The sequence below is a fragment of the Ranitomeya imitator genome, chromosome 2, assembly GCF_032444005.1.
Source record: "Ranitomeya imitator isolate aRanImi1 chromosome 2, aRanImi1.pri, whole genome shotgun sequence".
Lineage (NCBI taxonomy): Eukaryota > Metazoa > Chordata > Amphibia > Anura > Dendrobatidae > Ranitomeya > Ranitomeya imitator.
Genome location: NC_091283.1, coordinates 612,158,084 through 612,297,908, shown reverse-complemented (window position 1 = coordinate 612,297,908; position 139,825 = coordinate 612,158,084). Strand labels below are relative to the sequence as shown.

At 43.5% G+C, this 139,825-nt stretch overlaps 1 protein-coding gene across 3 annotated transcripts; it reads left to right on the top strand.

Annotated features, from left to right (window-relative positions):
- The first annotated feature begins 19,179 nt into the window (after positions 1-19,179).
- On the top strand, positions 19,180-126,672 carry NOTUM (notum, palmitoleoyl-protein carboxylesterase). Of its 3 annotated transcripts, XM_069752459.1 has the most exons (13): positions 19,388-19,779; positions 85,865-85,979; positions 88,312-88,636; positions 91,999-92,051; positions 99,293-99,388; positions 99,592-99,652; positions 99,768-99,826; positions 100,381-100,483; positions 100,570-100,761; positions 103,610-103,710; positions 119,730-119,877; positions 119,966-120,013; positions 125,840-126,672. In XM_069752459.1, exons 2-13 carry the CDS (start codon positions 85,931-85,933, stop codon positions 126,138-126,140), a joined length of 1,536 nt encoding a protein of 511 aa, XP_069608560.1. In that variant the 5' UTR covers positions 19,388-19,779; positions 85,865-85,930; the 3' UTR covers positions 126,141-126,672. The 3 variants fall into 3 exon arrangements, with proteins under 3 accessions (XP_069608561.1, XP_069608560.1, XP_069608562.1); XM_069752460.1 differs by lacking the exon at positions 85,865-85,979 and having other exon boundaries at positions 19,180-19,779; XM_069752461.1 differs by lacking the exons at positions 19,388-19,779; positions 85,865-85,979 and adding an exon at positions 20,864-20,885 and having other exon boundaries at positions 125,840-126,281.
- Positions 126,673-139,825: the final 13,153 nt, after the last annotated feature.

The window sequence follows — 139,825 nt, the reverse complement described above, 5'->3', positions numbered from 1 at the left end:
AACCTTTTTTATATATATATAGGGTCTTTTCAGTGTCTCTATTTTTTAAGTAAACGGATGCGTCGTACAACGCACAACAATGCAAGTACTTGCGTCTTCTGCGTTGCCAATACACTTCAATGGAGTTTTTGACGCATCGACGACGCAAATGGAACGCAAGTGCGACGCATGCGTTTTTAAATAAATTTTGGACGCAGAAAAAATGCAACATGTTGCGTTTGCTGCGCCCTGCCAGGTGCGTCGCGAAACGCACCAAAACGCATGACAACGTATGCCTATGCGTCCCCAATGTTAAAGATAGAAATGCATGACGCATGCGTTTTGCGGTGACGCTGCGTCCAAAGACGCGAATGTGAACGTAGCCTTATTGAGGCTTCTTTGGCGGAGTTTTTGCTGAAAGGAATAAATGCTATGTATTATTTTTTTATATCATTTTAACTGGTAAAAATGTTAAAGTGTCTTCACGCAATACCTGACATCCAGCGTTTTTCTAGGTCTTGGCAGTGTAGAGTGTGAGGCTCTTCATGAGTCAGGCAGGCATGAAGTAGCGTTTGCTTTTCAGAATTCTTACTCCAGTCAAAAACGTCAGTTTCAGCATTTTTAGCAGTTTTTGCTAGGGGTGTTATGCAAATTTTAAGCTACGTTTTACAGTACCAGCTAGCTATGAGATTTCAGAAGTTTGATGCACGCACATTGTTTTTTGTAGTGGAAAATGCAACTTTTTGCATTAAAAAGTTAAAATATATATATAACCCCTTCCCCCCCCCTCCCAAGCCTGCTTTCACTTTCACAACCGGCCACATTTTACAATTCTGACCAATGTCACTTTATCTACTATATAATTGTCTAAGGGTCACTCCCGTCTTTCTGTCTTTCCTTTTTTTCTGTCACAGATATTCATTGGTCGCGGCCTCTGTCTGTCATGGAAATCCAAGTCGCTGATTGGTCGCGGCAAAACAGCCACGACCAATCAGCGACGGGCACAGTCCAGAAGAAAATGGCCGCTCCTTACTCCCCGCAGTCACTGCCCGGCCTCCGCATACTCACACAGGGCTAATGCTGGCGGTAACAGACCGCGTTATGCCGCAGGTAACGCACTCCGTAACCGCCGCTATTAACCCTGTGTGTACCCAACTTTTTACTATTGATGCTGCCCATGCAGCATCAATAGTAAAAAGATCTAATGTTAAAAATAAAAAAACAAAAAACCTGCTATTCTAACCCTCCGTCGTCCGACGATGCGCTCGCGCCTGCCGCCATCTCCCGTTCCCGGCGATGCATTGCAAAATTACCCAGAAGACTTAGCGGTCTCGCCAGACCACTAAGTCATCTGGGTAATTTCGCAATGCATCCTGGGAATGGAAGATGGCAGCCACGCGTGTATCGCCAGAGGTTTGCTGGATCTACGCTGGATCCCCGAGGGTGAGTATATAACTATTTTTTTTTAAATTATTTTTTTAACAGGGATATGGTGCCCACACTGCTGTATACTACGTGGGCAGTGTTAGATACCGCGTGGCTGCAATATACTACATAGGCAGCGTTAGATACTATGTGGGCTGTGTTCTATACTGTGTGGGCTGTGCTATATATTACGTGGCCACTGTTATATACTGCGTGGGCAGTGTTATATACTACCTGGCTACTATATACTGCGTGGGCAGTGTTATATACTACCTGGCTACTATATACTGCGTGGGCAGTGTTATATACTACCTGGCTACTATATACTGCGTGGGCAGTGTTATATTGTACGTGGCTGCTATATACTGCCTGGGCTGTGCTATATATTACGTGGCCAGTGTTATATACTGCGTGGCCTGTGTTATATACTACGTCACCTGTGTTATATACTGCGTGGCAACTATATACTGCGTGGGCTGTGTTATATAGTACATGGCTGTGTTATATACTGTGTGGCCACTGTAATATATTGCATGGCCTGTATTAACGCATTGGGTTTTCTACAATATGAAGGTATATAGCAGCCACATAGTATATAGCACAGGCCACGTAGTATTTGTCTGCTATATATTACATGGCTCCTATATACTACGTGGCCTGTGCTATATACTATGTGGATGCTATATACATACATAAATACATATTCTAGAATACCCGATGCGTTAGAATCGGGCCACCATCTAGTGAGGTTATAACTCTGGAACGCTTCAATGGAACCCACTGATTCTGAGACTATTTTTTGTGACATATTGTACTTCATGATAAGGGTAAAATTTGTTTGATTTGACTTGTATTTATTTGTAAAAAAAAAAAGAAATTTGGCAAAAATTTTGAAAATTTCACAATGTCAAACTTTTAATTGGTATGCCCTTTTACTCCGGAGATATGTCACACAAAATAGTTAATAAGTAACATTTCCTGCATGTCTACTTTACATCAGCACAATTTTTGAAACTTTTTTTTATGAAGTTATAACGGTTAAATTTTTCCAACAAAATTTACAAAACCATTTCTATTAGGTCGGGTGCCCCCGACCTGGAACTAGCAGCTCTTTGGACGCAATGTATGTTTTCTGCGTCCAAAGCGCTGCCTTCTATTGAATGCAGGTACTGTAAGTCGCATCAATACATTCTACTGATGTAATTTCTCCTGCGGAGACTTGCGTCTCCTCAAGAGACATTGACATGCTGTGGTATGGTATGGAAAGATGCGCCATGTGTCGGTGTCCGCGGGTGATGCACAGGCATCTGTGGACACATAGTGGACATGGGATTTCTTTAAATCCCATCCACTATGCCATCACAGCTGACCGCTGCGGGTTTGACGCTACCCAGGCCATGGGCAATGGATACCTCAGGCCATGGACTTAGAACTGTGATATTTACTGGGCTTGTGATGCCTGTATATACTGTGTGGTATTTCCTGATGAAGGGGGCATGAGACCCCTGAAACGTTGAATAAAACCACTGTGAATCGACTGCATTCTCCTGAAGTTCATCCCAGCGGCAGTGTGGAATTTTAACTACGAATTTCCCTCTGAATACATAACATTAGGTCGTCTACTGAATATGAAAAAATACCCAGACTAATATTATTAGATAAGTAGGATGAAAATCCCTTATCTACGTAATAACCACTCCATAAGCTATGATCAAAACAAGGAGAACTATAGGAATTTTTATAAAAATATAAAAAAAAATGTATTGCCACAATCAATGTAAACAGACATTAAAAAATGTGCGAAAAGGAACCCTCAGTACAATATATAAATATAATGTCACTTCAAATACAAGTAGATAAACGGTAAGAAACTTAGGGGTTAGTTTAAAGGGAACCTGTCACCTGAATTTGGCGGGACCGGTTTTCGGTCATATGGGCGGAGTTTTCGGGTGTTTGATTCACCCTTTCCTTACCCGCTGGCTGCATGCTGGCCACAATATTGGATTGAAGTTAATTATCTGTCCTCCATAGTACATGCCTGCGCAAGGCAATCTTGCCTTGTGCAGGCGTGTACTACGGAGGACAGAGAATGAACTTCAATCCAATATTGCAGCCAGCATGCAGCCAGCGGGTAAGGAAAGGGTGAATCAAACACCCGAAAACTCCGCCCATATGACCGAAAACCGTTCCCGCAAAATTCAGGTGACAGGTTCCCTTTAAGCAAAAACATTTCCCCACACATCATCAACTGAGTAAACTCCAGTCCCATGTGGTATCTCCATTGCTCTTGTGGGCATGATCAGCATAAGAACACAATACCCTATAGCCCTAACCATACAAATAAGGCCATCTCATAAGCCTACCAAATTTGGGGCAAAGGTAGTCTTACCCATGTACTGAGGTACACCGCTGGACGCACCCCACAGTATAGTGAGCATTTTAAACCCACAGGTACGACACAGTATTTGATAACATTAGGTTGTCATATTGACTATGTCATTAGTGTTGAGTGTAAGTGCTCGCTGCTCCAGTGTGCATTGGGTGCTCAAGTGACATGCTTCACGACTGTTAGACACCCCAAAAAAACATGGGGATCCGCGAAACTCCGTGCATATCCGAGCCCCTGATGCAAACTTGAATAGCGAGCACCTGCGCTCAACACTAGCCATCATATCATCTTTTTTTTTTTACTTTTGAAAAAAATTCTAACCCCAACCCTAAAACAACCCTAACACACCCCTAACCCTCACGCTACCCCAACCCTAAGCCCAACTGTAAAGAATTTAAAAAATACATTTTATAATTTTTATCTAACTAAGGGGGTGATAAAGAGGGATTTGATTTACTATTTTTTTTTATTTTTATCACTGTGATAGGAATTATTCCCATTGTTGTTGAGTACCAGCCGGCAGATCTTGGATGTGCCCGCCATTTTTTCCTTCCTTGAAGATGATGCCTGGCCGGGGTACGAAGCAGAATTTACCAGGGGGTGGCCGAGGTACTGGGGTGTCTTGGGTGACATCATTTCTCTCCCCTTTGACATGTATATCATGTCAAAAGAGAGAGAAATCACTGAAACAGCCGTCAGACTTTTATTTATTTTGTGATTGCCCCTCTGTGACCAGGCCAAGTTTTTCAAATTTGACATGACATATTATGAGGCGATATCTCTGCAATGGTTCAATTTATCCCACTGATTTTGTGGTTGTTTTTCATGACTCATTGTACTTTATGTTAGTGGTAAGTTTAGGTTGATAAGTTTTATGTTTACTTATAAAAATATCAGCCGTTTGACAAAATTTTCCCAAAAATTAGCAATTTTCAAAATTTGGATGTTTACACCGTTTACCATTTACCTAACATCTGTTTTACATCAGCAAGATTTGTAAAATGTCTTTTAATTTTGTTAGAAGGTTTAAAAATTTTACAGCATTTTTTTAAGGAAATTTACAAAACCTATTTTTTTTAGGGACCTATACAGTTTTGAAGTGACTTTAGAGGACCTACTGTATATACTAAAAAAAAAAGAAAAGTGATACTATTTTAAAAATGACACCCCTCAACATATTCAAAACTGCTGTCAGGTTGTTTATTAACGCTTCAGGTGCTTTTCAATAATTAACTCAAAGTGCAATGACAAGGAATGAAAAAATATATTTTTACCAATAAAATGTTGCTAACATTTGAACAGGCCTCTATAGCCAACAGACTCTAAGGCAATTACTCGGCCTTGGATTGTCAACTATCAAGATCACATATCATCACTCGCCAGCATGAAGAATATTGGCGGTAAGTGCTCCAGTGGAGCTGTAGACACCGAAGGTTAAGTATAATGTGGGGGAGATTGAGGATGGGGGTCTTTAGTGTGTGGTGGAAACTTAGTGTGGAAATGTGGGTATTTATTGTTTGGGGGTGATTTAGTATGGGGTCATTTAGATTGTGGGGAGATGTAATGTGTGGGGATGGGGGATTTAGTGTGTTGGGGAGATTTAATAAAACGGGGGTGGGGAAGATTTGAGGACACAGTTTGGGAAGCAAGGAAAGGACAGATACAGACACAATATGGGAAGCAAGGGGGAAATGGGAGGAAGGTATGAGGAAATGGTATTGGGAGATGGTGTAGACACAGTATGGTGAGTAGGGGCTGAGTGTGGACACAGCATTCCGAGTGGGGGGATGGTGCGAACGCAGTATGGGGAGTGAAGGGGAATGTGTGCGGACACAGTATGTGGAGTGAGTGGTGGTATAGAAACGGACACAGTATGGTGAAAGGGGGGATGGATGCTGACAGTGGGAGTAGCGAGGGAAAAATGTATGCAGATACACTATGGGGAGTGAGGGTGATGGGATGTGTGCAGACACAGTATGCGGAGCCAGGGGGATGTGTGAGGAGTCAGTATAGAGGGCGAGGGGGTAAATATGTGAGGAGACAGTATGGGGAAGAAAAGTGTGAGTGGGCACAAAATAGTGAATGTGTAGTGTGGGGGTAACATGGAGAAACAGTGTAAGGTCACAGCTAGGAGGCTACAGTATGCCAAGGAGGGGGAGTGCCATGAGGGGGCACAGTGTAGAGACTGGGCCCTATAGGGCGGACACAGTGTGAGAGGACAGTGTGGAGAGGGGGCCCAGTATGGAAATGAGAGAACAGTGTGGAGAGTATGTGCCATAAGAGGGACAGTGAATGGGTCATATTTTGTGCAGGGAATATAATAAGTGGCAATTATTTACTCAGAGGTACAGCATAGGGCCGATATTACTATTCAGTAGCATTATAATGACACCGCTACATTTAAAGGCATAGTGTTGGGATGTGTTGTACAAGACCAGAGAAAACGGAAGTCTGCAGAGAAGAGCTGTGGCTATGAAAATTCATCATGGAGTCTGGACAAGATGAAGAAAAGACAGAGAATGACTCCAGAGATAACATCATCTATCAGGTACCTCTATTTAAATGTTTTTTTGTGATACTGACCAATTCTATTTTTTATTTTAGGAGCATTAAAGGGGTTGTCCAAGTTTGTGATGAGTTTGCAGTCATTCTATGTGACTCCTGACTTATGAATTCTCACAGTGCACACTGCACGCTTTCGGGATTCTCTAGTACAGGCAATTTTCATACATGTGTGGCCTCTCAAAGAAAATGAATTGACCGAGGCTGGACATGTCTAGCTAGAATGTGGCTAGAAATATACAAACAGCATGGTTGTGCTGACATGACCGTCCACTCTTGCCACCGGCAAGGGAGAATCCTAAAAGTGTGCAGTGCATGCGCTGTGAGAATTAAAAAGCCTGCAGTCACATAGAATGACTGCAGACTTTCATCTCAAACCTGGACAAGACCTTTAATTATAAAATGAAACCCTGTAGCCATTCCTAACAGCATGTAATATACTCACTGTCAGGATTCAGCTCTGCTTGCTGGTTCCAGCAGTCATCACATGGCCGCATCACTCATGCGATTTTCATACTCACGGTCACGTGACAACAAGCTTTTCTTCCTGCTTCTCTCAGTTCTTCACTGAATATTGAGAGAATTAGGGAGAGCAGCTCGTCGGCACATGACTAAGTGTGCAAATCGCATATTTGCTGGGAGGGAGTAGAATTCTGGGAGGGAGTAGACACCAAGCTGAATTTCTGCCACAAAACCTAGATATACCACTGCTGTTCTTTTAGGCCACGTGTACACATTAAGTATTTGGTCAGTATTTTACCTTGGAATTTGTAAGCCAAAACCAGGAGTGGGTGAAAAATACAGAAGTAGTGACATGTTTCTATTATACTTTTTCTTATATTGTCCTGCTTCTGGTTTTGGCTTACAAATACTGAGATAAAAAACTCACCAATACTCAACGTGTGCACGTGGCCTTATATCTCAGGTCAGTAAAAGACGTTTTGGTGGTCACTAAGGGGCTAATGAGGGGTAAATTAATCAGTCCAATGAGTAGAACTTACCTCTTCAAAAATAAATACTATATTGGTACAAAAAAAGGGCCACTCATTTCATAATGGCCTACCCTTAGGGCTCGTGCAGATGATCGTACTATAGGTCCAAATATGATCCGATAAAGCATCTGACCAATATCATTCTATGGGGGCGGGGTTTTTTCTCATGCCAAATCAGCCTGAGAAGAAAAGCACCAGTGGGCACTGCCCCATAGTATAACTATCCGATAAAGCATATTTGACGCTCACGTGAGCAAGCCCTATAAGTCCCACTCACTTAGACATTAGATCACAACACTTGACATATCCTCTACATTTAGTCAAAAATTGAAAAAGCCCATAAATTTCCAGAACCCTCCACTTAGTAACAACCATACCAACTTTAACCCCTTCACCCTCATCTATCTTCTACTAGTTGTTTAATGTTTTTTTTGGTCATCTACAGTTTATTCTCTACTATTATTTCCATGACATAACTGTTGAATAAATATTATGCAGAAACTCCTATGTCATACAACTGGACTATAAACTGTGCTGACTTTCACCTGACACTTGTGTGCATCCAGTATTTTATTATTATTGTTATTATTATTATTATTATTTTAGGTAAAAAGAATGGCTTTACATGAGATAGCATGAGGTCTAATGGAGAAATGAATGCTTACTGGTTAGTGGATGAAATGGGTAAAATGGGGTGTGCACTGATTGCTTTGGGGGTCACATATGAAGGGTTATTACATATTTCCATTCTTCCATATAAAATCATTAGTCTGAATTTTTCTCGCATGGATCTGAAGTAATCCTGATTCATCTTCCTGAAGATCAAGGCATGTGATATTTGATCTTTCCAAGCCGCAGGATACATTATGGAAGTTCACATTTCTGGTTTTGGTTATGGTGACAGCCAATAAATTAGCAAAGATGATTTCTTTTTACCTTACTCCTCCTATCAGTCAAAAATGACTGTGTTTCATGTTGACCTAAATCCTGTGTTGAAGGAGTTTAGGGAGTACAGTACATAATCTATGCACAGCATGTTATTCAATGCTCAAAATTGTGGGTGGACTGTGTCTAATTTTCAGAGAGAAAGTAACTGGATGGTGTCATTTGTACCGTATTCTGAGGGCAGTGATTAAAATACACATAAACTGGTCAGGTGGTTATTTTTTATGGAAGTGTTTATTCTGTCCATTAGAGGACTCTTTCAATAGCCCTACTATGTATTACAGACAAACATCTGTCATAAGCTCTAAAAGCATTTCAGCCGGTGGTTTTAAGAATAATACTAATATTTTTTATATTTGTCAGTGGTGAATTGGAAACTGCTGCAATAGAACTCTCAGGTAGTGGTGGTACATTTGAGGCAAGATTTTTCCGACAGGTTCCTCTTAAAGGGAACTTATCACCAGCTTTTAAAACAAGTGAAAGAGTCGGCACTCGCGTCCAGATAAAGGACCATGTAGGTCAGAAACGCGTTGCCTGGAGCCTTGTATGTGTTACCCTCCATTTAGTTTTTTCTCTGCCACTTGTGTCTACCATCTCTGCCTTGCTGCAGTACTCCTACAGAGCACTGGACCGGTGAGCAGATTGCGCTTTTCTCCTGCATTTCACCACCTTTTTTCTGACACATTTGGGAGAGAAATGATATCGGGTCAGAGACGCTGATTCAAGTGATGTGTCACTAGGTTGCTTGCTGTTGATTTGATAAAATCATTGTTTTATGTTCTGAAGATCTAGCAGTTCTCTAATACTGAGTTCTGTATCACACCCACACCACTGATTGTCATCTTTCCGTGTACACTGTACATGGGCAGAAATTTGCCAATCAGTGATGTAGACCGGGTTATACAGAACTCATGAATATGGAGGACTTACAGTTTGGAGCATGCCTCTGAAGTCAATTTAGGAGCTGTGTTCTCCCAGGTAATAGATGTTGACGAACACCCAGTCCTATACCTGAGTAGGAAACCTCCTGTGAGAAGAACTATGCCATCGTGGAGAAAGTGTGCTTGGCCATTAAGAGGGTAGTCGACACCCTAAGATACTACCTGTTGGGCAGAAGGTTCAGACTAATATCTGATCATGCACCCCTGAGATGGATGAGGGAAAAGAAGGGGAAGAATGCCCGGGTGACTAGGTGGCTTCTGGTGCTCCAGGTCGTCACGTTTCATGTAGAGCACAGGCCAGGGAGGTTACATGGGAATGCAGATGCCCTGTCCAGACTCCCCTGTTCAGCGAGTGAAGGTGCCAAAACCCCTGGCTTTGGGCAGAGGGGGGAATAAGTTGCAGTCACTGGTGAAGTGATGGAGGGGAGAGATGTCGTCAATGATGTAAAACCAGAATAGTTTACTCCAGCACACTGTGTGTTTCGACGGTTTATATAAAGTTATATGATGGGCTGGTTTTAGTGAACCTCCATTGAGTGGGTGGAGGAGGTCCATGTATCTCCCCCTCCAGTGTCCTCATAAAACCTGTGTGATGTCAGGATCATGTGATCAGTCACATGATGGAGAGTAACATGGTCTGGCTTTATATAGCTGAACTCCTGGGGCAGTCTGGACTGTTAAAGACCTAGAGAGGAAGACTCCAGAAGAGTGTTTGTGCACATAGTGTTTGGGTAAGGACATTGTTAACCCTAAATGGGCTGACCCCCACTAGTGGAAGTACTGCATAAAGTGCGACTATTTTGTTTTGTTTTGCCCAAAGGGCCATGTAACGGGGTCTACCAAGTTGGGGTACCTCTTTCAGTACCACCCCGTGTTTCAGGAGGTCCACCCTGCTTTGGCTGGAGTCCGAATGAAGGACGCTGGCTGGAATCACTTGGTTACATAGGTGCATATAAAAGATCACTGCTTCTCCAAGTATTTCCAGTCTGACCTGATGTCAGAGCTCCCAGGGTCGCTATTCCACCTGTGATACACACACAGAGAAGAGGTAACGACAAGCATAGGGAGATGACCAAGAACTGTCCATAGAGTCCATACAAGGTCCAAAGCCAGTTGACAGTTACATGGGCGCATATAAAACATCACTGCGTCTCCACGTATTTCCAGTATGACATGATGTCAGAGCTCCCAGGGTCGCTATTCCACCTGTCATACACACAGAGAAGAGGTAACGACAAGCATAGGGAGATGACCAAGAACTGTCCATACAAGGTCCAAAGCCAGTTGACAGTTACATGGGCGCATATAAAAGATCACTGCGTCTCCACATATTTCCAGTATGACATGATGTCAGAGCTCCCAGGGTCGCTATTCCACCTGTGATACAGAGAAGAGGTAACGACAAGCAAAGGGAGATGACCAAGAACTGTCCATAGAGTCCATACAAGGTCCAAAGTCAGTTGACACGAGAGTCACCACCTGGCTTATCTGACTATCTCTACTGAACCAGGTGACCAGCAGGTCCCAAACCTGGCTTTCTCCAAACATATCTATGGTTCAGAGATGGTCACTGGATCAGATCTGTGTCCTTCCAACTGGAGCCGAAAATCCCTAGGTTGTTTCCTATCGAATCATAGATCAGTGTCCCTCGTGATGGTGCCATGATGAATTGGCTGCAGTCCTTTCTCTTGTCTGTTGGGTGGTTTGCAGAATGTCCGGCTGGTAGCTCTGTGTTACTTCCATCACCCAGGATGTGATCTCTGAGTCTTTTTATACCCAAGGCTTGTAAGCTATTTTCAGAATTACCCAGGGTCCTTCAGTCCAACATCAAGATAAGGTAAACAATGGTGATGGGATTAAGGTAGCACTATTAGCATATAAGCACACATCAATAAACCAAGCTTAAAGGTACCGTTACACTAAACGACTTACCAACAATCACGACCAGCGATACGACCTGGCCGTGATCGTTGGTAAGTCGTTGTGTGGTCACTGGGGAGCTGTCACACAGACAGCTCTCTCCAGTGACCAACGATCAGGGGAAAGACTTCGGCATCATTGAAACTGTCTTCAACGATGCCGAAGTCCCCCTGCAGCACCCGGGTAACCACGGTAAACATCGGGTTACTAAGTGCAGGGCCGCGCTTAGTAACCCAATATTTACCCTGGTTACCATTGTAAAAGTTAAAAAAAAAAAAACAGTACATACTCACATTCTGATGTCTGTCACGTCCCCCGCCGTCAGCTTCCCGCACTGAATGTGTCAAGCGCCGGCCGTAAAGCAGAGCACAGCGGTGACGTCACCGCTGTGCTCTGCTTTACGGCCGGCGCTGACAGTCATTGCAGGGAAGCTGACGGCGGTGGACATGACAGGCATCAGAATGTGAGTATGTACTGTTTGTTTTTGTTTTTTTACTTTTACAATGGTAACCAGGGTAAATATCGGGAAACTAAGCGCGGCCCTGCGCTTAGTAACCCGATATTTACCCTGGTTACAAGTGAACACATCGCTGGATCGGCGTCACAAACGCCGATCCAGCGATGACAGCGGGTGATCAGCGACCAAAAAAAGGTCCTGATCATTCCCCACGACCAACGATCTCCCAGCAGGGGCCTGATCGTTGGTCGCTGTCAAACATAACGAGATCGTTAGCGGGATCGTTGCTACGTCACAAAAAGCGTGACGTTGCAACGATATCGTTAACGCTATCGTTATGTGTGAAGGTACCTTAACACACTCTGTGTACATAAAGGCACGGATGATTGACCTCGTGGAGACCAAAACATCCAACACCGCGGAGACACCATCACGTGTTTCTCAACGCAGTGATCCAGAACACTGCCCCCAAATATGCAAATGCATGTAGAGGAGCTGCGGAGACACCATCACGTGTTTCTCAACGCAGGCAGTGAATAGCCAGGCCTTTCCCCGGGAAGGAACAACCAAGGGAAGGGCAGCATCCAATAAAGGAAAACATCCAATAAAGGAAAACCACCTATGCCAAGCATGGTATCCATCCACAGACAGCTGTTTCAGGGTTTTTGCCCCTCATCAGTGTGGAGTAGGAAACTGGTTATCAGGAGCAGTGCCTAGTAGAAAGTCTATAAAGGCACGGATGATTGACCTCATGGAGACCAAAACATCCAACACCGCGGAGACACCATCACGTGTTTCTCAACGCAGTGATCCAGAACACTGCCCCCAAATATGCAAGTGCATGTAGAGGAGCTGCGGAGACACCATCACGTGTTTCTCAACGCAGGCAGTGAATAGCCAGGCCTTTCCCCGGGAAGGAACAACCAAGGGAAGGGCAGCATCCAATAAAGGAAAACATCCAATAAAGGAAAACCACCTATGCCAAGCATGGTATCCATCCACAGACAGCTGTTTCGGGGTTTTTGCCCCTCATCAGTGTGGAGTAGGAAACTAGCTATCAGGAGCAGTGCCTAGTAGAAAGTCTATAAAGGCACGGATGATTGACCACATGGAGACCAAAACATCCAACACCGCGGAGACACCATCACGTGTTTCTCAACGCAGTGATCCAGAACACTGCCCCCAAATATGCAAATGCATGTAGAGGAGCTGCGGAGACACCATCACGTGTTTCTCAACGCAGGCAGTGAATAGCCAGGCCTTTCCACGGGAAGGAACAACCAAGAGAAGGGCAGCATCCAATAAAGGAAAACATCCAATAAAGGAAAACCACCTATGCCAAGCATGGTATCCATCCACAGACAGCTGTTTCAGGGCTTTTGCCCCTCATCACTGTGGAGTAGGAAACTGGTTATCAGGAGCAGTGCCTATTAGAAAGTCTATAAAGGCACGGATGATTGACCTCGTGGAGACCAAAACATCCAACACCGCGGAGACACCATCAGGTGTTTCTCAACGCAGTGATCCAGAACACTGCCCCCAAATATGCAAATGCATGTAGAGGAGCTGCGGAGACACCATCACGTGTTTCTCAACGCAGGCAGTGAATAGCCAGGCCTTTACCCGGGAAGGAACAACCAAGGGAAGGGCAGCATCCAATAAAGGAAAACATCCAATAAAGGAAAACCACCTATGCCAAGCATGGTATCCATCCACAGACAGCTGTTTCGGGGTTTTTGCCCCTCATCCCTTCCCTTGGTTGTTCCTGTGGCCAGGCCGTGACCAATCAGCGACGGGCACAGTCCGGCGGCAAAATGGCCACTCCTTCCTCCCTGCAGTCAGTGCCCGCTCCATACTCCCCTCCAGTCAGCGCTCACACAGGGATAATGGCAGCGTTAACGGAACGCGTTATGCCGCGGTGTAACGCACTCCGTTAATGCTGCTATTAACCCTGTGTGACCAACTTTTTACTATTGATGCTGCCTATACGGCATCAATAGTAAAAAGATCTAATGTTAAAAATAATTAAAAAAATAAAAAAATAGTTATATACTCACCGTCCGTCGGCACCTCGGATCCAGAACAGGTCTTTCCCGCTCCTCGCGACGCCCCGATGACCGCTCCATGCATTGAGATCTTGCAACAGGATGACGTAGCGGTCTCGCGAGACCGCTACGTCATCATCTCGCGAGACCGCAATGCATGGAGCGGTCACCGGGGCGTCTCGCGAGGAGCGGGAAAGGCCTGCTTTGGATCCGAGGGGGTGACAGAAGGTGAGTATATCACTATTTTTTATTTTAATTATTTTTTATAACAGGGATATGATGCCCACATTGCTATATACTACGTGGGCTGTGCAATATACTGCGTGGGCTATGCACTATACTATGTGGGCTGTGCAATATACTACGTGGGCTGTGCAATATACTACATGTCCTGTGCAATATACTATGTGGGCTGTGAAATATACTACGTGGGCTGTGCAATATACTACGGGGGCTGTGCAATATACTACGTGGGCTGTGCAATATACTACGTGGGCTGTGCAATATACTGCGTGGCTGTGCAATATACTATGTGGCTGTGCTATCTACTACGTGGGCTCTGCTATATACTATGTGGCTGTGTTATACACTACATGGGCTGTTATATACTACGTGGGCTGTGCTATATACTACGTGGGCTGTGTTATACAGTATGTGGGCTGTTATATACTACATGGGCTGTGTTATACACTACGTGGGCTATGTTATACACTACGTGGGCTGTGTTATACACTACGTGGACTGTGTTATATACTGCGTGCATGGGCTGTTATATACTACGTGAGCTGTGTTATATGCTACGTGGGCTGTTATAAACTATGTGGCTGTGTTATATGCTATGTGGGCTGTTATACACTCCGTGGGCTGTGCTTTATACTCCGTGGGCTGTGTTATATACTACGTGACTGTGCTATATACTCCGTGGGCTGTGCTATATACTCCGTGGGCTGTGCTACATACTCCATGGGCTGTGCTATATACTCCGTGGGCTGTGCTATATACTACGTGGCTGTGCTATGTACTACATGGCTGTGCTATTTACTACGTGGGCTGTGCTATTTACTACGTAGGCTATTATATACTACGTGGCCGGCCATGAACAATCAGTGACAGGCACAGTCCGGCCGCGAATTGGCGCAGGATTTGAACAATGCTTCGCTAATTGGTCACGGTTGGCCAAATCCTGTGTATTCAATGATAGAATTCAATGATAGAATACCCGATGCGTTAGAATCGGGCTACCATCTAGTTATTATTAAGCATCCATAACATTGTCCTACATGTCAGTTAATGAGATCACATGGGACACTCCATGGTCATCGAGATCTGTCAACGAATATGATGACATGGAGCACTATAGTGTCACAAATGTATGATCACATGTAGCATTCCTGTATCACTGAGTGGAAGCACATGTAGCATCCCAGGGTCACTGTCATTAAATGAAGGAACAACAGTGTATCACCATATGTCTCTGACCAAATGGCTCACTAATCCTACATTGGCACCCCAGTGTCATTGGGTAAGATCAGGTGGAGCACGTGAGTGTCAGTGGGTAAGATTAGTTGGAGCATTCCTGTGTCAGTGGGTAAGATCAGGTGCAGCATCCCAGTGTCCGAGTAAGATCAGGTGCAGCATCCCAGTGTCTGGGTAAGATCAGGTAGAGCATCCCAGTGTCTGGGTAAGATCAGGTAGAGCGTCCCAGTGTCTGGGTAAGATCAGGTGGAGTGTCCCAGTGTCAGTGGGTAAGATCAGGTGGAGCATCCTAGTGTCAGTGAGTAAGATCAGGTGGAGCATCCCAGTGTCAGTGGGTAAGATCAGGTGCAGCATCTCTGTGTCAGTGGGTAAGGTCAGGTAGAGCATCCAGTCTCAGTGGGTAAGGTCAGTTGGAGCATTGCAGTGTCAGTGGGTAAGATCAGGTGGAGCATCCCAGTGTCAGTGGGTAAGATCAGGTGTAGCATCTCAGTGTCAGTGGGTAAAGTCAGGTAGAGCATCCAGTGTCAGTCGGTAAGGTCAGGTTGAGCATGCCAATGTCAGGGGGTAAGGTCAGGTAGAGCATTCCAGTGTCAGTGGGTAAGGTCAGGTGGAGCATCCCAGTGTCAGTGGGTAAGATCAAGTGGAGCATCCCAGTGTCTGGGTAAGGTCAGGTGGAGCATCTCAGTTTCAGTGGGTAAGATCAGGTGGAGCATCCAAGTGTCAGGGGGTAAGGTCAGGTGGAGCATCCCAGTGTCAGTGGGTAAGATCAGGTGGAGCATCCCAGTGTCAGTGGGTACGATCAGGTGGAGCATTCTAGTGTCAGAGGGTACGATCAGGTGGAGCATCCCAGTGTCAGTGGGTAAGGTCAGGTGGAGCATCCCAGTGTCAGGGGGTAAGGTCAGGTGGAGCATCCCAGTGTCAGGGGGTAAGGTCAGGTGGAGCATCCCAGTGTCAGTGGGTAAGATCAGGTGCAGCATCCCAGTGTCAGTGGGTAATATCAGGTGGAGCATCCCAGTGTCACTGGGTAAGGTCAGGTAGAGCACCCAGTGTCAGGGGGTAAGGTCAGGTGGAGCATGCCAGTATCAGGGGGTAAGGTCAGGTAGAGCATCCCAGTGTCAGTGGGTAAGGTCAGGTGGAGCATCCCAGTGTTAGGGGGTAAGGTCAGGTGGAGCATCCCAGTGTCAGGGAGTAAGGTCAGGTGGAGCATCCCAGTGTCAGGGGGTAAGGTCACGTGGAGCATCCCGGTGTCAGGGGGTAAGGTCAGGTGGAGCATCCCAGTGTCAGGGGGTAAGGTCAGGTGGAGCATGCCAGTGTCTGGGAGTAAGATCATTTGGAGCATCCCAGTGTCAAGTGGTAAGGTCAGGTGGAGCATCCCAGTGTCAGGGGGTGATGTCAGGTGGAGCATCCCAGTGTCAGGGGTAAGATCAAGAGCATCCCAGTGTCAGTAGGTAAGATCAGGTTTAGCATCCCGGTGTCAGTGGGTAAGGTCAGGTAGAGCATCCAGTGTCAGTGGGTAAGGTCAGGTGAAGCATCCCAGTGTCAGGGGGTAAGGTCAGGTAAAGCATCCCAGTGTCAGTGGGTAAGGTCAGGTGGAGCATCCCAGTGTTAGGGGGTAAGTTCAAGTGGAGCATCCCAGTGTCAGGGGGTAAGGTCAGGTTGAGCATCCCAGTGTCAGGCGGTAAGGTCAGATGGAGCATCCCAGTATCTGGGAGTAAGATCATTTGGAGCATCCCAGTGTCAGGGAGTAAGATCAGGTGGAGCATCCCAGTGTCAGGGGGTAAGGTCAGTGGAGCATCCCAGTGTCAGGGGGTAAGATCAGGTGGAGCATCCCAGTGTCAGGGGGTAAGATCAGGTGGAGCATCCCAGTGTCAGGGGGTAAGATCAGGTGGAGCATCCCAGTGTCAAGGAGTAAGATCAGGTGGAGCATCCCAGTGTCAGGGGGTAAGATCAGGTGGAGCATCCCAGTGTCAGGGGGTAAGGTCAGGTGAAGCATCCCAGTGTCAGGGGGTAAGGTCAGGTGAAGCATCCCAGTGTCAGGGGGTAAGGTCAGGTGGAGCATCCCAGTGTCAGGGAGTAAGATCAGGTGGAGCATCACAGTGTCGGGGTAAGATCACGTGGAGCATCCCAGTGTCAGGGGGTAAGGTCAGGTGGAGCATCCCAGTGTCAGGGGGTAAGGTCAGGTGGAGCATCCCAGTGTCAGGGGTAAGGTCAGGTGGAGCATCCCAGTGTCAGGGGGTAAGGTCAGGTGGAGCATCCCAGTATCTGGGAGTAAGGTCAGGTGGAGCATCCCAGTATCTGGGAGTAAGATCATTTGGAGCATCCCATTGTCTGGGAGTAAGATCAGGTGGAGCATCCCAGTGTCTGGGGGTAAGGTCAGTGGAGCATCCCAGTGTCAGGGGGTAAGATCAGGTGGAGCATCCCAGTGTCAGGGGGTAAGATCACGTGGAGCATCCCAGTGTCAGGGGGTAAGGTCAGGTGGAGCATCCCAGTGTCAGGGGGTAAGGTCAGGTGGAGCATCCCAGTGTCAGGGGTAAGGTCAGGTGGAGCATCCCAGTGTCAGGGGGTAAGGTCAGGTGGAGCATCCCAGTATCTGGGAGTAAGGTCAGGTGGAGCATCCCAGTGTCTGGGAGTAAGATCAGGTGGAGCATCCCAGTGTCAGGGGGTAAGGTCAGTGGAGCATCCCAGTGTCAGGGGGTAAGATCAGGTGGAGCATCCCAGTGTCAGGGGGTAAGATCAGGTGGAGCATCCCAGTGTCAGGGGGTAAGATCAGGTGGAGCATCCCAGTGTCAGGGAGTAAGATCAGGTGGAGCATCCCAGTGTCAGGGGGTAAGATCAGGTGGAGCATCCCAGTGTCAGGGGTAAGGTCAGGTGGAGCATCCCAGTGTCAGGGGGTAAGGTCAGGTGGAGCATCCCAGTGTCAGGGAGTAAGATCAGGTGGAGCATCCCAGTGTCAGGGGGTAAGATCACGTGGAGCATCCCAGTGTCAGGGGGTAAGGTCAGGTGGAGCATCCCAGTGTCAGGGGGTAAGGTCAGGTGGAGCATCCCAGTGTCATGGGTAAGGTCAGGTGGAGCATCCCAGTGCCAGGGGGTAAGGTCAGGTGGAGCATCCCAGTATCTGGGAGTAAGGTCAGGTGGAGCATCCCAGCATCTGGGAGTAAGATCATTTGGAGCATCCCATTGTCTGGGAGTAAGATCAGGTGGAGCATCCCAGTGTCTGGGAGTAAGATCAGGTGGAGCATCCCAGTGTCTGGGGGTAAGATCAGGTGGAGCATCCCAGTGTCAGGGGGTAAGGTCAGTGGAGCATCCCAGTGTCAGGGGGTAAGATCAGGTGGAGCATCCCAGTGTCAGGGGGTAAGATCAGGTGGAGCATCCCAGTGTCAGGGGGTAAGATCAGGTGGAGCATCCCAGTGTCAGGGAGTAAGATCAGGTGGAGCATCCCAGTGTCAGGGGGTAAGATCAGGTGGAGCATCCCAGTGTCAGGGGGTAAGGTCAGGTGGAGCATCCCAGTGTCAGGGGGTAAGGTCAGGTGGAGCATCCCAGTGTCAGGGAGTAAGATCAGGTAGAGCATCGCAGTGTCAGGGGGTAAGATGACGTGGAGCATCCCAGTGTCAGGGGGTAAGGTCAGGTGGAGCATCCCAGTGTCAGGGGGTAAGGTCAGGTGGAGCATCCCAGTGTCAGGGGTAAGGTCAGGTGGAGCATCCCAGTGTCAGGGGGTAAGGTCAGGTGGAGCATCCCAGTATCTGGGAGTAAGGTCAGGTGGAGCATCCCAGTATCTGGGAGTAAGATCATTTGGAGCATCCCATTGTCTGGGAGTAAGATCAGGTGGAGCATCCCAGTGTCTGGGGGTAAGATCAAGTGGGGTATTTATCCATAAGAGTGATTATAAGGAGCACCTCTGTCTTTGTGATGACATCACGCCCTGAAATGTCACTGGAGACCCCCTTACCCTCCTCCAGCACCCCATGGTCTGTGATCACATGGCACCTCATTCCTTACCATTCTATCAGCATTAGCTCTCCCTCCTCCCCTTGATCCCCGGGACGGATGTGGGACTCGCTGATCTCATCTCCAGTTCTTCAGTCCTTTGAAACTTTTCATCTCCTCTCAAATTACTTCCCATTTACCCGCAAAAGACCAATAAGTAGCTGCACCCTGATGACTTTAACGGCTCCTTAATGAGGACACATGCAGGAGGGGGAGGTCACAAAGGGTTAATTTAAAGCCCCCTCCTCCTCCTCCCTTGTAAGTGTGTAGATGTGCCGTGTGCGAGGCTCAGTGGTTCTCCAGCTTCTCCAGTCCTCACCTCCTGCTCTGTCTACATTACATGATTATTGTCCTGGTAACTGGAGAGGGGGTCAGGTCTCCTTCCCACCCATCTCAGCCCTCCAAAGGTGGACCCATTGAGACAAGCCCCAGACTTTTATAGTGCTGCCTTCTCCTAGGATTGTCTCCTTTCATAGCCAACATCTTCTGGAATGTCTCTAGCTGGATATTACCCTGTGTAACGTCTTCTCTGCCAGCACCTGCCCTTCTCTGCTATTGCCTTGGATCACAAAGTCTCTAAAGAGTAACTCTGAATCAAGACTTAAAGGAGGAGGAAGCAAATTAAAGATCCTTAGTAGCATCTCTACTGTTTGTCATCTAATAGGTAATCTTCATGCTTATTATTTTGTATCAATATTGTCACTAGTACAAATCAGAGCATTGTTACAGATGGGCCTGTGAACATGGCTGTGACTGCTGAGCGGTGGCTTCTGCAGGTAAAGTATTTGGTCTGAGGGTACCCTCCTATGTGTGGGTCAGTCATTTGCCTGTGCCTCAGTGGAGCAGAACTGGTGTCCAGCTGTGACAGATGTTTCCTACATCTGTCACTTTCATTGATCTCTATGTACTCCATGGGTTTAAAATGTTAAAAAGGTATAACATCCTTACAGGAATATGTTGCACTTGCTTGCTTTGTGTGCTGTAAAATGATGTAAATGTGCTAGATCCCTGCATATCATAATCCCCAAAAAAAGCTCTAGGCGGGTGTCCCTGAAAATGGTGCACTTCTTTAGTGATTGTAGTTCATTATATGATTTTCGTTATTTATGCACGCATTCTTCATTTTTTGGGAGTATGATGTGTAAGGTATACTGTATATTAATAAGTATGGTCAGGGGTTTTGTAGTTGCAGGGAACAGTAGAAGGGTTGCTGGACCTTTGCTTTAGTAGACACGCTTTGCAGACTTTTATGCAACATAATTGATTTCTTAATATATTGTGCTTACCCCTACAGAAACGTCCTTTACGTTCCACTCTATACCACATATATAAAGCTTGGTACATGACACTGAAACGTACATGCACTGGCCATATCAAGCACATGTAACCCTAAAATTATTTCTTCAGGTGTTGATCTCCTACTACACATCCATACATAGAATGATGCTCTGCTTCCTAGAGACTAGTGGCCATGGCATGTCCTTATAGCTTGTTACTAGGTTTAGATGGTTGGTGTTCAGCTACTGTATTTTTCCACAAATTTCTGTTCTGATCTTTCTACAAAACTGTGCTTTAAAGTGACAGAAAACCCTTGTAAGTCAAAGAAGGTTAAACTAATGTGGTAAACCACGTGACTGATCCTAAAGCACTGATGTTGATGGCTGTGGTGGTAGGGAGGGGATGTTTATGTACATGCCTGTCATTCATAGGATTGTTTTGCTTGCTTCCAATCCTATGGCTGTATCCTGGAAATCGTCTGCCTGAATGTATGTGAGTACTACTCTCCAAACTTTCATGCACATATCATAATATCACCAAATTGTACCATTTCAATATCACCAGTTTATAACCATTCGTGAATATTCCCCCTTTGCTAATCACACGTTTACTGAAATCTCCTTGGGATACATCCTATACAATATGCCGGTACCTACATAGTGAGGTACACCAACAAACCAATGAATCGGATCAGGGTAATGACACTCTGATCCGAGGTTTGACCAGGTGTGATCCGATTCTTTCAGATGAGAGAATCGTAGCACAGGTGAGAAGATGGAGTCAAAATTTCTCCATCTTCTCCATTGTGTGAGTCGGAAATTGGACTCGGATGTCATCTGGGTGCAATCCAGTGTTTTTCACGCACCCATAGACCCATAGACTTGAATGGGTGCATGTTATCTGATTTGAACTGCAAATCGCAGCCTTCTACAATTTTTGTTTTGTGTCAGCGAGCCCTTAGTAAGTATCTATATTCTACCCCCCAAAAAAAATTCCTGGTTCATTCTTTCTGAGAAAGTTGTATTCTTCTGTCTCTCCGTTATTCCTCCTAGAATTTTATGAATAAATTGACAACTGGATGTTACTAGATGAGGGTGTGTTCCTGTAGGTTCTAATATTGTCCAATCAGTGCTGCTTGTGTCAAACATTGTAGGGACATGCCTTCTAAACAATGGGAAGAATAACACCCAGTTGTCTATTTCTTCATAAATATTCAGTTCTATGATAAACATTGCTGCACTGTCATCTCATTGAGAATACAAGTATTTAGTAAAACAGACACGTCAGTTTGGTGACAGGTCCTGTTTATGTGACACCTGCTCATAAGGAAAATATCTAAGACTTTTAGATCTGCTTTCATATATTTACAGGACATTGGATGCTTTGTACATGCAAAGAGCATTGAGAAGGTTTCCTCTAATTTGAAATGTAATGATATAGATTGAGTCTTTTATTGAGGTGACATGGGTGCAGGACTGAGGAGGCAGTAAGCCTGGGCTGTGGTAACATTGACTGAGTGTTAACAATGTCATACAAGTGCTTTGAAGTAGTACTGAGGATGCCACGTGTGTGCAGTGAAGGAGCCGCAAGGATTATGTAGGACTGGTCTTCAGAGCTGGTGATGACATGAAGTGGCAGCAGACTGGAGTCTTGTAACAGTGGGAAACATCAGGATGCCATGTGGGGACAGCGGCTGTTCTGTGTATGTGGTGGAGGAGTCTGGCAGGCGTAGTCTAGATCATGTGCAGTAAATACATAGTGCAAGTAGACTCTCTGTCACCTGCCTTCTACTGAGGTTACCAGCAGTCACAAATGTGGCTTTTCCAGTCCATGTACTGTCTGGTACCAAGAAAGGCTGCAGTTATTTGGAACAATGTGCTCCATCCCGATCATATATTACACACCATCCCTGGGAGTTCATTGCCAGCTCAAATGCTCACCCCATTAATTATTCTCAGGACATTGGTCTGATTTGAAACTCAACATTTTTGTACAGACCCAACTTAAAATTGTTTGGATCAAATCTAAGGCTGGGTTCACCCACAGTGATTACTATTTAGTTAGACTTGGAACATTGTACGGTAATTGCTATAGTAGATCAATTGGGTTAGATGACCTGGCAGTGGCTTGGTACATCCACATTACTAATCTGAGTTTCGAGAGAAGTCCCTTGTTGGTATTCTATACTATCCACCTGCTATGTGTTATATAGGTAACCCAGCTATTTGTGGTGGCGCTTTAAATTCATCAGCTCAATACTTTCTAAACTGTCCCATATACCATGTCAGGTAACAGTAATCCAGATCTGGTAGAAAAGGCTCTCGAGGAAGGGTTTCTGGGACCTGGTAATCAACAGAGACCACATCTTGGTGAATTGTCAGACGTGATTTCTCCATGTCCATGGTTCTTAAGTGACTGCATGTGAAAATTAATTACAAAGAGACAATTGGCAGTAGACTGAAGTCTGTAGTTGAAGTTTATTGACAGCTGACAGGCAATGACAAGGATCCTGTCAACTAAAAAAAGGTATTTCCCTACAAACATACCGGTAGTTGTAATTTGCAGGTACAATAAATTCGTTTTTCCTCGGAGACAAGGAGATAATGAAGTTATATTTTCTTGGCACCCGATCAGTTACAGCCATCGCGGTTATCCATAGTCTTAACAGTTAGCGCTCACTAGTAACATAGTAACATAGTTAGTAAGGCCGAAAAAAGACATTTGTCCATCCAGTTCAGCCTATATTCCATCATAATAAATACCCAGATCTACGTCCTTCTACAGAACCTAATAATTGTATGATACAATATTGTTCTGCTCCAGGAAGACATCCAGGCCTCTCTTGAACCCCTCGACTGAGTTCGCCATCACCACCTCCTCAGGCAAGCAATTCCAGATTCTCACTGCCCTAACAGTAAAGAATCCTCTTCTATGTTGGTGGAAAAACCTTCTCTCCTCCAGACGCAAAGAATGCCCCCTTGTGCCCGTCACCTTCCTTGGTATAAACAGATCCTCAGCGAGATATTTGTATTGTCCCCTTATATACAGTACTTATACATGGTTATTAGATCGCCCCTTAGTCATCTTTTTTCTAGAATATATAATCCTAATTTCGCTAATCTATCTGGGTTTTGTAGTTCTCCAATCCCCTTTATTAATTTTGTTGCCCTCCTTTGTACTCTCTCTAGTTCCATTATATCCTTCCTGAGCACCGGTGCCCAAAACTGGACACAGTACTCCATGTGCGGTCTAACTAGGGATTTGTACAGAGGCAGTATAATGCTCTCATCATGTGTATCCAGACCTCTTTTAATGCACCCCATGATCCTGTTTGCCTTGGCAGCTGCTGCCTGGCACTGGCTGCTCCAGGTAAGTTTATCATTAACTAGGATCCCCAAGTCCTTCTCCCTGTCAGATTTACTACATAGTAACCATTCCTCCTGCACCCCACACATACGTTGCAGAGAGTGCTATCGGTCAAGGTACAGTAGGCGTGACTACAACATTGTGTAGTGAGCGCTGACCGTTACCGTCCACTGCACCGCCCCTTTGACCTGCTACAGGGAGAATCAAACTTCATTTTTACCTGTAGCCGCTCTTCTACTTAGATTGCCAAACATGTTTAATACTGTATAGATTACTAATATTGCTGCAGGTTAAAAAGCCTTTTTGGCTGACAGATTCCCTTTAATGTCCCCCGTTGGTTCCTGTGCGGTAGCTCAGACTGAAATTTCTGATAATGTTAGTGGATTGCCTTTTAGTCTAAATTTTATAGCATCAGATTCTTTAGGTATTAGCCCGTAAAAGGCACTTTATGCTCTGTGAGTGAAAGTACTCGTTCTGTCCACATTTTTTGGCTTCACCCAAATGTATTTCTGCAATAGAATCTTCATCAAAGACTTCTCATTTACATTAATCATTCTGTTGCCCTCTACTAAAGATATGGGCCTCTGTTTACCCTCTCATTTTCCCTCCTCCCCTCACCCGCTCCATAGACACTGCTTGTGGTTTGAAGAAAAAAAAAGGATGCCAAAAAAAGCTGAGATCAAAGAGGAGCGGCGACACCCAGAACCACAGAAAAGGAAGGGGTGTGGGTAGGAGGATGGAGGAGCGGGGAGTGAGAGAAGAAGGGTAGACATAGTGCAAGAGGGTACTGTGATGCGAGAACAGAGAAGGGGAATAGTAAGGACAGAGGGATCAGAAACACTTCTAGAGGCAATGCAGAACAAGTTATTTAATGTATATAGCTCAGGGGTGCACAACCTTTTTTGGTCCAAGGGCCACATTGACATACTGAATCAATCCGGGGCCGCATTTAAAGTTAAAGGAATATTACCTTCTGTGACATTTTTATCATATTGAAAGTATATACAATAAAGGTACATTTTCTACTTATAGGATTCTTAACTCCACCAATCTGCATTCTAATAATGCTTTCACAGGTATTTGATGAGGATTTAGAAATAGAAATCCACATAAAAAAATTGCACCAAATACTCTTAAATAACTTTCTGACTGATTTTAATGGGAAAAGCTCCATTAGTGCACAGAGTACTGTTTTGTTTTCATGTTATTTTAAATAGAGGCGTAGCTACGACTTCAGCTTAGAGGGATGTAAGGGCAAAACATCTGAGTGGGCCCCTAACCGGTAACTCTGATTACAACTATGATGGCACACTGATATTACTGCCATATAGTGATAGATACCAATCCTGCAGAACATACAAGTGATTACAGTACAGTTATACAGTGCCTACAAGTAGTATTCACCCCCCTGCAGATTTAGCAGGTTTAATAAGATGCAAATAAGTTAGAGCCTTCAAACTTCAAACAAGAGCAGGATTTATTAACAGATGCATAAATCTTACAAACCAAAAAGTTTTGTTGCTCAGTTAAATTTTTATAAATTTTAAACATAAAAGTGTGGGTCAATTATTATTCAACCCCTAGGTTTAATATTTTGTGGAATAACCTTTGTTTGCAATTACAGCTAATAATCGTCTTTTATACGACCTGATCAGACCGGCACAGGTCTCTAGAGTTATCTTGGCCCACTCCTCCATGCAGATCTTCTCCAAGTTATCTAGGTTCTTTGGGTGTCTCATGTGGACTTTAATCTTGAGCTCCTTCCACAAGTTTTCAATTGGGTTAAGGTCAGGAGACTGACTAGGCCACTGCAACACCTTGATTTTTTGCCTCTTGAACCAGGCCTTGGTTTTCTTGGCTGTGTGCTTTGGGTCGTTGTCTTGTTGGAAGATGAAATGACGACCCATCTTAAGATCCTTGATAGAGGAGCGGAGGTTCTTGGCCAAAATCTCCAGGTAGGCCGTGCTATCCATCTTCCCATGGATGCGGACCAGATGGCCAGGTCCCTTGGCTGAGAAACAGCCCCACAGCATGATGCTGCCACCACCATGCTTGACTGTAGGGAAGGTATTCTTGGGGTCGTATGCAGTGCCATCCAGTCTCCAAACATCACGTGTGTGGTTGGCACCAAAGATCTCGATCTTGGTCTCATCAGATCAGAGAACCTTGAACCAGTCAGTCTCAGAGTCCTCCAAGTGATCATGAGCAAACTGTAGACGAGCCTTGACATGACGCTTTGAAAGTAAAGGTACCTTACGGGCTCGTCTGGAACGGAGACCATTGCGGTGAAGTATGTTACTTATGGTATTGACTGAAACCAATGTCCCCACTGCCATGAGATCTTCCCGGAGCTCCTTCCTTGTTGTCCTTGGGTTAGCCTTGACTCTCCGGACAAGCCTGGCCTCGGCACGGGAGGAAACTTTCAAAGGCTGTCCAGGCCGTGGAAGGCTAACAGTAGTTCCATAAGCCTTCCACTTCCGGATGATGCTCCCAACAGTGGAGACAGGTAGGCCCAACTCCTTGGAAAGGGTTTTGTACCCCTTGCCAGCCTTGTGACCCTCCACGATCTTGTCTCTGTTGGCCTTGGAATGCTCCTTTGTCTTTCCCATGTTGACCATGTATGAGTGCTGTTCACAAGTTTGGGGAGGGTCTTAAATAGTCAGAAAAGGCTGGAAAAAGAGATAATTAATCCAAACATGTGAAGCTCATTGTTCTTTGTGCCTGAACTACTTCTTAATACTTTAGGGGAACCAAACAGAATTCTGGTGGGTTGAGGGGTTGAATAATAAATGACCCTCTGAAAAGACTTTTCACAATTAAAAAAAAAATAAACAAAGAAATAACATTCTTTTTTGCTGCAGTGCATTTCACACTTCCAGGTTGATCTACAGTCCAAATGTCACAATGCCAAGTTAATTCCAAATGTGTAAACCTGCTAAATCTGCAGGGGGTTGAATACTACTTGTAGGCACTGTATATAGTAGCTTACAGCTGACGTTCTTTATGATGGAGTCGTCCATTTTTCCCCATCTTTTCCTTCTGGCCTAGCCTGACATGACTACTTCTTCCAGCCGTGACTTGTGTGCAGAGATTACAACAAAGACACATACGACTTCTCACATTTCCAGCACCGGGTCCATCTATCCTCAACCTGCACAAACTCATACTGCTGATACCCCAATACTGAGCCACTGCTGCCATAGGTGTCCCTATTACTGCACCCGCTGTGAGGCACAATAGCGGCGCTTCTCTTAGTGCCCTACATAACACTGCACGCTGCTGTGCCCTCTAGATGGTAAAATTGCCCCTTAGAAAATATTAATGCCATAGAAAACAGTGTCCACATTTTGCCCCTTTGACGACCACAATACTGAGTCCCCCTATAACAATAATGCTTCTTAAGTGTCCTCTTAACATTTAATTATGTCGACTGAGTGACCCAGTGTTTAGCTTCTCTATACACAGTATGGTGGGCCCACAGCTCCACCATATGCAGTATAATGAACCCACAGCTCCTCTATACACCATATGATACTCCCACAGCTCCTCTATACATAGTATGATGTCCCCACTGCTACCCCAAAAAACAGTATGATAACCCCACAGAAGCCCTCACACTGTATAATGGCATCCACAGTAGTTCCCACACTCGCCCTCAAACTGTATAATGGCCCCCACAGTACAACCCACACTGTATAATGGCCCCACACTGTATAATGGCTTCCACAGTAGTCCCCATACTAGCCATCAAACTGTATAATGGCCCCAACAGTAGATCATACACTGTATAATGGCCCCCACAGTAGAACCCACACTGTATAATGGCCCCACACTGTATAATGGCTGCCATAGTAGTCTCCATACTAGCCCTCAAACTGTATAATGGCCCCAACAGTAAACCCCAAACTGGCCCCACACATTAGCTCCCATGCTGTATAATGGCTCCCACATTTTATGACAACCCTCACAAATGTCCCTACAATGTCCCTACAATGTACAATCCCCCTGACACAACCCTCAACACAATATAATGGACCCTCCCATAAACCTTCACACTGTATAACTGCTTTCATACAGTATAATTGCCCCCACATAGCCCTCCATAAGGTAGAAAGGATTCCACAAAGCCCTCCAAATATAATGGCTCCCACATAGCCTTCCATATAGTACACTGGACCTCACTTTGCCTTCCATATAGCATGATACATCCCATAGTCCTCCATTCAGTATGCTGCACTTCCCATTGTCCTTCATACACTATACTGCTCTCCCCATAGGCCTCCAAATAGTATAATGTACTCTCCATAGTCATCCAAACAGTGTAGTGCACTCCCTGTAGTCCTTCATACTATTGCTTTTCCCATCATCCTCCATACAGTATAATGCATTTACCATAGTTTCCATACAGTATACTACTCTGTTCATAGTCCTCCATACATTATACTGCACTCCCCATAGTCCTCCATGCATTATCATGCACCCGATAGTCTTGAATACAATGTACTGCATTCTCCATAGTCCTTCATATGATATAATGCAATCCATCGTCCTCCATATGGTATACTGCAGTGTACATAGTCCTCCATACAGTTTTATGACCAGCACAATTTAAAAAAAATGTATAATACTTACGTCGCCTCCTCATTCCCCCACTGCTCCGCACTCTGCAGCAAGTGCTCTGAAGCGCCCTCACATCTCAGTGTAGCGGACACCATGTAGTGACGTCATTGCACTCACTGCGCTGAGACGTCAGATGTCAACGAAGAATAATGGGGGGGGGAGGGTGTGTCAGCTGACGCTCCCTCTTTCATCATAGCTGTCAACTATATCGGCATTCTGGATGACGAGTTTTGTAACCCGGATTAGTACATACATTTTTTAGTCCCCATAGGGCACAGAGATATGAGAATATTCAAAAAAAGAAAATGTGCCAGGAACAGAATAACACACAGGTATTAATAAAAAAAAACATTTTTTATTTAAACAAATCTTAAAAGACAATGTGAAGAGACAAACACCAAAGTGACAGACATGAAATGCTAAAATTTGGGTGAGCTAATCGGGGAAAAAAATATATATATATATATATATATATATATATATATATACAGTGGGTACGGAAAGTATTCAGACCCCTTTACATTTTTCACTCTTTTTTTCATTGCAGCAATTTGGTAAATTAAAAAAAGTTCTTTTTTTCTCATTAATGTACCCCATGGTGACTGAAAAAAACAGAAATGTAGAAATTTTTGCATATTTTTTTAAAAGAGAAAAACTGAAATATCACATGGTCATAAGCAATCAGATCCTTTGCTCAGACACTTATATTTAAGTCACATGCTGTCCATTTCCTTATGATCCTCCATGAGTTGGTTCTACTCCTTCATTGGACTCCAGCTGTGTTTAATTAAACTGATAGGACTTGATTTGGAAAGGTACACAGCTGTCTATATAAGGCTACGTTCACACTAGCGTTGCGCCGCCCTGCGTCGGCGACGCGACGCACGAAAAAACGCGCGTTTTGCGACGCGTGCGTCATTTTTTGACCAAAATCGGACGCACAGAAAATGCAACTTGTTGCATTTTCTTGCGTCCGACGCTAGCGTCGGAAACGACGCAAGTGTCGAAAAACGCCACCCTAAAAACGCACGCGTCCCCTATGTTAAACATAGGGGCGCGTCGCCGCTGCGTCGCCGGCGCAACAGCGACGCACATTGGCGGAACGCCAATGTGAACGGAGCCTAAGACTTCACAGCTCACAGTACATGTCGGACAAAATGAGACTCATGAGATCAAAGGAACTGGCCAAGGAGCTCAGACAGAATTGTGGTAAGGCACAGATCTGGCCAAGGTTACAAACGAATTTCTGCAATACTAAAGGTTCCTAAGATCACAGTGGCCTCCATAATCCTTAAATGAAAGAAGTTTGGGACCACCAGAAGTATTCCTAGACCTGGGCGTCCGGCCGAACTGAGCAATCGTGGGAGAAGAGCCTTGGTGAGAGAGGTAAAGAAGAACCCCAATATCACTATGGTTGAGCTTCAGAGATGCAGTATGGAGATGGGAGTAAGTTCCACAAAGTCAACTATCACTGCAGTCCTCCACAGGTCGGGCCTTTATAGCAGAGTGGCCTGACGGAAGCCCGCATAGAGTTTGCTAAAAAAACACATGAAGGACTCCCAGACTATGAGAAATAAGATTCTCTGGTCTGATGAGATGAAGATAGACCTTTTTGGTAATAATTCTAAGCTGCATGTGTGGAGAAAACCAGGAACTGCTCATCACCTGCTCAATAAAATCCCAACAGTGAAACGTGGTGGCAGCATCATGCTATGGGGGTGTTTTTCAGCTGCAGGGACAAGACGACTGGTTGCCATTGAAGGAAACATGAATGTGGCCAAGTACAGAGCTATCCTGGATGAAAACCTCTTCCAGAGTGCTCTGGACCTCAAACTTGGCCGAAGGTTCACCTTCCAACAAGACAATGACCCCTAAGGACACAGCTAAAATAACAAAGGAGTGGCTTCAGAACAATTCTGTGACCATTATTGACTGACCCAGCCAGAGCCCTGACCAAAACCCAATTGAGCATCTCTGGAGAAACCTGAAAATGGCTATCCACCAACATTCACCATCCAACCTGACGGAACTGGAGAGGCTCTGCAAGGAAGAATGGCAGAGGATTCCCAAATCCAGGTGTGAAAAACTTGCTGCATCATTCCCAAGATGACTCATGGCTGTACTAGCTCAAAAGGGTGCTTCTACTCAATGCTGAACAAAGGGTCTGAATACTTATGACCATGTGATATTTCAATTTTTCTTTTTTAATAAATTTGCAAAAATCTCTACATTTCTGTTTTTTTTCAGTCAAGATGGGGTGCAAGAGTGTACATTAATGAGAAAAAAATGAACTTTTTTTAATTTACCAAATGGCTGCAATGAAACAAAGAGTGAAAAATGTAAAGGGCTCTGAATACTTTCCGTACCCACTGTATATATGTGTGCATGTGTGTGTGTGTATATATATATATATATATACTGTATATATGTGTGTGTGTGTGTGTGTATATATATATATATATATATATATATATAATATTGTAATGTATAGTATATAGAAGGACATACAGCGACATACATGTTCATGGAATAATTCAACAATATATACGTATATGTACATACATCTGTGTACTTAATTAGTTTGCCAATGGAGGAATTTTTACCCTTTAATGTAGGGCACAAAGATAGAAATTTCCCTGTAAGTAAGGAGTGAAAAATAATATGGAAGTACAAATCATGGGTTTAAATACCTAAGTGCATAAAGGTAATAAGCTCACCCAACAAAAGACCTAACGCACGTTTCATTACTGCTTTGTCAGTCCTTGCCAGTCTCTGCTTCTCTGCTGCCGGCTACTACTTTTCTGTGTGTGGCTCCTCACATACAGTTCTCATGTCAGACAAGCATCTATTCATATGATTGGAGGCAGCACAGAATTGCAACGCGCGCCTAATGTGGGACCAGGACGCAGGTTGTGTACAGCCAATCTCACAAGAACATGTATATCTCGACTTCAGCAAAGAATTTGATAAATTATCTCATACTCACCTTATTGAAAAAAATGACCAAGTATGGGATTGACAAGGCTACAGTTAGGTGGATTCATAACTGACTGATCGTACTCAAAGAGTGGTAATAAATGGTTGCACATCCAATTGGAAAGTGTTTCAAGTGGGGTACCACAATGCTCTGTCCTGGCCCCAGTGTTTAACATTTTTATAAATGATCTAGATAAGGGAACTGAAGATAAACTAATCAATTTTGCAGATTATGCAAAGCTAGCAGTGATAGCTAAAGGTACTGTCACACTAGACGATATCGCTAGCGATCCGTGACGTTGCAGCGTCCTCGCTAGCGATATCGTCCAGTGTGACAGGCAGCAGCGATCAGGCCCCTGCTGGGAGATCGCTGGTCGGGGAAGAAAGTCCAGAACTTTATTTCGTCGCTGGACTCCCCGTAGACATCGCTGAATCGGCGTGTGTGACACCGATTCAGCGATGTCTTCACTGGTAACCAGGGTAAACATCGGGTAACTAGGCGCAGGGCCGCGCTTAGTAACCCGATGTTTACCCTGGTTACCAGCGTAAAAAAACAAACAGTACATACTTACATTCAGCTGTCTGTCCCTTGCAGTCTGGTTCCTGCACTGACTGCTGGCCGTAAAGTGAAAGCAGAGCACAGCCACAGCGGTGAGTCACCGCTGTGTGACTCACCGCTGTGCTGTGCTTTCACTTTCACTTTACGGCCAGCAGTCAGTGCAGGAACCAGACGGCAAGGGACAGACAGCTGAATGTAAGTATGTACTGTTTGTTTTTTTACGCTGGTAACCAGGGTAAACATCGGGTTACTAAGCGCGGCCCTGCGCTTAGTTACCCGATGTTTACCCTGGTTACCGGGGACCTCGGGATCATTGGTCGCTGGAGAGCTGTCTGTGTGACAGCTCTCCAGCGACCAAACAGCGACGCTGCAGCGATCCGGATCGTTGTCGGTATCGCTGCAGCGTCGCTAAGTGTGACGGTACCTTAACACTAGAGAAGACAGGATGCAGAAGAATCTAGATAAGTGTGAACAATGGGCAGCGACTAATAGAATGGTATTTAACAGGGAGAAATGCAAGTTTCTATATCTGGGGAAGAAAAATGAAAATTACATCTATAGAATGGGAGGAACAGAACTAAGCAACAGCACGTGTGAAAAAGACTTGGGTGTACTAAGAGATCACAGACTGCACGTGTCAAACAGTGTGATGCAGCAGCAAAAAAAAGCAAACAGTTCTAGGATGTATTCAGAGAAGAATAGCTTCTAGATCACGTGAAGTAATTATTCCCCTCTACGCCTCCATGCTCAGGCCTCACATGGAGTACTGTGTCCTTTTCTGGGCACCACATTTTAAAAAAAGACATTGAAAAACTGGAGCCTGTTCAGAGAAGAGCTAACAGGATGGTTAGTGGACTGCAAAGTATGTCCTACGAGGAACGGTTAAAGGATCTGGGAATGTTTAGCTTGCAGAAAAGCATACTAAGAGGAGACTTAATAGATGTCTACAAATATATGAAGGCATGTCACAGTGTAGAGGGATTATCTTTATTTTCATTTGAGCATGGAAACATGAGAAGCAATTGAATGAAACTGAAAGGGAGAAGGCACAGATTAGATATTAGAAAAAACTTTTTGACAGTGAGGGTAATCAATGAGTGGAACAGGCTCCCACAAAATGTGATGAGCTCTCCTTCAGTGGAAGTCTTCAAACAGAGGCTGGACAGACATCTGTCTGATATGGTTTAATGAATCTTGTATTGAGCAGGGGGTTGGACATGATGACCCTGGAGGTCCCTTCCAACTCTAACATTCTATGATTCTATGTCCATTATAAAGTTGTTTTCCATGTAATCTTGTTATTTTTGCTACATTCCTACACTTAGGCTAGCTTCACATTTGTGGTCGGGAGGGCTGCGGATGGCAGCGTACTTCCTCCCTGAAGCCCCGCCTATGCTCCGTCTACTTCTCCATGCGTCCTTCATTGCCCGAGTACCTATCTTTAACATTGGGTACACAGGGACGTGTGTTGTATGCGGATGCGTCCACATGCGGCGATTTGACGTGTGCGGTGACCGCACGGAAATGCAAAATTTTATCCTGGGGGACACATAGCGACCCTCACATATTACACCGGTCACTGCCTCACATACCCCCCTGTTCAAACTTGCGGGTTTGAACATTTGTAATCATACAGGGTTACTTCCCCACCTGATGTTCCATGGTAAAATTGAAATTTTGCAAAGACAGGAACCATCGGGTGACCTGAGCATTCCTCTCCTTGGCATTCCTCATCCAGCCTAAGGGCGAATGATCTGTCACCAAGAGAAACGGTCGACTGAGCAAATAAAAGTATAGGGTCTCCAAGGCCCACTTAATAGCCAGGCACTCCTTCTCCCCTACGCTATAATTTTTTTTGGCCGGGGTGAGTTTCCAACTTAGGTAGGTGACAGGATGCTCCTCTCTATGTGACACCTCCTGTGACAGGACCGCTCCTAGGCACACATTAGAGGCATCTGTCTGCACAATGAAGCGTTTCTGAAAGTTGGGGCTAATGAGGATGGGCTGTCCGCACGTGCCACCTTCATGGATTGATACGCTTCCTCCACCTTGGGGTTCCACCGAACCATGACTGACTTCTTTCCCTTGAGGAGATCTGTAAGCGGTGTTGTTCTCCCCGAAAAATTTGATAAACCTCTGGTAATACCCAATGTTTCCAAGAAATGCTCTCACCTGTTTGGTGGTAACCGTTCGGGGCCTGTTCTGAATGACCTCGATTTTATTTATTTTGGGTTTGATAACCCCATGGCTGATCACGTAACCCATGTACTGGGCTTCCTCGAGCCCTATCAAACATTTCTTGGGATTCACTGTCAAGCCCGTGGCTCTGAGTGAATCTACTACCGCTCGTACCTGAGACAAGTGGGTATGGAATGATCGAGCATGGTAAAATACTGGGCCTGACCCAGTCACTCGATCAGCTCGTCCACCCGGGGTATTGGATAAAGGTCGAACTTAGACGCCTCATTCAATTTATGGCAGTCATTACAGAACCGTAATGATCCATCCGGCTTCGGGATTAGCACAATGGGGCTATCCCAGTCACTCCGGGATTCCTCAACTATTCCCAGCTGGAGCATTTGTCTTACCTCACTTGCGATTGCTTGTCACCGGGCCTCGGGCACCCGGTATAGTTTCATTCGTACCCTTACATGAGGCTCGGTGACAATGTGATGCTGGATGACGGAGGTACAACCAGGTAATTCCGAGAATAATGTCAGCATTCTCTTAGGCTAATTTCCAGTCTTCTCGACGCTACTGTTTTGAGAGAGTGTCTCCTATTTTTACCTCTCTCTTGGCCGGTGACAGAGGGTTCTCTGTTTGTACAACCGGGGTCGCCACCTGACCAAACGTTCCTGGTCCTTCCAAGATTTCAACAGGTTGACGTGATATAACTGTTCGGATTTTCTTTTCATGGGCTGGTAAACTCTATAATTTACTTCTCCCACCTTCCCCTGTATCTCATATGGCCTTTGCCACTTGGCCATGAGCTTACTCTCTGTGGTGGGCACTAATACCAACGCCCAGTCCTTTTCTTTAACCCCCTTAACCCATGGAGGTTTTCAGTTTTGCATTTTCGTTTTTCACTCCCCTCCTTCCCAGAGCCATAACTTTTTTATTTTTCAATCAATATGGCCATGTGAGGGCTTATTTTTTGCAGGATGAGTTGTACTTTTAAATGGCACCATTGGTTTTACTATGTCGTCTACTAGAAAATGGGAAAAAAATTCAAAGTGCGGTGAAATTGCAAAAAAAGTGCAATGCCACACTTGTTTTTTGTTTGGCTCTTAAACTAGGTTAACTAAATGCTAAAACTGACCTGCCATTATGATTCTCTAGGTCACTATGAGTTCAAAGACACCAAGCATGTTTAGGTTCTTTTTTATCTAAGTGGTGAAAAAAAATTCCAAACTTTGCTAAAAAATAAAAATTGCGCAATGTTCCGATACTCATAGCGTCTCCATTTTTCATGATCTGGGGTTGGGTGAGGGCTTAATTTGTGCATGCCGTGCTGACATTTTTAATGATACCGTTGTGGTGCAGATACGTTCTTTTGATCGCTCGTTATTGTATTTTAATGCAATGTCGAGGTTTAGCGATCAGATTGATCCTTTTTTTATTGATAGATTGGGTGATTCTGAACTCGGCCATACCAAATATGTGTAGGTTTGATTTTTTTTATTGTTTTATTTTGAATGAGGCGAAAGGAGGGTGATTGGAACTTTTATATTTTTTTTTATGTTTTTCATATTTTTTAAAACATTTTTTTTTACTTTTGGCATGCTTTAATAGCCTCCATGGGAGGCTAGAAGCTGCCACAACTTGATCGGCTCTGCTACATAGAGGCGATGCTCAGATCGCCTCTATGTAGCAGAATTACAAACTTGCTATGAGCGCTGACCACAGGATGGCGCTCATAGCAATCCGCATCAACAACCATAGAGCTCTGGTTGTCATGCCAACGCACCGATGAGCCCCGATTATGTGACGGGGGTCACTGTTACGTGCATTTCCAACCGGATGGTCGGAAGTGCTTGTTAAATGCCGCTCTCAGAGTTTGACAGCGGCATTTAACTAGTTAATAGGCGCGGGTGGATCACGATTCCACTCATGCCTATTGCAGGCACATATCAGCTGTTCAAAACAGCTGACTTGTCCCGCCTTTGATGCAGGCTCACCGCCGGAGCTCACATCAAGGCGGGGAATACTGCCATCGGACATACTATTTCGTCCGATGGCAGCAAGGGGTTAAAGGTCCTGACCGTATCTCTTTTATTATACATGCGGGTCTGTGCGTCCTGGACATCCATCAGATGCTCCTTTGCTATGGGCTGTACTGCTGCAATCCGGTCCTGCATGTTTGCCACATGCTCGATGACACTCTTATGCGGAGTGGGCTCCTGTTCCAATGTCTCCTTGGCTACATCCAGCAGTCCCGAGGATAGTGGACATTAGATAGGGCAGTAACATGTTCCAATCTCTCACATCCTTGGCGACCACCTTTTTTAGCTTGGATTTGAGGGTCTTGTTAAATCTCTCCACCAACCCGTCAGTTTGTGGGTGGTACACAGACATATGTAACTGTTTAACCGAAGCAACTTGCATAGCTACCTGGTCCCCTTGGATTATAAAATGAGTCCCTTGATCTGTAAGGATCTCCTTTGGTAGCCCAAGGCGGCAAAACATGGCAAGTAGCTCGCGGGCTATTAGCTTGGCCGGTGTGTGGTGGAGAGGTATCTCCCCTGGGTACTGTGTGGCGTAGTCCACTATGACCAAAATATGTTGATGGCCACGGGCTGATTTCGCTATAGGGCCTACCAGATCCATTGCTATCCGTTCAAATGGTACCTCTATGATGGGCAGAGGTACCAACCGTCTCTGGTAGTTCGCGATGGGTAAGGATAGTTGGCACTCTGGACACATGTCACAGTACCTCTGGACCTCTGCGTAGACCCCAGGCCAAAAAAAACACTGCAGAATGCGCTCCTGTGTCTTTTTGGTCCCCAAGTGCCCTCCTAGCATGTGGGTGTGAACCATGTCGATCACCGCCTGATGGTAGGATTGGGGCACCACCAGCTGTTCTACCACATCATCCTGGACTTTATCCACCCGGTATAACAACTCCTGGTGGCTAACCATGCAGGAAAAAATTGTCTCAGCACCTGGTTGCTGAGCTACTCCATTAATTTCAATCACCCTTTCTCGTGCCTGGGCTTGGGTGGGATCCTGAAGCAAAGCTCTTCCGAACTTACCAGGGAACACTTCCTGCTCTCGGTGGGGTCTCCTCAACTCCAATACCTCTTGGGGAAGACTATCGGGGTTACACTCTATTCCTATGTTGGCGACCCCTACGGCAGGTATCCCTGACTCGGGATCTTTGGGTTCCACACCCGGAATAGCATTTACCTTGGGAGGGTTAACCCTGGTCTCTCACAGGGACCAGAACAGGGGCATGTTTCTTCCCAACACAGTCCCATACCAAAGAGTCTTTATCATGCTCACCACACGTCTTATTTCTCCACACGGCGTAGAAAACGTAACCTCCGTGGTTACGTTGGGGAAGCCTATCGGGTACTCTCGGAGTTCCCCATGTATGCTTACCACCCCCACTTTTCATCCATTGGGGTTGTCCCCGGCAACAAGGGACCCATGAACCAGAGTCACTAAGCTCCCCGAGTCCAAGAGAGCGTCTGTTTGGTACCTGTTGATGAGGACCTGACACAGTTGGGGTTCGCTGCCGGCAGGGCCTATAGTGGGGTGCAAACTGGCTGGGCGTACATATGCACACGACGAGTATACCCGCAGTCCATGGGTTCAGCTGTCAGGCGGCAGTTGGCAGCCACATGTCTGGGGCCCTGGCACCGCCAGCACTTGATAGCTGCGGCGCAACTGGACCTTGATGCCGATTTAGGGGATGCAGGTCTGCTGTCACTAAAACTTCAGGATACGTCTTCAGTACAGGCTCGGTCCTGATTGGCCCCAGTAGAGGGTCGTGGACATTTCCCTGGATCCTGGGTTGGTGGAGCCAGACGTGACAGCCGTAGTGGAGCCATGTCACATATAAAGTCCTGAATGGCCTGTAACGCTCTCTCACCGGCTCTGTGTAGTCGCATGATTACAAGAGGGAGTGAGATGAGCCTGATGCTGTATGACACTGGGTCCCTCTCACTCCCACCCATAATCTTGACTCAGTTGTTTCATAGTGACTGCATACGCTCCCTCTATGGGTAGTATGCCCCTTCCTTCCTGCCCCTTATTGTTTTTGTTATGGGGGCTGCCTTATACTTCAGGATCTGCCTATAAGGGTGCTGCCTTAAACTTAAGGATCTGCCTATAGGGGGCTGTCTTATACTTCAGGATCTGCCTATAGGGGGGCTGCCTTATGCTTCAGGATCTGCCTATAGGGGGGGCTGCCTTATACTTCAGGATCTGCTTATAGGGGGGCTGCCTTATACTTCAGGATCTGCCTATAGGGGGGGCTGCCTTATACTTCAGGATCTGCCTATAGGGGGCTGCCTTATACTTCAGGATCTGCATATAGGGGTGCTGCCTTATACTTCAGGATCTGCCTATGGGGTGCTGCCTTATACTACAGGGTCTGCCTATGGGGTGCTGTCTTATACTACAGGGTCTACCTATGGGGTGCTGTCTTATACTACAGGGTCTGCCTATGGGAGTGCTGTCATGTGCTATAGAGTAGGCCTATGGGGAGTGCATTATACTATATGGAGTCCTTTGGGGAGTGCATTATACTATATGGAGTCCTATGAGCAGTGCATTATACTATATGGAGTCCTATGGGGAGTGCATTATACTATATGGAGACCTATGGGGAGTGCATTATACTATATTTAGGATGATCTGGTGCATTATGCTATATAGAGGCCATCTAGTGTGCCATCATACAGTGTGGAGATTACATTGAAGGGGCCATCATACACTGTTGGAGCCATCAAACAGTTTGGGGGCTACTAAGGGGTCAGTATACTGTATGGATGGTACTATACAGTGAGGGCATTATACTGTACAGGGGAGCTGTACAGGGGGGCAGACTCAGGACATTATTAAATGTAAAGTGGGCACTTCTTGTTATAGGGGATCTCAGGTTACTGTGACTATCAAAGGGGCACACATAGCAATATTACTTTCTAGGGAGCAAAATGTGGGCACTGTTTTCTAGGGCACTTGCACCCGGCATTACTATATTATATAGGGGTGCTTTAGAATTTAGAAGGCACAGAGAACCACACAGCAGGTGCAGTAATAGGGACACATACGGCAGCAGCGGCTCAGTATTTGGGTATCAGGTGTAGTAATAGGGACACATACGGCAGCAGCGGCTCAGTATTGGGGTATCAGGTGCAGTAATAGGGACACATACGGCAGCAGCGGCTCAGTATTGGGGTATCAGGTGCAGTAATAGGGACACATACGGCAGCAGCGGCTCAGTATTGGGGTATTTGGGGCAGTAATAGGGAGTAGGACACATACGGCAGCAGCGGCTCAGTATTGGGGTATCAGGTGTAGTAATAGGGACACATACGGCAGCAGCGGCTCAGTATTGGGGTATCAGGTGCAGTAATAGGGACACATACGGCAGCAGCGGCTCAGTATTGGGGTATTTGGGGCAGTAATAGGGAGTAGGACACATACGGCAGCAGCGGCTCAGTATTGGGGTATCAGGTGTAGTAATAGGGACACATACGGCAGCAGGGGCTCAGTATTGGGGTATCAGGTGCAGTAATAGGGACACATACGGCAGCAGCGGCTCAGTATTGGGGTATTTGGGGCAGTAATAGGGAGTAGGACACATACGGCAGCAGCGGCTCAGTATTGGGGTATCAGGTGTAGTAATAGGGACGCATACGGCAGCAGCAGCTCAGTATTGGGGTATCAGCAGGATGAGGAGTTTCTGCAGGTTGGGAATAGATGGTGATGGGGCTGGAATATGAGAAGTGAAATGTGTCTTGGTTGTATTCTCTGCAGACGAGTCCTGGCTGGAATAAGTTGTCATGTCTGTCTGTGCCAGATGGAAAAGACAGGAAAAATGAACGATTCCATCAGAGAACATCAGCGGTAAGTCATTATCTGTGACTGTGCTGTGATTTCATATATTCTGTAGGACTGGTATCTACCACTGACCATATGGTGGTAATAGCCATGTTGGTCGTTATATAGAGATTATCTTCAGTAATAACGCGGTCATCTGCTGAGGTTCTCCTCCACTATTAGGACGCGTCACCGAATTGTAATGAAAGTTACATGGTTACGGGCCCACTCGGAAGCTTCGCCACCCCCCCGAACCAAAACCCTAGCTACGCTTCTGAGTGGCGGTATGTACGCCCCTACTTAGTGCTAGATTTAAAAAAGACTCAACTTAATTACTGCCAAAGTCAAGTCTAATGTATTAGCATAATGACAAGATAGTGAACTATTTATTAGATATGAGCAATTTGATTCATGTTGCCCTGGTCTGACATCCAATCTGGTGGCGCCATGTTAACTGGTCTTCACTTCTGTCTCTGTCATACTCGACTCAGCATCCCTGCCTGGACTCTGGACCAGGGCAGTCCAGGTCTAATTGCTCATTTCTACTAGCTGTGGCTAGAGTTGGTGTTGGTATACATGCACTACATACTGTATATGTTTTCACCTTGGATTACCTTTAAAGGGCTTTTCAGAAAAAAATAAGTTATCCACTAATTTTTGGAAAGCGGATAACTTGCTGATTGCTTGAAGCATGACTGTTGGAAGCCCCAGCGGTTCTGAAATCATGGCTTTTGGACCTTGAGTCTGTGACTCTGCAGCCTTCCGCTCCACTGTCTATGGGACTACCGTAAATAGCGGAGCACAGCTTTTAGCAGTCCCATAGACAATAAATGAAGCGGATGTTGATCATTCCATTCATAAGGGGGCTGTAGATTCTGTATAGTAATCATGAACGTATTGCCTATCCGAAGGATAGGGAAAACTTGATTTTGGGGGGAAATTATCACTTTAAGATTTATACATAATGATCTTAATTCACCAAAGTGTTTACTCTAGAAAACTGGCATAAACACTTTAAAAAGTAAAAAGATTTTTGTGGTGCACAAACGTTTGTGCGAGGTTGCACAATTATTTTGTGATTTTTAGAGTTTTCAAGACTGTTTCAGCCTACTCTTCCTACATGGTCGGAGTTGAGTCGGGGCATGGCGATGTCTGCTATTGGGACACGAGGGTCAGTGGGTGCTCCTGTCTGCTGTGCCGAAGCTCATCTCACTGAACGCCTACACTCCTTTCCCGTGGGCAGAATACTACTCAGACAACACAGGGTGATAGTAAAACAGTGTGGCAATACTTTATTGAACCACCAAACAGACAATAACCTATAGAACAGTCCCAGCAAAATACACAAGATGGTGCAAAATTACAGTCTGACCCTTCCGCTGACTTGCTGACATTAGAGCAGCTGCAACTTTGGGGCTTCCAGAGATGACTACTGTGAAGAAACTGGGTCAGTGGGTGCTCTCGTCTGCTGGCCCGGCTGTCTTTAGCAAGACTGCATGGACCACGGCTCATACCACTGAACGCCCGCTCTATCTCCCAGTGGGCAGTACACTACACAGACAACACAGGGTTAAGGTAAAACAGTGTGGCAATACTTGCTTGAACCACAGCACACAATAGCAAACAGAACAATCCCAACATGGCTGGAATTGCTTGTTTACATGGGCGCATATAAAAGATCACTGCGTCTCCACATATTTCCAGTATGACATGATGTCAGAGCTCCCACGGTCGCTACTCCATCTGTGGATGCACGCACAAAGAAGGGGTAACGACAAGCATAGGGAGATGACCAAGAACTGTCCATAGAGTCCATACAAGGTCCAATGCCAGTTGACATGATGTCAGAGCTCCCAGGGTAACGCACAGAGGAGGGGTAATGACAAGCATGGGGAGATGACCAAGAACAGTCCATAGAGTCCATACAAGGTCCAAAGCCAGTTGACACGAGAGTCACCACCTGGCTTATCTGACCATCTCCATGGAACCAGGCGACCAGCGGGTCCCAAACCTGGCTTTCTCCAAACATATCCATGGTTCAGAGATGGTCACTGCATCAGATCTGTGTCCTTCCAACCAGAGCCGAAAACCCCTAGGTTGTGTCCTATAGAATCATAGATCAGTGTCCCTCGTGATGGTGCCATGATGAATTGGCTACAGTCCGTTCTCTTGTCTGTTGGGGTGGTTTGCAGAATGTCTGGCTGGTAGCTCTGTGTTACTTCAGTCTCCCAGGATGTGATTTCTGAGTCTTTTTATACCCAAGGCATGTAAGCTATTTTTAGAATTACCCAGGGTCCTTCAGTCCAACATCAAGATAAGGTAAACAATGGTGATGGGATTAAGTAGCACTATTAGCATATAAGCACACATCAATAAACAAAGCTTAACACACCCTATGTACAGTCACTATTACAGACTTAAGGTACGTCACACTCAGCGACGCTGCAGCGATATAGACAACAAGCCGACCTAAACTAGATCACTGGAGCGTCGCTGTTTAGGTCGCTGTAGAGACGTCAAACACAGCAACTCCAGAAAGATGCAGGAGCGATCCAGTGACGTAACGGTGACTCACTTATCATTCTCGCTGGTTGTTAGCTCCATGTAAAACATTGCTGGCATCATTGCTTTTGATGTCAAACATGACGATACACGCCAACCTGACGACGAAATAAAGTTCTGGACTTCTAGCTCCGACCAGCGATGGCACAGCGGGATCCAGATCGCTGCTTCGTGTCAAACACAACGAGATCGCTATCCAGGACGCTGCAACGTCACGGATTGTTGTCGTTCTCGTTGCAAAGTTGCTGAGTGTGACGGTACCTTTACACAGTATGTTAGATAGTATATCAGTTGGCAAGTCTGTCTTCTTGACCCACCAGAAATAAACACTTAAATTCACAAGCCAATATACAGATAAAAAGCCAGTTCTTTTGGTTTGCAAAAAACATGGTTGTCTGGGAAATTAAGATACAATCTGGTTTCTTCATAACTACCCCCACCTGGGGTACCACAATTTTGGCGGGCACCCACAGAGAGGAGGTAATGACAAGCTTAAGAGGCTGACAGTCCATTGAAGCACGTGGCTGGGTGACTGAAGGTTCACAACCTGGCTTCTCTGAACATCTCCATGTTGGCCAGGTGACCAGAGGGCACAACCTGGCCTCCCTGAACATCTCCACGGGGCCAGTTGTCTGGAGGGTCCCAATCCTGGCTTCTCTGGTCACATCTATGGGGCCAGGTAACCGGTGGGTCTCAATCTTGGCTTCTCTGATAGCTTCTATTTGGCCAGGTAACCGGTGGGTCCCAATCCTGGCTTCTCTAAATGTATCCATGGGGTCAGGTGACCAGAGGGTCCTAATCTTGGCACCCCCAAATGTCTGCATGGGTTCAGTGATGGTCAATGGAGCAGATCTGTATTCCTCCAGCTAGGGCCTAGGTCCCTTAAGCTGGCATTCTGTAAAATGTGTTCCCCTTGATGGAGCCATGGTGTCATGGCTTTGTTTTTGTGGAATCTGTTCCTTTCTCTTTGCAAAAGATTGAAATCTTTTTTTAGACCCACATCTGTGGTTCAGGGTATCAACCACAGGTCAGGGAGAGGTGGAATGAGCTTAACTCTCATTGTTTGAGTATTTAAACAATCTGCATAGTTCGTAATTCACTGGTTTGCAGGTCAAAAATCTACATGGCCTGGTACAATTTAGTAATCAGCATATTAGAAAACATTGATTGTTCAGTTACCCTGTGTCATTGTCCTCCAAAGATAGAAGACAGTAACCTGTTGATATAAAAGGTAAATGGCAGCTATTCATCAATTTCAAGAGTCAACTTTAGACACGTATGACAACAAGCTATAGTTCTTGACCCACCGAAGAAAAGCACAAATTCAATAGTCAATGTTCAGACAATAGCCAATGTCTCCTGGGCTACTGAAGATATAATTCTGGCATAATTACGATTCAATGCTATGTTGTTGCACCTGCTTGACTAGATCATGATGAGATGTGGCGTACCCTATGTCACAAATCTTACTCCAGTGTCTGATTGTTCACGCCACCCTTGATGAAGAGGCATAGTGGATTCAATTGGACCTGATTCATTAAGAGGCGCACATTTCTTAATTAATCAGGAACCTTTTAAAAGTGGCGGACTGGAGTAAGATTTGTGGCGAGGCGCATAGAGACGCCCGCCCCTTTGAAGACGGTCCTGAGTCATTAAGAAGTGTTGTCCTGTTAATGAATTAGACACTTCTGACTCCACCACACTCCCTGATCAAGACTTATGTGAACAACGCTGGTCTTGATAAATCGGGACCAATGTATTTGTAGCTGCAATGGTCTCCATCATCTTGTCTTGATAAGCTCGCTATGAAGCAATTATTCTTCTATTAAAGACTCTGGTCTCCCCTTGCATGCAGTTTTAGCAATGGTTCCTTTGCTTGTAGGATGGTTCACATCATTCCCTTGTATTTAGTTTCCTGCATCAGTCCCTCCTTACATAAACTGATATGCAATCATTTTATGGCAGCTTTTGTATGTCCCCTCAGCTCTCAGGATCAGCCCGTCACCCCTTCTGCTGGGAGAGAGACCATGATGCTGTCAGTGGCAGCATTTAGCTCCATGCATTCTGCACTGAGTGGAAGCACTAAATGTAGAAAATGCAAAGAGCTTATATCGGCTTGTCACTTGCTGGTTGGGTTTTGTCCAGCGCACAGTTAAATGATTACAATGAAAAAATCTGTACAAAGGCTGCTGTGATTAGAGGATGCCTTCCTCTTCTCTATGAGAGTCCCTTTATGATGATCACTCAATTTTCTGGAGAATAAAGTGTTTAATGTACATTATTTTATTAAAAGGAGACACGTGCAGCTGTGACTAATAGTTTACGTGAGCTGTGTGTTTTGCATGGTGACTATTGTAGGGAATTTGAATAATACAGGACCGGGATGAATTTTACATACAGACAAGGGATATATTTTGCATAATACAGAAAGGAAACTGATTTGCTCAGTGAATATGGCATGGAAAGAGATGGGATTTTGCATGGCAACTGATTGAAATATTAAGAGTGTGGAAATATGTACCGTAAGTAATGAAGATTTTAAATGGGGTTTCCTGAGTCAGGTGTACATTTTAACAAGGACTTTATCAAATTGTATTCTGCAAAATTCCACTTGTTTGGGCCATCGTCACGTAACCGTTTATATATGTGATTTGCATACTTGCGAATTAGCTTTTTTTCTGCTTCTTCCGATGATCCAATGTTCAATTGAGAAAAGCAAGTCGAGAAGCTGTCTGTAAGCTTGAAAATTGCATGAGTAGTCAGGTGATGCCCTGTCAAACTGGCAAACAGAGTGGTGTATTAAGGGTATGTGAACACATTCAGGTTTTTTCGCATTTTTTCCACGATAAAAACGCTATAAAAACGCATTAAAAACTCAGACATATGCATCCTATCATTTAGAATGCATTCTGCAATTTTTGGGAACATGATGCGGTTTATTTTCCGCGAAAAAAACGCATCGCGGTAAAAAAAAAAGCAGCATGTTCATAAATTTTCCGGATTTTTCGTGTTTTTCCCGCTATTTAATGCATTGGAAAAAACGCAAAAAAAACGCATGCGGATTTCTGGCAGAAATGTCCGGTTTTTGTCAGGAAATTTCTGCAAGAAATCCTGCAGATTCTGCACAAAGAAGTGACATGCTGCGGATTGTAAACCGCTGCGGTTCTGTGCGGTTTTTCCCGCAGCATGTGCACAGCGGTTTGCAGTTTCCCATTGGTTTACATGTTTACTGTAAACGCAATGGAAACTGCTGTGGACCCGCAGCATCAAAATCGCCGCAGCGTGTGCAGATGGCCTAAAGGGACTCTGACAACACAAAATGACTGTTCAATCTAAAAGTACAGACGCTCTGTACAACATGGCTTTGAGGACAAACATTTATAGGGCACCTTCCAACCTACTTGTTTTCCATCCATCTCTCTCCTCCACATTTTCTCTGAGAGCTCAGGCTTGATAGAGCCAGGGAAGAGTGAAGATAGATGGAAGCCAGGCAGGTGGGACGGTGTATATACAGTGGGTGCGGAAAGTATTCATACCCCTTTCAATTTTTCACTCTTTGTTCCATTGCAGCCATTCAGTAAGGCTGGTTTCACACTTGCGTTTCAAAACGCATGCGTTTTAAAAAAAAAACGCATGGTGAAAAAACGCATGTAAACGTGTGCAAACGCTGCGTTTTTTTGACACATGCGTTTTTGCATGTGGTGAAAAAAACGCAGCGTTTTGACGCGTTTACATGCGTTTTTTCATGCGTTTGCGTTTTTTAAACGCATGCTGACAAATGTGTGACAGCTGCCAATCATCAAAATAAAGTAAAAAACCCACTATAAACAGAAATAGTTAGGGTTAGGGGTAGGGATCATAACCCTAACCCTAAAGGGATCCTAACCCTAACCCTACCCCTAACCCTAAGCCTAAAGGGATCCTAACCCTAACCCTAAAGGGATTAGGGTTAGGGGTAGGGTTAGGGTTAGGATCCCGTTAGGGTTAGGGTTAGGATCCCTTTAGGGTTAGGGGTAGGGTTAGGGGTAGGGTTAGGGATAGGGTTAGGGATAGGATCCCTTTAGGGTTAGGGTTAGGGTTAGGATCCCTTTAGGGTTAGGTGTAGGGTTAGGTGTAGGGTTAGGGGTAGGGTTAGGGATAGGGTTAGGGATAGGGTTAGGATCCCTTTAGGGTTAGGGTTAGGATCCCTTTAGGGTTAGCGTTAGGATCCCTTTATCACCTTTATGGTGGGGGGTGGCATATCAGTGTGTTTTCTGTTTTTTTTTTTTAATAAAAACGCATGCGTTTTTAATGTAAACAAACGCATGTGCTTAAAAACGCATGCGTTTCCATTGACTCCAATGTATTTTTTGACAGAAAAAAAACGCATGAAAACGCATGCGTTTTTATGTGTCAAAAAACGCATTTCTGAAAAAGAACGCATGTAGCAAAAAAAGCATGCGTTTCAAAACGCGACCAAACGCGTACAACAAAAAACGCATGCGTTTTCAATGTTAAATATAGGAAAAAAACGCATGCGTTTTTTTGTGCAAAAAACGCAAGTGTGAAACCACCCTAAATTTAAGTTCATTTTTTCTCTAATTAATTCACACTCTGCACCCCATCTTGACTGAATAAAAACAGAAACATAGTAATTCTTGCAAATTTATTAAAAAGGAAAAACTGAAATATCACATGGTCATAAGCATTCACACCCTTTGCTCAGTATTGAGTAGAAGCACCCTTTTGAGCTAGTACAGCCATGAGTCTTCTTGGGAATGATGCAACAAGTTTTTCACACCTGGATTTGGGGATTCTTCCTTGCAGATCCTCTCCAGTCAGAGGTGTATCTAGGGTTTCTGACACCCAGGGCAAGAGTTCAGTTTGGCGCCCCCCCCCCTGCCAAGGACATATGCAATTTGCACACTTAGTCATGTACCCACGAGCTCCCCTCCCTAATGCCCTCAATGTTCAGTGAAACAAAGAGAAGCAGAAGAGAAGCTCGTTGTCACAAGACCATAAGTATGAAAATCGCATATGGGTGAAGTGTCCTTGTGACGACTACTGGAACCTGCAGAGCTGAATCCTGACATCGCAGGCTTCTGAATTCTCACAACTAATGCACTGCACACTTTTAGGATTCTCCCTTGCCAGTGGAGAGTCATGTCAGCACAAGCATGGGATTTGTATACTTCTGACCACATTCCGACTAGACGTGCCCGGCCTCACTCAGTTCATTTTCATTGAGTAGGGCCACACTTTTCTAGTCGGCACGTGACCGCATGTATGTAAATCGAGCACGAGAGAATCCTGACAGCGTGCAGTGCGCACTGTGGGAAGTCAGAATTCTGCAGTCACAAAGAATGGCTGCAGACTCATTACAAACCTGGACATCCCCTTTAATGCTCCTAACATAAATAAAAACATGAGAATTAGTCAGTATCACAAATAACATTTACATCCAGGTACCTTATAGATGACGTCGTCTCTGGAGCCGTTCTCCCGCTTTTCTTCATCTTGTCCAGACCCCATGATGAGTTTTCTCATCCACAGCTCGTCTCTGCAGACTTCCATCTTCTCCGCTCTTTTGCAGAAAATCTCCACACGATACCCTTAAAGATATAAGTGTCATTATAATGCTCCTGAAGAAATTGCCCCTCACTATTATTGTCTGCACAAAATATGACCCCCACACTGTTCCTCTTATGGTACATGCTCTTCACATTGACCTCTCCTTTCCATACCGGCCCTCTCTTCTCACTGTCCTCTCATACTGTGTCCCCCCTATAGGACCCAGTATTTATACTGTACTCTCTCATCACACTCCCCCCTCTTTCGTATACCGTCCCCTCCTGACTGTGCCCTTACACTGTCCCTCATGCTATGCCCCCACTACTCAGTTTCTATTTTGTTCCCACTCACATTTCTCCCCCCAGTCTCCTCACACTATTCCCCTCCCTCCTCATACTGTCTCCTCTCACATCCCTCCTGTTCACCATACTGTCTCCTCACATATTTCCCCCTCACTTTCTATACTGCCTGCTCACCTGACTCCCCATACTTTGTCTGCACACATCTCATCACCCTTATACAAGTTTCCTCATACATGCCCTCATTCCCCTTTCTGTTTCCTAATATATGCCCCCATCTCCCCCTTTGCTCTTCATTTTGTGTCCTCAAATCTGCCTCACACATTAAATTCCCCCATCTCCACTCCAAATCTCCCCACACACATTAAATCCCCCATCCCCACTCCAATTCTCCCCACACACATTAAATCCTGCATCCCCACTCCAATTCTCCCCACACAATAAATCCCCCCATTCCCCACACAGCCCCTCATCACCCCATCTCATCCCCCCACAGCCCTTCATCAACCCCATCTCCCCCTCATCACCCACACAGCCTCTCATACCTCCATTCACCACACAGCTCCCCATCACCCCCATACAGCCCCTCATCACCCCCTTCTCCCCAAAGCCCCTCATCATCCCTCCTTCTCCCCACACAGCCCCTTATTATCCCCCCATTCCCCACACAGCCTCTTATCATCCACTACACAGCCCCTCATCATTATCCCTCCATGCCCCACACAGCCTCTCATCATCCACTACACAGCCCCTCATCATCATCCCCCCATTCCCCGCACAGCCTCTTATCATCCACTACACAGTCCCTCATCATCATCCCCCCACAGCCTCTTATCATCCACTACACAGCCCCTCATCATCCCCCATTCCCCACACAGCACCTCATTATCCCTCCATTCCCCGCACAGCCTCTCATCTTCATCCCCCCATTCCCCACACACCTCGGTAATCTCCTCACATGGCTCCATGGTGCAGGTAAAACCCCTCATTTCCCACTTATTTTCTCCAGCAGCTGCCTGCTATCCTGTCTTCACTGGAATGAAGGAGGCCCCGCCCCTTCCGGTGACATCATTACCTCCCAAAATCACCTCCATTCTAGTCACTGAAGTCAGATCTTCAATTGTACTGGTGTCTGAAAAGACACGAGTATAATTGAATACTGGGAGTCGGCGCCCTGCAGCTTCTCTGTGCTGGCTGTCAGCTTGACAGTCGGCACAGAGAACAGCTGGGGGGTGGCAGAATGCAGCTGCCAGGGGAGACACTGCGGACCGCCACATTAGGCGGCCCGACTGTGCCCCCTGCCAGCTGTGCCCGGGGCACATGCCCCTGCTGCCCCCCCTTCCTAGATCTAGATACGTCTCCAGTTCTGTCAGGTTGGATGGTGAACGTTGGTGGACAGCCATTTTCAGGTCTCTCCGGAGATGCTCAATTTTAGTTTTGGTCAGGGCTCTGGCTGGGCCAGTCAAGAATGGTAACAGAGTTTTTCTGAAGCCACTCCTTTGTTATTTTAGCTGTGTCCTTAGGGTCATTGTCTTGTTCGAAGGCAGACCTTTGGCCAAGTCTGAGGTCCAGAGCACTCTGGAAGTGGTTTTCATCCAGGATATATCTTTACCTGGCCACATTCATGTTTCCTTCAATTACAACAAGTCATCCTGTTCCTGCAGCTGAAAAACACCCCTATAGCATGATGCTGCCACCACCATGTTTCACTGTTGTGATTGTATTGGGCAGGTGATGAGTAGTGCCTGGTTTTCTCCTCACATACTGCTTAGAATTATCACCAAAAAGGTCTACAGTATCTTTGTCTAATCAGACTAGAAAATCTTATTTGCCTTAGTCTGGGAGTCCTTCATGTGTTTTTCATGTGTTTTTTAGCAAACTCTATGCAGGCTTTCATATGTCTTGCACTGAGGAGAGGCTTCCGTCAGGCCACTCTGCCATAAAGACCTGACTGTTGGAGGGCTGCAGTGATAGTTGACTTTGTGGAACTTTCTCCCATCTCCCTACTGCATCTCTGGAGCTCAGCCACAGTTATCTTGTTGTCTTCTTTACGTCTCTCACCAAGGCTCTTCTCCCACGATTGCTCAGTTTGGCTGGACGGCCAGGTCTAGGAAGACTTCTGGTGGTCCCAAACTTCTTCCATTTAAAGATTATGGAGGCCACTGTGCTCTTAGGAACCTTGAGTACTGCAGAAATTCTGTTGTAATCTTGGCCAGATCTGTGCCTTGCCACAATTCTGTCTCTGAGCTCCTTGGCCAGTTCCTTTGACCTCATGATTCTCATTTGGTCTGACGTGCACTGTGAGGTCTTATATAGACAGGTGTGTGCCTTTTCAAATCAAGTCCTATCAGTTTAATTAAACACGGTTGAACAATCTCAAGGAGGATCACAAGGAAATGGACAACATGTGACTTACGTTAAATATGAGTGTCTGAGCAAAGGGTCTGAATTCTTATGACCATGTGATATTTCAGATTATCTTTTTTATTAATGCAAAAATCTCTACATTTCTGTTGTTTTTTTTCAATCAAGATGGTGTGCAGAGTGTACATTAATGAGAAAAAAATGAACTTTTATGAATTTATCAAATGGCTGCAATGAAACAGAGTAAAAAATTTAAAGGGGTCTGAATACTTTCCGTACCTACTGTAAATGTTTGGCAATGCCATGATGCACCAAGCGCCTGAACTTGGAATTAACAGTCATTCTGTACTTCTGTTTGGATTCATGTTTAAAAAATAAAAATATGTCACTATTAGAACTTTTTTAGTTCAGAAAAAGAGCAAATAAACAATGATATATCAGGTCCTAGGTGTATGTTGTCCATGTCACAACTGATCCAGGCAACTAAGCAAGCCTCCTTTTCTAGCAATCCATTACCAAGCTGAGATTTGTCTTATGTACAGATCTAAAAGGGGTTTTATACATATGTGGGTAGGTTCACATTGGATTTTTAGAGCAAAAACTGAGCAGAAACTCTACAAGTCCTCATAAAAAAATATGTGTTTCCACTCCAAAAAGTCAGGAAAAAGACTCTGTCTGCACATATCTGCATCGTATTTGAAAGACTATTCAGGAAAGTTGGTGGTATTTTTCTTGAAGTGTCATCCTTTCCATATTTGTTTTTCAAAATTGAATATATATTTTATGTATAACGTAGTAGCAGCTTCCAAATAGAAGCCCCCTGATAAATAGTCAGGTCACTTTTTTAGCCGCTTCATAGCTTTTGAAGACTGAAGTGTTTAAAAAAAAGTTACAACAGTCATAACATATGCACAGCAAGTCTTTTTGACATTATTGTGCATACAGGTACTTCTCACAAAATTAGAATATCATCATAAAGTTAATTTATTTTAGTTCTTCAATGCAAAAAGTGAAACTCATATATAGAGTCATTACAAACAGAGTGATATATTTCAAGTGTTTATTTCTATACAATAGAATACACTGGCGCTAAAACTATATGTAGGGCCTCCACAAGTGCCGCTGGTATCCCAGTCGGATAATGTGCCCAATCCGACAAGCAAACAAAAGAAACTACTATATAACAGTGGGAATACCGCGCTACAGGTGGCTAGAACTAATGAACGTGCGAGATAATTATACAGAACCGCATATGATCCTGAGCGGTGACTGCTATAAGATATATAAATAACCGATTAGGGATCGCACTCATTGATAGTGACTACTAATGATATAGTCCTTACTTGGTACCGCCGTATAGATATCGCCACACGGGTGAACTGTGAGCCTCAGATGCAGATGACGAACTTGCGCTCATAGAAGTCCGATGTGTCGGAGACAAGTCCCGTCCTTCTGGTAGGTGAGTATGCAGCTATCAGGAACAGCCGTTAGCGGTGGCTGTGGGTATGGCAGGCAAGGGCTGCTTGAGTTGCGTGTAGAGCCAGAGACGTCCCGGCCGGAGGAGTCCCTGGATACACGTGGAAGATGGCCGACACCGCCGAGCAGTGAGTGACGTCACTTGGCCTAAGGAGACTCAGTAGGGCCAATCCAAACCTACGCGTTTCAAAGTGTCACGCACTTCTTCATCAGGGTTACCGCCCACTGTCTCCAGACCCATATATAGGTACCCTGCCCATACCCTGCTGTGCACCACCACCTACAAACAATAGCATTAATACCTACAAACAATAGTATGTTACGGGACGTTCTAAATCCCCCATAGAACCATGGCAACTGCATGTGTGCCCTCAGTACTTGCAAGCCGGCATGCATTTGCCTGCTGGGTATAATGGATTATAAAGTGTTTATTAAATTACACATTAAATAAAACTGGATATACTGTGAGCTGGGAAATAAATTAAAAACCAGCTGGTGATATGCTGAATGCATGATGCAAATAAGAGGGGCAATTGGAAGGAAAACCTGTCGTGGCCGTGAATTAAAACTTCACTTTTATTAATAACATACACATAAAAAACCCCATAAATATGTAGGGGACATACATACCTAAAAAACGAAGGGATAATTGTAGAAACTATCAGAACAATATAAATATATTAAAATATATAATAAAAATGATAATAATACTACCCTATAACAATATGGGGCATCCATCAGGGATGTATAGCAAATGAAGTCCCAACAACACCGTAGGGGCATGAATTAACTCCCACGTGGTGGACTGGCTATTCCCACTCAGGTCCCCGATCATAGCAGCAGGCAGTAAGGGGTAATAATAGTAACTAAAAATGTCGGACAGTAGAACTTAAAATGCATATAGTTCTATCTCGCAATTAAGGCCCTTCGGTTTTAAACTGTCCAGGGTATAGATCCACTGCGATTCTATTCTTGACATTTGTTTAATAAAATCGCCCCCCCTTTTATTTGGGCGTACAGTTTGGATACAGTAAAAAACTGTTCCTTTCAAGGATTGTCCATGCTTCTCCTTAAAATGGCGTGATAGGGGGTGTTCAAGGAACCCTTTTTGAATGTTCTTGAAGTGTTCCCTAACACGTATCTTCAATTGCCTTTTGTTGCGCCCTACGTACATCTTGTTGCACGGACATTGTATTACGTAGATCACCCCCGCGGAATGACAGGACATATTGTTTTTGATGGAAAATACTTTCGTACCATCAGCATCCTGAAAGGTTAATTTTCTGATCTTTCTAAAGGTAGTCTGCGTGCAACCATAGCATCCACCACATGGTAGAAACCCCCCTTTATTTGGTGTCTTGATAATGGACTTCCCTCTTTGGACGTCTGTGAGTGTCATTTTCGTAGTGGGAGCTATTAGATGGCCCAACGACTGGGCTTTCCTATAAATAAATCTCGGATTACTAGGGAGTAGCTCACCCACCACCTTATCAGTTTGCAAGACTGACCAATGTTTTCGTATGATATTGACAAATCTACGGTGCCCGGTATGGAATTGAGTTACGAAGGACAAGTTACGAATTTGTTCTTCTATGGGGCCTTCTCCTGTCCTAGTAGGTTTATTGTGATTATGAAGTACAGATTCTCTAGATACTTCAATTATTTCCTTTCGGGCATTCTTCAATAATGGTTCAGGATATCCTTTCTCCAGAAATTGCTCAGTTGAATGCTGGGCTTCCTCATTGAAATCAGTCAGATTAGAGCAATTACGGCGTATTCTGGTAAACTGGCTTTTTGGAATGTTCGTTAACCATACTGGTAGATGGCAACTATTTATATTAATGAAGCTGTTTGAGTCGACCTCTTTATGATAGCATTTAGTATAAAGTTGGTCCTGTTCTACGAAGATGTTCAAATCCAGAAAGTTAACACTATTGGTGCTGATATTAGCGGTGAATTCTAAGCCAAAATTATTGGCATTAAGCCCTGAAATGAATGTGTTGAGATCTTCATGGGACCCTTCCCAAATAAAAAATATGTCGTCTATAAACCGACGCCAGACTACTAGGCCTGGATGGAGTAGCCCATCTTTGTGAATATGGAGGGTTTCCCACCTACCGACATAGGTATTTGCGTAACTGGGCGCAAATCTTGTACCCATAGCGGTCCCCCACGTTTGAATATAATATTTACCCTCATATAGAAAGTAGTTATGGTTGAGAATGAATTGAATACTTTCTATAATAAACTGAATTTGTGCTTCCATGTATATCCCCAGGCCAATCTATCCAGATATGTCGATGTACACCTGCAGAAGTGCATGAGTTTAATACCAGCATATTTAAAAGATACGGGACACACATTGGAATGCCTAAGACAAGTCAAATGGAAAAAGAATTATATAATGGGTACACTAGACATCAAATCACTGTACACAGTTATTAATCATGAAAAGGGGTGCCAAGCGGCGGAGTACTTTCCTCCAAGGCCTGGGGATATACATGGAAGCACAAATTCAGTTCTAGTAGTCTGGCGTCGGTTTATAGACGACGTATTTTTCATTTGGGAAGGGTCCCATGAAGATCTCAACACATTCATTTCAGGGCTTAATGCCAATAATTTTGGCTTAGAATTCACCGCTAATATCAGCACCAATAGTTTTAACTTTCTGGATTTGAACATCTTCGTAGAACAGGACCAACTTTATACTAAATGCTATCATAAAGAGGTCGACTCGAACAGCTTCATTAATATAAATAGTTGCCATCTACCAGTATGGTTAACGAACATTCCAAAAAGCCAGTTTACCAGAATACGCCGTAATTGCTCTAATCTGACTGATTTCAATGAGGAAGCCCAGCATCTAACTGAGCAATTTCTGGAGAAAGGATATCCCGAACCATTATTGAAGAATGCCCGAAAGGAAATAACTGAAGTATCTAGAGAATCTGTACTTCATAATCACAATAAACCTACTAGGACAGGAGAAGGCCCCATGGAAGAACAAATTCGTAACTTGTCCTTCGTAACTCAATTCCATACCGGGCACCGTAGAATTGTCAATATCATACGAAAACATTGGTCAGTCTTGCAAACTGATAAGGTGGTGGGTGAGCTACTCCCTAGTAATCCGAGATTTATTTATAGGAAAGCCCAGTCGTTGGGCCATCTAATAGCTCCCACTACGAAAATGACACTCACAGACGTCCAAAGAGGGAAGTCCATTATCAAGACACCAAATAAAGGGGGGTTTCTACCATGTGGTGGATGCTATGGTTGCACGCAGACTACCTTTAGGAAGATCAGAAAATTAACCTTTCAGGATGCTGATGGTACGAAAGTATTTTCCATCAAAGACAATATGTCCTGTCATTCCGCGGGGGTGATCTACGTAATACAATGTCCGTGCAACAAGATGTACGTAGGGCGCACCAAAAGGCAATTGAAGATACGTGTTAGGGAACACTTCAAGAACATTCAAAAAGGGTTCCTTGAACACCCCCTATCACGCCATTTTAAGGAGAAGCATGGACAATCCTTGAAAGGAACAGTTTTTTACGGTATCCAAACTGTACGCCCAAATAAAAGGGGGGGCGATTTTATTAAACAAATGTCAAGAATAGAATCGCAGTGGATCTATACCCTGGACAGTTTAAAACCGAAGGGCCTTAATTGCGAGATAGAACTATATGCATTTTAAGTTCTACTGTCCGACATTTTTAGTTACTATTATTACCCCTTACTGCCTGCTGCTATGATCGGGGACCTGAGTGGGAATAGCCAGTCCACCACGTGGGAGTTAATTCATGCCCCTACGGTGTTGTTGGGACTTCATTTGCTATACATCCCTGATGGATGCCCCATATTGTTATAGGGTAGTATTATTATCATTTTTATAATTTTTATTATATATTTTAATATATTTATATTGTTCTGATAGTTTCTACAATTATCCCTTCGTTTTTTAGGTATGTATGTCCCCTACATATTTATGGTTTTTTTTATGTGTATGTTATTAATAAAAGTGAAGTTTTAATTCACGGCCACGACAGGTTTTCCTTCCAATTGCCCCTCTTATTTGCATCATGCATTCAGCATATCACCAGCTGGTTTTTAATTTTATTTCCCAGCTCACAGTATATCCAGTTTTATTTAATGTGTAATTTAATAAACACTTTATAATCCATTATACCCAGCAGGCAAATGCATGCCGGCTTGCAAGTACTGAGGGCACACATGCAGTTGCCATGGTTCTATGGGGGATTTAGAACGTCCCGTAACATACTATTGTTTGTAGGTATTAATGCTATTGTTTGTAGGTGGTGGTGCACAGCAGGGTATGGGCAGGGTACCTATATATGGGTCTGGAGACAGTGGGCGGTAACCCTGATGAAGAAGTGCGTGACACTTTGAAACGCGTAGGTTTGGATTGGCCCTACTGAGTCTCCTTAGGCCAAGTGACGTCACTCACTGCTCGGCGGTGTCGGCCATCTTCCACGTGTATCCAGGGACGCCTCCGGCCGGGACGTCTCTAGCTCTACACGCAACTCAAGCAGCCCTTGCCTGCCATACCCACAGCCACCGCTAACTGCTGTTCCTGATAGCTGCATACTCACCTACCAGAGGGACGGGACTTGTCTCCGACACATCGGACTTCTATGAGCGCAAGTTCGTCATCTGCATCTGAGGCTCACAGTTCACCCGTGTGGCGATATCTATACGGCGGTACCAAGTAAGGACTATATCATTAATAGTCACTATCAATGAGTGCGATCCCTAATCGGTTATTTATATATCTTATAGCAGTCACCGCTCAGGATCATATGCGGTTCTGTATAATTATCTCGCACGTTCATTAGTTCTAGCCACCTGTAGCGCGGTATTCCCACTGTTATAAAGTGTTTATTTCTGTTAATGTGGATGATTATGGCTTACAGCCAATGAAAACCCGTATGTTCAGTAAATGCACTCAATACTTGGTCGGGGCTCCTTTTGCATCATTTATTGCATCAATGCGATGTGGCATGGAGGCGATCAGCTTGTGGCACTGCTGAGGTGTTATGGAAGCCCAGGTTACTTTGATAGCAGCCTTCAGTTCATCTGCATTGTTGGGTCTGGTGTCTCTCATCTTCCTCTTGACATTACCCCATAGATACTCTTTGGGGTCAAGGTCAGACGAGTTTGCTGGCCAAACAAGCACAGTAATACTGTTGTTTTTAAACCAGGTATTCGTACTTTTGGCAGTGTGAACAGGTGCTAAGGCCTGCTGGAGAATGAAATTTCCATCTCCAAAAATATTGTCGGCAAAGGGAAACATGAAGTGCTCTACAATTTCCTGGTAGACGGCTGCGCTGGCATTGGTCTTGATAAAACACAGTGGACCTACACCAGCAGATGACATGGCTCCCCAAACCATCACTGATTGTGAAAACTTCACAATAGACCTTAAGTAGCTTGGGTTGTGGCCTCTTCACTCCTCCTCCAGACTCTGGGACCTTGATTTCCAAATGAAATGCAAAATGTACTTTTCTTGTGGAGTGTGTCAATGACTGCCTTCTGGACATCTGTCAAGTCAGCAGTCTTCCCCATGATTGTAGAGCCTACTGAAACAGACTAAGGGACCTTTTTAAATTCTTAGGAAGCCTTTTCAGGTGTTTTTGTTAAGTATTCAAATTTACTGAGATAGTAGCTTTTGGGTTTTCATCGGCTGTAAGCCATAATCATCAACTACCATCAACAACCATCCGTCATCTACTAACCTCCCTAAATCTGACATTTCCCTCTCCGTGGATGGCACCATAATAACACCCCGGCAGCAGGCGCGCTGTCTGGGTGTTATGCTTGACTCCGATCTCTCCTTCACCTCCCATATACAATCTCTTGCCCGCTCGTGCCGCTTACACCTAAAGAACATCTCTAGAATCCGCCCTTTTCTCACCATGGAAACAACAAAAACCCTCACTGTCGCCCTGATTCACTCCCGCCTGGACTACTGCAATGATCTGCTAATTGGCCTCCCCCTTACTCGACTTCCCCTCTCCAGTCTATCCTTAATGCAGCAGCCAGGGTTGTCCATCTGGCTAATCGTTACTCGGATGCGTCCACTCTTCGCCAGTCGTTACACTGGCTGCCCATTCATTACAGGATACAATTCAAAGTACTTATTCTCACCCACAAAGCTCTCCACAGTGCGGCACCCCCATACATCTCCTCCCTCATTTCTGTTTATCGGCCTAGCCGATCGCTGCGCTCTGCAAATGACTTTCGACTAACCTCTGCACTAATCTGTACCTCCCACTCCCGACTCCAAGACTTCTCCCGCGCTGCGCCAATCCTCTGGAATGCTCTACCCCAAGATATTAGGACCATCCACATTTTGCTTAGTTTTAGGCGCTCCCACAAAACACGTTTGTTCAGAGCGGCCAATCACATTCAATAATCAAAGTCATGTTATGTTTGCGTGTGTGTAGCCCATTCACTATCTCCATCTATCCCCCACCCCTGAAGATGGCTGGACCATCATTGTAAATACATCACTGTAAATACACACCTGTACTTTGTATCTCCCCCACCTCATTGTAGATTGTAAGCTCTCACGAGCAGAGTCATCTTATTTCGCTTTAATTATTGTATTGTTAATGTTGTTACTTATGACTGTTGTGTTTGAAGCTGTTAAACTGTAAAGCGCTGCGGAATATATTGGCGCTATATAAATAAAGATTATTATTATTATTATCAACAAAAACAAAAATAAACACTTGAAATAGATCACTCTGTATTGACTATATATGAGTTTCACTTTTTGTATTTAAAATAAATGAACTTTTTGATGATATTCTAATTTTGTGAGAAGCACCTGTATGTTCATTATTTATAACATTTATTGGGCTCTTTTCCAGGTGGGATTTAGGCAGAATCCATCTGAAAAATATGGTGGGTGCACATACCCTTAAGCTTTCTTTTGTTTTGTTCTTTTATGCTACACCTGGTTCTAGCTTTAAAAACTGCATGAAATACCTGAACAAACCCTGCACATGAAGTACCACCCAACAGGGAGGCCTTTTGCTTCTAAATATAAGAAAATCGTTCTACATACCAACAAAAAGCAGAGATTTTGAAACTGGAAGAAATGTAAACCCAAAGCCTAGTCTATGTATTTGAAATGTTGAACAACTTTCCAATGTACTCTGTTTTTATTAAGATCCAGAGACCATGGACTCCAGATGTGATTACATTTTAGGAAACTACTTGCATATGAATGTGTCTGTTTATTCTATTTTTTTCTTAATACATCATTGAGCACCACTGATTATGTTGGAGCATCACTAGAGCAGTCTCACAATTTATTACAGCATACCGAATAGACTTTAAACGGTCCCTTTTTTATTTTTTAGGCCTGTTTCAAGAAACACGAGGTTAGTTTTCGAGATTTTCTACAATTTGGTTCAATTATTTTACTCTTATTTTGAATAAGAGACACATCCCTGGTAATCTTATTCCTTCTTCCTTTGTCATCGCTGCTTATAAGAATTCACAGCTGGCCCAATAAGAAATGGTAATCCAGATTATTCCCTTTGGGGAAATGTAATTAAGGCTACTTTCACACTAGTCCGTCGGTACAGGCTGTCGCAAACCGTCAGCCCGATGGACAGTGTGCTAATGTAGCACAACGTGGGCAGCGGATGCAGTTTTACAACGCACCCGCTGCCCATTGTGAGTTCTGGGGAGGAGGGGGCGGAGTTTCAGCCGCACATGCGTGGTCGAAAATGGCGGACCCGACGCACAAAAAACGTTGCATTGAACGTTTTTGTGCGATGCGTCCGCCAAAACATGACGCATCCGTCGTACGATGAATGCGACGTGTGGCCATACGTCGCAATGCGTCGCTAATGCAAGTCTATGGAGAAAAAACGCATCCTGTGGGCAACTTTGCAGGATGCGTTTTTTCTCCAAAACGACGCATTGTGATGTCCGTCACACGACGCTAGTGTGAAAGTAGCCTAAAGTGTACTCAATATTTTGACTTTTTTTTATTTTTTTAAACAATTGGGTTTATTTTGAAGTTTATTGTACCATTGCCTTATTTTTTGGGCATGGAAAAAGTGATACGACATGACAAACTTATTGACTTTTATCATTAAGCCTAATATTAAGAATAGTTCTGAAAAATAAGTTTTGTCAGTTCTTTTTGTCTAGGATTAATTAAAATAATTGAGGTAAAAAGATTCTAAAGTGTGTGAATGTGTGTAATATATATTTAAAGATATAAATAATATTATCATTACTATATGGAGCAGCAATCGGACAATCGTCATGCCACAGTGCAGGAAATCAAAGCGTTGTCAAGGAAAAATCTGACTTGCTCAGCAAGGTCTGATTTAATCCATGCTGATTCTATTCTTGCTATAGTATATTTAGTTTATTTTCTTATCAATTATCAAAATGCAAACAATAGAATAATCAAATCAAAACTTGGTGTTACCAGTGACCACACTTTACCTTCAAAACAGCCCCAATTCCTCTAGGTACACTTGGACGTTGTTTTTGAAAGAACTCTGCAGGGAGGTTGTTCCAAACATCTTTGAGAACTAACCACAGATCCTCTTTATAAGGTTCCAGAAAATCCTTCTTTTTCTTCATATAATCCTACACAGACTCGATGTTGAGATCATGGCACATAATCACTTCCAGAACTCCTTACTCTTCACACTGAAGATTGTTCTTAATGTTGTTTTCTGTATCTTTGAGGCTATTGTCCTGCTGCAGAATTAATTTTGGCCAGTCAGATGCCACACTAATGGTATTTCATGATGGATAAGTATCCGCCTGTATTTCTCATCATGGAGGACACCATTAACCCACCATTTCTGTATTTTTGTGTATGGTTGTGTCCCTTTTCATTGTTTGCATGTCAAAAATTAGTTTTTTTTGCCACAACTCTTACATAAAGACCACTTGTTTTCAGATGTTTTTTGAACTTTAAAGGAGTGTACCTTGGTCCCCCTGGTTGACCTCAGTTTTAAGCTGAGAGCACTGCTGGATAGCCTCCAATTTCTAAGGGATATAAGCATGATGAGTCATTTATCTACTGCACTGTTTCCTGCATCCATAGTCCTTAAATTTAAGGTATTGTCACACTGAACAATATCGCTAGCGATCCGTGACGTTGCAGCGTCCTGGCTAGCGATATCGTTCAGTTTGACACGCAGCAGCGATCAGGATCCTGCTGTGATGTCGTTGGTCGCTGCAGAAAGTCCAGCACTTTATTTCGTCACTGGACTCCCTGCAGAGATCGCTGAATCGGCGTGTGTGACGCCGATTCAGCGATGTCTTCACTGGTAACCAGGGTAAACATCGGGTTATTAAGCGCAGGGCCGCGCTTAGTAACCCGATGTTTATCCTGGTTACCAGCATAAAAGTAAAAAAAAAACCAAACACTACATACTTACCTTCCGCTGTCTGTCCCCGGCGCTGTGCTTCTCTGCACTGGCTGTGAGCGCCGGCCAGCGGTGACGTCACCGCTCTGCTTTCCGGCCGCTGTGCTCACAGTCTCTGCAGGAAAGCACAGCGCCGGGGACAGACAGCGCAAGGTAAGTATGTAGTGTTTGGTTTTTTTACTTTAACGATGGTAACCAGGGTAAACATCGGGTTACTAAGCGCGGCCCTGCGCTTAGTATCCCGATGTTTACCCTGGTTACCGACGTCGTTGGTCACTGGAGAGCTGTCTGTGTGACAGCTCTCCAGCGACCAAACAGCGACGCTGCAGCGATCGACATCGTTGTCGGTATCGCTGCAGCGTCGCTGAGTGTGAAGGTACCTTTACTTAATTCTTGGTGCTTTATCAAATGAGTTAGAACAGCACATCTGAACACAGTGTAAACAACAAATCTTGAAACCCCAGTGTGCATACAAATCTTTACCTGGGAGAGACCTTGCTGATTCTGTATAACTACATTGTGTCTTGTTGCTGTGCTGTGCTACTATGAAGACTGTCATCAAGAAATGGCTTAAATTTGGCACAACAGTAACATCACCTAGAACTGGACGTACTTCAAAAAGTGATGAAAAGACAAGAAGAAAATTTGTCCAAAGAGACTGCCAAGAGGCCTACAGTAACAGTAAATTAGCTTGATGGAATTTCTGGCAGGTAGTAGTTTTGTATTGCATGTGACTTTAATGTTCCCGTGTTCTTCATATGTCTGGCCTGTGGGGTAGGGCAGTAAGACAGAAGGCTTTTACTACACAGAAAAACATCCAGACCCGGCTACGTTCTACATCAAGTCTGTTAAATCCATGTGGGAAAGGTGTATGTGTCTGGACACAGTAGATCTTCAGTGTGTCATCCATTTAAGGACTCATTCAGATGTCTGTGCAACATGCAGGTCCTGAACTGAGCGTGACCTCTATGTTTCTATGAGGCTGTCATGATGAAGTTGGGCGACCTGCTGGAAATCTGTGCTTGGATCGTGTTGCTCGGATGATCCCCTTTGATTTTAATGGCCGAAGCTGATCTGTAAAACTGATGAGAATAGAATATGCTATAAGTCTCACGGAACGGAGACCCGGACAGGACATGGGACTGTCGACTTGAGCGTGGCAGCTTCATATACGGTAATTCTCTGAGACTGTTGCAATCAGGTTGGGAGACCTGCAGCCAGTCCGTGCTCAGATCCTGTTTCACTGATGTCTGCATGAACCCTTTCACGGTTACCGACTGACTTTAACGGCCGAGTCTGATCTGAAAACGGACAGGAGTAGGACATGCTCTGTGTCTCACGGAACGGAGACACCGATCCATTTTTAAAACTGATGTGTATATGGCTCAATTATACTATATAGGTCTGTGTGCTGTCCACGAAAAAATGGACAGTACTAGGACGTGTCACGATGATGTCATATCTCTTAGTTTCAGAACAATGTCTCTGATTAGTGGTGTTGCGAGAATACTGTCCCTCCTTCCAGTACTGAATCGATTGTAATAAAAGACTATGACAAAACAAAATACCATCTACAATAAAAAGGAGACTGTCTGGTGATATTGTAGAGGTATTGCCTCACAGAATCCCACTGATCTGGTCATTGTGAGATCTTTAGAGAAGAACTTGCGGTTTCTTCTGAAGTCATTGTCATACTCACTATTGACTCAGTACAATTAAATGTATTCAGAATGTTTTATGACTAAAGTACAGTAGAAACTAAGAACAATATTGTAGTTTATCCATGGTGGTCATGTTTAATAGTGAACTGAATGAATGAGATGTGTGCTTGTTGCATACTGTGGGCCTTCACATTCAGGTGTGTTGTGCTTTTTTTTTTTCTAAGCCAAAAAAAAAATGGAAACATGATTTAAGAGATGAAAAATGAAGATTATACATAGTCTAAATTTGCATCCTCAGATTCATGTAAAAGTTCATTTTTGGTGGAAATACTTTGCATCTACTTTGCAGCAATGGATGAGTGGCAGCATCTACCAAATCATGGCCGCATCAGTGTCTTTTTGGTTCTCGTTCTAATCTTTTTCATATAATGGTTATTTTACTTACATTGACAGCTACATATTTTCTCCATTAAAGCATATTTTTACATTTTTGTGATCTGATTCTCTATTTATGAGCACATAGTCCATTGAGATTCTAGGTACCAGTGATTTTCAGAAGCCATACTTGAATTTGAATGATAGAAGAGTACACGTAGATGACTCCAACGAATTCTTGTAGCGCTCATTTTCTTTGAAGTTTAAAACCTTGGCACAGACTTCAAATGTCTGTATTGTATTGCAGTGTTTTCTCATCTGTGTATTAATTTAATCGCTCGTCTATCTGAACGTCATTGCATGACCAAATCCAGAACACTGTATTTTTTTTTCATAGCCCCCCACATACAGTAGTGCTGGATATTTTGTAAACCCTTTAGAATTTCCATGTTTCTGCACATGAAAGATATATATCTTGGTGTCAAATTCAAAGTAATTGCGGGTGAGGATGAATTTTATAAGTTTCGCCACAGAATCAGCATCATGTTTCTGCAGAAATTTGAAATAAAACTACGGTACATCTCATTGTTGCGCAAGTCCTAAAAGTTGAAAATGATAACCAAATCAAGCAAATGATTGAAAAATATTACAAATTGTCATTTTGCAAATGAATAAATCTATTTGAATATAATACATCAGTGAGTGGCATAAGTATGTGAACCTTTGCTTTCTGTTTCTATTATGATCCCCATATGCAGCAATCACAATCTAAATGTTTTCAACAAGTGTAAATTAGTCCTGTACATCAGCTTGAAAGAATTTTATCCCATTACTCCCTACAAAACATCTTCAACCTTGTTATGCTTCTCCCATAAACTGCTCACTTGAGGTCCTTCCACAATATTTCTATAGGACTATGGTCAGTACTTTCACTTGGCATTCTAAAACTTTAACGTTATATTTCCTTATCCATTTTTCTGTAGAAAAACTTGTGTGTTTTTGGTTGTTGACTTGCTTTATGATCCACATTCTTTTGAGTTTCAACTGATATACAGATTTCCTGACATTTTACTTTAGAATTTGCTAGTATTATTCAGAATTCATTGTTCCATTAATGATGGCAAGCTATTTTGGCCCAAATGCAGCAAAACAAGCCAAAGCCATGATGCTACCTCCATAAGTTTCATAGATGGGATGAAGTTTTTATGCTGTAATGCAGTGTTTTTCTTTCCCAAAACATACACTTCTCATTTAAACTAAAAAGATATACTTTTTTGTCATCCAGGAGATCTGTCACAGCACTGTTGCAGGATATCTCAAGGCTTGGGACTCCTTCCCTATCCATAAATCTAGGGGCGCCCTAGCTATCCCTGCTCCCCGGATAACTTGTGATGGTGAAGATGCCGGGGCATTGTGCCTTGCTGAGTTTATAAAGTTTCCACTCAGAGAAGTGGGGAGTTGTTGTGTATAAGAATACACAAACCAGACTAACAAGGGAAGATGTTCAGGGATAAATGAAAATACCAATCAAACAAATATGTACTCAGAAACAACAAAGTGGAACATCAGAATGTGAAGGAAGGAAAAACCAAATAAGAGAGGATGAGAATATGCACACAGACAAATCACCAATCAACAGTCTTCTGAACACTCCAAACGCCTCCTTAAACCACCAACACCTCTAACTCCAGAACCAGGAAGTATGAAACAAACACTTACAATCCCTGATTGCCAGAGGCAAATATATATATATAGCAGACGGGAGTGGCCAACACTGAACAGCTGAAACCATCAAAGCAGGAAAGCTCCTGGAACTCTCAACTGAACAGATTAACCTCTGCACCGCTATCACAAACCAGCATTGCTTAATATGATGGTGAAGTGCTTCTAATCAGTGCAGGAGTATGTGAAATTAGACACCGCGGTCTTATAGCCCCTTTCTGTCACGGCAAACCCATAGCATGATCTTTAGCAAGCTTGCATATGATCAGTAATGTTCTTTTTGAAGAGCAGGGGCTTTCTCTTTGCAATGTAGCCATGCACACCATTACAGCTCAGTGTTGAAATGCAATTACAGAGCAGTTGCGCTCAGCCACCACCAGGGGGCAATGTTACGGGGAAAAAGGGTTGCACTTACTGTGTAGCACTTTGGTGCAGAAGTGCAGGCCGCCACCAGGAGGTGGCAGAGTAGTCAGACAGGCCAAAGTCAGCAATAAACAGGGAGATGAAGTACCAGAAGTCACAGCAAAGCACGAGGTCAGAGATGAGACCAAAAGTCAAAGCCACATGGGAGCACAGTATCCAAAACGTGAGGCGGAAAGAGCAGTCAAGGTATAAGCCAGAGGTTCAAAAGCCAGTCGGGGAATGCAGTACCAGAGACAGAAAAACCAGAGGCAGAGTCCAGAGTTCAAGCCGAGTCATACACTGTAGGGAAATCACCAAATGTACACTGGGTCAGGGATAGGGAACAGGTCAGACACACACACAGGAAGTCAGAGGCAGAAGGATCACTAGGGTATACGGATTAGCTGCTCTAGCCTGGAAGCATGAACTATCACTGACAAAGGCTACCTAAAATAGCACCAATAAATAGCCACCCAAGAACCAAAGAGAGGAAGTAAAAGTTAACCCCTCCAAGACTATTCTGGGGAAAGAGAAGCAAGAAGCAAACCCCAACCTGGATCACGACAAGTGTCCTCCTGATGGTGGACTAATGGATATTAACTTTAGCTATAATGAGAGAGGCCTTTAGTTGCTTAGAAGTTACATTGGGTTCCTTCGTAACCTCTCATTATTATATGCCTTGGTCTCTGAGAAATTTTTGTAAGTCGACCACTTTTGGGGAAGGTAACAATGGTCTATAATTTCCTCCTTTTGTACACAATCTGTCTGACTGTGGATTGGTGGAGTAAAAATTGCGTGAGGTGGTTTTATAACTTTTTTCAGCATGATGATCATGAACATCTTTTCCTCTGAGGTCCACAGAAATCACCTTTGTTCACGCCATGAAACTGTAATGCAACTGCAAGGCAGTTGCATGCAACCTCCACCAGGGGGCGCAGGTAAGGAATGGCGCGAATAAATAGCCACACACAAACCAAAGAGAGGCAGAAAAGGTTAACCCCACCATAACCAGGCCGGGGAAAGAAAAGCAAGAAGCAAACCCCGACCTGGATCATGACAGAAACACTTCCACATACATATGTTGTGAAAACCAGACTTTGATCGGTCTTGTAACCTGTTACCCGCTCATATATAATTGGTATCCTATTGATTGAAAACAGACTCTAATTTCATCTTAAAATCATCTGCTAATCTTAAAGGTTCACATGCGTTTGGCACTCACAAACAAGTGATATGGGATAATTTTCCTCATTTAAAGGGAATCTGTCTCCTCATTATTCGCTTATAAGCTTCGGCCACCGCCATGAGGGGCTTATCTACCGCATTCTGTAATGCTGTAAATAACCCCTCATGTAACCTGAAAGATAAGAAAAACAGGTTAGACTATACTCACCCAGGGATGGTTCGGTCTGGGTCCGATGGGCGGCGCAAGTCTGGTGCTTCCCATCTTCATGCGATGATGTCCTCTTCCTTGCTTCTGTCACGGCTCCTGCGCAGGCATACTGATTTGCCCTGTTGTTGGCAGCATAAAGTATTGCAGTGCGTAGGCTCCGGGCCTCTCTGACCTTTCCTTGCACCTGCGCACTGCAGTACTTTGCTCTGCCCTCAACAGAGCAGAGAATTACGCCTGCGCAAAAGCCGCAAAAGAAGCAAGGAAGAGGACATCATCGCATGAAGATGGGAGGCGCCGGACCCGGACCTGCCCATCGGACCCGGACCTCATCGAACCGCCCCATGGTGAGCAAAATCTAAATTGTTTTTCTTATGTTTCAGGTTACATCAGGGGCTTATCTTCAGCATTACAGAATGCTGTAGATAAGCCCCTAATGGTGGTGGCCACAGCTTATATACGAAAAATGAGGTGACAGATTGCCTTTAAAAAATTACAGTCTAATGTTTCTGACTCATTTGGATCTCTTTTTCCACTTTTAGGACTTGTGTGAAAATCTAAAGTTTTAGGTAAAATGTATGCAGACATATGGAAAATTCAGAAGCGTTCACAACATTTATACATACAAATACTGTAGCTTCCTCCTATTATAGTATTTCTTATTTATTTATGTCTGATTTTACATGCCCCTCCATCTAATCGTATTTACAATTTCAGAAGATAAGATATGAGAAGCTATTTGGTGTGGTCCGCGCCACACTCTACAGAACTGCTTTTGCCGATCCTGTGCTTGCCTAAAATTTTTGATGACTACGACTGTCTCTGCATTTCACAGGCAGGGACAGTGATCACATCAGCAGCTCAATATTATGTGGACTCTTCCAAACAGTTCCACCTATTTCAGTTAGACATAGAGTGGGCTAAATTTCGGGAATGTCCTCAGTGTCACTTGATGTGTGCAGGACATTTTCTGATGGGTTGATTTTTCCTGCTACCTTTCCTGCAATTTAAAGGAAGCATTCCCAGTGATAAAATGTTGAAATGTTTAATAAAGTAATCTTAACACTTTGCACATGCAACCTAAGAAGTGCCAAGAGCTAATTTCTGCATGCTGTGGCCACCTGGCTCCTGGAATCTGTAGTAGATCTCATTTTCTTGTCATTAAATTTTACATAGAACGTTCTTCTTAAGGCTACTTTGAAAATATCGCATTGCATACTATTAGGTTTAGAACGTTTTTAATTGACGGATGTTTATTTTCTGATTCAAGCCATTTCTTGTTGGAGGGATTGTTTCACGAGAGCTGATTTTGGTATAGGTTAAATGTGGTATTACATTGAAAGGACTACTTCCATTGGCCTTCTTTTATCTGTTCTTTGTTGCCGATTTTGGCTTGTTTGTAATAAAGGGATGTAACTTAGATTTCCTTCAGTGTTCTGAGGCACTGCTAGTATTGGTACATAGGTAAGTATAGGTTCACCATGCGCATACTCTTTCTATGCTTTCAGCAGGATTTTATGATTAGTTCTTATTGACATACTGACCCATCAGCACGTGACACTATAAATCCTGGCGTTGATTTCGGTAATCTGTATGTTGTTCGAGAAAAAAATCCATGTTGATGATCAAAAGCTGCAGAGATGCCTACCCAAAATCTTTTATCATTACTTATACAGTAATTGCAAAGAAGGCTAAAATACAAACTTCTGTGAAATATATATTTATATAAATGGGCAGCTCTGAACTCATCACTTCACTATTTCTTAAGTAACCTGAGCATTATAATGAATAATGCAGCTGCAGTCTGAGACGTAGTATGAATTTTACTTCTTTACTAAATTCCTTGACTTGTAGAACTATAGTTCTGTGATCCACAATTAATATAATGGAGTTACGTGGGAAATTTTACCAAGTTTTTCCTGTGCTATTTGATGGGGCATAAAGTAGTGATGGGGACCCTGATGCCAGTATATTACTTACATCAAGCAACCATTTTCATTAAATTCCTGGCGATCTGTTGCAGTGCTGGAGTCCTCTCCATTTTGTGCACTTCTGTGATAGTCCTAAGCTGCTGCTCTTCCCAATCCTGAAAACTGAGTAACCAGAACATGATGTTACACCTATATAAAGTAGATAAAGAAAAACATCCAGGTACATTTCTATCAGGAAGGACAAGCTTGTATATTCTTTACAAGGATAGCCCATTCCATTTTGAGGCATTTTGATGCACCATTTACCCTGTGGTTGCTCTGAACATCTGAACCTTTGCTGTCAGCCAGCTTCCTCATGTTATACTTGGTGGTGGGGGGTGGGGGGGCTTAACAATAGAACAACCTGTGGTCAGTTTGGATAGCCCTTGGGTTAAAGTAATTTAAAGGAAATACTGATTTTGGACACAACCCTAGACCTCAGCATTTCTATTTATCTTGCGGAGACGCTCCATCTCCACAAGATGAATAGCACCATTCTATGTATAGGATGCTGTGATTAAGCATGTGTTCAATGAACACAGCGGAATCACCGCACGTACAAAAGCTGGGTGTCCGCTGCGTCCAAAGCGCTGCCATTCCAGACCGTGGAAACATAGTCTAATAGTCCATAATATGCTAGCTTTCTGCTGGTTTTTTTTTAAAGTGCATTGCTAAATGCTAAAGAATACTATTATCTACAGTTAGGGCCAGAAATATTTGGACAGTGACACAATTTTCGCGAGTTGGGCTCTGCATGCCACCACATTGGATTTGAAATGAAACCTCTACAACAGAATTCAAGTGCAGATTGTAACGTTTAATTAGAAGGGTTGAACAAAAATATCTGATAGAAAATGTAGGAATTGTACACATTTCTTTACAAACACTCCACATTTTAGGAGGTCAAAAGTAATTGGACAAATAAACATAACCCAAACAAAATATTTTTATTTTCAATATTTTGTTGCAAATCCTTTGGAGGCAATCACTGCCTTAAGTCTAGAACCCATGGACATCACCAAACGCTGGGTTTCCTCCTTCTTAATGCTTTGCCAGGCCTTTACAGCCGCAGCCTTCAGGTCTTGCTTGTTTGTGGGTCTTTCCGTCTTAAGTCTGGATTTGAGCAAGTGAAATGCATGCTCAATTGGGTTTAGATCTGGAGATTGACTTGGCCATTGCAGAATGTTCCACTTTTTGGCACTCATGAACTCCTGGGTAGCTTTGGCTGTATGCTTGGGGTCATTGTCCATCTGTACTATGAAGCGCCGTCCAATCAACTTTGGAGCATTTGGCTGAATCTGGGCTGAAAGTATATCCCGGTACACTTCAGAATTCATCCGGCTACTCTTGTCTGCTCTTATGTCATCAATAAACACAAGTGACCCAGTGCCATTGAAAGCCATGCATGCCCATGCCATCACGTTGCCTCCACCATGTTTTACAGAGGATGTGGTGTGCCTTGGATCATGTGCCGTTCCCTTTCTTCTCCAAACTTTTTTCTTCCCATCATTCTGGTACAGGTTGATCTTTGTTTCATCTGTCCATAGAATACTTTTCCAGAACTGAGCTGGCTTCTTGAGGTGTTTTTCTGCAAATTTAACTCTGGCCTGTCTATTTTTGTTATTGATGAATGGTTTGCATCTAGATGTGAACCCTTTGTATTTACTGTCATGGAGTTTTCTCTTTACTGTTGACTTAGAGACAGATACACCTACTTCACTGAGAGTGTTCTGGACTTCAGTTGATGTTGTGAACGGGTTCTTCTTCACCAAATTAAGTATGCGGCGATCATCCACCACTGTTGTCATCCGTGGACGCCCAGGCCTTTTTGAGTTCCCAAGCTCACCAGTCAATTCCTTTTTTCTCAGAATGTACCCAACTGTTGATTTTGCTACTCCAAGCATGTCTGCTATCTCTCTGATGGATTTTTTCTTTTTTTTCAGTCTCAGGATGTTCTGTGTTATGGCTGGCAATCAGGCAACACAGCGTGCAGTAATCAGCGCACATACAGAGATCTGGCAATAACCAAAAACAATAGGACAAGCTCTGAGACGTGGAATCTCTGTAGACTGCAGTACCTGATCTATCCTCACACAACTATAAGCAGCAGTGGATTGCGCCTATCACTACCTATGCAACTCGGCACTGCCTGAGGAGCTGACTAGCCTGAAGATAGAAATACAAGCCTGACTTACCTCAGAGAAATACCCCAAAGGAATAGGCAGCCCCCCACATATAATGACTGTTAGCAAGATGAAAAGACAAACGTAGGAATGAAATAGATTCAGCAAAGTGAGGCCCGATATTCTAGACAGAGCGAGGATAGCAAAGAGAACTATGCAGTCTACAAAAAACCCTAAAACGAAAACCACGCAAAGGGGCAAAAAGACCCACCGTGCCGAACTAACAGCACGGCGGTGCACCCCTTTGCTTCTCAGAGCTTCCAGCAAAAGTTAATAGCAAGCTGGACAGAAAAAACAGAAAACAAACTAGAAGCTCTTATCTAGCAGAGCAGCAGGCCCAAGGAAAGATGCAGTAGCTCAGATCCAACACTGGAACATTGACAAGGAGCAAGGAAGACAGACTCAGGTGGAGCTAAATAGCAAGGCAGCCAACGAGCTCACCAAAACACCTGAGGGAGGAAGCCCAGAGACTGCAATACCACTTGTGACCACAGAAGTGAACTCAGCCACAGAATTCACAACAGTACCCCCCCCTTGAGGAGGGGTCACCGAACCCTCACCAGAACCCCCAGGCCGACCAGGATGAGCCACATGAAAGGCACGAACAAGATCTGGGGCATGGACATCAGAGGCAAAAACCCAGGAATTATCTTCCTGAGCATAACCCTTCCATTTGACCAGATACTGGAGTTTCCGTCTAGAGACACGAGAATCCAAAATCTTCTCCACAATATACTCCAATTCCCCCTCCACCAAAACAGGGGCAGGAGGCTCCACAGATGGAACCATAGGTGCCACGTATCTCCTCAACAACGACCTATGGAATACATTATGTATGGAAAAGGAGTCTGGGAGGGTCAGACGAAAAGACACCGGATTGAGAATCTCAGAAATCCTATACGGACCAATAAAACGAGGTTTAAATTTAGGAGAGGAAACCTTCATAGGAATATGACGAGAAGATAACCAAACCAGATCCCCAACACGAAGTCGGGGTCCCACACGGCGTCTGCGATTAGCGAAAAGCTGAGCCTTCTCCTGGGACAAGGTCAAATTGTCCACTACCTGAGTCCAGATCTGCTGCAACCTGTCCACCACAGAATCCACACCAGGACAGTCCGAAGACTCAACCTGTCCTGAAGAGAAACGAGGATGGAACCCAGAATTGCAGAAAAATGGAGAGACCAAGGTAGCCGAGCTGGCCCGATTATTAAGGGCGAACTCAGCCAACGGCAAAAATGACACCCAATCATCCTGGTCAGCGGAAACAAAACATCTCAGATATGTTTCCAAGGTCTGATTGGTTCATTCGGTCTGGCCATTAGTCTGAGGATGGAAGGCCGAGGAGAAAGATAGGTCAATGCCCATCCTACCACAAAAGGCTCGCCAGAACCTCGAGACAAACTGGGAACCTCTGTCAGAAACACTATTCTCAGGAATGCCATGTAAACGAACCACATGCTGGAAGAACAAAGGCACCAAATCAGAGGAGGAAGGCAATTTAACCAAGGGCACCAGATGGACCATTTTAGAAAAGCGATCACAGACCACCCAAATGACCGACATTTTTTGAGAAACGGGAAGGTCAGAAATGAAATCCATCGAAATATGTGTCCAAGGCCTCTTCGGGACCTGCAAGGGCAAAAGCAACCCACTGGCACGTGAACAGCAGGGCTTAGCCCTAGCACAAATTCCACAGGACTGCACAAAAGCACGCACATCCCGTGACAGAGACGGCCACCAGAAGGATCTAGCAACCAACTCCCTGGTACCAAAGATTCCTGGATGACCGGCCAGCACCAAACAATGAAGTTCAGAGATAACTTTACTAGTCCACCTATCAGGGACGAACAGTTTCTCGGCCGGACAACGATCAGGTTTATTAGCCTGAAATTTCTGCAACACTCTCCGCAAATCAGGGGAGATGGCAGACACAATGACTCCTTCCTTGAGGATACTCGCCGGCTCAGATAACCCCGGAGAGTCGGGCACAAAACTCCTAGACAGAGCATCCGCCTTCACATTTTTAGAGCCCGGAAGGTATGAAATCACAAAATCAAAACGAGCAAAAAATAACGACCAACGGGCCTGTCTAGGATTCAAGCGCTTGGCAGACTCAAGATAAGTAAGGTTCTTATGATCAGTCAAAACCACCACGCGATGCTTAGCACCCTCAAGCCAATGACGCCACTCCTCGAATGCCCACTTCATGGCCAGCAACTCTCGGTTGCCCACATCATAATTACGCTCAGCAGCAGAAAATTTCCTGGAAAAGAAAGCACATGGTTTGAACACTGAGCAACCAGAACCTCTCTGTGACAAAACCGCCCCTGCACCAATCTCAGAAGCATCAACCTCGACCTGGAACGGAAGAGAAACATCAGGTTGACACAACACAGGGGCACAGCAAAAACGACGCTTCAACTCCTGAAAAGCTTCCACGGCAGCAGAAGACCAATTAACCAAATCAGCACCCTTCTTGGTCAAATCGGTCAATGGTCTGGCAATGCTAGAAAAATTACAGATGAAGCGACGATAAAAATTAGCAAAGCCCAGGAATTTCTGCAGACTTTTTAGAGCTGTCGGCTGAGTCCAATCCTGGATGGCCTGAACCTTAACCGGATCCATCTCGATAGTAGAAGGGGAAAAGATGAACCCCAAAAATGAAACTTTCTGCACACCGAAGAGTCACTTTGATCCCTTCACGAACAAGGAATTAGCACGCAGTACCTGGAAAACCATTCTGACTTGCTTCACATGAGACTCCCAATCATCTGAGAAGATCAAAATGTCATCCAAGTAAACAATCAAGAATTTATCCAGATACTCACGGAAAATGTCATGCATAAAAGACTGAAAAACAGATGGAGCATTGGCAAGTCCGAACGGCATCACCAGATACTCAAAATGACCCTCGGGCGTATTAAATGCCGTTTTCCATTCATCTCCCTGCCTGATTCTCACCAGATTATACGCACCACGAAGATCAATCTTAGTAAACCAACTAGCCCCCTTAATCCGAGCAAACAAGTCAGAAATCAATGGCAAGGGATACTGAAACTTAACAGTGATCTTATTAAGAAGGCGGTAATCAATACACGGTCTTAGCGAACCATCCTTCTTGGCTACAAAAAGGAACCCTGCTCCCAATGGTGACGACGATGGGCGAATATGTCCCTTCTCCAGGGACTCCTTCACATAACTGCGCATAGCGGTGTGTTCAGGTACGGACAAATTAAATAAACGACCCTTAGGGAATTTACTACCAGGAATCAAATCGATAGCACAATCACAATTCCTATGCGGAGGTAGGGCATCAGACTTGGACTCTTCAAATACATCCTGAAAGTCCGACAAGAACTCTGGGATGTCAGAAGGAATGGATGACGAAATAGACAAAAATGGAACATCACCATGTACTCCCTGACAACCCCAGCTGGTTACCGACATAGAGTTCCAATCCAATACTGGATTATGGGTTTGTAGCCATGGCAACCCCAACACGACCACATCATGCAAATTATGCAGTACCAGAAAGCGAATAACTTCCTGATGTGCAGGAGCCATGCACATGGTCAGCTGGGCCCAGTACTGAGGCTTATTCTTGGCCAAAGGTGTAGCATCAATTCCTCTCAACGGAATAGGACACCGCAAAGGCTCCAAGAAAAATCCACAACGTTTAGCATAATCCAAATCCATCAGATTCAGGGCAGCGCCTGAATCCACAAACGCCATGACAGAATACGATGACAAAGAGCACATTAAGGTAATGGACAAAAGGAATTTGGACTGTACAGTACCAATAACGGCAGAGCTATCGAACCGCCTAGTGCGTTTAGGACAATTAGAAATAGCATGAGTAGAATCACCACAATAGAAACACAGTCTGTTCAGACGTCTGTGTTCTTGCCGTTCTACTCTAGTCATAGTCCTGTCGCACTGCATAGGCTCAGGTTTACTCTCAGACAATACCGCCAGATGGTGCACAGATTTACGTTCGCGCAAGCGACGACCGATCTGAATGGCCAAGGACATAGACTCATTCAAACCAGCAGGCATAGGAAATCCCACCATTACATCCTTAAGAGCTTCAGAGAGACCCTTTCTGAACAAAGCCGCTAGTGCAGATTCATTCCACAGAGTGAGTACTGACCACTTCCTAAATTTCTGACAATATACTTCTACATCATCCTGACCCTGGCATAAAGCCAGCAGATTTTTCTCAGCCTGATCCACTGAATTAGGCTCATCGTAAAGCAATCCCAGCGCCTGGAAAAATGCATCAACATTACTCAATGCAGAATCTCCTGGTGCAAGAGAAAACGCCCAGTCCTGTGGGTCGCCGCGCAAAAAAGAAATAATAATCAAAACCTGTTGAATAGGATTACCAGAAGAATGAGGTTTCAAGGCCAAAAATAGCTTACAATTATTTCTGAAGCTCAGGAACTTAGTTCTGTCACCAAAAAACAAATCAGGAATCGGAATTCTTGGTTCTAGCATCGATTTCTGATCAATAGTATCTTGAATCTTTTGTACATTTACAACGAGATTATCCATTGAGGAGCACAGAGCCTGAATATCCATGTCCACAGCTGTGTCCTGAAGCACTCTAATGTCTAGGGGAAAAAAAAGACTGAAGACAGAGCTAAGAAAAAAAAATGATGTCAGGATTTCTTTTTTCCCTCTATTGGGAATCATCGGAGTGGCTCCTTGTACTGTTATGGCTGGCAATCAGGCAACACAGCGTGCAGTAATCAGCGCACATACAGAGATCTGGCAATAACCAAAAACAATAGGACAAGCTCTGAGACGTGGAATCTCTGTAGACTGCAGTACCTGATCTATCCTCACACAACTATAAGCAGCAGTGGATTGCGCCTATCACTACCTATGCAACTCGGCACTGCCTGAGGAGCTGACTAGCCTGAAGATAGAAATACAAGCCTGACTTACCTCAGAGAAATACCCCAAAGGAATAGGCAGCCCCCCACATATAATGACTGTTAGCAAGATGAAAAGACAAACGTAGGAATGAAATAGATTCAGCAAAGTGAGGCCCGATATTCTAGACAGAGCGAGGATAGCAAAGAGAACTATGCAGTCTACAAAAAACCCTAAAACGAAAACCACGCAAAGGGGCAAAAAGACCCACCGTGCCGAACTAACAGCACGGCGGTGCACCCCTTTGCTTCTCAGAGCTTCCAGCAAAAGTTAATAGCAAGCTGGACAGAAAAAACAGAAAACAAACTAGAAGCACTTATCTAGCAGAGCAGCAGGCCCAAGGAAAGATGCAGTAGCTCAGATCCAACACTGGAACATTGACAAGGAGCAAGGAAGACAGACTCAGGTGGAGCTAAATAGCAAGGCAGCCAACGAGCTCACCAAAACACCTGAGGGAGGAAGCCCAGAGACTGCAATACCACTTGTGACCACAGAAGTGAACTCAGCCACAGAATTCACAACAGTTCTGCTTCACCTCAATTGAGAGTTCCTTTGACCGCATGTTGTCTGCTCACAGCAACAGCTTCCAAATGCAAAACCACACACCTGGAATCCACCCCTGACCTTTTAACTACTTCATTGATTACAGGTTAACGAGGGAGACGCCTTCAGAGTTAATTGCAGCCCTTAGAGTCCATTGTCCAATTACTTTTGGTCCCTTGAAAAAGAGGACGCTATGCATTACAGAGCTATGATTCCTAAACCCTTTCTCTGATTTGGATGTGGAAACTATCATATTGCAGCTGGGAGTGTGCACTTTCAGCCCATATTATATATATATAATTGTATTCCTGAACATGTTTTTGTAAACAGCTAAAATAACAAAACTTGTGTCAGTGTCCAAATATTTCTGGCCCTAACTGTATATACAGTGACTTGCAAAAGTAATCACTCCAAACCTCCTCCTTCCCCCTGGAATTTTTTTTTCGAATCTTGCTACCTCACAAACTGGAATGTCACTGTTTTTTTCCTGATGGTTTGCAACATGCCTACTGCTGTGAACATTTAATTTTCTTTTTATTCTGAAGCAAACAACAAATAGGACAAAATAACTGAAAACTTCAATGTGCATAACTATTCACCCCCCTAAAGTCGGTACATTTTAGAACCTTATTTTGTGACAATTACAGCTGCAAGTCGCTTTAGATGAGTTTTTATGAGCTTTCCACATCTTGCCAGTTGAATTTGTGCCCATTCCTTAAGACAAAACTGCTCCACCTCCATCAACCTCCACTGGTGAACCACAATATTCAAGTCTGACCACAGATTCTCAATTGGATTGAAGTCTGGGCTTTGAGTACGCCACTCCAAAACATTTACACTTTTCCCCTTAATCCACTTCAGTGTTGCTTTAGCAGTATGCTTTGTGTCATTGTCTGTTTGGAAGATGAACATCCATCCTAGTCTCAAATCGCTAACAGACTGAAACAACGATGAATATCCCTGTATTTTGCACCATCCATCTTCCCAACGACTCAGATCATTTTCTCTGTCCATTTTGTCAAAAACCAACCCCACAGCATGATACTGCCACCACCATGTTTCACTGTGAGGATGGTGTTCTTGGGGTGATGAGCTGTGTTGGTTTGGTGCCGGACATAGCGTTTACCTTGGTGGCCAGAAAGTTCAGTTTTGGTCTCATCTGACCAAGAGCATCTTCCTCTCCCACATATCTTTTGGCAAACTCAAAGCAAGCCTTACAATTTTTTGTGGGTAAATAAAGTTTTTTTTTTCTGCCCACTCTTCCATAAAGGCCACCGCTATGGAATGTACGGCTTATTGTGGTCGTATGGACAGATACACCAGTCTTTGCCTGGGAACTCCTTGCCTGGGCTGAGAGTTTTGGTGGGTAGTCCTCTCATGGCAGGTTTCTTATGGTACCTTATTCTTTCCATTAATGATCATGGATTTGATGGTGTTCCAGTGGATCATTAGAGATTGGGATATTTTTTTTAACCCAACCCTGGCTTGTTTGGAAATTTCTCTTGCTAAATAGTGTTGCATCCTCTGTGGCTCTTCAGAAAAGGTGTGTATATACTGACCGACCATAACAAGCCAAGGGGGTTAATACTTTTGAAAGCCACTGTGTGTATAATATATGTATATACAGTATTTTTTGGATTATAAGATGCACTTTTTCCCCAAAATTTTTTTGGGGAAATGGGGGTGTGTCTTATAATTCGAATATACCTTACTGGCCACGGTGGAGCAGAGTCCCAGGATCGCTGCTGGTGGAAGCAAGAGTGGAGCGTTGCTGCAGGCCGCAGGCTGGGATGAGGGGGGTGTTTCGAATGTGTGACATTGCGGGTGTTCGGTGGTGTGGGGGATCCGCCAACATTTTGTGAAAGCCTGGAGCCCGCACACTTCCATGGTTTACAATGCGGTGGACTCCGTGAAAATGGCTGCTGGGGTCAGCACATGCGCAGATGGAGATCTCGGCACCAAGATTTCAGGAGATCTCAGCGCCAAGATCTACATCTGTGCATGCTCCGTCCCCGGAAGCCATTTTCCCTGAGACCACCGCAAAGTAAACCATGGAAGTGCGGGAGTGCCGGGCTTTTATAAAATGTCGGCGGAGCCCTGCACCACAAAACACCCACAGCTTCGCACATCTAAATCCCCCCTTCTCCCAGTCTGGTGTCCGCAGCATCGCCCCATTCTGGCCTCCGCCAGCAGCGACCCTGGGACCCCGCTTCACCACAGCTACCACCCCTAGTAAGCAATAAGACGCATGGATTGTAAGAAGCACCACCACTTTATTAAAAAAAAGTTTTTTTTCCTATTTTTCTATTCAAAATTTGGGGTGCGTCTTATAATCTCGTGCGTCATATAAACTGCGAAATACGGTCTGTATATATATATATATATATATATATATATATATATATATATATATATACTGTATATATATAAATACAGTACAGACCAAAAGTTTGGACACACCTTCTCATTTAACCCCTTTCTGACCTCGGACGGGATAGTACGTCCGAGGTCAGAAGCCCCGCTTTGATGCGGGCTCCGGCGGTGAGCCCGCATCAAAGCTGGGACATGTCAGCTGTTTTGAACAGCTGGTATGTGCCAGGAATAGGCGCAGGCAGAATCGCGATCTGCCCGTGCCTAATAACTAGTTAAATGCCGCTGTCAAACGCAGACAGCGGCATTTAACTACCGCTTCCGGCCGGGCGGCCGGAAATGATCGCATCGCTGACCCCTGTCTCATGATCGGAGGTCGGCGATGCTTCTGAATAGTAACCATAGAGGTCCTGGAGACCTCTATGGTTACTGATTGTCGGTAGCTGTGAGCGCCACCCTGTGGTCGGCGCTCACAGCACACCTGCATTTCTGATACATAGCAGCGAACATCAGATCGCTGCTATGTAGCAGAGGCGATCGCGTTGTGCCTGCTTCTAGCCTCCCATGGAGGCTATTGAAGCATGGCAAAAGTTTAAAAAAAAGTAAAAAAAAATGTGAAAAAAATTACAAAAATATAAAAGTTTAAATCACCCCCCTTTCGCCCCATTCAAAATAAATCAATAAAAAAAAATCGAACCTACACATATTTGGTATCGCCGCGTTCAGAATTGCCCTATATATCAATAAAAAAAGCATTAACCTGATCGCTAAACGGCGTAGCGATAAAAAAATTTGAAACGCCAGAATTACGTTTTTTGGGTCGCCGCGACATTGAATTAAAATGCAATAACGGGCAATCAAAAGAACGTATCTGCATCAAAATGCTATAATTAAAAACGCCAACTCGGCCCGCAAAAAATAAGCCCTCACTTGACCCCAGATCAGGAAAAATGGAGATGCTACGAGTATCGGAAAATGGCGCAATTTTATTTATTTATTTTTTTTAGCACATAGATAAAAAATAACCTAGTCATGTTTGGTGTCTATGAACTCGTAATGACCTGGAGAATCATAATGGCAGGTCAGTTTTAGCATTTAGTGAACCTAGCAAAAAAAACAAGCAATAAACAAGTGTGGGATTGCACTTTTTTTGCAATTTCACCGCACTTGAAATTTTTTTCCCATTTTCTGGTACACGACATGGTAAAACCAATGATGTCTTTCAAAAGTACAACTCGTCCCGCAAAAAATAAGCCCTCACATGGCCAAATTGATGGAAAAGTAAAAAAGTTATGGCTCTGGGAAGGAGGGGAGCGAAAAACAAACACGGAAAAACTGAAAATCCCAAGGTCATGAAGGGGTTAAAGATTTTTCTGTTATTTTACATTTTTGTGGAAATTCAAAAATCTGAAAAGTGGGGCATGCAATATTATTCGGCCCCTTTAACTTAATACTTTGTTGTGCCACCTTTTGCTGTGATTACAACTGCAAGTCGCTTGGGGTATGTCTCTATCAGTTTTTTACATCGAGGGACTGAAATTCTTGCCCATTCTTCCTTGGCAAACAGCTCGAGCTCAGTGAAGTTTGATAGAGATAGTTTGTGAACGGCAGTTTTCAGCTCTTTCCAAAGATTCTCGATTGGATTGAGGTCTGGACTTTGACTTGGCCATTCTAACACCTTGATACGTTTATTTGTGCACCATTCCATTGTAGATTTTGCTTTATGTTTGGGATCATTGCCTTGTTGGAAGGCAAATCTCCATCCCAGTCTCAGGTCTTTTGCAGACTCCAACAGGTTTTGTTCAAGAATAGTCCTGTAATTGGATCCATCCATCTTCCCATCAATTTTAACCATCTTCCCTGTCACTGGTGAAGAAAAGCAGGCCCAATCCATGATGCTGCCACCAGCTTGACAGTGGGGATGGTGTGTTCAGGGTGATGAGCTGTGTTGCCTTTACGCCAAATATATCGTTTGGCATTGTTGCCAAAAAGTTCGATTTTGGTTTCATCTGACTAGAGCACCTTCTTCCACATGTTTGATGTGTCTCCCAGGTGGCTTGTTGCAAACTTTAAACAACACTTTTTATGGATATATTTGAGAAATGGCTTTCTTCTTGCCACTCTTCCATAAAGGCCAGATTTGTGCAGTGTACGACTGATTGTTGTCCTATGGCCAGACTGTCCCACCTCAGCTGTAGATCTCTACAGTTCATCCAGACTGATTATGGGCCTCTGGGCTGCATCTCTGGTCAGTCTTCTCCTTGTTTGAGATGAAAGTTTAGAGGGATGGCCGGGTCTCAGTAGATTTACAGTGGTATGATACTCCTTCCATTTCAATATGATCACTTGCACAGTGCTCCTTGGGATGTTTAAAGTTTTAGAAATAATTTTGTATCCAAATCCGGCTTTAAACTTCTCCACAACAGTATCACGGTCCTGCCAATTGCGTTCCTTGGTCTTCATGATGCTCTCTGTGCTTTAAACAGAACCCTGAGACTATCACAGAGCAGGTGGATTATATTTATAATCATTAGGCATTTAGGACAACATTGGATCATTCAGAGATCCACAATGAACTTCTGGAGTGAGTTTGCTGCACTGAAAGTAAAGAGGCTGAATAATATTGCACGCCCCACTTTTGAGTTTTTGAATTTCCACAAAAATGTAAAATAACCAATACATTTCGTTCAACTTCACAATTGTTTTCCACTTGTTGATTCTTCACCAAAAATTTACATTTGGTATCTTTATGTTTGAAGCATGATATGTGGGAAAAGGTTGAAAAGTTCCAGGTGGCCGAATACCTTCGCAAGGCACTATATATACAGTATATATGGATCTGCAGTACCTAGATGCTGCCACCATGATTTTGAAGTAATTGCCATGTTCTTACAGCATTCAAGAATTTCCAGTCGGTGCCGGTAACAGCTGGTCAGTGGGGGTATTAATATTGATGGCCTTTGCCGAAAATAGGCCATCTATTACTAAGCAGTGGCCAACCTCTTTAAGGCAATATACTAGCTTTAAAGCTGTCCACAGTGAGCAATATATGTAACAAAATAAGATAGCACAGCCCGCGCAGTATATTGCACAGCCCGCACAGTACATTGCACAGCCCGCGTAGTACATTGCACAGCCCACGTAGTACATTGCACAGCCCATGTAGTACATTGCACAGCCCATGTAGTATATTGCACATCCCACGTAGTATATAGCACAGCCCACGCAGTATATTGCACAGCCCACGCAGTATATTGCACAGCCCACGTAGTATATTGCACAGCCCGCATAGTATATTGAACAGCCCGCGTAGTATATTGCATAGCCCGCGCAGTACATTGCACAGCCCGCGCAGTACATTGCACAGCCCACGCAGTATATTGCACAGCTCACGTAGTATATTGCACAGCCCACGTAGTATATAGCAATGTGGGCACCATATCCCTGTTAAAAAAAAGAATTAAAATAAAAAATAGTTACATACTCACCCTCCGTTGGCCCCCGGATCCAAGCGAAGCGTTTTCCGATGCTCCTCGCGCGCTCCGGTCTCAAGAGTGCATTGCGGTCTCAAGAGATGATGACGTAGCGGTCTCGCGAGACCGCTACATCATCATCTCACGAGACCACAATGCATGGAGCGGTCACCGGGGCATCGCGAGGAGCGGGAAAGGCGTGTTCCTGATCTGGGGGGCCGACGGACGGTGAGTATATAACTATTTTTTATTATTTTAATTATTTTTAACATTAGATCTTTTAAAAAAGTTGGTCACACAGGGTTAATAGCAGCGTTAACCGAGTGCATTACACCGTGGTCCGTTAACGCTGCCATTAACCCTGTGTGAGCGCTGACTGGAGGGGATTATGGAGCGGGCACTGACTGTGGGGAGGAAAGAGCGGCCATTTTGCCGCTGGACTGTGCCCGTCGCTGATTGGTCGTGGCTGTTTTGCCACGACCAATCAGCGACTTGGATTTCCATGACAGACAGAGGCCACGACCAATGAATATCCGTGACAGACAGAAAGACAGAAAGACAGACAGACAGATGGAAGTTACCCTTAGACAATTATATAGTAGATTTTTGAGTTAAATGTAAATTTTTCATTTATTCTATAAACTACTGACAACCAGGTCTCCGAATTTCCACGCAAAAAATTTGTATTTTTGGGGGGGAAAAGGAGAAGTGGTCAAAATTACAAAAAAAACCAGTGCTTTCAGACCTCAAATAATGCAAAGAAAACAAGTTCATAATCATTTAGAAACAACAATACTAATGTTTTTACTCAGGAAGAGTTCAGAAATCAATATTTTGTGGAATAACCATGATTTTTAATCACAGCTTTCATGCATCTTGGCATGCTTTCTACCAGTCTTTCACACTGCTCCTGGTGCAAAAATGTAAGGAGTTCTTCTTTGATGGCTTGTGACTATCCATCATCCTCTTGATTACATTCCAGAGGTTTTCAATGGGGTTCAGGTCTGGAGATTGGGCTGCTCATGACAGGGTTTTGATGTAGTGGTCTCTTAATATTTGCATATACTTACCCTTGTGCTCCCTAACATTCCCACATCATGTCCCTGGTACCCTCCATTCCCGATCAGCCTTCAATAGACCTGCTGATTTCTTGTTCACTATGCCCCAAGTGACTGTTACAACCAATCACTCACAAGATCACTGAGACCAGTGATTGGTTGCAGAAGTTATGAGGGGTATACAGGAAAAGATATCTTGCTGCCAAGTTAAACAGAAGAACAGTGAAGTTCAGGAGAGTCATGGTGCTGGAATCTCTGGGATTGAATGGTTTAGTACAGGGGCGGACATGTCGCATGTGCAGCCGATGCGACTACATTGGGGCCTGGAGGTGTAGGGGGGCCCCTGCAGGGTGGCTAACACTGAGGGCAATCTGGCCTGTTTATTTGGCCCAGAGGGGACCCTGGCCAGATTGCCCTCATGTGTGGCAGGCAATGATCCCTGCAGCTCCACTGTCTACAGGAGAAAATGGCAGCAGAGCGGAGATGCTTCCTGGCTGCTTTTCGTGTCTGACACACTAGTGCCGCTGGATGATGCCAGCATTCAGTGCGCATCTGTGTCAGACAAAAAGCTGCTAGCGAGGAAGATGCTGCGGCTGCGGGGGACATGCGGAGAGGTGAGTGGTGCTGTGTGTGTATATGTGTGTATGTACAGTATGTGCACAGCTGCGGGGAACGTGCTGTGAGATGTCTGTATGTGTGTAGGTGGTGGAGAGGGCAATGATGGGGTGATGGAGAGGGCAATGATGGGGTGGTGGGTAAGAAAGCAATGATAGAGGTGGTGGAATGGGCAATGATGGGGGTGGCGGGGAGAAGGTAATGATGGATGTGGTGGAAAGGGCAATGATAGGGGTGGTGGGGGAGAAAGCAATGATAGAGGTGGTGGAAAGGGCAATGATGGGGTAGTGGCAGAGAAGGTAATGATAGAGGCGGTGGAAAGGGCAATGATGGAGTGGTAGAGGAGAAAGCAATGATAGAGGTGGTGGAAAGGGCAATAATGGAGGTGGTGGAAAGGGCATTAATGGAGGTGGTGGAGAGGGTAATGATGGAGGTGGTGGGTGAGGGCAATGATTGGGGTGGTGGAGAGGGCAATGATTGAGGTGGGGGAGAAGGAAATGGGGGTGGTGGAGAGGGCAGCGGTGGGTTGGTGAAGAGGGAAATGTTGGGGGTGGTGGAGAGGGCAATGATGGAGGTGGGGGAGAGGACAATGATGGGATGCGGGGGGGAGGAGGCCAATGAGGGGTGTGGTTGATTTCGATAGGAGAAAGGGGGATTTATAATGAACTTACGAACATTGGAAGGGGAGGAGGACGTTAGATATTGAAGTTAAATGAATTGGGTTGTGGAGGAGAGTACTAAGCCTCTGATAGCGTCCTCCCATATCTTACAAATCATTGTGATGCTATCGGGGACTTAAAATTTATTGGGGATTGAGAGAGGAGGCAATAAGGTTCACAGGACACTTTAGAATGAGCTGAATGGTGGGAGAAGACGCTGTCAGGGACTTGTAATTAATTGGGAGGTGGTGGAGGATGCTCAGCACCTGATATCTTCTCCCACCCCCAAATTCATCATGATGCTATTAGGTATTTAGAATAAATGGGGGCGGCACAGGACAGGAACTAAGGCTATGTGCACACGTTCAGGATTTGCAGGAGAAAATTCTGCTGCATCTCCTAATGTCTTGGCAGGAAGAAAATTGCTTAAAATGCATACAATTTTTTCCCACATTTTTGTCATGCCTTTGTTACGTATTTTTCCCCATTAGTACGGGTGAAGTACACTGCAAGAATTGACATTATGCAGATTTTAATCTGCTGCAAATTAGCAAGGAAAAAATAAGCAGCGTGTGCATTAGACTTCAGGGATCTCATTCACTTTTCCTGTACTATAAAACCTTGCATATATTCCGTGCGCACATAGCCTTACAGGTAATTGGGGAGAGTCACAGACTGAATAATTTATATTATTGGGAGTCAGAGATTATAGTTAATGGGGGACACAGTGCTGCATATCACATTATATTTTTAATGGTGCATGGCTAATAGAATATTAATGGTGGGTACATATCTGTATTCAGGGGGAGACACATGTATGTATACAATGTGTGTGACCTTGTTATTTTCAGGGTTCCGACGATCATCGTGACAAGACGAGTCATGACTAGGAGATGTCAACATGAAGGTCTGACCAGATGGAGAAGAAACAGGAGAAAGCGGCTCTAATCAGACGAGACGTCAGCGGTAAGTTCCTGGATGTAAATATTATTCTGTATCTGCACTGTGTGATTTTGAGTGATAATGTTTGTTTTGTAAAATCCCTTATTCTACATTCTCACATTTGTGTGAAATGTCCGTGTGCTTCCAGGTTTTTTTATCAGATGGCATACGGACTCAGAGTTTTATAAGTCCATTCACACATACATGAAAATCATGGCTCTGAGAATGAGATCCATGAGGGTCAGAGAATGTTCTGTTCTGATCCGATTTTGAGGTTCAAAATAGGAGATGCTCAATGCATCTGTAAAAGCGGGCAGCACACCAACACTGCACACAGATACAGGGATGTAGCCTTATTATATATAGCACAGTCACTTAGTATTAGTGTTGAGAGATACTTTCCGATATTTGAAAGTATTGGTATCGGATGATATCGGCCGATACCGGCAAAATATCGGATCTCGCCGATACCGAGTTCCGATACCAATACAAGTCAATGGGACACAAATATCGGAAGGTATTCCTCGATGGTTCCCAGGGTCTGAAGGAGAGGAAACTCTCCTTCAGGCTCTGGGATCCATATTAATGTAAAACATAAAGAATAAAAATAAAAAATATGGCTATACTCACCCCTCCGAAGAACCCTGGCTGTCACCGCTGCAAGCGTCCGCCTCCGTCCTTAAGAATGCTGTGAGTGAAGGACCTTCGATGACGTCGCGGTCAGGTGACCGGTCACCTGACCGCTCACGTGACCGCTCACCTGACCGCGACGTCATCGAAGGTCCTTCACTCACTACATTCTCATGAACGGAGGTGGACGCTCGCAGCGGTGACAGCCAGGGTTCTTCGGAGGGGTGAGTATAGCCATACTTTTTATTTTTATTCTTTATTTTTTACATTAATATGGATCCCAGGGCCTGAAGGAGAGTTTCCTCTCCTCCAGACCCTTGGAACCATACGCACCGCACACTCCGATACCGATTTCCGATATCACAAAAGTATCGGATCTCGGTATCGGAATTCCGATACAGGAAATATCGTCCGATACCCGATACTTGCAGTATCGGAATGCTCAACACTACTTAGTATATAGTGTACTCACTTATTATGTATAATACCATCCTTAATTACATAGTTTCCTCTTTTATTATGTATAACACCGTCCCTTATTATATAACTTCCTCTGCTGTTATGTACAGTGTTGTCTCTTACGTAGTTTATTCCTGTTATTTTTGTTTTTCACAGCGCCCTCTTTTATTACATAGTCCCCTCTCTTGTTAGATATAAAATTACTTCTGATGGAGCAGTCGGTGACCAGACGACCAGTCCATCAGCTCCTCCATTACAAAAGAAGCTGTCCCATACTCCTCAGGCATCATTGCATTATACATCTAACAAGACAGGACGGTATGTAATAAAGACAGGGCTCCATATAATCCGATTTGTATGGGACGGCGCTGTACATAATAAGAGAGGGCACTGTGTAATAAGGAGATGGCAATATACATAATAAAGGAGACTGTGTGACTATATATATATATATATATATATATATATATATATATGTATATATATATATATATATATATATAATATGTAGCTTTGTTGCCATAAAAGGAGGGGTGGCCAGACACATTTCTTGCACAGGGCCCCAAGCTGTCAGTGTTTGCCTCTGCTTTAGTATATGTTATTTAATTAATCTAGATGTATTACTGCCTCTGTGCACTATTTTAATGATCTTGTATAACCCTTTTAAGGAAACTAAAAATTAGCATAATGCCTAAAAGAAAAAAAATATTTGCAAGCAGTTCTGGACATATCCAAGAAGTGACACAGCTAAGACACATACAAGTCTATTAAGGTACTGAACATTTAGTCTTTTTTATATTTTTTTATTGCGAGCCACTGAGTAGTCAAGTTCAAGTGAGTAGACAGCATTGTTATACCAGAGACAGGGTATCTGCAAAAGTATTTCCGTTTCAAAAAGAACGATAGAGAATTGTAGCCTTATAGAAATTGTGGATTGGGAAGTTATGATTAATATCAGAAATCCTGCACACCTTTTACGAAGGCAGTTTTTTTCGACCCTTTACTTTCTGTCTTCTTTGGTACACAATTGAATCTCTTTAATTAGTACTTATAGTGTTTTGTTAAAATGAATGGGATGTTTATGAAATTAATGGGTTTTCTGGGTCCTCCAGAACAAAAGATGTGCTAGACTTTCTCAATTCTTACAGAGGAGTCCTGAAAGCACCACCCCACCTCATTCCCACAGTAAATCTGAATTCTCTAATATTTTATTTGAAAAATTGCTTTCTAAATCATGTAGTAAATATTATATTTCCCTCTCCCACAGGACATACCCTCGTGCTTGGCATGGCTGGCGGCATCTGTTTGATTTTTTTGCTCCTCCTCAACATCATTCCCACAGGGAGCAGGAAGAGCTGGAGAAGACGTGGCCAGCAGCTTGTACCCAATAGTCGTGAGCGAACTGAAGCTGGTGGCGAGAGCTTCCCATTGGATTTCACTGCTGTAGAGGGAAATATGGACAATTTTATGACTCAGATTAAGAACCTGGCACAGTCTTTGTATCCTTGCTCAGCACAGCGTTTAGATGAAGAGATGAAATTACATCTTTTGAGTAACCACTCTGTCACCTGCAATGATGGAAGTCCAGCTGGGTAAGTGTCTGTGGAGAGCAGACTGTTTACAATACTATAATGGTTAGTCGTATGAAGCATGATTGTCTGGCTGAGGGCCATAATGTAAATACAATTGTGCTCAAAAGTTTACATACCCCGGCAGAATTTTTGCTTTCTTGGCCTTTTTTTCAGAGAATGTGAATAATAACACCAAAACATCTTCTCCACTCATGGCTAGTGTTGGGTGAAGCCATTTTCTTGTCAAACTACTGTGTTTTCTTTTTTTAAATCATAATGACAACCTAAAACATCCAAATGACCCTGATCAAAAGTTTTCATACCCTGGTGATTTTTGCCTGATAACATGCACAGAAGTTGACACAAATGGGTTTGAATGGCTACTAAAGATAACATCCTCACCTGTGACCTCTGAAAAATGCCAGGATAATTGTTCGAGATACAAAGAAACACACAAATAACATCAGCTGAAATACTGGACTTTCTGAAAACTAGCGGTGTGGCTGTTTCAAGAGGCACAATAAGGGGCACTTGAAAAAAATGGGGTATATGGTCGAGTCACCAGAAGAAAGCCATTACTGCGCCAATGCCACAAAGTATCTTGCCTACAATACGCAAAACAGTAGAGAGACAAACCTCAAAATTTCTGGAACAAGGTAATTTGGAGTGATGAGATCAAAATTGAACTTTTTGGCCACAACCATAAATGTTACATTTGGAGAGAGGTCAACAAGGCCTATGATGAAAGGAACACCAATCCTAGTGTAAAGCACGGAGGTGGATCGCTGATGTTTCGGGGATGTGTGAGATACAGAGGCACAGGAAACTTGGTCAAAGTTGAAGGAAATATGAATGCAGCATGTTATCAGCAAATACTGGAGGCAAATTTGCAATCATCATCCCGGATGCTGCGCATGGGACCTACTTGGATGTTCCAACATGACAATGATCCAAAACACAAGGCCAAGTCGACCTGTCATTGGCTACAGCAGAAAAAAGTGAAGGTTCTATCTCAGTCTCCTGACCTCAATATCATTGAGCCTCTGTGGGGAGATCTCAAGCACGCAGTTCATGCTTCATCCTAGACAGCCCAGGAATTTATAGGAACTGGAGACTTTTTGCCAAGAAGAGTGGGCAGCTTTACCATCTGATAAAATAAAGAACCTCATCCACAACTACCACAAAAGACTTCAAGCTGTCATTGATGTTAGAGGGGGCAATACACGGTATTAACAAATGGAATATGTGAATTTTTGATTAGGGCCATTTGGCTTTCTTCTGGCGACTCGACCATGCAGCCCATTTTTCTTCAAGTGCCTCCTTATTGTGCATCTTGAAAGAGGAACACCGCTAGTTTTCAGAGAGTCCAGTATTTCAGCTGATGTTATATGTGGCTTTTTCTTTGCATCCCAAACAATTTTCATGGTATTTATCACAGGTCACAGGTGAGGATGTTACCTTTAGTAGCCATTCAAACCCATTTGTGTCAACTTCTGTGCGTGTTATCAGGCAAAAATCACCAGGGTATGTAGTAAACTTTTGATCAGGGTTATTTGGATGTTTTGGGTTGTCATTATGATTTAAATAGAGAAAACACAGTAGTTTGACAATAAATGGCTTCACCCAACCACTAACCATGAGTGGAGAAAAGGTTTTGGTTTTATCATTCATATTCTCTGAAAAAAGGCCAAAAAAGCAAAAATTCTGCGGGCTATGTAAACATTTGAGCACAACTGAACCTGATAAATTTAATGTTACTTTAGTTATCTATATTTGAAGAGATTGTTCACTATCCTTAGGAATGTTCCTCAGTGTCTGATCGGTCAGGGTCCGACACCTGGCACCACTGCCGATCAGTTGCTCTCGGTGTCGTCGGCAACGGGCAGCGGCCACCAGCCGGAGCTGCTCGATTGCAGAGATGCTCCGTCTTCTGATAGTGGCTGTGGCAGGGTACTACACATTCGCCACCTACTTTTTTTTTTGTCGCCAACACCGAGAACAGCGAGGGTGCTGGGTGTTGGATCCTGACTGATCAGACATTGATGACCTATCTTAGGGATAGGTTATCAATGAAAAAGTAGTGTGCAACCTCCTTAAAGGCATTATCATCTATCCTGAAGATATTTGATAACTTATTGATCAGTGGTGGGCCAACTTCTGTGACCTGAATAAATTGGCATAATGGGGAACTCTTACCCCCAGTTGGAATGGAATAGCAGTGCTCATGTGGTAGTCTAGCGTCCAACCTGACATGCCATTTATATATGGGATATTAGTTCCACAACTGGGATATTTCCCATTCTGCCAATTGGTCCATGCTCCCGGTCCAATAAGAAAGTTACCACCTATCTTATGATTAGATCATAATGTATTTTAACTGGACAACTAGTTTATGTGCATACAAGAGAAATAATTCTATTTTATAATGTTGTAGCTATTTATTTTTTTTACTTTTGAAAGCTTCCTTGGGGGCAGCCTTTTTACAGGCCATACATCATCCCTGAATTGTCTTCTTAGGCACTGCAGTAGACTGTGTGTAACACTTGCCAGAATTCACATTGATGGTATCTAAGATGTGAAAACCACAGTCCAGGCTTGTTTTAAGATTAAATATGGCTGTTCGTAATCGTAGACCACTGTAGGTTTCTGTAATCCTAGAAATTCTGTTACAATTTGGTTTGTAAAAATTTTGTCCATGATAGTGCTGACCATGGACATTGGAAATCTTTGAACAGCCCCCTTACATTACTATCTTTGTAATGTATGGTTGTCAAAAGCCTTCCTTAACCACATTTTGTAGTGGTTTTCTGCTCTCTGTAGTCCCATCTGTACACTTGCCCAAACCCACAATTACAAAAATGATAAAGAAAGTAGTAGATTGTGGGTTTCTATCTTTTGCATGTATGAAAGATGTGATTAAGAAAATTTCATGCTAAACCACCTCTTTCAGACTTAGTCCTTAAGAGAATGGAGCACATCTAATCTTCTGGTATTTCTGCAATATTTATGTATATGGAGATTTCTTTTAATGTGGTCTACAAACATCTTGAAGGCTCCAGTTGTCCTCACAGTTTACATTAGGACTTTGTTTCATATGTTCTTCTGAATTCCTCCTAATCTCTTCATAGTTTTAAATAAAATTTAACGATATGTATATATTGTATATTCTGCCCACAGCCTTTATTTGGCTGGAAATAAATCCCAAAATATAAGCTGTGTGAGGCACATCAGACCTTTCGGTGCCTGCTTTCTATCTGTGTACAGAGCTGCTTTTAAGTAAAGTGTATACTCCATCATGCCATCACTTTCCTTTGATAAGTGTCCATCCCCTCCTTGATGCTCCCACCACCATGGACTAAGACTCTGTTATGTTTACATTCTAGTTACTACCTAAAAGAGTCCAAAGGCAGCCGGCGGTGGCTCGTCTTCTTGGAAGGTAAAACTTAACTTTTATCTTCCCCTCTTTACTGAAGATTTTAGGCCTTCTGCCCAAGCTAAGTAAGAGAAAATAAACAGAGCTTGCAGTGAAGAGTTGTAAGAACATAATTTGCTTCCAAAACACTTTTTTTTTAAATGAATGAGTGACATGTAAGTGTGACCTAGAGTCAAAGGTGATGACCTAACTTGGAAAAGACACATTATATTGAATGTAATGGTGTCTGACAATTAATCCATGTGCGCATGAAAGTTACTAGCTACAGATCCTTAAGATAATATAGCATTTGCATATTTTAATATGTTTTTTCATAATTTATTCTAAACTTTGGTTTAGTCTTATAAGAAATATCACCTTGTGGTATATATTTTTTAAATTGTATATATATTTCAGTAATGTGGCTCACAATCAACTGATTGCTACAGATCCTGACTCATATTTTCCCTATAGTATCTGCATGTTTCATTATGTAGTATATAGTCCTTCTGAACAATCCAGAACAGGAGTTGCGCTTTGCAGAATTTGTCCATCCTGGCTAAGGCTGCTTTCACACATCAGGTTTTTGCCGTCAGGCTGAATCCGGCGGTGCGACGGATCCCGCATAAATTGTGAAAAACTGATGCGAGCGAGAGAGACAGCACATCATGCGTCTGCGCCAACGGCGTTTTTGGATCCACCCAATCACAGCACAGAGAGTGACGCGTGGGGTTTATTCTACTTTATAAATGGAGTTACGAGGAAACGCCGAGAAGTTTTTCAGCTATTTGCGGATAAAAGCAGAGAACTTCGACTTGTTGTTGGAACGGATTGGACACCTCACCGCAAGAAGTGATACATATTGCCGCTTCTCAGTTTCACCGACGGAGCGTCTGATGGTGATTCTTAGGTAAGCCATTTTTATCTCCTACTGTTAAAGCACACTTATAACTGTAATGTTGTTGCTGGTATTTTTTAATAATTATTTTTATTGTATCTCCTACTGTTAAAGCTGACATATAACTGTAATGTTATTGCTGGTATTTTGTACTAATTTTTGCCTTGCTTTTTTTCACAGATTCCTTGCAACTGGAGAATCCCTTTCGTCATTCCATTTTCAGTTTACACTTGGAATTTCCACCATATCGGGAATTGTGAAGCATACCTGCCGTGCATTGTGGGGCTCTTTACATGGCGAATTTATACCACATCCCACAACGGAGAGTTGGCTGGAAATAGCAGAAAAATTCCAACAAATTTGTCAGTTTCCCAATTGTTTGGGTGCAGTGGATGGGAAAGATATCCGCATCGTCAAACCTGCTGCATCTGGATCTGAATATTTTAACTACAAAAAATATTTCTCCATTGTGCTCATGGCCATCGCAGAGGCAGAATACAAATTTATAGCGGTTGATATTGGGGCCTATGGCCGCTCCAATGATTTGCAAGTTTTTAAAGTGTCTACAAGTGTCTACAAGTGTCAGTCGAGGGGTTCAAGAGATGCCTGGATGTCTTCCTGGAGCAGAACAATATTGTATCATACAATTATTAGGTTCTGTAGAAGGACGTAGATCTGGGGATTTATTATGATGGAATATAGGCTGAACTGGATGGACAAATGTCTTTTTTCGGCCTTACTAACTATGTTACTATGTTACTATGTATGTTACAATGGGGTGTCATCTCTATGGAAACATTTTCCAATTTCCACCCCCAAGACCACTGCCTGAAACCTCTGGGCCACCAATACCATTTGTATGTGTTGGAGATGAAGCCTTCCAACTCTTGGAACACCTGCTGAAGCCATACTCAAGTAGTGGATTGAAGCCAACTAAGAGAGTTTTAATTACCGTCTAACACGAGCACGAAGAATGGTGGGGTGCGCTTTTGGGATTCTAACAGCCAAATGGCGAGTTCTGTTGACCGTTATCAACCTGAAGACTGACACTGTTGACGAGGTGGTGAAAGCTTGTGTGGTCCTGCACAATTTTGTTATATGTAAGGAACAGATTTCCATTGATGACCACTTTGAAGAAACCACCTTGCATGATTATCAGAGAACATTACTTATAGAAGTTCTGTGTCAGTTTCCAGAATGAGGGACAAATTTGCTGAATAATTTATTTCAGCTTAAGGAAGAGTACACTGGCAGGATGAGATAGTTTGAAACATTAGTCTTGACCCTTGTTACCCAAAGTATTGGACCTGGTTGAGTTTTACCCAAATTATTGTACCTGGTTTGGTTTTAACCAAAGCATTGTACCTGTTTTACCCAAGTATTGTACCTGTTGTACCCAAAGTATCATACCTGGTTGGGTTTTACCCAAAGTATTGTACCTGGTTTGGTTTTAACCAAAGTATTGTGCCTGTTTTAACTAATGTATTGTACCTGGTTTGGTTTTACCCAAAGTATTGTACCTGTTTTACCCAAAGTATTGTACCTTGTTTTACCCAAAGTTTTTAACCTTATAATTTAATAAATGAAAGACAAAAAATTTTTTTAAACCAAAAAATTGTTTTTTTTAGTTACAAGTGTTTTCAAATTGTTTTATAAATTCATGTAGTGTGGGGTGGTGATAATACTGGAGGGACTGTCAGCTTGGGACACTTCGACAGTGGGAGTGTGGAGAGAGGATTGTGGTGGTGAAGGACCAGGAGGTAAAACAGAAGGTGAAGGGGTGGAGAAAGAAAGAGAACGGGTGGACATAAAACCGGGAGTAGTGTTGGGAATTTGGAAGGTTTGAGGGGTGAAGTGGAGGGATTGGGAGGCAGAAGAGGTGGTGGGTGGATAAGAGGGTTGTGTTTGGGGCATGATGGGTGTGGAAGGAGACTGGTGGCAGTGGGCAGGAAGTAGAGGTTGGGCAGGGAGTGGAGGCACAGATGATGTGGTTGGGAACTGGTACAGGGCTTGAGGCTGGTAAGGGGCTTGAGGCTGGTACGGGGCTTTATTCTGGTACTGTATAGGATGGGGCGGAGGGACAGTGGCTGGAGGGAGGGCAGGTGCGGAAGGAACTATCATGGCGGGTGGAGGGGCTTTGGAGGTAACATGCGCTAGGGCAAACTGGCAGGCTTGCATTACATGCATCTGCTGGTCAGGTGATAGCTTGTCTATGCGCTCGAGTGCTCCTTGGAAAAAGGAGTGATTTGGCTATTTAGTTGCATCTGAATACATCCTATCCAGACATGTGTGCAACTTAAGAATACTGTTGTTGAGCAAACTAAATCCTGCAGTCATTTGCTCAGACAACAGTTTGAGACAGTTCTGGAAGGTTACATTCAGATGCAAGAACTCGGACGCATAGCTCTTTTCCTGACCCCTCTGGTGCTGCCACCCAGAACCACAGGTGTTCTAGAGGTGGCAGCAGTGTCAGAGGGGTGGGGAAAAGGAAAAGCTATATCCTCACCAGCAGCTTCATGTAATGAAGTTGGCCACGATGCTCCAGCGCTGGTGGATGGGACTGAGGGACCAGATGTGAGGGGAGGCTGGGAAGGTGTAGATGGGTCGGGTCTGTTGAAGTGTCCCGCGGTGGCGGACTCCTGAGGGATCGCTCCAGAAGGGTTCAGCTCTGCAGGCTCCCGAGTGCTGCAAACGGTGCTGTGGATCAAAGAAAAAAAAAGGTAATTAATATATTGATATTGCTTGGCCCTGGCTGAAACCCCCAAAAAGTGTTTGACATGTAAAAATTTTGTATTAAATGGGGTGGGGGATATTTACCTTCTGCTCACCATCGTCGACCGGAGGAACGACAGGGCTCTAGCATATTTGTATTTGCTCCTGCGTCCTCCCGATCCACTCAGGGCTTGCATCTCCTTGTTGAACTCCTTCTTGAAGCAATCCCTGATTGACCGCCACTGCTTCACAACTCTTTCACCTGTAAAGTGAAAGCACAAATTGGTTAGTATACAACATATTACATCCAGCAACATAACTGAACTGTGAATACTTACGTGATTGATTCTGGGCCCGAACATCAAGGTCCTCCCAGTGTTCTACAAGTTGTTGGCATACTTCCTCCCAGAGCCGATGGGTAACACTAAGATCTGCGTGGCGGCAGTCCCCCATATTCCACGAGCGGCTCCCGCTCTCAGATTAGATCGATGAGGAGGTCGATGTCTAGCCCGGCCTCCTCACTGTCCGAGTCAGGAGCATGCTGTGAAGACTGTTAAAAAATACAAAAAGCAAAGACATTAGACTCAGAACAACAACATAAAGTGAAAAAAAAAGGTACTTGATGGCGACCGCCCTGACACTCCCGCTGACGACCCTGGGAAGCGCTTCGAGGACCTCTAGATTTAGTCGCAGAATCAGAAGACTAAAAAAAAAAATCATTATGTGCTGGGATGTAGGCTTATGTGTTGTGTGTACTATGATGTCTGGGATGATGTGGTTTTGTGATGCATGTAAAAGAAACTTACAAATTGCAAGCCCGCTCCAGGCATTTCTCCACCCCGTCCGTCTCCTCCTTGAAGCACCTCTGATGCTGCAGCTTCCTGGTATAAAAAAAATTATATATTAATATAATATATATATACATATATATATATATATATATATATATATATATATATATATATATACTGTATAACGTGACACTGACCATCACCAAAAAGAAAAAAAAATTATTTCCCTCACAGCGCTGACAACGCGGGGGAGAGCTCCCAGAAGAAGACATATCTGGCTACGGCTGGCTGCTGGCAGGCTGTGGCTGTTAGGCTGCTGACAGGCTGTGGCTGACTGGCTGCCTGTAGCTGGGTGACTATGGCTGGCTGGCCTGGGGCAGGGTTCAGCTCTGGCGGCAGGTTCAGCTCTGGCGGCAGGTTCAGCTCTGGTGGCAGGTTCAGCTCTGGTGGCAGTTCTGTGTCTTGCTGACTGGCTGGTAAATGGATGAGTGAAGGCCTACCTGGCAGGCTTTTTATCTGTTTCCTAATTGGGGGCTGGCCAATTGTATTGGAGCATGCTCAGTTAAAAAAAATGGAATCCGGTGCCGGAATCCATCATTTGACGATCCGGCGCCTTCCGGCGCCCATAGGCTTCCCATCTAGCTGTTCAGTTTTTCACCGCAGACAAAAAACTTAACTTTGTACGTTTTTTTCCAGACGCCAGACAATTTTTGCCGGATCCGGCGAAAGACTGATGAAACGTGATGCCATCCGGCGCTATTAAAAGTCTATGAGAAAAAAACGGATCCGGTGGCATTCAAAAATCGCCGGATTGAACCTGACTGCAAAAACCTGATGTGTGAAAGCAGTCTAAAAGAAAAGCATCCCAAGCAGACAAATTCACCCCTACAATGCCTATACAACCTAAATACAACATGGAAGGGTTTTTTCTGAATGAGATAATTACTTTGAATTTGCATCATAATAGAACTTGAACTTATTTAATCAATATCACCGTTCTTCTACTTTAATCTTATGGTGAACCTTGCACCAAATTTTTCATGTTGAACTGGACACACTGTGTAGTAGCTGCATAGCAAAATCAAAATGATTTTTTTTTTCGCTTCTCTGTTGTGGAGATATTAAAGAATTTGGCACTAGTGATGAGCGAGTATACTAGTTACTCGGGTTTCCCCGAGCATACTTGGGTGGTCTCTGAGTATTTTGGCTGCCTCGGAGATTTAGTTTTCATCTCTGCAGCTGCATGATTTGCGGCTGCTAGACAGGCTGAATACGTGTGGGAATTCCCTGACAAACAGGCAGCCCCCACATATATTAAGGCTGTCTAGCAGTCGCAAATCATGCAGCTGTGCTGATGACAACGAAATCTACGAGCATGCCAAAATACTCGGAGACCACCTGAGCATGCTCGGGGAAACCTGAGTAATGAGCATACTCACTCATCACTATTTGGCACCTAATAAGTTGCCTTTTTTTTAAATCCATGTGGGTGTTATCAGACAGTCTTAACTGGGTGCGTGTACTTTTGCCTGTATGATTCTGACCAATCATAAGGCAGTAACCTACTGAAGAAAAACATTCCCCATAATAGCTTAGCGCAGATTCCTCAGTGTGTGAGATGTATGACAGACAGCCCTGATCTCCTGGTCTATCCTCCTGCATGAGTCAGTATGGAAGTAGGGGCAGCACAGCTGTCTTTAGCTTTGTCACATTACAAACCCTCCTATCAGCTCTCCTCCTCTCCTAGCACTGCAATCTCTGTGGTACTATCCCTCACCACACATTGTCTGTCCAAAGGCGAGAGCTCAGATTGTCAATATCACACGTGTCTGTTCTCAATTTTGGCACTGTGCAGTAAAACCAGAGTAGGTTGTCATTACATCTCACAGAGGAGTAGTCTAGAAAATGCAGGCTTCTCCTATGGGAGATGTAATGACAGCCATGATCTCATTGCAGAGCGATTGCAAGTTGCTGAGCACAGCAGACATAGGTGTGATTACTGACATATCTCAGCGATCAGAAGAGCTGATAGAAGGGTTATTAATGTGACACAGCTAAACTCCGCTGCACTGCCCCTCTCCCATACTGAGTCATGCAGGAGGTTAGACCAAGTGACCAAGGCTATCTGTCATTACATCTGACACACTGAGAAATCTGCTCTAAGCTATGGTGGAGCCGTGTTCTTCTTCCCTTAGACTGTTGCTGCTTGCATATGATTGGTCAGCATCATACAGGGAGAGGAAGTACATTGTGCATCCAGTTTAACATGAAAACTTGTGAAAGGTCCTCTTTAAGGCTAGAATATGACTTCACCTTTCATATACTCCCCAAAGAAAGTGATTGGGATAAATCACCCAACTATTAAAATTGGAAAATAAAATGTAGGTTTCATGGTTGTCAATGATGCTGATTTATTATCCATTTGCTGCTATGGATGCAACTGTAACCCAGCTCCAAATCAAATTATTGTGAGACTGTTCTCGTTGAGCCCAGACCAATAGAACATTGTCACATAAAATAAAAGAAGTGTCCTCTTTTTTTCAAGTCGTTAAAATGTTAGTTTCTTATCTACAGTATATCAGTTTCTGGAAAGTTGAGCGACTGCTTACTTTTGCCATTACAGGCACCATTCACCATTTCAATAGCTTTCCATTACAAATCTGTACAGTGATATGCTTTTTTGCCCACGGGAATTTGCGGCCATGTACCGACAGGCGATTTTGATGTTACTCTTCAACATCGATTATGAAATAAAATTAATTGTACATCTGAAATTCATAATTCTCATCAATCCAAGTGTCTTTTTTCTATAATCTCTTCTATATCCTAGACACTGATATTTTTACCCCTTTACTCCTTTAAAGGTGGTTGGTATTGCATTAGCCGTGATAACTGTGACCTCCGCTATGACACAATGAGGAGACTCATGAGCTCTAAAGGATGGCCAAATACAAAAAAAGGTAAGTGCACCCCACGCTGTATTGTGATTTGGATCCAACCATCCTAGGATGCAAACATGTCTTTTGTCTGCATTGTTCTATCCATGTAACTCCTCTCATTCTGTAATGTACACTTACTGGTCACCTACGCGTCACACTAAAGTCATGCATGTAAGTTTGTGTGCCAATCATGAGTTTGTGTCACGCTTCATTTCATGTTTCAGCTTCAGGAATTTTGTCAACTCAGCCAGAGGAGAATCCACATTGGTGGAATGCAAACATGGTGTAAGTATGACACGCATCTTTGTCCACCTTAATACATTCATAATAGTTAAATATTCACTAGACTTCTCATTTTTATGAGAACTTATACTGATTATGATGACTTTGCTCTCTACAGATTCATTCCATACTGTTCCAGTGATGTCTGGAGTGGAGCTTCACCAAAAACTGAAAAAAGTATGTAGTGTGACATATTAAGCATGATTGTATTTGGGTAAAAGAAACACAGCTAATTCAATCCAATATTTCATTAGCTTCTTTTTATTCTACAATCAGGCCATCTCAGTGGCTCAGTGGTTAACAATTGTGCCTTGAAACAATTAGGGAAATGTCTATTTGAACTTTTTTTTTATTCTCCACTGTCTTTTCAAGCTTGAAAAAAACCTAATAGATTGATCATCTATGAATTGGCCATTTTTTGCGTTTGAGAAATAGAAAAAAAAGTTTAAAAAAATTATACGAATTTCTGTAGGGCATTCCAGAATATGTTGGTACTACATAAGCAGCTGAAAATTAAATAGTGTGGCTATATCTTACCAAAATCCTTCATTGAATCCCAGGAAAAGTATAAGATAATCAGATCTGTACATTCCTAATTGCTTCATAGTTCATAGTGGTGACATCTCCATTTGGGTGTATATACCTTCACAGAACACCTGAAGAGGGGTTGCTCATCATTTGACAACTCTTTTTTAGTCTATAAATACAATATTGTTTTTCTTTTATTTTAGGTGACTATGCTTTCATGGGTTCACTTATCATACAAGAGGTTGTGAAGGAACTTCTGGGGAAAGGTCTGGACACGGCTAAAGTCCTTCTTTTAGCTGGAAGCAGGTGAGAGTTTGATTCTGATGTGCGAGAATCCGTGATGGAAAAAGACTTGACAAATATCACAAAATTCTTGTTCTTCACTGTTCTAGTGCTGGTGGAACAGGTGTTCTTCTAAATGTAGACCTGGTTGCTGAGCAACTAGAAGAACTGGGCTATACAGGGATCCAAGTACGTGGTCTATCGGATTCTGGCTGGTTTCTTGATAATCAGCAGTACAGGAGGACTGACTGCACAGATATTATCACATGTGCCCCTACAGAGGCCATACAAAGAGGAATCAGGTAATTGTCTTGCCTATTGACCACAACATGAGCTCATGCATTTGGGGGTCATACACTAAAACCTGTGAAAGTGCATCTTTTCTAGTCAAGGAACTATTATCTAGAATCTTGCCTAGAAATAGACAACTAGAGGGACAACATATACAGTTATATAAAAAAGTTGCGGCACCCCTATTAATCTTAAACTTAATGTTTTATAAAAATTGTTTTTTTTGCAACAGCTATTTCAGTTTCATATATCTAATAACTGATGGACACAGTAATGTCTCTGCCTTGAAATTAGGTTTATTGTACTAACAGAAAATGTGCAATCTGCATTCAAACAAAATTTGACAGATGCATAAGTATGGGCACCCCACCAGAAAAGTGACATTATTATTTAGTAGATCCTCCTTTTGCAAAAATAACAGCCTCTAGTTTCTTCCTGTAGCTTTTAATGAGTTCCTGGATCCTGGATGAAGGTATTTTTGACCATTCCTCTTTACAAAACAATTCCAGTTCAGTTAAGTTTGATGGTCGCCGAGCATGGACAGCCCTCTTCAAATGATCCCACAGATGTTCAATGATATTCAGGTCTGGTGACTGGGATGGCCATTCCAGAACAGTGTAATTGTTCCTCTGCATGAATGCCTGAGTAGATTTGGAGCGGTGTTTTGGATCATTGTCTTGCTGAAAGATCCATCCCCTGCGTAACTTCAACTTTGTCACTGATTCATGAACATTATTGTCAAGAATCTGCTGATGAGAGGAATCCATGCGTCCCTCAACTTTAACAAGATTCCCAGTGCCGGCATTGGCCACACAGCCCCAAAGCATGATGGAACCTCCACCAAATTTTACTGTGGGTAGCAAGTGTTATCTTGGAATGCTGTGTTTTTTGGCCGCCATGCATAACACCTTTTTGTATGACCAAACAACTCAATATTGGTTTCATCAGTCCACAGGACCTTCTTCCAAAAAGAAATTGGCTTCTCCAAATGTGCTTTTGCATACCTCAGCCGACTCTGTTTGTGGGGTGCTTGCAGAAATGGCTTCTTTCGCATCACTCTCCCATACAGCTTCTCCTTGTGCAAAGTGCATTGTATAGTTGACCGATGCACATTGACACCATCTGCAGCATGTTGATGCTGCAGCTCTCTGGAGGTGGTCTGAGGATTGTCCTTGACTGATCTCACCATTCTTTTTCTCTGCATTTCTGATGTTTTTCTTGGCCTGCCACTTCTGGCCTTAACAAGAACTGTACCTGTGTTCTTCCATTTCCTTACTATGTTCCTCACAGTGGAAATTGACAGGTTAAATCTCTGAGACAGCTTTTGTATCCTTCCCCTGAACAACTATGTTGAATAATCTTTGTTTTCAGATCATTAGACAGTTGTTTTGAGGAGCCCATGATGCCACTCTTCAGAGGAGATTCAAACAGGAGAACAACTTGCAAGTGGCCACTTTAAGTAGCTTTTCTCATTATTGCATACACCTGGCTATGAAGTTCAAAGCTCAATGAGGTTAGAAAACCAAAAAAAGTGCTTTAGTAAGTCAGTAAAAAGTAGGTAGGAGTATTTAAAACAAGAAAATGATAAGGGTGCCCATACTTATGCACCTGTCAAATTTTGTTTGAATGCAGATTGCACATTTTGTGTTAGTACAATAAACCTCATTTCAAGGCAGAAACATTACTGTGTCCAACAGTTATTATATATATGAAACTGAAATAGCTGTTGCAAAAAAAAACAATTTTTATAAAACATTAAGCTTAAGATTAATAGGGGTGCCCAAACTTTTTCATATAACTGTAGCTCTGGCAAAAATTAAGAGACCACGGCAAAATTTTCAGTTTGTCTGATTTTTCTCTTTATAGGTATATTTTTGAGTAAAATGTAAATTGTTCTTTTATTCTAAAAACTTCTGACAACATGTCTCCAAATTTCCAAGCAATACATTTTGTATTTTTTTTCAGAGAAAATGGTCAAATTTTTTTTTAAAAAATGCTTTCAGACCTCAAATAATGCAAAGAAAACAAGTTCATAAACATTTAGAAACAACAATACTAATGTTTTAACTCAGGAAGAGTTCAGAAATTAATATTATTGTGGAATAACAATGATTTTTAATCACAGCTTTCATGTGTCTTGGCATGCTTTCTACCAGTCTTTCACACTGCTCCTGGCACAAAAATGTAAGCAGTTCTTCTTTGTTTGATGGCTTGTGACCATCCATCATCCTCTTGATTACATTCCAGAGGTTTTCAATGGGGTTCAGGTCTGGAGATTGGGCTGCCCATGACAGGGTTTTGATGTGGTGGTCTTAGTTTTTGCCAGAGCTGTACATATTACACTTAACATTGTTACTCTAAGACATTGCCCATGTGTAAATGTGACAAGCCTACAACCTGCAGTAACCACCGATACCAAACCGCTGCACGACCAGCTCTACCCTTGCCTACTGTATTCTCACCCATCCCTTGTAGATTGGGAACCCACTCGCGGGCAGGGTCCTCTCTCCTTATGTACCAGTCGTGACTTGTATTGATTAAGATTATTGTACTTGCCTTTTATTATGTATACCCCTCCTCACATGTAAAGCGCTGTGGAATAAATGGCGCTATAATAATAAATAATGATAATAATAATAATAAATGAGGACAAACTGGCTGTCTCCATCAGTAAATAACGAATCTAAATACTATGGAAACTTGGTTGGAAAGGCTTTTATATAATTCCCTTTTTGTTACATATTTGACAAAATTGCTTATGTAGTTTTAGAGCTGAAGGTTAAAAGCAGGGACCGGGTTTATCGAATATAATTTAGTTGTGACCTGGTCTTTTACATAAACATTCTCTCTCTATGTCAGATACTGGAATGGAGTCGTTCCAGAAAGGTGTAAGCAACAATTCAAAGAAGGGGAAGAATGGAATTGCTTCTTTGGCTACAAGATCTACCCAACACTGAGAAGTAAGTAGTGCAAAACTGCTACCAAACTAAATATTTAACACTATAGTGGACTTGCCCAAGTCTGTATTTCATAATGGATGAGTGTTTTATAGAGGGTCTTTTACACAATCAAAAGTTGCCAGTTTTTAATTTTCCTTTCTTTCCGTTGTTCCCTTGAAATGCCATACAGTTCCTAGATATTGCCTTTTCATTGAATAATTATGTTCTTTTCCTAGGGGGTGTGGCTCACAGGATTTTCTTAGGATGTGTCTTTAAGCTGCTCTGCATTATTACCCTGTGAGCAATACCCCCTTATAAAGACCATAAATTAGCACTAAATGAAAAGGTCAATATCTCTGGAACCGTATGGTAGAATAAAAAAAAAATCAAGAATCAAAATACTCAAGGGAGGAGCAGGAATAAAATTAGAGCACATCCTGGCCACTTTTTAACCTGTATCAGAAACGTATGCAGCTAATGAATTCTTTTGAAAACCCATCTATTAGAAGTGGACTTAAGATCAAAGTCAACAAATTATGAATGAAAATAGAGGCCCAAGAGAAACCAGCTGCAAACTAAAATGTGTCTTTACAAATGCATAGAGCATGGGAAACAAACAAGGAGTATTGGGAGCTGCTAACAAGAAGAGAAATATGATGTCATAGGCATCACTGAAACTTAGTGGATGATACACATGATCGGAATACAAATCTTTGAAGGCTGCAACTTATTTATGAGAAACAGTCTCAACAAGAGGGGAGGTGATGTTGCATTGTAGGTTAGTAAAGCATATATCTCCACAGAGATCCTAGCTTCAGAGAATTATAGCTCTATAGAATCTGTTTGGGTAAGAGTACAAGGAGAGAACAGAGAGGACACTATTGTAGGTATTTACCATAGGCTACCTGGACAGACTGAAGATATGGATGAACTCTTTTTACATCAGATGGTTTTTGTTCTAAAAAATGTAAGACATGGTGATCATCGTAGATTTTAACTATCCAGATATTTGTTGGGAATCTCTCTCATTCAAAAGTAATAGGTCCAGAAAATTCTTATCTTCTTTTGCTGACAAATTATCTTTCAAAAGGTAGAAGAGAGAACAAGAGGATCAGCCAGTTTGGACCTATTTCCTACCACCATGGAGGAAATGGTTGAGGACGTAAAGGTGGATCGGAATTTAAGAGGCTGTGATCATGCTCTCCTTGAATTTGGGATTATAAAAGGAGGAAGACGTGTGAGGACTGTGACTTTAAGGTTGGATTTCAGAAAGGCAGATTTTAATAGACTCAGAAATAGGGTAGGAAAGGTCCAATGGCTGGATGTTCCAAAGGATAGAAATGTCCAAGAAGAATGGGAGATTTCACAAAATTAAGTTCTCACTGCACAATCTGTAACAATCTTGAAAAGAAGGAAGAATAGGGAACATTTAAAAAGACCAGGATGAATTAACACAAAACCTAAACACTTGCTAAAAAGGAAAAAAAAAAGTATATCAAATTAAAGTTGGCAAATCTATAGAAGAATATAATGCTGTCTGTATGGAATGCAGGGAAAGCATTAGAAGATCTAAAGCCAGTAATGAAATTAAGCTTGCAAGGGAGACCAAAAGCAATAAAAAAGGATTTTGTGGGTATGTAAAAATCAAAAGAAAAGTCAAAGATGCGATATGCAATAGGAGTGTTACAGGATGAAAAGGGTGAAGTGGTCAAAAATGATGTTGAGATGGCCGAACTTTTAAATTCCTGTGTTGCATTTGTGTTCTTTAAGAAAGCAATTGTAATATCAACTGATCTTTGCTGGAATAAAATAATCCACATTATCACAGAGTGATGTTGAGGGAACACTTGGCTAATTTAAATGAATTTAAATCTCCTGGCCCAGAGCAATTACATCCTAGGGTACTGAAAGAGATAGCTGACAAAATTGCAGAACCACTAGCCAGAATATTTGAAAATTCCAAAGGTGATCAGGAGAAGTCACAGAAGATTGAAAAAGGGCAAATGTTGTCCCTATCTTCAAAAAAGTAAAGAAGATGGAGCCTGAAAATTACAGGCTAATGAGCTTTATTTCTATACCAGGAAAGATCTTTGAACAAATTATTAAACCACATGTATGTAAGTACTTGGATAAGAAAACACTAATTAACAAGAGCCAGCATCGGTTTGAAGCAAACAAATCATGCCAGACTAATCTGACTGGGTGGATCAAGGAAATGCGGTCAATATAGTATAATTCAACATCAGGAAAGCATTTAATAAAGTATCTCATATTATCCTTATTGAAAAAATTACCAAGTATGGGATTGACAAGGCTACGGTTAGGTGGATTCATAACTAGTTCAGTGATTATATTCAAAGAGTGGTAATAAATGATTGCATATCCAATTGGAAGAGCCTTTCAAGTGGGTTACCACAAGGCTCTGTCTTGGCCCCAGTGTTGTTCTACATTTTTATAAATAATCTAGATAAGGGAATTGAAGATAAATTAAAGCTGATGCAAAGCTAAGAGGGATAGCTAACACCAGATAAGTCAGAGAGAGGATTCAGAAGGATCTAGATAAGCTTGAACAATGTGAAGCAACTAATAGAATGGTATTTAACAGGGAGAAATGCAAGATTCTACATCTGGGCAAGAAAAATTAAAATGACATCTACAGAATGGGATGAATAGAACTAAGCAACAGTACATGCAAAAAAGATTTGGGTATACTAATAGATCACAGATTGCACATGAGTCAACAGTGTGATGCAGCAGAAAAAAGCAAACACAGAGAGAAGCATAGAGTCTAGATCACATTAAGTAATTATTCCCATCTACTCTTCCTTGGTCACTTGGTCAGACATCATCTGGAATACTGTGTCCAGTTCTGGGCACCACATTTTAAAAAAGACATCTAAAAATTGGAGTAAGTTCAGAGAAGACCTATTAGGATGCTGAATAGACTGCAAACTACTGTATGTCCACGATGAACAGTTAAAGGATCTGGGAATATTTAGCTTTCAAAAAAAAAAGGCAAAGGGAAAACTAAGTAAATGTCTACAAATATCAAAAATCTTTTGATCGCCTGTGTCGTAACTGTTTGCGTTCTGACCCAATGTCAGATATGCCAGATCACCAGTGAGGCCAAATCAGGAGTTTACGCCCTTAATTAAAAAGCGCGCTTGGAGAAAAAGGAAGCTGCACACATACTATGAGCAAAGTCACTTTTTATGATCTAATGGAGCAAGAGGCAGTATTTTATACCATTTACAACAAATGTAACTCTCAATGTAATTCATGTAGCCCTCCCCCCTGTTACCCCGGTCATACTGACCTTTATTTCCCACGTACCCAGAACATGCTGTTTGCTGACTATTGCATTTAAATGCAAAGTCGCAGTGACAAAAAAAACTTAATTCTGGCATTTTGACTTTTTTTTCACTACGCCGTTTAGTGATCAGGTTAATCCTTTTTTTATTGATAGATCTGGCGATTCTGAATGCGGCGATACCAAATATGTGTATGTTTGATTTTTTTTAAATCGTTTTATTTTGAATGGGGCTAAAAGGGGGTGATTTGAACTTTTATATTTTTAAAAACATTTTTTTTACTTTTGTCATGCTTCAATTGTCTCCATGGGAGGCTAGAAGCTGCCATAACCCGATTGACTCAGCTACATATAGGCGATGATCAGATCGCCTATATGAAGCTGACTTACTCACTTGCTATGAGCGCCGACCACAGGGCTGCTCTCACAGCAAGCCGGCAGTGACAACCAGGAGACCTCTGGTTGTCATGCCAACCCACCGGTGACGGGTCATTGGTGGGTGGATTTCCGGCGCGATTGCCTGAAGCGCTTGTTAAATGCCCTGTCAGAGTTTGACAGCGGCATTTAACGGGTTAATATCTGTGGGTGGATTGTGATTCCACCCGCGGCTATTGTGGGCCCATCTCAGCTGTTCAAAACAGCTGACATGTCCCAGGAATGATATGGGATCACCGTTGGAGCCCACATCAAAGGGAGGGTGACCGACGTGGGTGTACTATTATGTCCAACATCGGAAAGGGGTTAAAAACGTTAGTTCGGCACACAAAAAATAAGCCCTTACCCAACCTGAGATCACAAAAAATGGAGACGCTATGGGTATCGGAAAATGGCACAATTTATTTATTTATTTGTTTAACAAAGTTTGGAATTTTTTTCACCACTTAGATGAAAAAGAACCTAAACATGTTTGGTGTCTGTAAATTCGTAATGACCTGGAGAATCATAATGGCAGGCTAGTTTTAGTATTTAGTGAACATAGTAAAAAAGCAAAACATCAAAAACTGGGATTGCACATTTTTTGCAATTTCACAGCACTTGGAATTTTTTTCCCGTTTTCCAGTACACAATATGTTAAAACCAATGGTGTCGTTCAAAAGTATAACTCGCCCCGCAAAAGCAAGCTATGGCTATATTGACCGAAAAATAAAAGTTATGGCTCTGGGAAGAAGGGGAGCAAAAAAAGAAAACTGCAAAACCAAAAATACCACCAGTCATGAAGGAGTTAGAAAAATTACAAAAAGGAAAATGGGCTATTCAAAAGTTTGGGCACCCTACATGGTTAGTACCTAGTAGCACCCCTTTTTGAAAGTATTCATGCCTGTAATTAGTTTTATAGCCAGCTAAGAGTCTTTCAACTCTTGCTTGAGGAATTTCTATTCATTCTTTCTTGGACATTTTTTCGGAGTTTTGTGAGATTCCTGGGTCGCCTTGGATGCACTGTTTTGAATTTGATGTTCAGATCAGGGGTCTGTGAGGGCCATTGTAAAACCTTGAGCTTGTGCCTTTGAATTAGTCTATTGTGGATTTTGACGTGTGTTTAGGATCCATTACCCATTTGGAGAAGCTATCCATCTTCAGCTTTTTTACAGATAATGTTATGTTTGCATCAAGAATTTGTTGAAATTTAATTGAATCCATTCTTCCCTCTACCCGTGAAATGTTCCCCATGCCATTGGCTCCAACATAACCCCAAAGCATGATTATCCACCTCCATGCTTAATGGTTGATGAGATGTTCTTTTCCTGAAATGTTGTGCCCTTTTTTTTTTCTCCACAGATGACTTTGATCATTGTGGCCAAAGAGTTCTATTTAAACCTCATTGGTCCACAGTGTTTGTTTCCAAAATGCACCATGCTTGTTTAGATATTCTTTTGCATGCTTCTGACACTGAATGTTATGGTGAGGTCGTATGAGAGGTTTTCTTCTGATGACTCTTCCATGAAGTCCATATTTGTGCAGCTATCTCTGAACAGTATAAAAATGTGCCACAGCTCCAAAGTCTGCAAAATTTTCTGAAGTTTTTTTGCAGTCAAGCGGGGTTCTAATTTGCCTCCCTAGCAATTCTACGAGCAGCTCTCTCACTGAAATTTTGCTTAGTCTTCCAGATCTTATCTTGACATCCACTGTAAGGGTACCATCTCACAGTGGCACTTTTGTCGCTACGACAGTACGATCCGTGACGTTCCAGCGATATCCATACGATATCGCTGTGTCTGACACGCAGCAGCGATCAGGGACCCTGCTGAGAATCGTACGTTGTAGCAGATCGTTTGGAACTTTGTTTCGTCGCTGGATCTCCCGCTGTCATCGCTGGATCAGTGTGTGTGACACCGATCCAGCGATGCGTTCGCTTGTAACCAGGGTAAACATCGGGTTACTAAGCGCAGGGCCGCGCTTAGTAACCCGATGTTTATCCTGGTTACCATCGTAAATGTAAAAAAAAACAAACACTACATACTTACATTCCGGTGTCCGTCAGGTCCCTTGCCGTCTGCTTCCCGCACTGACTGACTGCCGGCCGTAAAGTGAAAGCAGAGCACAGCGGCCCTGCGCTTAGTAACCCGATGTTTACCCTGGTTACCCGGGGACCTCGGCATCATTGGTCGCTGGAGAGCTGTCTGTGTGACAGCTCTCCAGCGACCACACAACGACTTACCAACGATCACGGCCAGGTCGTATCGCTGGTCGTGATCGTTGGCAAATCGTATAGTGTAACGGTACCCTTACTCTTCTCTGCCATTTCTTAATTAAATTTAGACCTGTGGAAAGTGCAACTTGAAAACGCTTTGCTATTTTCTTATAGCCTTCTTCTGCTGCTTTGTGGGCCTACCGCATTTTAATTTTCAGAGTGCTAGGCAGCTGCTTAGAAGAACCCATGGCTGCGGTTTTTGACCACAAGGTTAGAGGAGGCTGGGTTTTTATAAAGCTGGGAAATTTGCATCAACTGGCATTTCCTAAGAATGATAGTGAACAAGCTTTAACCTTAACAGCCTAACTAAGGTCTGAAACCTTGGTCAAAGTTAGCTGAGCATACAAATCTCCAAGGATGCCCAGACATTTGCATCAGCCCATTTTGCTTTTTGTAATTTTTGAAAATGTAATATATGTCTGTATATGATATATACACTGCTCAAAAATAAAGGGAACACCAAAATACCACATCCTAGATATCACTGAATTAAATATTTCAGTTGCAAATCTTTATTAATTACATAGTGGAATGTGTTGAGAACAATAAAACATAAAAATGATCAATGTAAATCAAAATTAATATCCCATGGAGGTCTGGATTTGGAATGATACTCAAAATCAAAATGGAAAATAAAATTACAGTCTGGTCCAACTTCAGTGGAAATGCCTCTAGACAAGGAAATTATGTTGTTGTATGTGTGGCCTTCACGTGCCTGTATGACCTCCCTACAATGTCTGGGCATGCTCCTGATGAGGCGACGGATTGGTCTCCTGAGGGATCTCCTCCCAGACCTGGACTAAAGCATCCTTCAACTCCTGGACAGTCTGTGGTGCAACGTGACGTTGGTGGATGGTGTGAGACATGATGATCCAGATCTGTTCAATCGGATTCAGGTCTGGGGAATGAGCGGGCCAGTTCATAGCTTCAATGCCTTCTTCTTGCAGGAACTGCTGACACACTCCAGCCACATGAGGTCTGGCATTGTCATGCAAAAGGAGGAACACAGGGCCAACCATGCCAGCATATGGTCTCACAAAGGGTCTGAGGATCTCATCTCGGTACCTAATGGCAGTCAGGCTACCTCTGGCAAGCACTTGGAGGACTGTGGGGCCCTCCAAAGAAATGCCACCCCACACCGTTATGGACCCACTGCCAAACCGGTCATGCTGAAGGATGTTGCAGGTAGCAGATTGCTCTCCACAGCGTCTCCAGACTCTGTCACCTCTGTCACATGTGCTCAGTGTGAACCTGCTTTCATCTGTGCACAGCACAGGGCGCCAGTGGCAAATTTGCCAATCCTTGTGTTCTGTGGCAAATGCTAAGCGTCCTGCACGGTGTTGGACTGTGAGTACAACCCCTATCTGTGGACGTCGGGCACTCAGACCATCCTCATGGAGTCGGTTTCTAACCATTCGTGCAGACACATGGACATTTGTGACCTGCTGGAGGTCATTTTGCAGGGCTCTGGCAGTGCTCCTCCTGTTCCTCCTTGCACAAAGGCTGAGGTAGCAGTCTGTTATGACCTGGTGGTCAGGACAATAATGGACCTGGTGGATAAGAGCACACGGAACGACCCGATAGTTACTGATAACATAGGACGAGCTCTGGGACGTGGGAACTCTGCTGACCGCAATCCCCAATCCTAACAACCACACCAGAAATGGCCGTGGATTGCTCCCAACGTTCCCTATGCAACTCGGCACAGCCTAAGGAACTAGCTAGCCCTAAAGATAGAAAAATAAAACCTACCTTGCCTCAGAGAAATTCCCCAAAGGAAAAGGCAGCCCCCCACATATAATGACTGTGAGTAAAGATGAAAATACAAACGCAGAGATGAAATAGGTTAAGCAAAGTGAGGCCTGACTTACTGAACAGACTGAGGATAGGAAAGGTAGCTTTGCGGTCAGCACAAAAACCTACAAAAAGACCATGCAGAGGGCGCAAAAAGACCCTCCGCACCGACTCACGGTGCGGAGGCGCTCCCTCTGCGTCCCAGAGCTTCCAGCAAGCAAGAACAATCAAAATAGCAAGCTGGACAGAAAAATAGCAAACCAGAGAAAAACAAGCAGTCACTTAGCTTCTGCTGGGAAGACAGGTCACAAGAATGATCCAGGAGTGAACTAGACCAATACTGGAACATTGACAGGTGGCATGGAGCAAAGATCTAAGTGGAGTTAAATAGAGCAGCCAGCCAACGAATCAACCCCGTCACCCGTGGAAGGAAACCCAGAAACACCCACAGCCACCAGAGAAAGTCCATGGACAGAACCAGCCGAAGTACCATTCATGACCACAGGAGGGAGCCCGACAACAGAATTCACAACAGCAGTCCTGCTGCTGGGTTGTTGCCCTCCTACGGCCCCCTCCACATCTTCTGATGTACTGCATGTCTCCTGGTAGCACCTTCAGCCTCTGGACACTACGCTGATAGACACAGCAAACGTTGCCACAGCTCGCATTGATGTGCCATCTTGGATGAGCTGCACTACCTGAGCCACTTGTGTGGGTTGTGGAGTCCATCTCATGCTACCACAAGTGTGAAAGCACAACCAACATTCAAAAGTGACCAAAACATGAGCCAGAAAGCATTGGTACTGAGATGTAATCTGTGGTCCCCACCTGCAGAACCACTCGTTTATTAAGTGTGTCTTGACAATTGCCAATAATTTCCATCTGTTGTCTATTCCATTTGCACAACAGTATGTGTAATTAATTGCCAAACAGTGTTGCTTCCTAAGTGGACAGTTTGATTTACTTGGAGTTATATTCTGTCGTCTAAGTGTTCCCTTTTTTTTTTTTTGAGCAGCGTCTATATATCTATATGTATGTATATTTTCTCAGTGGATTTTTTTTCCTAAAATACAAAGGAAATGTGTCATCTTTAACTATAGCCCTTTTTGAGATCGTTTCATCTTCAACTTTGTGGCCGTAAGTGTTGCCACCCTTGAAATTGTTCCAAAAAATGAAGTATTTCTCCAAGAAAATTATTGCAATTACACATACATCCATGCTTATTTCCGTTGTGTGTATTTGAACAACATAAAAAACAACAGAGAAAAAGAAACAAATTGGACATAATTTCACACGAAATCCCAAAAATCGGCCAGACAGAATTGTTGGCACTTTCAAGTTAAAGGGAACCTGTCACCCCGAAAATCGCGGGTGAGGTAAGCCCACCGGCATCAGGGGCTTATCTACAGCTTTCTGTAATGCTGTAGATAAGCCCATGATGTTACCTGAAAGAGGAGAAAAAGACTTTAGATTATACTCACCCAGGGGCGGTCCCGCTGCTGGTCCGGTCGGATGGGCGTCTCTGGTCCGCTGCGGCGCCTCCCATCTTCATTCCAAGACGTCCTCTTCTGATCTTCAGCCACTGCTCCGGCGCAGGCGTACTTTGTCTGCCCTGTTGAGGGCAGAACAAAGTACTGCAGTGCGCAGGCGCCGGGCCTCTCTGACCTTTCCAGCACCTGCGCACTGCAGTACTTTGTTCTGCCCTCAACAGGGCAGACAAAGTACGCCTGCGCCGGAGCCGTGGCTGAAGATCAGAAGAGGACGTCTTGGAATGAAGATGGGAGGCGCCGCAGTGGACCAGAGACGCCCATCCGACCGGACCAGCAGCGGAACCGCCCCTGGGTGAGTATAATCTAACGTCTTTTTCTCCTCTTTCAGGTAACATCAGGGGCTTATCTACAGCATTACAGAATGCTGTAGATAAGCCCCTGATGCCGGTGGGCTTACCTCACCCGCGATTTTCGGGGTGACAGGTTCCCTTTAATATTTGGTTGCACACCCTTTATAATAAATAACTGTAATCAGTTGCTTCCTATAACCATCAGCGACCTACTTACCCTCTCAACTGCAATTTTGGACAACTCTTCTTTTGCAAACTTCTCCAGGTCTCTCATATTTGAAGGGTGCATTCTCCTACCTGCAATTTTAATATCTCTCCACAGGTGGTCAGTGGGATTTAGATTCAGACTCATTGTTGGCCATTTCAGAATTTAATTCAGGTGGGATTTTCACATTGCTCACACTTGTTATTTACCACAAGTACATTTAAAGGAGCATCACATGCTTGAACATGCTTGAAGTTTAAAACCACAATTTTGGAAATTTGCCAACAATTTTGTCTGGCCTAGTTTAAGGATTTTATGTGAAAATATGTTCAATTTGCCTTTTTTATGTTTTTTTTTGTGTTGTTCTTATACACAAAAATGAAATAAACATGTATGTAACAAAATATGGGTAATTGCAATTATATGCTGGTAGGAACACTTCATTTTTTGGAACAATTTCAAGAGTGCCAACACTTTTTTGGTCATGACTGTATAAAAAAAAACCCCAAAACTATTTGCTGCCCTTTTCAATCAATCACAGAACAGCTCATTTCCTGAAAAAAAATAGAACTGTGCTGTAATTGGTTGCAATAGGAAACAAAGACCATTTGTCTTAAGCTCTATAAGATTTAAAGTACAACTCATCTTTTTTTTTCAATAAAATTTTTTAGACAGATAATTTTAATATTTTTTATATTTGTGTTCAGTGGCGTAACTTGAAACTCATAGGCCCCCTATGCGAAACTCGGGGCCCCCACATATTTTAAATCTTTAAAAGCATTAGTCTTTTTATATAGGCCAAAGGGAATTTTAGGGCCCTCTAGGCTCCAGGCCCCGGGTACGATTGCAACCCCTGCACCTGTTGTAGTTACACCCCTGTTTGGGTTAATAACCTTATTTTGTCGCATTCAAGTAGAAAATAGGTGCAAAATTGTCTTTTAATAAGTGCATAGATCCATACTCCCTATAATGAGTATTGATCTGCATGCTATGAGTGCAGGTGGAGCAGAGGTGTCATAGTGTGTGCACAGTCACTTTGTATATAGCAGTCACAGTGAGAGTGCAGTGCATACCCAGCTTCTGTATTCCTCTCACTGTGACTGATATTTTAAAGAGAGCTGCTCCAATTTATGATCATCACATACCACAGCTCCTGGCCAGGGAAGATGGTATAAAGGTACCGTCACATTTAGCGACGCTGCAGCGATCTAGACAATGATGCCGATCGCTGCAGCGTCGCTGTTTGGTCGCTGGAGAGCTGTCACACAGACAGCTCTCCAGCGACCAACGATCCCGAAGTCCCCGGGTAACCAGGGTAAACATCGGGTTACTAAGCGCAGGGCCGCGCTTAGTAACCCGATGTTTACCCTGGTTACCATTGTAAATGTAAAAAAACCAAACACTACATATTTACATTCCAGTGTCTGGTCACGTCCCTCGCCTTCAGCTTCCCGCACTGACTGAGCGCTGGCCGTAAAGCACAGCGGTGACGTCACCGCTGTGCTCTGCTTTACGGCCGGTCGGCGCTCACAGTCAGTGCGGGAAGCTGAAGGCAAGGGACGTGACCAGACACCGGAATGTAAGTATGTAGTGTTTGTTTTTTTTACATTTACAATGGTAACCAGGGTAAACATCGGGTTACTAAGCGTGGTCCTGCGCTTAGTAACCCGATGTTTACCCTGGTTACCAGTGAAGACATCGCTGAATCGGCGTCACAAAAGCCGATTCTGCGATGTCAGCGGGTGATCCAGAGACGAAATAAAGTCCTGGACTTTCCCCAGCGACCAACAATCTCCCAGCAGGGGCCTGATCGTTGGTCGCTGTCACACATAACGATTTCGTTAACTTAACGATATCGTTGCTACGTCACAAAAAGCAACGATATCGTTAACGATATCGTTATCTGTGACGGTACCTTAAGTCGCTTATGATTAATGAGTATACATCATAGAAAAATTAGTTGGCGCACCACAATGATATCAAATAAATAAATATATATTGAGGGTGCAAAACAATGGCTAATACGCAGAGCAGATAATAAACAAGAAAAGGAAAGCCACTATAATGTATGCACACCACCAAAAGTTATAATAAGTCAAACAAGCTTTATTGGTAACATATAAAAACAATTAAAACCATACATACAAAACTCCCTCCATATACGTGTGCCCAACACTGCCCAATACACAATACTTCCAAATAGTAGTGGAAAACATGCTTCAAATATGGCAGATAGTCAGATAGTATACACATATAAATAATTACTGGCAAAAATCCGCCCTGTCCTGATCAGCAAAAGATATATCTGTCGATAGCAAAACCCTGTCAGGCTGCAGCTTACCCACAGCGAATATTCCTCCTGGTATATAATGAGTAGGGCACAAGCAAATACGGCCAAATAATTACCCCAAATAGGAAGAAGGAGCACGGCTGTCACCCATCCTGAGCATAAGAGGGGAACATGCTGCGGCAGCTAGAAGGTGATCCAGACAGAAGGCTCACAAAATCTAGAGAAAATATAGCAAGAACTGGGCAGCCAGCAAGTGAAGGGCAACGGAGGAAGAGCCCTACGCGTATCGCTGTTCAAGAAAGCTTCGTCAGGGGTGATCCAGCAACGAAATAAAGTCCTGGACTTTCCCCAGCGACCAACAATCTCCCAGCAGGGGCCTGATCGTTGGTCGCTGTCACACATAACGATTTCGTTAACGATATCGTTGCTACGTCACAAAAAGCAACGATATCGTTAACGATATCGTTATGTGTGACGGTACCTTAAGTCGCTTATGATTAATGAGTATACAGTCATGACGTCACAGTCTCTGCTGTGTTGCATCTGTGTACTCAGTTATCATAAGTGACATGCTGTCTTTTCAGCCAGGAGCTGTTAGCATAAACTGGAGCAACTGTGCATGGTCAGACACAGTCATTACACAGTACATACTGTAGCGGGAGACATTGATAAAATTGTCCCAGCTTAGGAATATTTGTTTTAACACATTCAATTGCTGGACATATTTTTATTCCAAGATCTATTAATTAAAATATACGTTGTTCATGGGACAACCCCTTTATTTATTCATCTCATCCTTGAGATATTGATCTTGTTTCACCAACAGGTTAATTTGCTATTACCATCAATCCATATGAGACAGTATAAAAATAAAAATATGTTAATAACATAAAAAATATGAATCCATATCTCAGTATTTCCGACTCCATTACCTAATTTGCTTAAAATTTACTGCTTGCTGCATACTACTTTGTGGTAGTCTAAAGTTGTTTGATGTGACTAATAAAATCACCTTTTTACTGTATTTAAGTGCCAGGTCATTATTAGATCTATCGAAGCACACAATAAGGTATTTTAAGCCTTGGCATAATATATATAATTTATATAGTAAACTGTGTCATGCTGTACAATTATAGCAATAAAGGGTGTAGCTACATGTCCTGATCATGGTAGGGATCAGATATTGACAAATTGCATGGTTATGGCAAATGGTACTGGGTACTAGATGCACATCCAGAATTAGAAGTGGCTGTGTGTCGCCAGCTGGTTGACATCTGCACACCAGACATGGCTAGTTCTATTTTTGTCTGCCTTTGAAATGCAATACTGTCAACTCTATCATTTATTAACTGGGAAGAAGAATTCTTACATGTATATTACCTGTTCTTAAAGAGGACATATCACTTACCATAAGTATGGAGGTTTTTTTAACTTGGTCTAGATGCTGCTGTTCCCCTCAGTCTGTAATTTGTTTTTTTTATTTCCTGTTCCTGTACGTACCTCTGCATTCCTGAAATATGCCAACCTCTTCCTTTTTTTTCACCTTCTGTATAAATCTACTTGTTAGTTAAGTGGGTGTGATCCATTATTTCACCTTGTGGGCTTCAATTTGAGAAGCACTCCACTTTGGATAACACGACTATATATACATATACAGTGGGGAAAAAAAGTATTTAGTCAGCCACCAATTGTGCAAGTTCTCCCTCTTAAAAAGATGAGAGAGGCCTGTAATGGACATCATAGGTAGACCACAACTATGAGAGTCAAAATTAGAAAACAAATTCAGAAAATCACCTTGTCTGATTTGGCAAGATTTATTTGCATATTATGGTGGAAAATATGTATTTGGTCACCTAAAAACATGCAAGATTTCTGGCTCACACAGACCTGTAACTTCTTCTTTAAGAGGCTCCTCTGTCTTCCACTGTAGTAATGGCACCTGTTTGAACTTGTTATCAGTATAAAAGACACCTGTCCACAACCTCAAACAGTCACACTCCAAACTCCACTATGGTGAAGACCAAAGAGCTGTCGGAAGGACACCAGAAACAAAATGGTAGCCCTGCATCAGTCTGGGAAGACTGAATCTGCAATAGGCAAGCAGCTTGGTGTGATGAAATCACCTGTGGGAGCAACAATATGAAAATGGAAGACATATAGGACTACTGATAATCTCCCTCGATATGGGACTCCACGCAAGATCTCACCCCGTGAGGTCAAAATGATCACAAGAACGGTGAGCAATAATCCCAGAACCACACGGGGGGGCCTAGTGAATAACCTGCATAGAGCTGGGACCACTGTAACAAAGGCTACTATCAGTAACACACTACGCCGCCAGGGACTCAGATCCTGCAATGCCAGACGTGTCCCCCTGCTTAAGCCAGTACATGTCCGGTCCCATCTGAAGTTTGCTAGAGAGCATTTGGATTATCCAGAAGAGTATTGGGAGAATGTCATGTGGTCTGATGAAACCAAAGTAGAACTGTTTGGTAGAAACAAAACTCGTTGTGTTTGGAGGAGACAGAATGCTGAGTTGCATTCAAAGAACACCATACCTACTGTGAAGCATGGGGATGGCAACATCATGCTTTGGGACTGTTTCTCTGCAAAAGGACCAGGATGTCTGATCCGTGTACATGAAAGAATGAATGGGGCCATGTATTGTGACATTTTGAGTGCAAACCTCCTTCCATCAGCAAGTGCATGGAAGATGAAACGTGGATGGGCCTTTCAGCAGGATAATGATCCCAAGCACACTGCCAGGGCAACGAAGGAATGGCTTTGCAAGAAGCATATGAAGGTCCTGGAGTGACCTAGCCAGTCTCGAGATCTCAACCCGATAGAAAACCTTTGGAGGAATTGAAAGTCCGTGTTGCTCAGCGACAGGCCCAAAACATCACTGCTCTAGAGGAGATCTGCATGGAGGAATGGGCCAAGATACCACCAGCAGTGTGTGCCAACCTTGTGAAGACTTACAGACAAAATTTGACCTCTGTCATTGCCAACAAAGGATATATAACAAAATATTGAGATGAACTGTTGTTAATGACCAAAAACTTATTTTTCACCATAATTTGAAAAATAAATCTTGCCAAATCGGACAAGGTGATTTTCTGGATGTGTTTTCTCAATTTTGACTCTCATAGTTGTGGTCTACTTATAATGTCAATTACAGGCCTCTTTCATCGTTTTAAGTGGGAGAACTTGCACAATTGATGGCTCACTAAATACTTTTTTCCCCACTGTAAACTACAAAAAGTAAAAGAGAGGGCAATATCTCTGGAATAGAGACGCACAGAAAAAAATGCCTCCAGATTCAGGAAAATAGCGACATTTACAACAGGTAAGGATAAAAAAGACTAGAAACAAGTCTTCTTTAATGTGAACTAATTGCTAACTATAGGCCTCTTTCTACTGTAAAAGCTGTCGAACTACTACAATGGCATTATCCACACAGGCCCATGGAATGCCCCCTCATGTGCTTGCAAATACTGCACAACTATATTATTAATGTGGTTGTCCAGGTAGAAAACTAAATCTTTAGATGTGGTTAAGGAAGAAAAATATACAGTTTACTCATATACACTATGCTTTCATTAAAGCAACACTCCACAAGTTTTTTTTATTTTATTGTCTGCTATAACCTATACATTAAAATTTGTTAATATACAACATTTGAAGGCATCCATACTGATACAGAATCTCTATGAACTGCGGAAAAGAGATTTTCCAACATGATGACAAATGGGGGCTGATTTCTGAAGGAGCTAGATTCAAGTGAAAGGTTCATAGTCACAAATAGTTGGCTGCCTCTGTAGTAAGACCACTAACAGAACAAGGTACTTACCACTTTATTTGCTCTCTATAAAATGTCCTTTTGATTGATATATGTATTGTTTTTTATTGCAGGTCCTGTGTTTGTGGTGCAGTGGTTATTTGATGAGGCCCAACTGACGGTGGACAATGTCCATTTGAGTGGGCAGCCAGTACAGGAAAACCAATGGAACTATATTCAGAACTTGGGTCGTGAACTGCGCAACACCTTGAAGGATGTGGGGTACATATCCAAAAGGATCTTGACTTCTGCTGTGACCGCTCTGCATGGGTTCGGCGACATTCACTGACTGTGTCCTTTCTTCTTGTAGGGCCAGCTTTGTTCCTGCTTGTCTGTCTCATGAAGTCATCACAAGGAAGTAAGTTTCATAACCTTCTTCTCCTTGGTCTTCAGGGAAAATGTCATCTTTCAACTGGAAATTTAGCACGGACTGATCTGCATGCCAGCAGACAACCATGACATTCCTATAACAAATCAATGTAGTAAACATTTCCAAAATTTTAGGTGAAAAATCCAAACTTTGTGTAATGCCAAATGCACACATTCAATATTTGGTGAGTTTTTTACCCCAGTATTTATAAGCCAAATCCAGGAGTGGGTGATAAATGCAGAAGGGGTGCAAATGTTTCTATTATGCTTTTGCACTGACCGTTTTTGGATTACAAATACTGGGCTAAAAAACTCACCAAATACTCAATGTGTGCACATGGCCTAAGGCCAGAGTCAAACTAAACTTTCCCTACCGAAAGTCGCCCGAGTGTAATGCAAGTACAATCCGATTTTTCACACCTAGCATCCGATTACATCTGAATGCAGTGCGATTGCAATCCGAATGCAATGCGATTTTAACATGAGCTTTTACATAGAGCAATTCTCTGTGATTTACACATCGTTTTCAAAGGAAATATTTGTCAAAACTCACACACACATATATATATATATATACATATATATATATATATACTGTGTATATATTTATATTTATATATATATTAGATAGAGTAAAAGCCGAAAATTCATGTACCACGTACAGTAAAATCACAGAGTGGCAGGTTAGAATAGAATAGATATATACATATAGAATACATACAGCTCTGGCAAAAATTAAGAGACCACCACATCAAAACCCCGTCATGGGCAGCCCAATATCCAGAGGTACTCAACTCTTACGCCCGACACATACATGAAGGTGGGGGTCCGTGCTGAGTGTGTGGACTTGTGCTGTGGGCGCGCTATGCCCTTGCAGGCTGCCTGTAACCAGTTACTTTGGTTGGTCAGGGCCAGATGTTGGACAGTTCAATGAGGGAGACCACTATTCAAAAATGAACTGTTTACTAAACAATAATTTGTCAGGATTATATACAGTAGATAACAGGTACACAACTTGATGAATATTTCCTTCACAATATGTAGCATTTTCTCTATCTTTACCATTACCAAAGAACTGAGGCGAGCTTCCTGGGCTGCAGAGCGGAGATGGAATAGATCTCACTCCAACGAGCACTTTATCACATTCAAACAGTCCCTCACTACTTTCAAGACCACACTCGCCACAGCTAAACAAACCTACTTCACACCTCTCATATCCTCCCTGTCTCACAACCCTAAACAGTTATTCAACACCCTATCTCCTCCGTCCCCCAGCAGCTCCTCCCTTCCCACTCATCTCAGCTGAAGACTTTGCCTCGTTTTTCAAGCAAAGATTGAGAACATCAGAGACAGTTTTAGTCGACAACCCCCAGAGCCCTACCTCCCAACTACCCTGCCCTCCACCTCCAAAACCAACTTCTCCACTATTCCAGAAGATCGACTCTCCACTGTACTCTCAAGATCGCATCTCACCACCTGTGCACTTGACCCGATCCCTTCCCACTTCATCCCAAACCTCGCCACAGTCTTCATCCCAACTCTAACCCATCTCTTCAACCTATCACTAACAACTGGTGTTTTCCCCTCAAGCTTTAAACATGCCTCAATCACACCTATCTCAAAAAGCCCTCACTTGACCCATCCTCTGTATCTAGCTATCGCCCTATATCACTTCTCCCTTATGCCTCAAAACTACTGATACAACATGTCCATCTTGAACTGTCCTCCCATCTATCTTCCTTCTCCCTTTTCGACCACTTACAATCAGGCTTCCGGTCACACCACTCCACTGAAACTGCCCTAACTAAGGTCACCAATGACCTATTAACCGCCAAGAGCAAGCGACACTACTCTATCCTCCTCCTACTGGACCTGTCCTCTGCCTTTGACACAGTGGACCATTTCCTATTACTACAGACCCTCTCATCCCTTGACATCACAGACTTGGCCCTACCCTGGATCTCGTCATACCTAACTGACCGAACATTCAGCGTCTCCCATTCACACACCACCTTCTCACCTTGCCCCCTATCTGTCGGAATCCCGCAAGGTTCAGTTCTAGGGCCCCTGCTCTTCTCCATTTACACTTTTGACCTGGGACAGCTCATAGAATCTCATGGTTTTCAGTATCATCTCTATGCTGATGACACACAGATCTACATCTCTGACCAGATATCACCACCCTACTAACCAGAATCCTTCAATGTCTATCCACTATTTCATCCTTCTTCTCTGCTAGATTTCTAAAACTTAACATGGACAAAACAGAATTCATTGTCTTTTCCCCATCTCACGCGACCCCCCCCCAACGAACCTATCCATTACAGTAAACGGCTGCCCACTCTCCCCAGTCCCACAAGCTCGCTGTGTCGGGGTAATCCTTGACACTGATCTCTCCTTCAAACCGCATATCCAAGCCCTTTCCACTTCCTGCCGCCTTCAACTCAAAAATATTTCACGGATCCGTACATTCCTAAACCAAGAATCTGCAAAAACCCTAGTCCATGCCCTCATCATCTCCCGCCTCGACTACTCTAACCTCCTGCTCTGTGGCCTCCCCTCGAACACTCTCGCACCCCTCCAATCTATTCTAAACTCAGCTGCCCGACTAATCCACCTGTCCCCCCGCTATTCCTTAGCCTCTCCCCTCTGTCAATCCCTTCACTGGCTCCCCATTACCCAGAGACTCCAGTACAAAAGCCTAACCATGACATACAAAGCCATCCACAACCTGTCTCCTCCATACATCTGTGACCTCGTCTCCCGGTACTTTCCTGCACGCAACCTACGATCCTCACAAGATCTCCTTCTCTACTCCCCTTTTATCTCCTCTTCCCACAATCGCATACAAGATTTCTCTCGTGCATCACCCCTACTCTGGAACTCTCTACCACAACATATCAGACTCTCACCTACAATCGAAACCTTCAAAAAGAACCTGAAGACCTACCTCTTCCGGCAAGCCTACAACCTGCAGTAACCACCGATCAACCAAACCACTGCACGACAAGCTCTATCCTTACCTACTGTATCCTCACCCATCCCTTGTAGATTGAGAGCCCTCGTGGGCAGGGGCCTCTCTCCTCCTGCATATCAATTCTAAGGCTAATTTCTCAGCAGCGGAGGGACGAACTGGTCGTGTAAAGGCAATGCTGGACTTTGAAAGGGCTACATGCATATATAGATAGTTTTGCGGGTGGAATCCTGCTGACAGATTCCTTTTAATCACGGCTCTCCTGCAATGTGGTCTATGCCTGGATTCCCTGAATACATGGGTTCCATTCTAACGGTTCATGCGCAATAATATGAAAAGTATAACAACATATAAAAGGTGAAGAAAACTCAGCACTTCAAATGTATACTGTATGTTTTGAAAAGTAAATAAGACATTTCAAATTGCACAGAAGATAGCAGTATCAAGAAGTCAGAAGGACAGCACAGTGTCTAAGGCAGTGTTCCCCAACTCCGATCCTCAAGAGCCACCAACAGGTCATGTTTTCAGGATTTCCTTAGTATTGCACAGGTGATAATTGTATCACCTGCACGGGCAATAATTCCATCACCTGAGCAATACTAAGGAAATCCTGAAAACATGACCTGTTAGTGGCTCTTGAGGACCGGAGTTGGAGAACACTGGTCTAAGGGGACTCCTCTCATGATGGCGGTTGCCTTGCACATGGTGCTGTCTTTCCAACTTCTCATTGGCACTGTTATCTACTACTCAAGAAATGCTTCTGATGAAGGTCTGAGAGATTGGACCAAAATGTTACACCTATATTTGCCTACAAATGAAAGAATATTCTTTTCCAAACACATAATTTTAGAGTGTCAAGTATTCCTCACTGATTAAATTAAGGAGTGATTTCCTACATGTGCACGCAACCATGAGAACTTCCAAGTACCTTGTCACTATAAGCAACATATGAAATAGGAGAGTGCAAATGAATACTCCATCTAGTAGTACACTTTGTAAATACTTTACACTGTTCCCGTCCTTTAGTAAAAAAAAAACTTGGTATATAAAAATATTGTATTGTAAAAATAATACATACTGATGAGGAAAAAATATATTTTAGATTTTTCTATTTTGCATTGTGGTTAGGAAATAAGTATTTTGTCAGTGGCTACTTCTATGGTGCTGGGTGGATGACCTATCCGACATCTTTGGTACCTGATAGTGAAAGTATTTCCTACAGTCCTGCTCATCGTTATTGGCACCCATGAAGTTTAAGTACATAATGTGGAATATCTCCTGAAAAAAATGAATGAAGTGAAACAGTTTTTTTGTATAGGGCACTCATGTTAAATACACAAGAGCAAATGATAAACAATAATTTTAACCCCTTCACGCCGCTGCCCTTTTTCGTTTTTGCGCTTTCGTTTTTCACTCCCCTCCTTCCCAGAGCCATAACTTTTTTATTTTTCTGTCAATATGGCCTTGTGAGGGCTTATTTTTTGTGGGACAAGTTGTACTTTTGAATGACACCATTGGTTTTACCATGTCTTGTACTAGAAAGCGGAAAAATAATTCCAAGTGAACTGCTATTATTAGCAAACACAAGACTTCCAAAGGGTATATGGCCATCTCCAAAGACCTTGGTATCCCAGTTTCAACAGTGTGCAATGTTAGTTTGCCAAGCATGGAACCGTCAAGAACCTCCCTGAATGTGGGGGAAAGAGGAAAATTTACAAGAAATGTCTTCCAAGGTTGGTGTGAATGCTATAAAAAACACCAGGTCAAACATCCAAAGACAAGAAAGGCCAACGTGGAACAGTCTGGGTTTATGTTTTCAACAAGTATCTTACGCTGCACAGTAAACCAAGCAGAGCTTTATGGCCTAAGGCCAAAGAAGAAACCACTGCTGAAGAAACGACATAAAAAGGAACGACTGATCATTGCCGAAGAGTACCTTGACAAATCACAATCCTTCAGGAAAATTGTTCTGTGGACAGATGAAACAAAAATAGAGCTTTTTGGCAATCCAAAGCAATAGTTTGTTTATAAATGGCACAACGAAGCTTATAAGGAAAAGACCATCTTTCCAACCATGAATCATGGTGGAGCATTCACAATGCTATTGGGTTGCTTCGCTGCTCCTGGTACTGGAGGCCAGGAATCATAAAATCAGATAATTATCAAGAGATTTTAGAGCGAAATGTCCCACCCAGTATAAGAAAACTTGTTTGAGTCGAAGATCATGGGTCCTCCAGCAAGACAGTGACCAGAAGCACACATACAAAAGTACACAGGAATTGCTGAAAAATAAAAAAAAGTCTATCAGTGACGCCTGACCTCAATCCCATTGAAAATCTTTGGGGTGAGCTGAAATCTGCCATTGGGAAAAAGAACCCTGCAAACATTCAAAAGCTTGAACAAACTGCAGAGTAAGAGTGGGAAAAACGTATGGAGGTTGTCATCCATGCCAAAGGGTGTGCAACCATTAGGGGTGCCATTATTGCTGCACATGCTGTTTATTTTGTTTCTTCTTTCAAATTGCAATATGTAAGTTAAAAAGCAATGCTTTATTGTTATTACTTTCTTTCACTAATTAAAAAATCCTGAGAATATACGATTTGCTACTTTTCCATTTGTTTTTGAATATATTGTAAATTCTATGAAAAAAATGAAGGACTGCTAATAATGGTGAGCAGCACTGTAAACCCACCCATAGGCAGTAAGTCACATCTCTCTTGTCCAACAATTAAAGAGGTATTATGATTCTGGGCACATGAAGCTTATTGTGTAATATTGAACTCTACTTTACATGTGTATGATTTTGCTTCCACTTACATTATAAACATTTTTTTTCCGTAGTCATTGGACAGAAGTTCAAGTTCGTGGGACATCTCTACCCCGTGCACTTCATTGTTGGGATCGCAGTCTACAGGAAACTAATAAGAACAGCAAGACCCCCTTAAAGGGATGTCCCTTCCACTTAATGGACAGCTGTCCATGGCCACAGTGTAACCCAACTTGCCCCTCAATTAGAGACCATTTCACGGGGCAAGAGATGAGCGTGGTCCAGTTTCTCATGCATCTTGGCTTTGATGTTCAAAAGATGGCAAGCCAACAAGGAATGGAGCCAAGTAAACTGCTGGGTGTGCTTAGTAGTTAGTTACAAGCAAGCTCCGAGTGAGAGGCTGGAGGCCTGATATTTATGGGAAGGGTCTATTTAGGTGTAACTCACCTGACGATGATGAAGTGAGTAACATATTTAAGAGGGCATGAAATGGTAAAAGAAAGTAAATTGACCAGTTATTGTCAGATGATCATCACCACTTAGGAGGCTTTGGTAAGTGTAGCTTTAGAGCAGAGCCACAATCCAACTATAAAGGAAATGTCTGACCTCCATAGATGCCACAGCAATGTGGGGACATCAATCCAATGTGCCCTTCTCTATAGTGACTCTTTAATCTGAGACCTATAGAAAATAATTTTTAGATATTTTTTGTAAGATACTATTTTTTTGTTATAAAACTAAGCAAACAAACCTCATTTCTGGGGGAGCCATGTTATTTATTGGAGTTTGTAAATCCTATTTATGAATGAGGGCAGGAGAGCTGCCCTATGTACAGTTGTAAATACTACCTGCATGTTCTGTATTATGGAAATTGTTCCCTCATTAATAAATAATTCAAATAAGTTTCTATCCTGAATGACGGAGTAGTTCTTCAATTTCTTTGCATGTTTGCCAAATATTGTTACAATCATTCAGTGCAATGAATTGGGTGCAGATATACTGCTTTTGTATTTAGTTCATCCACACAGGGGCCCAGCCAGGGACCTGATACTGTTTTTTTTTATATACTGTGCTTTTAATATAGATAGGAAAGTAATGCCCTGGGACATGAGAATTGCTGTGTTCCTACCCCAAATCTAGATTCTCTAGTGCCCTCTAAGCATCTGTCTGTGCTCAGTATATGTTTAGTCTGCTTTTATGTAGCTTGTCTTTACTAGGACTCACGCTAAGGACCTTTGGTATGGGAGGCAAAAACACTAAGGGCTCCTTCAGATGTCCATACAAATCAGTCCGAGATTGGACCACAATGCACAGACTGGCCACGGCTCTCCCAACTCGAGTATGATAGCCTCATAGAAATATGGGAAGCTGTCATGCTCTGGTTAGGAGACCCCCATTAATTCCGTACATTAGCGGTCCATATTTGGAACGATTTGTACAGACATCTTCATGAGCTCTTACAATGAGCCACAGGCTATACTTTTATGTATGAGAGGATTTTCTCTGCCTAAAATAGTAAATAGAATTTTTACTGCCTAACTAGTATTCTTCTTTACATATCCATTATGACGGTATATAAAGATACGTCTCTTTCTGCAGTAATTTTTTTTAGAAAGAGAAAAACTGAAAAATCTGAATTAGATTTCGTTCTATAAAGTTATTAAAATACTATACATTTCTGTAATACTTTTTTAATGTCACAAATCGGTAAATAACATAGACATGATTGGTATCCCCCTAATTGTGATGGACGACCCAAGCATTAGCCATTATTTATGGTAATTAATAAATTAAGTACGGAGCCATTATTTATGGTAATTAATAAATTAAGTACGGTAAGTAAAAATGGTGTAATTGTTTTTTCTCCCTGTAACTGCAGAGGGTAAATGATTGGCACAATTTATACAGGTAACCAACAGACAATCGGTCATAAATGACCAGCACTTTATACAACCTGGTGGTGTGAGGAGAACAACTCAGGATGAGTGTGTTGTTCTCCTCTCAGGTTGTATAAAGTGCTGGTCATTTATGTCTGTGAAATTACCATGATGATATCACTGGGTATCTAGTTATACTAATGCTTGTGTGACTGCCTTATCAACTGCCCGTGACTTTATTGTAGATTTACTTTTGAAAATAATTCATTATCCTTCCATCTGATGCCAGCCTCAGTGATGAGTGAATGTGCTCAGATAAGGTGTTACCCGAGCATGCTCGAGAACTAACCGAGTAACTTCGGCGTGCTCGAATAACGTTAGAGTCACCGCTCCTGCCTGTCTGGAAGCTGTTCAAAAGCTGAAACACATGCATGGATTACTAGTTTGTAAGGCAATCCCTGCATGTATTGCGGCTGTCGAACAGCCGCGAGACCTGCTGCCGCAGGGACTTCAACATATTATTCGAGCACGCTGAAGACACTCGGTTAGCATCCGAGCATGCTCAGATAACACCTTATCCGAGCACGTTCGCTCATCACTAATTGTCACGCTCTTATTTTTAATGTCTTCTTATGTTTTTATTGTGTTTTATTGTCCTCTAACAAAATTGTTTTTTTATATTTGTCTTAACCCCTTTGCGACTGCCAATAAGCATTGAAATGGGGGCCGCTAAGGGTAGCAAATCTCCGGGGTCTCGGCTATCGGGGTTAGCTGAGACCCGGAAGAACATGATCAGGGCTGGATTTTCTGTTGTCTGATCAGAGAATAACAGCAATCACACAAAAAAGTATGGCAGTTGTTTCAATGATTTCTCTCTCTTCTGGCATGAAATACATGTCAAAGGAGAGAGAAATGATGCCCCTCAAAGCCCCCCGCTACCTCTGCCATCCCCCTGTCCCTCCAGATTAGTCCCCCGCCCAGTGTTATCTTCCTGGGAAAAAAATGGCGGGCGCATGCACAGTGCACCCACCAAGTTCTGCCGGCCGGTACCTGGCAACAATAGGACATTTTTCCTATTAGTTCCTTTTGATCACTGTGATAGACCCTATCACAGTGATAAAAAAAAGTAAATCAAACTCCCCTTTGTTACCTCCTCAGTTAAATAAAGATGATAAATTATTTTTTTTTTCCATTCTTGGCAGTTGGGCTTAGAGTTGGGGCTATGTTAGGGTTAGGGCTTTGTTAGGGTTGGGGTTACAATAGTTTTTTTTTCAAAAGTAAAAAAAAAATGACGATATGATGGCTAGTTTTGAACGCAAGTGCTCGCTACTCAAGATTGTGAGTCGCTCAACGGGCTAGGGGTACTCGGTACCGGGTCCTGCGGTTCACAGAGGGATGTCACGGTGACTGCGACCCGGTCCATGGCCCAGGGCGCCAATGTAAAAGGGGAAAGGTCTTTAAAGGGACTGCGGCTGCGTTCTCCGCGGGACACGGGGGCATCACTAGGCCGACAGGTGCGTCCGCTGCAGGCCTGGGGGTGCTATAAGGTCTGCGGCTGCGACTGCCGCCAACTCCCCTCCCGGACTGGACATGGCTCTTTCCCCTCTCTAACCTGGTAGAAGTCGGATCTCCTCTCCGGAATCTGGCATTTTGCAACGTCTTTTCTTGCGACTCCCCTGTACGACGTCTTCACTTCCGGCGTTCTCAGCAGCGCGACACCCGTTTTCCTGAATCGCGCTCTTTTTGGCTGGCTCCACCCACGAAGGTATGTCTCCTCCTCCTCGCGGTCCATGCGGCGCGGCAATGGCAGATTTTGGCGGCAATTCACAATACACAGTCTCTGGCACAAAACAGTTAGGCACAGACCTTTTGGCGCACATGACCCAATTTTCAGGGTCAGTAGATACTGTTCGTGACGCCAAGATGAGTCGCCGCCCCACTTGCTAGGGATTCCCGATACCGGGTCCTGCGGTTCACAGAGGGATGTCACGGTGGCTGCGACCCAGTCCGTGGCCCAGGGCGTCCATGTAAAAGGGGAAAGGTCTTCAAAGGGATAGAGTTTATGTTCGTGATGCCACTTGTGGTATTCGGTTGGTTGGGACCGACACTGCTTTAAGGGGTCCACTGGGGTGATGTTATGGCAGCTAGATGGTATATCTTCACACAGGTGAAGTATATCCCCAGGGCTCCCGGTGTGTAGATGGTGGTATAGTGAGAGGTGCAGAGAAGAATGAGGAGGCAAGGTTGCAGTCTCTTTACCTTTACTGAAGACCTCAGCATCCACAGTCCAGGGCACCAGACCACAGGGCAGGCAGAGAAGTACGGGCAGTCCAGAGACAAGCAACTTCCCCTGTGTAAGTCAGGTGGGAGCCTTTTGTCTCTAAGTCCCTGCTGCCACTAAGTGTCTCATCAAGGTCTTTAATTGTTCTGCTGTCCTAGGACAGGTACCTGTATAGCAGGCATTTTTATTTACATTCGTCTTTTTTATCGCGTTTTATTGCACTTTTTCTTCTACGATATGATGATATAGCATTGTTTTTTGCCTAGTTTTTTCATTTTTTTTTTTACGGTGTTCACTGAAGGGGTTAACTAGTGGGACAGTTTTATAGACCGGGTCGTTACAGACACCAAATGTGTACATTTATTACTTATTTTAATTTACATAAATAATGTATTGTGCTGATGGAAGCACGCAGGAAACCCATTCCCTGTGCGATGCTCATCTATGTTGCTGTCACTACGACATCAGAGGGGTTAAATGCCCGCGATTGGTGGTAGCAACGATAGTGGGTGTTGCTGTGGGGTGTCAGCTCTCGCATTGAACTGACACTCACACCCGATCCACCCACATGTCTACTTTACTTCAGCACAATTTTGGAACCAATTTTTTTGTTAAGAAGTTATAAGGGTTAAAAGTTCAGCGATTTCTCATTTTTACAACACCATTGTTTTTAGGGACCACATCTCATTTGAAGACACTTTGAGGGGTCTATATGATAGAAGATACCAAAAAGTGACACCATTCTAAACACTGCACCCCTCAAAATGCTCAAAACAACATTCAAGAAGATTATTAACCCTTCAGGTGCTTCACTGGAATTTTTGGAATGTGGGGAAAAAAAGGAACATTTAACTTTTTTCACAAAAAATTTACTTCAGATCCAAATTTTTTTATTTTGACAATGGTAACAGGAAAAAATGGACTGCAAAATTTGTTGTGTAATTTCAGGAAGAAAACCACTGTTTGGGCACACGGCAGAGCTTGGAAGGGAAGGAGCGACATCTGATTTTTTGAATTCAATATTTCCTGGAACAAATCGCAGACGCCATGTCACCTTTGGAGAGCCTCTGATGTGCCTAAACAGTGAAAATCCCCAACAAATGACACCAATTTGGAAACTAGACCCCTCAAGGAACTGATCTAGATGTGTGGTGAACATACTGAACCCTCAGGTGCTTCACAGAAGTTTATAACGTTGAGCCTTAAAAAAAAAAAAAAATCTAATTTTCCCCACAGATATGTTTTTTGCACAAAATATTCCATTTTCATAAGGGTAACTGGAGAAATTGCGCTATGCAATTGGTTGTACAGTTTCTCCTGAGCACACCGATACCCTATATGTGGGAGAAAACCACTGTTTGGGCGCATGGCAGGGCTCAGAAGGGAAGGAGCGTCATTTGACTTTTTTTTTTTGACTGTTTATTTTTTAAAGATTTTCCTTTTTCTCGTACAAATAACAACATAAACATAAGAATAGTTGTAGCAAAATTATGCAAAACAATGCAAAACATTTTAGATGTTTCTTCCAGTGGCACAGTGCGCAGCACTGCTGCTCCTACTAAAATTAGGGCAAACATCTAATGCATCATCTAAGAGTAGGTGGGGTACAGGGAATGGATAGGGAAAAAGTGAGGGAGGGGAAAAGACACAGAAAGAAAGAAAAAAGGCACGTAACGTCAGTTGGTTAGCTTAGTTACATAGTCATCCCATGGAGCCCAGATGCGATTGAACAAATCAAGTTGATTATTAATACAGACTGTAAGATTTTTCCATACGTCTCATTTCTTTAATCTTCATCCGGAGTTTTTTCATAGTGGGAGCTGATCTTTTCTTCCAGTACGAGGCTAGTAGACACAGAAATGGACCCGATCGGCCATACCTGCGTAAAGACTCAAACAAAAAAGGCCAACTCAGTTGGTTGAATGCCTTCTCAGCATCTAAACTGAGCAGAAGACCAGATTGCTCACACCCTGCTCACACAGGTAATATACAGATGATCAGGTTTTTAAATACATCAGATAGGGATTGCATACATCAGTTAGGACTGCTCTGATATGGGTATACCGTGACGTTTGGTGGAGCAGCTAAGTATCCATCTTTTGCAAAAAACGTATCAACCAAATACCCTGTTTTTTACATCTTTTTACTAGCACTTGCGGATTACTGTGATTTTTTGAAACTGAGTGTTTTTGGTTCTACTATGCTCTTTTGTGTCTTCAAACTTTTTACTTTGCAGTAAGTAATAAAAATCCTTTAAAACATTCTCTCTCTCTCATTATTCTGGAATTTGGCAAATATAAATAATTATGGTAATTCTAATTGACCTAAAGTGGGAAAGGTTTATTCTGATGTCATGTCAGATATTGAGAAAAACATACATAGGTATCTTTTTATTTGGTGTACGTAAATGTCCAGTTTCAACTGTATATATTATATTATATTGCTTGCACATTAAGTAGAAAGACACTTAAAAGTATATCTATAGTACGTCTAGTACGCCTAGTGTTATCACCTGCTTGCCTATTTGCCACAAAACCAACCTGATCTTTATGGATTAAATCCGGAAGAAGCAAACTCAATCTATTAGCCTGGATTTTAGTAAATATTTTCCATGTGGAAAATTATATGTTGGAAGGACCAAACGGAAATTAATGGTACGAATATAGGAGCACCTTAAAAATATTCAGAAAGGGTTCCTGAGTCATCCATTATTCCGTTACTTCAAAGAGAAACACAACAGTAGCATGAAGGGTGTGCAATTCTGTGGGATTCAGAAAGTCCGACAAAGTCTGAGGGGGGGGGGGGGGGCAATTTCATCAAACAGATGTCAAAAATCGAGTCGGAATGGATATTCAGGTTAAATTGTCTCACCCCTAAGGGCCTAAACCATGAACTTGAACTGCACGCATTCTAATGTAATATACGAGAGTTTATGTTTAATTATTCATTGCGGGTCGTTATATATAGTTTCATTTTTATGAATTTTTTATTCTTTTATTATTCATTTAGGGGCATAACAATGCCAATTCCCAATGTCACAGTTTACACGCACCTACAGGGAGGCGTAGTGTACATATGGGTATTTATATTTTTTACATTTTATTCGTATATACACAGTTTTGAGTTTACATTCTTTTTAACGTTTTTATGGTGCACTATTTTCATTACGGCTGACCAATGAGAGGTGTCAGCAAACCGCCATATTTGTAATATAGAGGTGTTTTTATCAATAACGTAGTTACCAACATTTAGAGTTAATGTAGTTTTATGCTTAATTTGATATGTATTTTTGGCACAGTATCCATGGTCTCAGCTACTACCATATACGGGCTAGAGTAACATCAGTCATACCCATTGGGGGTAACAAAGTACTATGTAGGGGGACCGGTATTGCGGCGTGGTAGTTGGCCGTTTCTTTTATACTAACACTAGTTTGGTCCAGTGGGGCGGTCTCTGAAGATCAAAGGGGCGGGCTCACAGGTGCAGCACAAGTACAAATACAAGAGGAGCTCTCATTCAGGTCTCCAACCCTGAGAAAGAAGGGCGCTTTTCCCTTCGAAACGCGTCGGTTAGCTTTGTGACCTTAGTGAGGCTCCGTCCGGCCCGTGACGTCACACGCTGCTTGGCAGCGTCGGCCATTTTTTCTTTTCAGTGCAACCAGGGACGCCTCCGGCCGGGACGTTCCCTGGCTCTACACTGAACAGCGACTTTCCATATTGGTCGCTACTGCACCAGCCCACGTTCGCCCACCCTACCATCCGCAAGCCATCTATGCCCCTGCTTCTGCTGCGGATATCGGAGTGACACCAATCATCACCTCCGGTATCTCCCACGAGCATATCGGTAGCTACTCAGCGCAGCATATGTTATTTTTCCAGCCACGTTTCAATACGGTAGGAGGCTTACACATTCATTGTTGTTTTTTGGGACAGCGCACCTGTTAAGATCTTTTACTGCTGTGAGCAAAATATATATATATGCAGTGGCGTAGGAAGAGGGGTGCGGGGGGGGCGGTCCGCCCCGGACGGCACAATGCTGGGGGCGGCCGGCGCTGCAGAAGAAGATAAAAAAAAAAAAAAAAAAAAAAGACGCCCCTTTAAATCTTCGGGCGGCGCCGTCCGCCGCCACGACCAGGGCCAGCTCCCCCCACCCCCGGGTCCCGCCCCCGCCCCCGCCCCCGCTCTATACTCACCTCTCCTGGTTCCTGCGGCGCCGGCAGCTGCAGCGTCCTCTGACTCTGCGACGTCTCAGAGCAGAGGGCGCGATGACGTCACTACTGTGCGCGCCGCTCTGCCTCTCTGTCCTGAGCGTCGCAGAGCCGGAGAGACGCTGACTGCACCGGACCTGCGCTGGGAACGGGAGAGGTGAGGATTTTACTTTTTTTTTTTTTTCTTTATTTCTGACTGTCTGGGGCTGGGGCAATGCTGGAGACCATGGGGCAGAATGCTGCACACACTGGGGCAATACAGGAGACCATGGGGCAGATTGCTGGACACACTGGGGCAATACTGGAGACCATGGGGCAGATTGCTGGACACACTGGGGCAATACAGGAGACCATGGGGCAGATTGCTGGACACACTGGGGCAATACAGGAGACTATGGGGCAGATTGCTGGACACACTGGGGCAATACAGGAGACCATGGGGCAGATTGCTGGACACACTGGGGCAATACAGGAGACCATGGGGCAGATTGCTGGACACACTGGGGCAATACTGGAGACCATGGGGCAGAATGCTGGACACACTGGGGCAATACTGGAGACCATGGGGCAGATTGCTGGACACACTGGGGCAATACTGGAGACCATGGGGCAGAATGCTGGACACACTGGGGCAATACTGGAGACCATGGGGCAGAATGCTGGACACACTGGGGCAATACTGGAGACCATGGGGCAGAATGCTGGACACACTGGGACAATACTGGAGACCATGGGGCAGAATGCTGGACACACTGGGGCAGTACAGGAGACTATGGGGCAGAATGCTGGACACACTGGGGCAATACTGGAGACCCTGGGGCAGATTGCTGGACACACTGGGGCAATACTGGAGACCCTGGGGCAGATTTCTGGACACATTGAGGCAATGCTGGAGACCCTGGGGCAGACTTCTGGACACACTGGGGCAATGCTGGACACTGGGGCAGATTGCTGGACACACTGGGGGTAATATACTGGACACACTGGGGCAATGCTGGACACTGGGGGTAATATGCTGGACACACTGGGGCAGACTGCTGGACACACTGGGGAAAGGCTGGACACTGGGGCAGATTGCTGGACACACTGAGGGCAGATTGCTGGACACACTGGGGGTAATATGCTGGACATACTGGGGCAGATTGCTGGACACATTGGGGGTAATATGCTGGACATACTGGGGCAGATTGCTGGACACACTGGGGGTAATATGCTGGACACACTGGGGCAGATTGCTGGACAACATGGGGGTAATATGCTGGACACACTGGGGGCAGGACTTGAGGCATGGGCAGAATGTAGATACGGGGCATGATTGGAGACACGGGGCAGGATTGGATCATGGGGCAGGACGGATACGATGGAGGCTGGTGGGGCAGGATGGGGAGATCATATGGGGTAGAATGGATACTCATGAGGGCAGGATACGACAACATATGGCTGGAGCCAGGAATGAGATAAACGGGGCCAGGGTGGGGAATATTATTACCATAGGGGATAATTAAGGGATATTGTTACTGCAGTGATGTATTTATTTTATTTTTTGAGTATACTGTTTTAAATGGGGGGGCGGTCCTGTTACTGTGCAGAGTGACACTATATCACCTTTTTTTCTTCATGTGGTGTAATGTAGAAGTTGTGAAAAATTAAGTAATGTGTTCTGCAAGCGGAGCTCGAGATAACTGTGTTATTTCCTGCAGAAACGAGTCCTGGCTGGAAGGAATGATGGCGGTCTGTGCTGGATAAAAGATGAAGGACTTCACCTAGAGACGTCACTGGTGAGTCAGTGTTACCTATACACTGACACTATACACTGTATACTATATAGAGGTCCTGTGTATAATGTCACCAGTGATCTCTGTATTACCTCTACACAGACACTGCATACTAAGTACAGATCTCCTGTGAATACTGGCACTTATGGTGATAGTATTGTGGTTTTTTTTTTTATTACTGATCAGTATTGTAGTATTCAGTCACTATGTGGTGGTAATATGTGGTCTGGAAATGGTGCGGTGGTATTTGTCCCTTGTATGTAGTATTATTCGGTCACTATGTGGCCTGGTCATGGTGTGGTGGTATTAAGTCACAGGTGTGGCATGTGGGGGTGACACCATTAGGCCCAGTTTAAGTTCTACAAAACAGGAAAACCATTTTTGGTAACCTTTGTGTGTATTGAGCCGGGGGAGGGGGGGGGGGGGCGCCAAACTCGGGAACAGCCCCGGGCGGCAAAAGCTCTAGCTACGCCTCTGTATATATGTTCATAGTTATGTACATCACTAATACTAAGTAGTTGGTATTTAACAGGAATCAGTTGCAGCACTATTCACAGGAGGTGTTCCGTTTCATTTTCACCACCAACCATTGCATCTTAGTAGTTTTTTGCACCTCCACAGCCAGGGCTAGTCTACTTCAATCACCCAAGCGCGGTATTATTTGTTTGGATTTTAGTAAATATTTTAAGATCGGCATTTAGTAGGGATATAGGATGATAGCTGGCACAATCAGCAGGGTCCTTTCCCTGTATTACTGTGATATGTGAACTCAGCATAGAGGGGAGAATGGGAGAACCCGACATGAAGGAATTAAAGAGCGGTAACTTAAAGGCCATTAATTCTTTCTGGAATGTTTTATAGTATAAATATGTGAACCCATCAGGTCTTGGGGCTTTACCCTGGGGCAATTCTTTAATTGTATTCTCCAGTTCTTCTTTGGTTATTACATAGTAACATAGTAACATAGTTAGTAAGGCCGAAAAAAGACATTTGTCCATCCAGTTCAGCCTATATTCCATCATAATAAATCCCCAGATCTACGTCCTTCTACAGAACCTAATAATTGTATGATACAATATTGTTCTGCTCCAGGAAGACATCCAGGCCTCTCTTGAACCCCTCGACTGAGTTCGCCATCACCACCTCCTCAGGCAAGCAATTCCAGATTCTCACTGCCCTAACAGTAAAGAATCCTCTTCTATGTTGGTGGAAAAACCTTCTCTCCTCCAGACACAAAGAATGCCCCCTTGTGCCCGTCACCTTCTTTGGTATAAACAGATCCTCAGCGAGATATTTGTATTGTCCCCTTATATACTTATACATGGTTATTAGATCGCCCCTCAGTCGTCTTTTTTCTAGACTAAATAATCCTAATTTCGCTAATCTATCTGGGTATTGTAGTTCTCCCATCCCCTTTATTAATTTTGTTGCCCTCCTTTGTACTCTCTCTAGTTCCATTATATCCTTCCTGAGCACCGGTGCCCAAAACTGGACACAGTACTCCATGTGCGGTCTAACTAGGGATTTGTACAGAGGCAGTATAATGCACTCATCATGTGTATCCAGACCTCTTTTAATGCACCCCATGATCCTGTTTGCCTTGGCAGCTGCTGCCTGGCACTGGCTGCTCCAGGTAAGTTTATCATTAACTAGGATCCCCAAGTCCTTCTCCCTGTCAGATTTACCCAATGGTTTCCCGTTCAGTGTGTAATGGTGATATTGATTCCTTCTTCCCATGTGTATAACCTTACATTTATCATTGTTAAACCTCATCTGCCACCTTTCTGCCCAAGTTTCCAACTTATCCAGATCCATCTGTAGCAGAATACTATCTTCTTTTGTATTAACTGCTTTACATAGTTTTGTATCATCTGCAAATATCGATATTTTACTGTGTAAACCTTCTACCAGATCATTAATGAATATGTTGAAGAGAACAGGTCCCAATACCGACCCCTGCGGTACCCCACTGGTCACAGCGACCCAGTTAGAGACTATACCATTTATAACCACCCTCTGCTTTCTATCACTAAGCCAGTTACTAACCCATTTACACACATTTTCCCCCAGACCAAGCATTCTCATTTTGTGTACCAACCTCTTGTGCGGCACGGTATCAAACGCTTTGGAAAAATCGAGATATACCACGTCCAATGACTCACCGTGGTCCAGCCTATAGCTTACCTCTTCATAAAAACTGCTTAGATTGGTTTGACAGGAGCGATTTCTCATAAACCCATGCTGATATGGAGTTAAATAGTTATTTTCATTGAGATAATCCAGAATAATATCCCTCAGAAACCCTTCAAATATTTTACCAACAATAGAGGTTAGACTTACTGGCCTATAATTTCCAGGTTCACTTTTAGAGCCCTTTTTGAATATTGGCACCACATTTGCTATGCGCCAGTCCTGCGGAACAGACCCCGTTGCTATAGAGTCCCTAAAAATAAGAAATAATGGTTTATCTATTACATTACTTAGTTCTCTTAGTACTCGTGGGTGTATGCCATCCGGACCCGGAGATTTATCTATTTTAATCTTATTTAGCCGGTTTCACACCTATTCTTGGGTTATGTTGTTTAGTGTTAAAAGGGCTTCCGAACTCAAGGTTGGTAATTGACAGGAGTCCAAGTAAGTTTTGAGTCTTTCAGATCTATCAATCTGGTCTATGGGTAGAGTGGAGGGTAATGAATATAGACGGGAATAGTAATCCTGAAATATGTTTGCTTATTTCTGTGGGTCATATATGAGGTGTCCCTGTTTATTTTTGATGGCAAAGGGGGAAGCCTGAACCAATCTCTCCCTCAACTGAGCTGCCAAGAGAGAGTGGGCCTTATTACCCCTCTCATAGTATTTTTGCTTAGTATACACCATCATTTTTTCAACTTTCTGGATAGCGAGATCCCTCAGCCCACCCCCTGAAATGCAGTTCCCTCTTATTACAACTTTATGCGCCTCCCAAACTGAGGAGAGAGAAGGGACAGAGTCTTTATTTAGAGTAAAGTAATCCTCAAACTGTTCTTGGAGTTTGGCTTTATGCATTGGGTGTTTGAGTAAATAATCAATTAGCCTCCAATGACATTCCCGTCTTGGCGAGGAGGCCGGGCGGAGATCCCATTTGACTTTTTGAATGTAAAATTTCCTGGAATCATTAGCGGATGTCTTGTCCCAATTGGAGAGCCCCCGATGTGCCTAAAGAGTGGAACCCCCCACAAGTGACCCCATTTTGGAAACTAGATCCCTCAATGAAAGTATTTAGATGCATAGTGAGCACCTTGAAAATAATTGAGCCGTGAAAATAATAAAATCACATTTTCCTCACAAAAATGTTGTTTTAGCTCCAAGTTTTAATTTTTTTCTAAGGCCTTATAGGAATTTTTTTTTTTTACAACAAACAGAGGTCCACTTTTTACTGAGTGCACCAATACCCTACATGTAATGAGGAAATATTTTTCAGGCACAGTGCTAAGCTCAGAAGGCAAGGAGCACCAGATTTTACTGTTATGGTCAGCAGGTGCTTTGACTGCGAGATCCCATGAGGCGCGAGAACAGCAGAACCCCCCATAAGGCTATTTTCACACTAGCGTCGGTACGGGGCCGTCGCCATGCGTTGGCCTGACGTACCGACACACGTTTTGAAAGAAATGAACAACGTAATGACGCTGTAATGTCATTGTGATGTCTGGGGAGGAGGGGGGCGGACTCGACGCACAAAAAAAGTCACATGTAACTTTTTTGTGCCGAGGGTCCGCCAAAACACGACGCATCCATCGCACAACAGATGCGACGTGTGGCCATACGTCGCAATGCGTCGCTAATGCAAGTCTATGGAGAAAAAACGCATCCTGCGGGCACATTTGCAGGATGCGTTTTTTCTCCAAAAAGACGAATTGTGACGTACACCAAACAACACTTGT

What these genes read in the sequence shown, in the direction of transcription:
- NOTUM (XM_069752459.1), top strand. Translation starts at nt 85,931, where the DNA reads ATGGAGAAGAAACAGGAGAAAGCGGCTCTAATCAGACGAGACGTCAGC. An exon ending in AATCAGACGAGACGTCAGCG is followed by an intron (nt 85,980 to 88,311) that starts GTAAGTTCCTGG and finishes CCTCTCCCACAG; the next exon opens with GACATACCCTCGTGCTTGGC. An exon ending in AATGATGGAAGTCCAGCTGG is followed by an intron (nt 88,637 to 91,998) that starts GTAAGTGTCTGT and finishes TTTACATTCTAG; the next exon opens with TTACTACCTAAAAGAGTCCA.